Source organism: Fusarium odoratissimum (assembly GCF_000260195.1).
Source record: "Fusarium odoratissimum NRRL 54006 unplaced genomic scaffold supercont1.6, whole genome shotgun sequence".
NCBI lineage: Eukaryota > Fungi > Ascomycota > Sordariomycetes > Hypocreales > Nectriaceae > Fusarium > Fusarium odoratissimum.
Genome location: NW_022158692.1, coordinates 29,994 through 135,957, shown reverse-complemented (window position 1 = coordinate 135,957; position 105,964 = coordinate 29,994). Strand labels below are relative to the sequence as shown.

The 105,964-nt window shown below is 40.5% G+C and overlaps 24 protein-coding genes across 25 annotated transcripts; 8 read left to right on the top strand and 16 right to left on the bottom strand.

Moving 5' to 3' along the window:
- Positions 1-1,788: 1,788 nt before the first annotated feature.
- FOIG_04633 (uncharacterized protein) lies at positions 1,789-2,924 on the bottom strand (the record flags this gene model as incomplete). The annotated part of the gene is made up of 2 exons (XM_031202922.1): positions 2,263-2,924; positions 1,789-2,200 (listed from the first exon to the last, which is right to left on the bottom strand). The coding sequence occupies exons 1-2, from the start codon at positions 2,841-2,843 to the stop codon at positions 1,789-1,791; spliced, it is 993 nt and encodes a 330-aa protein (XP_031066501.1). The 5' UTR covers positions 2,844-2,924.
- Positions 2,925-3,338: 414 nt separating this feature from the next.
- On the top strand, positions 3,339-4,880 carry FOIG_04632 (uncharacterized protein; the record flags this gene model as incomplete). Its single annotated transcript, XM_031202921.1, has 2 exons — positions 3,339-4,617; positions 4,666-4,880. The coding sequence occupies 2 exons, from the start codon at positions 3,339-3,341 to the stop codon at positions 4,878-4,880; spliced, it is 1,494 nt and encodes a 497-aa protein (XP_031066500.1).
- Positions 4,881-15,105: 10,225 nt separating this feature from the next.
- FOIG_04631 (uncharacterized protein) lies at positions 15,106-17,226 on the bottom strand (the record flags this gene model as incomplete). Its single annotated transcript, XM_031202920.1, has 1 exon — positions 15,106-17,226. One exon carries the CDS (start codon positions 17,224-17,226, stop codon positions 15,106-15,108), a length of 2,121 nt encoding a protein of 706 aa, XP_031066499.1.
- Positions 17,227-19,753: 2,527 nt separating this feature from the next.
- FOIG_04630 (uncharacterized protein) lies at positions 19,754-20,119 on the top strand (the record flags this gene model as incomplete). Its single annotated transcript, XM_031202919.1, has 1 exon — positions 19,754-20,119. The coding sequence occupies one exon, from the start codon at positions 19,754-19,756 to the stop codon at positions 20,117-20,119; it is 366 nt and encodes a 121-aa protein (XP_031066498.1).
- Positions 20,120-22,130: 2,011 nt separating this feature from the next.
- FOIG_04629 (uncharacterized protein) lies at positions 22,131-22,471 on the bottom strand (the record flags this gene model as incomplete). Its single annotated transcript, XM_031202918.1, has 2 exons — positions 22,131-22,309; positions 22,450-22,471. The coding sequence occupies 2 exons, from the start codon at positions 22,469-22,471 to the stop codon at positions 22,131-22,133; spliced, it is 201 nt and encodes a 66-aa protein (XP_031066497.1).
- Positions 22,472-23,968: 1,497 nt separating this feature from the next.
- FOIG_04628 (uncharacterized protein) lies at positions 23,969-25,435 on the bottom strand (the record flags this gene model as incomplete). The annotated part of the gene is made up of 3 exons (XM_031202917.1): positions 23,969-24,380; positions 24,446-24,847; positions 25,383-25,435. 3 exons carry the CDS (start codon positions 25,433-25,435, stop codon positions 23,969-23,971), a joined length of 867 nt encoding a protein of 288 aa, XP_031066496.1.
- A 99-nt stretch (positions 25,436-25,534) lies between these two features.
- Positions 25,535-28,100, top strand: FOIG_04627 (uncharacterized protein; the record flags this gene model as incomplete). Its single annotated transcript, XM_031202916.1, has 3 exons — positions 25,535-27,180; positions 27,243-27,606; positions 27,639-28,100. The coding sequence occupies 3 exons, from the start codon at positions 25,535-25,537 to the stop codon at positions 28,098-28,100; spliced, it is 2,472 nt and encodes an 823-aa protein (XP_031066495.1).
- Positions 28,101-29,725: 1,625 nt separating this feature from the next.
- Positions 29,726-32,092, top strand: FOIG_04626 (uncharacterized protein). The gene is made up of 2 exons (XM_031202915.1): positions 29,726-31,626; positions 31,677-32,092. The coding sequence occupies exon 1, from the start codon at positions 30,275-30,277 to the stop codon at positions 31,352-31,354; it is 1,080 nt and encodes a 359-aa protein (XP_031066494.1). The 5' UTR covers positions 29,726-30,274; the 3' UTR covers positions 31,355-31,626; positions 31,677-32,092.
- A 312-nt stretch (positions 32,093-32,404) lies between these two features.
- Positions 32,405-33,266, bottom strand: FOIG_04625 (uncharacterized protein; the record flags this gene model as incomplete). The annotated part of the gene is made up of 1 exon (XM_031202914.1): positions 32,405-33,266. The coding sequence occupies exon 1, from the start codon at positions 33,245-33,247 to the stop codon at positions 32,405-32,407; it is 843 nt and encodes a 280-aa protein (XP_031066493.1). The 5' UTR covers positions 33,248-33,266.
- Positions 33,267-35,178: 1,912 nt separating this feature from the next.
- FOIG_04624 (choline dehydrogenase) lies at positions 35,179-37,128 on the bottom strand (the record flags this gene model as incomplete). The annotated part of the gene is made up of 1 exon (XM_031202913.1): positions 35,179-37,128. The coding sequence occupies one exon, from the start codon at positions 37,126-37,128 to the stop codon at positions 35,179-35,181; it is 1,950 nt and encodes a 649-aa protein (XP_031066492.1).
- Positions 37,129-38,814: 1,686 nt separating this feature from the next.
- On the bottom strand, positions 38,815-39,863 carry FOIG_04623 (uncharacterized protein; the record flags this gene model as incomplete). The annotated part of the gene is made up of 3 exons (XM_031202912.1): positions 38,815-39,523; positions 39,576-39,670; positions 39,723-39,863. The coding sequence occupies 3 exons, from the start codon at positions 39,861-39,863 to the stop codon at positions 38,815-38,817; spliced, it is 945 nt and encodes a 314-aa protein (XP_031066491.1).
- Positions 39,864-41,732: 1,869 nt separating this feature from the next.
- On the top strand, positions 41,733-44,750 carry FOIG_04622 (uncharacterized protein). Its single transcript, XM_031202911.1, has 3 exons — positions 41,733-42,712; positions 42,764-44,376; positions 44,471-44,750. Exons 1-3 carry the CDS (start codon positions 41,850-41,852, stop codon positions 44,656-44,658), a joined length of 2,664 nt encoding a protein of 887 aa, XP_031066490.1. The 5' UTR covers positions 41,733-41,849; the 3' UTR covers positions 44,659-44,750.
- Positions 44,751-45,523: 773 nt separating this feature from the next.
- On the bottom strand, positions 45,524-46,879 carry FOIG_04621 (uncharacterized protein; the record flags this gene model as incomplete). Its single annotated transcript, XM_031202910.1, has 2 exons — positions 45,524-46,229; positions 46,287-46,879. 2 exons carry the CDS (start codon positions 46,877-46,879, stop codon positions 45,524-45,526), a joined length of 1,299 nt encoding a protein of 432 aa, XP_031066489.1.
- Positions 46,880-48,427: 1,548 nt separating this feature from the next.
- FOIG_04620 (uncharacterized protein) lies at positions 48,428-51,576 on the top strand (the record flags this gene model as incomplete). The annotated part of the gene is made up of 3 exons (XM_031202909.1): positions 48,428-48,669; positions 48,717-49,014; positions 49,075-51,576. 3 exons carry the CDS (start codon positions 48,428-48,430, stop codon positions 51,574-51,576), a joined length of 3,042 nt encoding a protein of 1,013 aa, XP_031066488.1.
- An 838-nt stretch (positions 51,577-52,414) lies between these two features.
- Positions 52,415-53,520, bottom strand: FOIG_04619 (uncharacterized protein; the record flags this gene model as incomplete). The annotated part of the gene is made up of 2 exons (XM_031202908.1): positions 52,415-53,403; positions 53,451-53,520. 2 exons carry the CDS (start codon positions 53,518-53,520, stop codon positions 52,415-52,417), a joined length of 1,059 nt encoding a protein of 352 aa, XP_031066487.1.
- Positions 53,521-57,778: 4,258 nt separating this feature from the next.
- FOIG_04618 (uncharacterized protein) lies at positions 57,779-62,126 on the bottom strand. Of its 2 annotated transcripts, XM_031202906.1 has the most exons (6): positions 60,132-62,126; positions 59,825-60,079; positions 58,933-59,759; positions 58,496-58,883; positions 58,328-58,442; positions 57,780-58,274 (listed from the first exon to the last, which is right to left on the bottom strand). In XM_031202906.1, the coding sequence occupies exons 1-6, from the start codon at positions 61,617-61,619 to the stop codon at positions 58,030-58,032; spliced, it is 3,318 nt and encodes a 1,105-aa protein (XP_031066485.1). In that variant the 5' UTR covers positions 61,620-62,126; the 3' UTR covers positions 57,780-58,029. The 2 variants fall into 2 exon arrangements, with proteins under 2 accessions (XP_031066486.1, XP_031066485.1); XM_031202907.1 differs by having other exon boundaries at positions 57,779-58,274; positions 58,496-59,759.
- Positions 62,127-67,617: 5,491 nt separating this feature from the next.
- On the bottom strand, positions 67,618-69,325 carry FOIG_04617 (uncharacterized protein; the record flags this gene model as incomplete). Its single annotated transcript, XM_031202905.1, has 4 exons — positions 67,618-67,665; positions 67,728-67,901; positions 67,926-69,169; positions 69,235-69,325. 4 exons carry the CDS (start codon positions 69,323-69,325, stop codon positions 67,618-67,620), a joined length of 1,557 nt encoding a protein of 518 aa, XP_031066484.1.
- A 1,180-nt stretch (positions 69,326-70,505) lies between these two features.
- FOIG_04616 (uncharacterized protein) lies at positions 70,506-71,653 on the bottom strand (the record flags this gene model as incomplete). Its single annotated transcript, XM_031202904.1, has 3 exons — positions 70,506-70,773; positions 70,840-71,327; positions 71,402-71,653. The coding sequence occupies 3 exons, from the start codon at positions 71,651-71,653 to the stop codon at positions 70,506-70,508; spliced, it is 1,008 nt and encodes a 335-aa protein (XP_031066483.1).
- A 4,796-nt stretch (positions 71,654-76,449) lies between these two features.
- On the bottom strand, positions 76,450-76,904 carry FOIG_04615 (uncharacterized protein; the record flags this gene model as incomplete). Its single annotated transcript, XM_031202903.1, has 2 exons — positions 76,450-76,760; positions 76,787-76,904. 2 exons carry the CDS (start codon positions 76,902-76,904, stop codon positions 76,450-76,452), a joined length of 429 nt encoding a protein of 142 aa, XP_031066482.1.
- A 2,530-nt stretch (positions 76,905-79,434) lies between these two features.
- FOIG_04614 (uncharacterized protein) lies at positions 79,435-79,845 on the bottom strand (the record flags this gene model as incomplete). Its single annotated transcript, XM_031202902.1, has 1 exon — positions 79,435-79,845. The coding sequence occupies one exon, from the start codon at positions 79,843-79,845 to the stop codon at positions 79,435-79,437; it is 411 nt and encodes a 136-aa protein (XP_031066481.1).
- Positions 79,846-81,152: 1,307 nt separating this feature from the next.
- FOIG_04613 (uncharacterized protein) lies at positions 81,153-81,560 on the top strand (the record flags this gene model as incomplete). Its single annotated transcript, XM_031202901.1, has 1 exon — positions 81,153-81,560. The coding sequence occupies one exon, from the start codon at positions 81,153-81,155 to the stop codon at positions 81,558-81,560; it is 408 nt and encodes a 135-aa protein (XP_031066480.1).
- Positions 81,561-81,664: 104 nt separating this feature from the next.
- Positions 81,665-83,023, bottom strand: FOIG_04612 (uncharacterized protein; the record flags this gene model as incomplete). The annotated part of the gene is made up of 1 exon (XM_031202900.1): positions 81,665-83,023. The coding sequence occupies one exon, from the start codon at positions 83,021-83,023 to the stop codon at positions 81,665-81,667; it is 1,359 nt and encodes a 452-aa protein (XP_031066479.1).
- Positions 83,024-84,741: 1,718 nt separating this feature from the next.
- On the top strand, positions 84,742-85,692 carry FOIG_04611 (uncharacterized protein; the record flags this gene model as incomplete). Its single annotated transcript, XM_031202899.1, has 1 exon — positions 84,742-85,692. One exon carries the CDS (start codon positions 84,742-84,744, stop codon positions 85,690-85,692), a length of 951 nt encoding a protein of 316 aa, XP_031066478.1.
- Positions 85,693-86,737: 1,045 nt separating this feature from the next.
- FOIG_04610 (uncharacterized protein) lies at positions 86,738-87,612 on the bottom strand (the record flags this gene model as incomplete). Its single annotated transcript, XM_031202898.1, has 3 exons — positions 86,738-86,942; positions 86,996-87,491; positions 87,576-87,612. 3 exons carry the CDS (start codon positions 87,610-87,612, stop codon positions 86,738-86,740), a joined length of 738 nt encoding a protein of 245 aa, XP_031066477.1.
- Positions 87,613-105,964: the final 18,352 nt, after the last annotated feature.

The window sequence follows — 105,964 nt, the reverse complement described above, 5'->3', positions numbered from 1 at the left end:
TACTTGCAGCGCGTCGGATTCCTAGCTTTGGGTTATTTTGAAGGGCCTGAAGGGCAAGAAGGATTCTAGCTTCATTTGAAGATTGTGGCATACTGGGTTGTTGTATAGTATTTGATCAGATAGTAATGATGTAAGATGAGGGATTTTTGGTCAGCATACTTGTCCGGTCAGCATGCTTATCAACCACGTTACTTTACTTATTATTTATTATAGAATGTTTAAAGGCATGGCTATAAGACTTTAAGAGGCATAGTATAAGAATGTAAAGAAATTTTACTTTTTGTAGATTAAGAATAAAAGAAATAAAATAAAGAGAAATTTATATATAAAATAGTATTTTAAATTTAGCAGTTAGGAGGCTAGCTAGTTTAGATCTTAGTATATTTTACTTTATTTAACTAAAATTAAGTAGAGTTATTAATAACTTTTAATTATTATAATTAGTATATTAATATAATAATAGGGTTTTTTAATTATAAATAAATTAAGCTATACTAAGTGTATTATTAATAGATATATTTAATTAGATTTAAATTAGGGGAATGTATAAGGTAATTAATTGAAATAAACCTATATAAAAGTAATTAATCCCTCATAGCTTTAGTAATATATATATATATAAGTATTATCTTAAAAAGAATTATTAATATTATTAATAAAAGGAAGAAGACCTTTTATTAGGGCTTTATAATAAGACCAGCTAAAATAACCTTCTTTTTTGGAGGTCTTATCCCTTATTATAGGGATAAGATAAGTCCTTTACCTTCTAATAATACCTCCCTAGAATATAATTAATTAATAAGCTTTTTTATAAAATTGAATATTAACTAGGTTTTTATAGTATTTCTTGTTAAGCTAGTAAAAGATTTAGCTGTTAGGGTTATTTAAGGTATTTTATATAGTAATTTTATTACTAAAGTAAATCTATATAAAAAGGTTAATTAAAATAGCTTTATTTTTAATTTATTTATATATATATAATTATTAAAATATTAAAGCTAAAACCTATAGTATTTATGCCTTTTTCTTATATATTCTTTTAATAATTTAATATATCTTTTTAACCTCTATTTATAATACGAATAGCTCTATAAATAATACTTTAAAGTATAAATAAAGGTATCTAATTCTAGTTTATATAAAATATTATTTTAGGCAATCTTATAATGCCGATTAATATATAAATTAATCCTAATAATCTGCAGAGATATAAGTTTCCTAGGATGCCTGTTTCAATAGCTGTGAGGCAAGGTTACAGTGTTGTTCCTATTGTTGTTTTATCTTTGAGATTGTCCCTTGAGTTATTGAGAAGTTATTTGCAACTTCCCTCAAGATTACCGGCCTATAGCTCTGCTATTATAGCTGCTATTTACTCCGGAGTAAATTAATAATTAAAGTCGGTGGGGCCGGCCGGCGTTACAAGTATGCCTTTCATAAAAACCACTTTTTGCTATGTCTAGGTCTCTTTTAGCTAGGAAAGTAGCTGTTTTTTTAAGACTTAAAGCTTTCTATTATTCCTCCTTACTTTCTTTATCTCTTTATATCTCTACCTCTCTTTATAGCTATACTATAGTTGGAGGAAAACCCCTAGGCAAACAGAGCTTAAATAATGTAGCCTTACCCTAATCCAAACCCTAACATCCTGCAGTCAGAATCGTGTCCTAAATGTTGTTACTTTCGACCTTCTTACCAAATACCTACTGTGCCTGCTGCAGCGCTTCCTGTGCTGGAGTGGTGAACATGGTTCTATCCCCGAAACATCTTCCAGATCCGTCTCAAACGAACTAATCAACCTGCAACAGGATGCTTCCACTGCTGCCAGCCAACCCAAGCCTGAAATATAGACACAGCCAACGCTAGTGCACCCAGTATTATTGCAATAGCCACACCTGCCAGTGTCACCATCATGACATACCGAGCACCGCTTTTCCTTTCCAGCCACTTCTCCAAATACCCTCGGGGTGTTGGGTTGTCAAGCTCCTCATAGAGTTCGACTAGTCTTTGTTCAAGGTAGCGATATCCAGAGGAGGTCTCCCCTGCGACTTGGTACGTCGAAGGCTCGTATCTGAGACAATCTGCATCTAGGTTGTGTTTCGAGATTAGTGAGCGAAGCAAGATCGTGGCATCTGCTGTCGAAGGGAATAAAGTTCTCTGAATTGAATTCAGGACTTCCATGGCGATCCTTCGAGAAATATAGCTCCTTGTTGAGCCGGTGTTAGCAAGGTCAGGCGCAAATGCGTTTTTAGAGATTGAGATACTGACTTCGCGTCCACCTGACTGGCGATAAGAACCTCTTTCAGAAATGATGTGTGATGAAAGAGTTCCACCGTCCCATCTTTTTGGTTCAACTTAAGATGATTCGATAACTCGTTCGTTGGAACAAAGCAAAGTCTAGCCACCTTGGAGAGTCTTCGCGCAGTTACTCTATCGTTTATTTGGTGGAAGGTGGCAGCACCCTCTTCCAATCCAGAATATTCAGTGGTTGGAAACACGCTCGACATAAACTGAGGCCACGTCATATCATGCGCCCATGGAGCGGGCTGTAGACCTGCCTCAAGCGTATCTGCCGATCTCGCTTCAAGGGAACAGGTTACCATTGTCATGACTCTCAGAGCGAGATCCAACGCCCTGTTTTGGTCCGTAGGCATGGGCATTTGATCAGTGCTTCGATTGGAGAAACAGATAGCTGTCAGCTCAGACCTCTTTTTATCCGAGTTGTCTTTCAGTAGGCGGATGATGGACATTAGATCTGTGTGGCTTTGTAGCGCTGGAGGGGCTCCAACAACCATGTCGGGAACATAGTCGGCAGTGATTTTCCGATAATAGTCAAAGAACAACCTCATTCTACTCCAGCGTACCCCAGGACATATTTGTGGAGAGCACGGTTGCTGTCCTGGCCCGACTTTGCAATTGTCGCATAGTTTCCAGTTCCATAACACTACAACAAGATTTTGAAGATCCTGGTCGGTGAGATCTTTGAGAGGATAAGGTGAGGGAAGGTCAAACATGGATGAGTTTATGGGAAGTCCAAATATGTTGATGGATACAAAAGAAAAGCACAACAGAATGGCTAAAAACCAATTCAAGTGTCTTTTAAGGCTAAGAGCCTAGTTTTCATTAAGATGCAATATACGGGGCCCTATGCAGTGTGGCTTGGGCGTTGCAAGTCTAGAGGCCTCATTATTGGTCGTCAGCACTTATCGAGTCTGCCTCGTTATGCGCCACGGCCGCTATTTTCAGCTCCGCATCTGATCTGACGCACGTCTGCTCCCTGTTTTCATTCATCACCGTCCCACCGTTTCACCAATGTCACTTTGAGTTATTAAACCAATCTTTGGATGGATGATCCGCGACCAGATTGTCGTATGGATGAGGATATCCATACCGACCAAGATTCAGGATATGGTGGATCCAGGAATCCGAGCCATGGATCGAATTCCGAAAGTCAATCTGGTCGTGGTGATGGATTGACCTTGTCTTGTTCTCGTCCTCGTCCTCGTCCTCGCCCTCAGCCTACCACTCCCAACGATGCTGAAATGCAACGGGCCCCAATTCGGCCTATCGCAAAGCCAATTGACGAACAAACTGCGAGGCGTGCTAGCGACGTAATTGAACAAATAAGCGGGCTTTTGGCAGAGTGTATGCTCAAGTCAAAAAAACGGAAATACTTGTCAAGATCAAAGCGACAACTGCCTGCAATGTCGATAAGAGCCGTCATGCTTGGAACAACTATCGAGGATGCCAAAGCCTCCCTCGTCATCTTCTGCTCCGACGAGGATGGTGCGCATGATACAATTCGAAAATTCTTACGCAAGTCGTTTGTGAAGGACCTCTATCAGCCCAACGACAGTGCCATGTCCTCGTTTGACGTGCATATCTTTGGTGCATCACCAAGCACGCGATCCAGTGTTGAAGTCGGCATTCCAAGTTCAGAAAGCCTTACCTACACTCACTGTGGAATGCCAATTTCCATCACTACTCAAGGCTTCCGTAAAGAGAGCGCCATGGCAACAATGGGCGGCGTCCTGCAATTCGATGCGCCACGGTGGATACACAGCTCATATCGTGTCTATGGTTTGACCGTTGCCCATGCAATATATTCCCAGACAAATAGCGATGGTGACGATGACGAAGATTTTTCCATGTCGGATAACGACAGCGATGACTGCGATGACAGTTCTTTGAACAGCTCTTCCGAAAGCGATGCTTCATATCCGGCCTCACCTCTGCAAGTTGACTGGGGCGTATCGATTGAAGCGGACCAAAAAGCGAGACCAGCTATCCCACATCCATCTCTATCAGGTTCCGTCTTCGCGCAACCTATAGCATACTCATCTCTGAGTAACACCGGATCCTGTCGAGATTGGGCATTGTTTAAGTTTCCGACATGGGAGGTCCCATTGAAGCCCAACATGCTGGTGGCCGACGGAAAACCTCCAGCTCTGCTCAAGATACCCTCTTCTCTGCTCGGTATTCCGATCAGTCGATCAGTATACATCAAAACAGGATTCTCTGGGACGAAAGAAGCAACCATCTCGGCTGGTCTGAGCCAAATACTTCTCCAGCCTGGGACCGAGTTTGTAAGAGCGTATACTGTGGAGCTTAGTAAAAGCACAGGTGAGTATACAAGAGCGCACTTTAGTATAGGAACTAATAAAATTATAGACATAGGACCAGGGGATTCTGGATCCTGGGTAGTTGACGCTGCGACATTGGAAGTTTACGGCCACCTTGTTGCGACAGACATGCTCTCGTGTAGTTATGTCATTCCTTTGGTTGACATCCTTGAGGATATCAGGCTTCAAGTTGAGCAAGTTTCCATCGATTTCCCTTCTCTCAACCACCGGGCAGTCAAACGAAAGGGAGGCGAGTTGTCCTAAACGATGATCATGTGGCAGGGCATTCTCAGCTCTTTCGCTCCTATAAATCACCATCCGACGACAAAGATTCTAATGTTTTGAACTGGAGTACATCTGTGTTAGATATTCCATTTTCAGATGAGCCTTTAAAGTTAGATGACTAGCCATAGCGGGATGTTGGATAGCTTAGAATCTGGCGAAAGCATAGCGATAGAAACAGCAGAATCTGCGTGTGGTTCCCACCAATATAATCAAGATACACTTTCCGTCATCACTACCGTTGGCAATTTAGTTCAGCTCGACGTGTTGCTTACCAGCTTAGGATCATAGGTGCTATTTATAGGCAATCCTGCCAGAATTATATATATAAATTAGTCTGCAGAGTTAGCTTACTTTTATAAAATTACTTATAATTAATTTATATTACTTTATAAATTAATACTAAGAATATAACCTCTTATATAATTAGGTTATTATAATAAACTAAAATAAATAAATAAATAAATAACTAAGCCTTAAGTTTTATAATCCCAGCGGTTATATCACATGTACCCTATAATTTTCTCTACTCAACCCACCAATCAGGAAAGGACTAACACTTACAGGACCAACAGCGTTCCAGGACCGCGTTACTCTAGGACTAACGGCGACCTTACACTGCATCGCTCCCATAGAACCATATCTAGTATATAGACTATATTTATTTGCACTTTTATAGATTCTAGCTTACTAGCTATTAATAAAACTTCTTTATATTAATTAAGCCTAATATATATTAAATCTACTATTAAGAGATATAATACTTTAATAAGCTTAGTATTATGCCCTATGTAATCTGCTAATAATAAACCTAGCACGGCTTAGTTTATCTACAGTTAGGAACTAACCTGTTATATGTTGATAGCTCTTGTTTAGACTGTACTATATAATGCTAAGTAATATAAATATAATGGCTGCCCATGTTAATCCTGTCTAGTAATATGCTGTATTATATGCTACTTTAGCACCTATTAATAATAACCAGGATATAAATAATAACTCTAAGAGTAGCACTGACTCTGATATTGCCTAGCTTTATTAGCAGATAACTAATATAATAACTAAAATAGATAACCTTAGATAGGCTCTAGCTGAAGCTGCCATACTCTAGGCTTAGTAGGCCACTAACTACCAGAATGCGATCTAGGAAATGCGCTATCTTGCTGCCACTGCTATAAGCAGAAAAGAAGTAGGAGAAATCCTTAAACCTAATATACCTGAACTATTTAATAGGAATCTAGTGAAACTAGCTATATTTCTTACTTAGTGCTAAGCCTTTATAAGCTACTTCCTGAATTAGTTTAATAAAGACGGTAACCGAGTTATATACACTTTAGGATAACTTAAAGGCAATATAGCCTAGTGGTTTTAACCTATATTAGAAGATATAACTACTAAACTAGAATATAAACTGCTACTATAAACTTTTTAGATCTATAAAAGCTATATGGTATTTAAGGAAGCCTTATAATAAGCCTTTGGATTAATTAATAAGAAAAGCCAGGCAGAATGAAAAATTAAAACACTTTAATAAAATAAGTTAGCCTCGGAGTATAAAATAGAATTCCTCTAACTAGCTACTAAACTAGGATAGGACTAGGAATTATTAATATTACTCTTCTTTAATAGACTTAAGGAATTAGTTTAAGTAGAACTCTATAAAGAAACGAGACCTAAGATACTAGTCGATTATATAGGATAAGTAGTTAAGATTAATAATATGTAGTTTTAATAGAGAATCTATTATAATTAAAATAACCAAGGAAAATAAGGGAATAAACTATGATATAATGCTAACCAAGGAAGAAAATAAAATAATAATACTTTTTATAGCACTGACTCTAGACTAATAACTATTAGAATAACTAAGAAAGATAAATCTAAAATTACTTGCTAGAACTATAGTAAGAAAGGATATTATAATCCAGAATATAAGCACCCTGTTAAAACTAACCAGAAATATAGACCAGTTCCTAAAAATAAGAGGATTAGTATAGTTAAGAAGAATAAAGAACTCTAAATGGCAATTAGAACTATTAATATAACCTGATCAGGATATAACCTATCTAATCCAGGGCTTACCACTAACGTATATAATCTATTCCTTAGTAAGGAAGAAACCCTCGAAAAATATTACCTATACCTAGACCCTAAATAATAACCTGTTCTAGGATATGCAGCTCTTATAGCAGATGTTTATAAATAAAGCAAAAGCAAAAAACAGGTAAAGAAAAGAGTATATAATATAAAAAGATAAGAAAACCCTAAGTTTAGGAGAAAAGAAAGTAAATAATAAAAATAATAAAGACTAAAAGTAAAACAAGATATAGAAGTTAAACTCGAATAGGTATTAGTACCTAAACCAGAAATATAACTCTCTACTAAAGGAAAATCTATCTTTATAGTTAAAAAGGGAAAAGAAGTTAACCTTAACCTGGATAATAAACTTAATATTATAAGAAATAACTAAAAGCCCTACTTAATAGTAGATGAGATTCCTATTAGAGTTATACTAAAATAACTAAACTGATATATTAATAACCTAAACTATCTAGACTCTTGTTAAGTCTAGAGAGAAGTTAATGCCAGATGCATTAGATATAAGGAAAATTAAATAGTCTAGAATATAGAAATAATACCTTAATATAATAAATATAGAATTTATTTCTAGGATAATAAATATTAGAAGTATATAGAACTTGCAAAAGAATATACAATTATAGAATAAGATAATAATATCTATATTTAAGTATATATAAAAGAAATACTAAAAGACCTTATAATACCAGAAGAATATATTTAAATTAAAAAAGATCTAAGAAGATACCTAAATTATCTAAACTATAAGTAGATATTATAGATATTATATATATAATATTACTGCCTATAGCACTAGTAAGATAAAGTAGTAAATAATTACTTCCTAGTATAAATTAATAAGCATTAAGAATAAAAACTATATATAATTATTAATATAGTTAGATATTAAGTTACTAAGAAATATAAAGGATTGCAAGTAGTGAAATTAGAGGCTTATACTAAAATACAAGAATAAGCTCTAGTATATATCTAAAACTCCTAATATATTATATAGTAGAGACAAAAGGTATAATAAGAAGTCAAGATCGCTAAGGATAAAGCACTTAACTAAGAACTTAATTAAATTAATTAAAATATTATATAATAAGAAGAGGAAGTATCTTAAGATAAATAAGATACTATCTAATAGCTAGATAAGTAATAACTATAAGAATGCTTAGAAGAATTAAAATAGGAAAAAGAAAGACCTCTTACTAAAGAAGAAAGAGCAGATATTATCCTAGATTATAAAGTAGGAAAGATAGAAGCTATATACTAATAATAACTTACTACCTAAAATGAATATCCTAATGATATTAACTGCACTAAAAGCAAATATAGTATAAACCACCTATAGGGAAAAGGTATATACTATCTATAATAAAGCGGCAAATAGGCGAAAAAGTAGAGGAAAATAAACTCCTAGAAAAAGCTCTAAGAATAACTATAAAAGGAAGTTAATAAACCTGCCTAGAATTAAAAGTTAGAATTAAGGATAAGTGGCTAAATATACTTATAGATAGCAGAGCTAATATAAATTTTATTTCCCCTGAAATGGTTAATAAACTAAGGCTATTATGGAGAAATAAAAAGGAACCTTATACCATAAAGAATAGAGAAGGAGGCACCTATAGTTATAATAATAGAAGAATTATCTGAGAGATTAATTACCTTAAGGTATTTATTAATAGAAAAAACTAAGATATTAACTTTAATATTATCCTGGTATAGAAATATAATTTAGTACTTGGATTTCTATGGTTATAATGCTATAATATATAAATTAATTAGAGAACTAGCCAGGTGAACTGCGAAGATTACCCTTTAGATGATAAGTTTGATTTAGATAATAATAATATAAGATCTTAAACTTCGACTAATAAGAGCAGCGAAGATAGGCATAATAGAGTATTGCCTATTCTAAAAGGAATATAATATAAGTACTATAAAGGCAGAATAAAACATATCAGATAAATAATAATAACTCTTAAAGGATAATTTAAATAATTAGACTAAGATATTAAATAGATAAAACAGATTGCTATAAAGGAATCTAATAAATAACTTAACAATATACTACCGGAGTATTATATTTATAAAAAACTGTTTTAAGAAGAACTTAATATAAAGTTACCCTAATATATAGATTATAATATTAAAATCATACTAAAAGATAGAAAGAACCTGAAATTCTTTCCTATTTATAACCTATCTTAAGATAAGCTTAATATACTTAGAGAATAGTTAAATAATATACTATAGAAAGGATATATTAGATTATTAAAATCCTTAGCAGGATATCTAGTTATATTTATACTAAAACCTAACTCTAATAAACTAAGACTTATAGTGGATTACTAATAACTTAATGAGATTATAAATAAAAATAGAATACCATTACTGTTTATTACTAAACTTAAGGACTGCCTATTTAATAAGAAATAGTTTATAGCACTTAATCTTAAATCTGCTTATAATTTTATTTAAATTAAAGAAGGTAATAAATAGAAGATAGCCTTTTAAATGAAATATAGACTATTTAAATACCTAGTTATACCTTTTGGATTAATTAATATACCTGTAGTATTTTAATATATAATTATAAATATACTTTGAGAATATCTTAATATCTTTGTAGTTTACTACCTAGATAATATCTTTATCTTCTCTAATATAGAAGAAGAGTATATAAAATATATTTATAAGGTTCTAAAGGCACTATAAGATGCTAATATGCTTATTAAACCTACTAAAAGCCACTTTTATTAGTCCTAAGTAACCTACTTAGGATATAAAATCTTATATAATAAAATCAGAATAGATAGGCAAAAGATTATAGCAGTTGCTAAATAGAAAATCTTAATATTAGTAAAAGAAACCTAATCCTTCCTAGGATTTGCTAACTACTACTAATAATTTATTAAAGGCTTTAGTAGAATTGCTATCCTTCTTATAGAGATTACTAAAAAGGATAAATAATTCTAATAAAATAATAAGGCATAATAAGCTTTTGAATAGCTTAAGTTAGCTATTATAAGTAAACCTGTTCTAGTTATGTTTAATCCTGACCGGCAAGTTGAACTTAAGACTAATGCTTTTGACTTTGCCTTAAGAGGATAAATAAGATAATAAGATAACCACGGTGTATTATACCCTATTGCTTTCTATTTTTATAAGATATATAAAGTAGAACTTAATTATCTTATCTATAATAAAGAATTCCTAGTTATTATTAACTGCTTTAAGGAGTTTAGATACTACCTTAGAGGAAGTAAATACCTAATAAAAGTCTTTACTGACTATAAGAATATAGCTTACTTTATAACTATATAAGAGCTAAACCGATAATAACTATGCTATATAGAATACCTATGTAAATTTAATTTTACTATAGCCCACTGCAAAGGCACCGATAATAGATATATAAATGCCATTAGCCGATGACCTAACTATGATATAGGAACTGTTAAAACAAAGGAACAGCTCCTAGAAACTAACTCCAAGGGAGAATATTAGTTTACTTAACTAGTTAAAATAATTATAAGGATAACTAAAACAGAACCTTTATTAAACAAGGAATGCGACTTCCTTTGCAAGTTTTACTTATATCCCTTAAACAGATACCAAGGAGTTATAAAAACATTTAAATGACTTTAGGACTAAGGATATAAGTTTAGAAGGAAGGATATAGAAGATGTTATTAAATATTATAACCTATGCTTAAGAACGAAAGCTTAAAGGCATAAACCTTATGGATAACTATAACTGCTACTAGTAGCATAATGACCATAGGACTTAATCACGATAGACTTTATTATGAAGTTACCCTTATCAGAAGAACCCTTAACTAGAATCTTCTATAATAGTATTATAGTTATAGTTAACTGACTTATGAAATTCTCTTACTACCTACCTTATAGAGAATCTATAGATGTAGAAGAACTTTCTTATGTTTTTTACTAATATATTATTAGCATATATAGGTTACCTATAGAAATCCTTTTAGATAGAGGACCTATATTTGTAGTAATATTTTAGTAATTACTTATAGCATAACTCAGACTAAATTATTAACTTATAATAGTATTTTAACTGCAAGTTAACGGATAAACTAAATAAATAAATTAAGTACTTAAACAATACTTATGGTATTATATTAATTATAAATAGAATAATTAGGTTGAAAAACTACTAATAGCCTAATTCGCCTATAATACCGCATACCACGAAAGCACAAAGCTTATACCAGCTTATACTAACTTTAGATTTATACTAAATATATACTACGATGCATAATAAGAAAAATTAATTAACCTAGCTGCTATACTTAAAAGTAATGATCTTAAAAACCTATATAAAGAAATAAAAACAGAACTCGAATTTATTAGAAAATGCATAAAAAATTACTATGACCTAAAATGGTTAAAGGGACTAACCTTTTCGGAGGGAGATATGGTCTACTTAGCTATAAAAAACATTAAAATAGACTAACCGACTTATAAATTAGATTATAAATTTATTAGACCTTATAAAGTATTATAGAAAATTTCAGAAAATAACTATAAACTAGACCTACTACTAAAAGCTAGGCTCTATCTAGTCTTTTATATTTTATTACTTAAATCAGTAGTAGATATAATATAAGTTAAAATAGGCAATAAGCTATAAGAAATTATAAGACCAGAAGTCTATAAAGCAGAGGTAATTAGGGAAATAGATATAATTAATAGATAAAGAATATACCTAATTAAATAGAAAAACTACCTAGAAAGCGAAAATATATAGGAACTACTAAAATACCTCGTTAATGCCTAGCAACTCCTAAAGAACTTCTACTAGTATTAAATAAAGAAGAAGCATTAAGAAAATTATTACCTAAACCTAAAGCAGACTAGTTAATATTATTAGAAATATAATCTACTTAGAGATCTTAAAGTAATACATCCTTATACATATCTAAACCAGATAAGATTATATCCTGCTAATCTACTTCCTAAAGGCTATAATAAGTAGCCTTAGATTATTTTTCTTTTATATAATTATAAATCTTATAAATCTATAATAAATAACTAGCAGCCAGAGCTAAACAAGACTATAGCACTGCTATTTCCTTATAAAGTTTAAGAAGATTCTTACTTACTTTATCCTTATTATTCTTTAATTTCTTTTCTTATTTTATTAAATTTATAACTACCAAAGTTAATAAAGAGAAAAAATAAAATAATATATAATGACTTATAAGAAGATATAATATAGGTGCTATTATAGGACTTCTTAGCCTAAATATATTTACTGTAATAGGCAGAATTAGCAGATATTAGATATTTCTTGCCTACCTGGAAATAATAAGTATAAGGCATATTAGCTTCTTTGTTAGTAAACTTAATAGAAAGTATAAGTATCTGGATTTTATAATCCTTGCAGAATAACTGCTTAGAAATATAGTTAGATATTGCAAGATATAATAATAAAAGGTTCAAGTTAGACCTTACTAAAAGAAGAATAATATTAGTTAGGATAATAGGCCTTAGGGGTAAGATTACCAGAGGGGAGAGATTATATTATAATCCTAGCGGTTATGTTATATATACCTTATAATTTTCTCTATTTAACCTATTAATCAGGAAAGGACTAATACTTATAGGACTAATAGCATTCTAGGACTACATCGCTCTAGGACTAACGGCGACCTTATACCGCATCGCTCCCATAGAACTATATCTAGTATATAGACCATATTTATTTGCACTTTTATAGATTCTAACTTACCAGCTATTAATAAAACTTCTTTATATTAATTAAGCCTAATATATATTAAATCTACTATTAAGAGATATAATACTTTAATAAGCTTAGTATTACGCCCTATATAATCTACTAATAATAAACCTAGCACGGCTTAGTTTATCTACAGTTGGGAACCAACCCATTATATTAAGTAGTTGGAGTACTTTAATTAGTTTATTATTAAATAATTAATTAATTCTTATTATCTTCTAATTCTTAATAGCTATAAAAGCTATTACTTAATTAATTTTAAAAGATATTATAAGAAAAATAAGATTAACTTATTATTCTTTATATACCTACTTATATATTTTACTTACTTTAGCCTTTTAATATTAAGTATCTTAAGCTATTAAAAAAGGTAATATAGTTAATAAGTAAGTAGGTTATCTAAGTAAGTAGGTTACTTTCTTTAACCTTTTTAACCTATAGCTTAAAAGCTTAAGCTATAGTTTAAAAAGGCTAGCTTTTACTTACTAAATTCCTCCCTAGATGACTTAAGAACTACTTAATTAGTCTTAGTATTATAACTGCCCTTATTATATATATTATAGCACTAATTACCTGGTTGCTTTAACCTTCCTTAACTACTACTTTTTAATAATTTGGCTACTACCTATATATTAATATCTATCTAATTAATTACTTATAATACTTCCTATATAGTTATAGTCCCTCCTTTCTGTAATCTAGTCCTTTTTGCCTTATGGCGCCGGCTTAGTATCTTATTTATATCTTAAAGATTATAAAGCTTAGCCCTTAATAAGGTAACCTTATATATAACTGCCTTTATTACCTTAGTAGCTGACTTTAAAGCTTTAATAATAGACTCTAGGGAGCTATTATAATGCCTTCTAATTCGCCTTTTAAGGTATTTAGACTAAGATTAGGCCTTAATAATTATCTTTAGGGTCTTTAAAGCCTATGGTGTTAATAGTTAAGTAGCCTCCTTGGGAGGCATTAGGGTTTATAGCTATATATTAAGCTTTAAGATTATAATTTCTAGGTTAAGAGGAGTAAGCCTAGCTCCTCTAAAACCCCCCTGGATATTACTTTCTATAAAAGTAGCTTTAAATATAATATAAAAGGCAGAAAAGAACTTAGTCTTAGAAATATAAGTTATAAAGTATTTAATTAGATGCTTTATTTCTTAATTATAAGCCTTTTTTAGTATTATAAAGCACCTAATATTAAGAGGCTAAAGTAGATAAGATGTATAAGTAGGTATATAGAGTGTAATAATCTTATAATCCTAGTAATATCTCTTAAAATTGGCTAAGTAGTAGCTTTTATAATTATTAAGGATTAAGAGATAATAAGGACTAGTTAATTAGTTAATTATAGATTTATTAAAGTGTTTTAGTTACTTAAGACCTAGCTTATTATTTATTTACTTATTTTAGCTTATTATAATAACCTAATTGCCTAAGAGGTTATATTCTTAGTATTAATTAATAAGGTAATATTAGCCTATATTAATAATAAATAGTATAATTAATTAACCTTTTATATTAATTGCCTAGATTATAGTAATTTATTCTTGGTTTCTAGGCTATACTAATTTTAGCCTTTCTTATATTTCTAAACCTATAATAGCTATTCTGGCTATAATAAGGCCTATTATAAAGCTAGTCTTATTAAAATTCTAGATATTATTTAATTAGATATTATACTTTGTAATTATATTCTATATAAGCTAAAACTAGCTGCAAATAATAATTAGATCTTTATATTTAACTCTCTAATAGTTATATCTCTAAAATAAATATATTTTTAGCTCTAGTTATTACTTTATAAAGTTATAAGCCTAATACTTACTAATAGGTAATATATTACAGTTAGTAAGCAGAGAATTAGCTATTTCTTTTATAAAATGTAGTTATAAGGGAAATCCTTATAAATCTAGGTTAAGGATAAATTAGATTATTATCTGCTCCTTTAGATTAGATAGTCTTTGCGATTTTAGGATAGAATTATATTCTAACTGAATGCCATAATGGCGGCGATGTAAGGTCTTAAAGGGCACCTTATAGTTAGTTGCAGCCTGTTATAGACTTAGTTTTAGGTTATTTTAAAGGGCCTAAAGGGCAAGAAGTATTCTAGCTTTATTTAAAGACTGTGATATATTGAGTTATTAATAATTATCTGATTAAATAGAAATGTTATAAGGTGAGGGATTTTTGACCTACTTACTTGGATGACCCACTTACTTATTAACCACGTTATATAATTATGAAATAAAATAATTAATTATTAGATAAATATAAAGTAAATAGAAGTATATAATAATTAAAAGCATAAGATAATTAGGAATAAAAGAGTACGGAAAGCTAAGTCAATACTACATAATCTTAAAATCTTGTTTCACAACATGGTTGGAATATAGATCCCACAGTGGACCCTCTCGCTCACTTAATTCCTCCAGCATCTCCCACAGTAAGCCATCCACAAGGCCATGGATATAAGCGTCCCCAACCAGTTGCCACCCTTCCCCCGAAGGACGAAGTATTAAGGGTAGTTTTCCACCTCGACAGAGAGCAATAATATCACCTGGAAGAGTTTGTGCAGGTGCAAGACCGATCAGTCCCTGATCTGTGCGAATCACTCGCCTACGCACTATGAGACTTGCTAGCTTAGGAAAGACTTGCAGCGCAGGAAGCAGGCTGTCTATGAGCTGTCCAGGAAACGGAATGAACCAAAAGACTGGTTGCATGAACCAAGTACTGGCAGCCACGCAGTAAAAAATGGTCTTCAAGACCCAGACTCTGTTGAGCCGGAGAAAATGAAGTATTTTGAATGGGACCAATGATATCCTCCACAACCAGAACATGACTGTCAGGTTATCGTCTTCATCCTCGAAAAAACAGCCACCAAGGAGTGTCGCTTTGTACGCAGCCCAAGGAGGTTCACCAGTCACGTACGCTTGGGAGATGTGCCATCTGGCCACAACGTCCCATGACATGCAAGTCTCTTGGGTATTTAGGATGTCTGACATTTGTGCGGTGATGTCGTCGATGACCCCGTGATCATATCGAGGATTCATTACCAGACCGGTACACAGCACTTCATCCACCTTCCAGCCTTCGACCTTAAGAATGCGATCGTCATCCCTCCTGAATTCATGGTAACGAGAACTTCCGGATGCTCGATAGCGCGCCCGCTGCTCCTGCGTAAATTCAGGATGGATGTTCCGCCAGATGAAGGCTTCACACGTGTCGCCTTCACTCCAGTCTGGAACCCAAGAAGGTAGCGGCCGGGAGTCTGGTGGTGGGATGTACATACCAATATGGTGTACGCTGAGGATGTCCAAGGTTTGATAGTGCCTCAACATTTTGTTCGCCGTCTGGACATAGACCACGTCGTAATCCACTGGATATTTCGGCAATGTGAGGTTGAATTCAAAGCTCTCTGCATTGCGATAGAAGCCGTGGAAGGCGAAAATATGGTCTTCGGCTTGTTTCGCTCGTGCTCTTCGGGTCTGCACCAGCAGCTGGAGCGGGTCGATCGTCTGGCCCTGTAGGTAGCACCGTCTCAGATAGTCCAAGTTGTGTAGCTGGTTAAATGCTTGCAACCCGAGAGTAAGTCCGAGTACGGCATCAGCGAGGTACTGAATTGCCTTAACAATATCAGACCAAGACAATTCCATGTCACCACACAGAACGGTCGCATGAGGAGAAACGGATACTTCCTGCACGATCCAAGCACGGTAGAACCAGTCCCTCTTGAGGACCGCGAAGAGATCATACCAGACTTGGGAATGCGGAGCTGGCAATCCCCTCCTTTCCCCGCCCGTGGCAAGAAGGTTTGTCTGGATGCCTTCTTGCTCATCTCTCTCGCGTGCTTGCAACAGCTTTGGGATCAGATTAAGTGCCTCAGCACTGTTATCAGCGGCCGGACCCAACCAGATCACCGTGCTCGAAGCCTTCTGATAAATGTCTCGCATCAGCATGACCTGGCTCGTCTTTTCGTCATCATCGTTCTGGTTGATGCAGATCTGGTCTGCCCAGATCACAACCTCTTCAATCTCAGACCGAAGCTGCTTGAGAGCACGATTGAGATTCTCACTGATTGACAGCTTGCGACCATGCAACCTTTTTTCGCATTTAGACTCATGGAATATCTCGATTGGATACTTGGGATCTTCCGGACCCCAGCAGTATGATAAGGCCTTAAAGCTGGGTAGTCGATTTTCCTCCACATGAAGGTGAACATGAGTGAGTCGGCAGCGTAGCCAGTGGTTCTCTTCGTCCGGCATCAGGGTCAAAAGCCGAATCTCGCCAATCCTCAGTCTTTTATACTGATAGTCTTGCACGGCTTGGTTCAAGAGAGCCTCCATTCGACGCCCAATCTCAGCCAGGGCCTGATTGGAAAAAAGCTGAATCTCAGCGCTGTTCAACCTGTTCAATCGTGCGACCAATTCAGCTCTGTCTTTGCTAGAACGAGCAAGCTTGTTAGTAGGCATTTTTGGAACGAAATGGTATTGCAAAGGCAGTAAAAGTGTTGTAGGAAGAACAGGACATGCGAGAAAGAACCTGGCAGTCATCTATTCAGCAGTTGTTACTTATGCTCCGTGGCTGTCAGCTGAGCGCCACAGCATATAATCCTGGAAAACGTGACCAATGCCTATGCACAATACCATACGATCTCTGCAAATTGGTAATCCGTAGCGCCTTGGAAAAGAGGGGTAAGGTGAGATTTCATGCACGTACTATGCCTAACACAATCAAATCGTCCGCACTTCTGACCACCTTTGCCGCCGGCGGCAGCCACACATCTCAACACATCACATTTTTGAAGTTATGGCGAGCGATGGAAAGCGAGGGTTACGCTATTTTCAATTGATCAGTTGACTAGAGCTAGATCCCCCAACTACTATTCATTCTTGGGTGACAGATCGAGATTTGAACTCCATTAATCGCTTGACAAGCTGCCTCTTGTCGTTTTCTGTTGCTAGACCCTTTCCTTTTAGTATTATCTTCAATTCTGTGTGTTTTTCAATCACCAGTGAGGTCGTGATAGCTATACTTGCAAAGACCATTTTTTCGTTATCACATAACATCGAGAGAACCTCATCAGCCGTTGGAACGTTATTTCTAGCAGTCTACCAACCCGTGAAGTCGATAGCTGAAGACGGGACATATGTGATATTTTTCTTGCCCGGGCTCTGGGCAGGTCTAGGGTAGTGAGTTTTATCACATTCACTGATTGATAAGGCTTCGCGTAAGGATCCTCAACCTTTTTTGTTAGAAGCCGCCAAGTGGTGCCTAGGATGAAATGTGCCTAGGCACATCTAAGCAAGATCAGATCTTAACATGCGAAAACTTGCCAGCATTGACAGAGCAGGGCGGAGGGACTGCAAGCCTTAAGGTTATCCTTCAGGCAGCTAATACAGGTGATAAGAATATAGTATTCTTTTCTATAATATAGCTTTCTACCTAAGAAGCTACTATAATAATTATTAGATCTTATTCTATAGCCCTAGGGCTATATAAAGAGACTCAAGATGAGGTATAAATACTACCTTAAGTTTCTCTTATAAAAGACAATTATAATATAATACTCAGATAAAGTCTAGACATAAAGTAGCGGCTGTAATCTACCGAGTGGACAGCTATATTTGCCTGAATGAACGTCAGAGGTCATTTGTCGAGAACCTTTCGGGTATACAGTTATGCAACGCTTCACTTTCCGGCTCTTTCCAGCCAGCCACAGCAAAAGTTCATGTTTGTTGTGAATAATTGATTATAGTGACCTGCTTAACGATGAATCTTCTATCTGCTAGGGTGTTCTTCGAATGATAATCACAATGTCTTACATTTAATGGCTCTTATCAGCCAGCCACAATCGAACTCCAAGGCATAGTTACTCTCTAAACGTACTAGAATGCCGCCCGGAATTGCAACATCTGTATCCGACGGCCTAAGCTATCTCGGGCTTCTGGTGGCAATATTTCCGTTTCCATCTTTCAGCTCTGTTTGCCAAGCCACGTGCAAGGTGACCATAAGAAAGTTCATCTCTTAACCGACAGCAAGTCTCAATCACATCATATCAGCCAGCCACAAGAAATGAACTACTCAAACACCCTGTGAAACATTTTCCATATCTAGTTCAACACGCAGATAGATTCGTCTTTTGGCGACACAGCTAGTACCCCGTGTCAGTATTTGCCTAATCGGTGGGGTAGGTTGGACTGGTGGAGTGTGATAATTCAGTCTCAGCAGCTCCCTGACAGATGGATATGTCTCAGTACAGCTCACCACTGCCCTTCAGTGTGAACAAGCTTATTTAGATAGGATGTGATTATGCAGGTGAGGGGAATGCTAGGGGCGACGCTACAGAAAATGGGGGTTGGGAGCATGTCCGGAAACGGCTCTTGTTCTGACATCTCTTAGATCACAATCACCCCATTTTTCTCATCCCAGCAATACAAAGTTTCTCATCCCGTTATCATTATTATGGTTTAGCATATATTGATTCATCCTTGGCAAAAAATGCAAGCCATCTTGTAACCCCTATGCATATTCGCTAGCATCGGCGCTTAAACTGGTGTCTAACTTAGTAACTTGGAATCCTAAGCCTAACCCCAAAATAACTGATAGCCATGGGTCTAACGACTGGGTCCGCCACAGATTGAGCGTTAGCAGTCAGCCCTGTCCTGGTGTTGATCGAGGTATTGGTAGCTCTCGGCGTATCATGGCAGCAAACTTGATCATCCAATGTTGGTGCTATGGCTGAAACTAGTCATATATTAAGAAACCCTAAGCTGAGGATGTGGCTGATATGAAGTATGTGATTCGGCTCACTGGTCGCGTAAGTCCGACTGTTATTATAAGAGGAAAAAATGGAAAGAAATCCTTACAGTAGCACTCTGAGAACGTATAAATAAGCGATGTAATTCTTATTATTCTCTATTCCCTACCATCATCTCATCTTCCTTCAACAGTAATCAAATTCTCACAGGGTCGTAAATCTTGGACATTTTTAATATCATGGATGAAAATCCCCATACTACTTATGCTGTCTTCGTCCCTTGTGCCGGGGATGATGATGCCAAAGATTATTCTACTGCAACCGGATTCATTCTACCATGGCATAGTCCAGGTCAACGCCGTCAATGGCAACCCAAGTGGCTCCTCTGCGCCGCTATTGTTGCTACAGTTCTCTTCTTTGCCGCTTCCACTGTTGGTCTGTACCCGGGCAGTATCTGTAGCCAGCAGGGAATAGAGACTGCTTCTAATGAACACCCCGCCTCGCTGGCTGATGGTAGTTCTATCGGCGAAGGTTTTGCCAGAGTACAGGAATCCTGGGACGATATGTCGCCCATGGAAATCCCAGGCAACGGAGTTGATTGTTAGTGTGTCATTTTTCAGTTCTGGTCTTCCCAGACTAACGCAGAATTAGGTCCACGAAATACCCAGGCGTTTACTCAAGCCGCAATCCAAAATGCTTACGACAAGGGACGCGACTGCAAAACCAGCGGATGTCATTGTCCTGAATATCCCAAATACTTTGGCAACAAAGGAAAAGATGATAAAAAAGTCTTTCCAGGAGAGAACGGGCCCTTGAGAGAGTTTCCTATCTTTAGTAACGGTGATGCTTACTGCAATCAGACCCAGGTAGGACGTTTCCGAGTTGTATGGCGTGGTGTTCTTACCCAAAAGGAGTATGTCGGCGTGATAGAAAAGGAGTTTAGTGAAGGCAATACCTACTATAGTGCTTGTACTATACAGTAATAGAGAATACTTATTAATAGATATATTTGTTTTAAAAAGATAATAAATTATAGTATCTTAACACTTCTTTGATAAACTAACTTATTACTTAAAAGTCAATATGCCCATCTAGCAACGCATAATGTGAAGCCAAAGGCCTTAAAGCAAGATAACAAAATAAGATGTTTGTTTTCAACACAACACAATATAAGGCGTCATACACTACGCCAAAAAAAAAAACACGATAACCTTAATGTTAAGTCTCAGCAGATCACACAGCTGCTGCCTTGAACCTTAAGATCCAACTGAGCAAGTGGCCTCAATCCAAGAGCATAAAGAAGATGTTTCCCCCATCCTTGGCAGGCCGAATGCCCACTAACTTATTACACTGTTTACATAAATATTTTTTCACTGGTTTTACTGTCGATTTCAGACTCAAGGTTCAGGCAGGTGTAGAGCTTGGCGATGGTCCATGATGTCACAAACGTAATCTTCGGTCGGATGGCAGTAAGAACCTGGAGATTAGTCAGTTTTGATCAGGCGCAAAGTGCTCCATCGACGGCCGCTTTCTTGGGTTCGTCGAGTAATAAAATGACCGGCGGAATCCCGATCGTATCCGCTGCATTAGGCCGTTGGCGCCTATCAAGTAGTTCCTCGCAAGAGAGCCTCCATATTGTGCTTCCAAGGCTGCGGTGGTGAATCTTACACGGCAGCTTGCAGGTGACTTTGGTTCTTCGCGCATCAACATCGACGCCCTATGTCCAGGCTTGCTGGTCACTGCCATGGTTAGGCCGTTTATTGAGGGTCCGTCTCTTAACAAGTTTCTTGATGACGGCACTTCATGGCCCCGTCTTGGCTCTCACGCAGGATGTCTCAGATGCTACGCGCTTGCTGGACCGCAAAGCGATTGGGTGACAGGATCAACACTAACAGTAGATAGAGTACTTACGGTTAAGTAGGAAGTTTTAATCTAGCTTGGATAAAGCTATTAGACATTGTGGCATTAATATTTCAAAGGAGCTGCCTAAGTGGAAAAACAGGACCCTAAATCTCTACTCACATAACCCTTCGCTGTCTAAACTACGTAATGCTCACTCAGCTGCAAAGATATGATTTTGAAAAGAAGGGAGCCGGTTGCCAAGAATGTCCGATCTAATAGACAAGGAAATGAAACGATAATAGTACCGAGCATGCCTAAGACCACCACTGATATACCACAATCCCGGCACTATTTACACCAAGCTAAGTGACCCAAGTAAGTATACGCCAAGAACAGATTAAACGAAGGCATTCACGCTGAAGTGGTTTGAGAGCCCTAAGAACCTTGCCTTCGTTGTTTAGCCCGAAGCAGTCTCCAGCTTTCTTTGACACTGCTGGCTCGAATATAGTTTTAACGTGATGACGAAGATTACCTACGAAAGCAGTTGCAAGAATAATAAAATTATCTTTGAGTTCAGTCCCGTCTGAGAAGACGAGTCCGTTCTCAGTATACCTCTCAGCAGCGGTATCTGATTTGACCTTGATATGGAAAAAAGGCAAGTCAGCGTTACTGTCCCTTCTGGCAGCTTTATTTTACTCATACCAAGTTTTTCCCAATCTTGGCCGAAGTTCCGATATCGATGCAGTGGCCACCCAGACGGATATTGATAGCCTCTTAGATATCCCCAAACGGATCGACCTTGAAGCCGGCTCGTTCGAGAGCTGCATATCTTTCTAGCTGTTGGCGGGCCATGGCTTGAAATGTCTTGGTTGACAATTGACGAGCGATCGACACTAGATAGCTGAGCATGGCACGGGCGCTACTCTCGGTAATAGTTTTATCGTTATACAAATCTTTGGGGATCAATACATGTATGGTAGAGATAGATATCTGGACGTACTGTCATAACGCTTCTTGATGAACTCGGCCGGAAGTACAACTAAATGAAGGCACAGTCAGTAATATATCACCTCGTTCAGTAAGAGGATCTTACAAGTACGGCTCCTCTGAATCATTCTTACTTGTTTACCTGCTTTATTCATGTCATGTGCGACATAATGTGCTGCCAAGATAGTCAGACAGATAGCAAATTCATGTAGTTGATTACCTGTTTTCCCAGTTCCAACTACAATAACTGACTTTCGAGACCATCTTTGCGCGATTTAGTAACTAGTAGAGTGCATTAAACCGGCTTTAAAGTCTTCCTATCCCGTCTTATCGGCAAATCCCTCCGGAGTATCGTCTTGCTTGGAAAAGAGCCACTGCTCACTCTGTTTGATATGTCAGGCATGACAGGAGTTCGTCACCCTGTGCCAGTTGCTATCAAAACATGCCTGAAAGTAGTCTGCATAGGTTGGTCGTCTTTGATTATATCCAAAGTATAGATTGTTACTGATTCATCCCAAGTTCCTGACACTACAGTCGTTGGAAGCCAGATGTTCTTGATCTCTCGCTATACCGAAGCGCAGCGAGATCCTGATCGACGACTCACAATTTTGAACTCTGGCCAGTGCTTATGTACTCTAGCCAGCCCATCCTTGCTTAGATATTCGCTGTATTCGAGCCCGAAAGTTCGTTCAAAAGGCAAATGGGCTATGACTTAAAGTTAGTAGTTCCCATACTTCGCTTATATACATAGATACGTACAATATTCGCGAGGAGTATGCACTAGGAAACCGATGAGAATTGGCAAAGCGAACAAGAATGAATGTATCTGGAACAACAAAGGCCATATTGCAACACAGTTGCAATCAAATCACGAAACTGGTGATAACTCCGACCGTTGGGGCTCAACTACTCCATCTATTGCTGCAAGACATGGTCAAGTTTCTGTCTTCAGAGCTTTTCTTAGTATAGGGGCCGTCGATGCCAAGTCTAGCGATAATTTGGGAAGAATAGCTATGGAATAGGCGAGAAAGGATGGTCACGATAAGGTTATCTGTTTCCTTGGTGGAAAGGGTGCATTCAGGCTTACAGAAGGTTGCTGCCATTCATGCGCGATAGATATTTATGGGAGAGGCTTTAGTAATTGTGATATATGTGACAGTGGCGACTTCGACATCTTCCATGAATGCATCGGTCTTGGAGGTCACTCCTTTGATGAATCATACAAGCTGCTTCCCTGGGAGGTTAGGTTTCATGCAATTGTGCTCTAGGGCTTTGACGACGGAAATAATAGTGCTGTATGAGTAGATTTGATTTCCATCTTTTGAAGAAATTTATTTATCATCAAATCTATTTGTTGTAACTGTAAATAGTAGAGCCAGCAGAACTGACAAGAAGTGTAATCTACTAATATCAAGCATAATGTGATGCCGTCCAACCTCAAATCTCTCATGATGCGTACTGATCTGTGACACACACAGCAGAGGAGCGCTTAAGAGAGGGTTAAAAGAGCCTTGAATTGTAGTAAAAAGGGGAGGTGCGAGCTGCCTTATATAATAAGGGAGCTTGGCTGACTAGTGAATAAGCGGACCAATCGCACCTATTTGATATGATCCATCCTTGAAATATCAACCAAGGTTCAATGTCTCCATGAAAGACCTTATTTCAGCAGGGATAGGCACGGCTTTCCCACGGGTCAAGGAAATGCCATCAAGGTAGTGGCTGTAATAAACGCCCTGGTTTACCTTGAAAATGATGCAAAGATCGGTCGAGTCAATGCTTGGGCCGACATATGAGAAAGTGTTTGAGAACTCGTGATAATTAGAATCTCCGATAATTCCTTGATCTCCAGAGTCGAATACCCCATCAATAAGTAGTTTAACCGTGTTGACGTTGTCGTCGCATGAGAGTATGGCTGAACCAAAGGATTTGATACAGTTCTGATTAACATTTGCCTTAAAAGTGTACTCAAAGCCCTGCTCAACTTGGACGCGCTGGCATATTGTGGCGGTATTGCAATCGTAGGATCCAGTGAACCTCCTGTGGGATGTTAGTACACAACTAGACAGCGTTTTCCGTGATTTTCTTTTTTTTAGAATACGCACAGACAACGTGTCCCCTCGGGGCAAAATAATGCTTCGACAGTCGGAGTGGCTCCTGAGGCCTCCCATGGCTCGATGGAAGAATTTTCGAAACCACCATTCTGAACGAGGTTGGCAGTCTGAACAGGAGGCTCAGCGGTCGTTGTGGTTGCTCCGATTGTGGTGCTTGTGGCTTCGTCGACAGCTGTGGAGGTCTCAGTCTCTTGGGAAGTGACATAAGTCGTTGTCGCGAGTTTGGTGGTAAAAGAGCTGATCAACGTGGAAGCCTCGGTTGTAGAAGTCTCTAGCGCCGCAGCGGATTCAACGGTGGTCTGAGTCTCAGTGACTGTCAAGCCAGAAGTAGTTTCTTCGAGTCCGGTAGTGGCAGAGCCGACAGACGACAAGACCTCGGTTGAAGAAGTTGATCTGGTTACAGAGGATTCAATTTTAATATTAGATTCTTAACTTCTTAAATAAGTTACTGCTTTTTTAGTTTTTATATTAAGTAAATTCTAAAAGATCTAAGAAGTAATATAGTAAGAATACTCCTACTTCTATTCCTGCATTTAGCATATAACGGTTGCACAAGCCGTTAAACCACAGGTCAAAAGATCGGGCTATAATCGCTATGCAAGCAATTACAGGTGTGCTACAGCTGCCTTATAGAAGCCTTACAGCGCTGTTACGGGCACGAATCGTAACATAGCATAAGACTCTTTAAACATATCACACCATCACACTCTCAATTCCAGCTAGCCGTTCAAGGAAGACTTTGTCGACCTCAAGTTTGACTTGGAGGATGCTGTCGATGGGATATCCATATCACGCTTGATTGACAGTGAGAAATCAATCACATTTCCAAAGGGCATACCCAGCGTCATAAAAAGGGGTTATGCTGGTGTAGCGATCACAGATGGATCACCCACCTTCACATTGAAGGGCTCAATCGTGTGCGATATACCTGATCTCAGTACCGACATACCAGCAATCTGGTTGGATAGTTTGGATCTTCATTTGCAGTACCAACCATCAAAAGAGACATTTATCCAGTTCCGTGGATTGGCCAAGGTCGAAACGCCACCAGACGACAAGGGCGCATATGATACCATTGTAATGCGTGTTTTGGTGTCATACGACAGGACTGATATTGGACGCCAGTGGCGCATCACAGCTTCAGCCAGGGATATAAAGTTTGCTGGTCAGTTTAGTTTCTTCCGAGAAGACGGTTCGAATTACAGCCTGACGGATTTTATGCCCCAGCTCGCTATCCCCAGGGTTGAAGTAGAATACCTCTATACTTCTCAGCAACCCTCAGAGCTTTCGATATCAGGGAGTATCAAACTTGGCCCCATCCTACTCCAGATGGAGTACAAGCAGAAGAAAGGAGAGGAGTGGTTTTTCGAGGCCGATAGACCTGATGCCGAGCTTCAGGGGACGGAAGTGACAATGAAATTTCTCTTGAGTGGCCTTCTGGATGACCTACACAGTGTCCCTGAGTTCATCACCAACCTCGCCTTGTCCCTCGATGAGGTGAGAGGTGGTATCAAGTGCTACTCAGTTACACAAATGTCTGCTTCTGGCCAAACACTGAAATACTCTGTCTTCTCTCTGGAACTGGATGTGGGAGACTTCTCGTTCACCTTTGCCCAAATCCAGCGATACGACACCTTCGAGGCAACGGCTACTATGAAACTACCAACTCGTATACTGCGCTTCGGTATTACCGGCTTTCCAGAAATTACAGATGTCATGGTGGTTGGAAACTTCAAGCCGCCATTTGATGAGCTGGATGTACTTTGGGTGAGCGCAGAGTTGACTCAACCTGAGCTGGACATCCTCAACCAAAAGGCCTTTGCAGGTCACTCACCATTACTCTGCCAGAAAAACGTCAAGGCTCAGCCAGACGCAGAGAAGATTTCAAAGCCTCCGGTTCTCCTCCAATCCGGCTGCCATTTTCAAGTACTTCTGCACGAATCCAGCGCCCCAACTCTGGTATTGGACTATGCCTTCCGCAAGTCCAAACAATCACCCCAAGATGATCGAGATGGCAAGCTGATCCATCTACCTCCGGCGACAAGTGACTCTGGAGAGCCAGCCGCTGTGCAAGGTGACACCGTCGTGGCGCCACTGACCAAGACCTCCGGCCCGCTGTCAGTGCGCAGTATCAGTGTCAAAGCCACAAGTGCCAGCAGGATTGTGAGTACAATCGACGGCTCGGTTACCCTTGGACCCGTTGGGCTTGCCCTTCTGGGCTTCGCGGTTGGCTTAGACTTTGCGATTGTCAAGAACCCATCGCAGTTGATGAATGCAAAGCCTGACTTCAGCCTGGATGGCATGGCCGTCGTCTTTGATCGCGCACCGGTCCGGCTGGCTGGTTTATTTTCGAGGACGGCCAAACAAGAGGGTGCCGAGTACCGTGGTGGAATCGCCATCACGGTCAGTTCCTGGTCTGCGATTGCCATGGGTGCGTACGAGGAGCTTCGGACGTACAAGTCGTTGTTTGCTTTTGGGGTCATACAGGGTCCCCTGGTAGAGTTTGGCTGCGCTGAGATCAAGGGCGTTGCAGGTGGCTTCGGGTACAATTCGCATCTTACGTTACCCGACGTTGACCATGTCACCAACTTTTCTCTCGTTGCCATGAACAAAGGACTCGCAGAGCCAAAGGGCGACATTATGCTTCAACTGGTAGAGCTAACCTCAGGTCCTGGGATGCAGTGCATCACTCCCGAAAAAGATTCGCTGTGGCTCGCGGCTGGCATGTACGCCCCTCTCTGATGTGTGCTCAGTGCAGCGTATGTTCCTTGGTACATAGCGCCTGCAGATTACTAATGTTGTTACTTACAGGAATCTCAATCAAGGCCTTGCAAGTGTTAGACGTACTCGCCGTTCTTGCCTTGGACCCTTCTTCAGACCCAAAGTTTGGTCTCATTGAGGAGGCCACTGCTATAATCCCGAAAGGAGTAGACCGCGATAAGGCTTTTGTTGTCATCGAGCTGCATCTTATCGCCGTTGTTGATCCCGGCCACGGTCTTCTCACAGTGACTGGACAGTTGACGCCCCGGTCCTACATTCTCAGCCCTTCGTGCAGCGTCACCGGTGGATTCTGTATAGCATACTTCTTTGAGGGTTCTGGACATGAAGGCGACTGGGTGTTGTCTATCGGTGGCTACCATCCAAGCTTCCAGGTTCCTGCCCACTACCCACCAACGCCCCCTAGACTCGGAATTTCATGGTCTATGACAACGAATTAAGCATCACAGGTGAGGCTTACTTTGCCATCACTCCCGCCGCTTGCATGAGAGGGGGTCGGCTAGATGCAGTCTTCTCCACTGGTCGAACTAAGGCGACTTTCAACGCCTACACGAACTTCCTCATGTACTTTCGCCCGTTTCACTTCCAGAGCGAGATTGGTGTTAGCGTGTATGCCTCCACAGTCATCGGCTGGCGCTGGTTCAGTGTGGAGATACAAGTCGAGATCAGTGCTATGCTGGAGCTACATGGGCCACCTATAGCTGGCGTTGCCCACTTGCACTTCTGGTTCCTTGAGATATCCGTACACTTCGGCCCAGATTCTCCTGGCGTGCCCAGACTTACCACTTCACAATTCTTGGCCATGATCAAGCAAGCCGAGAACGATGAGGAGGCAGTGAGAGTAGAAGACCATTTGTTCAACATCTAGAGAGGCGAAATCGCCAATGATAAAAATCTAGTCAAGAAGGATCCAGTCCTCGAGGAACATGTCGTGCGAGCATCACAGCTGCAGCTCAACATTCAATCGAGGTTCCCGATCTTGGACGCGGCCTGTAATAACAAGCCTGCTGCAATACAGAATTTCGACAGCATCTTTATCAGCCCAATGCAAATTGCAAGCCCCGTCACAACGTCGACTTTGAAGGTCACAGTTAGAGAGACTGATACTAATAACTACCCTGCGTTTTCATGCACACCAATAATCAAGAAAATTCCCTCAATGATGTGGAAAAAATGCAAGTTTCTTCTTCCTTGGTCTCTTGATTGTGATTGAAATCCCGTTCGATTCTTCCTGATTCCGACAGACGAGGGTGATATCAATCCCAGTTCACTCGGTAACTCTACCAACAAGACTTTCGCAATGGGTATTATGATCGAGCCAGAGAAAAGCGCGCCATCGAATGAGGGCCTTGCCGCGTACTCGGTGATCAAATTCTCATCTGAGAGCATTTTCCATCCTGTTCCTGAAATCAAATCACTTGAAACGGCACAGATGACAGTCTTTCTGGATCCTCAGAGCTCACAGAATGACGAAATGACAAGGCAAAGAGTCAAGCAGATCTTCGGAGATTCCCAAGTCGGGGTTGCACGACAAAATGTCTTGGATTGTTGGTCATTGTTTAAGGCCAGGTATACAGGAGGCGGTTGGCAATTCGCATCACCCAAACCATCTCCTGCAAGCAAAGCAACAATGCCTCCAGACATGAATGCTATGCTAAGAGACAGGTTCGCTCGGGCTTTACCAGTTATTCTTGGATAAGAGAAGCCATAAACATTTTAGCCTCCACGGGCATGGTTTGCGACCTGGTGGGATCTTTGTCACGCGCTGGAGAGAAAACAGGCTCTAAAGCAGTTAACACACTGGCGGCCTTCTTTCAAGCCAGCAGTCCCGGTCCAATCTTGCGATAGCGAGTGTATTATACACTGCATAGTTCTCTTTACCAGCCCTATAGACTGGTTCCAGTAACGCACTCTCCGTTTCGGATTAGAGGATTTAATTAATATCAGCCTTAAGCTTGAGCAGTACGGCAGGCTAATGGTTGCTTGGCGTGAGCAGTTCATATTGCATCACGGCTTATTTGGTGCCAGAAACCGTTGCAATTGGCACTACTAGTACGGAGTATGTGTCAACTGCCATGGCTAATTCGCTTCAGGGTCGGTTAATCCTTGGCACGCAAGGCTCTTTTGCAATTATATCAAGGAACAAGATTGAGAGCCAGAGCTTGGAGCGCGGGAATATATTTAAAGGCTTATCTACTTGGCCCTTTAATTATCGCGAAGTTTCAGAAATAGTCCATAGTATTTACTCGGGGAATAAAGCAATAGGAACATAAATGCAGTAGTATTAAAGGCGCCGTTGAGAGCTTCACCAATTGAAGCTTGTTTTTATCACTCTGTAGGCAAGGGATCAAACAGCCTGATTGGCTAGATTCAATTCTTGTCATATGAAACTTTCTAATGGGTGATTGGCTGAAAACCACATTGCCCCATAAGTCTGGCGGATCAACTATTCTCCTGCCCCCTCATTAATTCCCTTCGTCTATCATTCTACCTAATCGCTTCGCATTCACGCACTCACCGAGTCCTTTCACAATGTCCCATCATCACAACTTGACCCTCGACCATTGGGGCTCCTCAACGCCATTATCTTCTCCTTCATGAGAAGCTCTTCAATTATATTTTAATGTTCCCCCAACGAACCGGCCGAATCTGACACCGCCCGCCTCTGAAACGCGTTCAAGAGAAAAGTCGGTGAAATCGCGCTGCAGACCGTATAAAATTCCGTATTGTACCCATCAAACGAGCGCGCCTCCTTTGCTGGAACGATCGGGGCCTGCGGAGGGGACTGTTGATGTCTTGCAGCTCAAGCTCTGGAGCTCGACAGTTGCCCGGCTTGCGAGAAGCTGGTCTTTGCTCTGGTACAACATAATCTGTTGGTCTTTTTCTCTTCGGAGTGGACTGTAAAGGGAACTTGCTCCGGCTTGCAGCTCAGTTCTGGAGACGGAGCGAGTTTCTTGTCAGATAACGCTGATTCTGGGGGTTGGCGTGTTGGTTGTGTAGGTGAGTGCTGTTCTGGATTGTCGCTAACTGCTAGAATTGGACATGGCGACGTTATCGAGTCTCGATGTGAATAACATTACGCCTGCTGTTGTTACGTGGCGATGGATCAATGAGACGCGTTTTTTGGTCGGACCAGATCCTCAGATCAGAGACATCACCATCACGACTCGCTTCGACAGTCAAGAAACGTTGTTCGACCTCAACATCCCCATCCGGCTCAAGGGCATCAAGACGGGCACGTTCTTGATTGTTAGAGTCCTTCCATCGTCGATATCCTCCTTCGACTTCATCGAGGCCCCATCAGTTCCCGATGAAGTGCGCGACAAGTTCCACTCGAGTACCCTCCTCCTCGACTTTCGACTGAACCAACGCCCCAAACTCCTCGTCTCCGTCGACGCTGATGAACCGTTATCTCCCCAACGGACACAATCGGGTGCTGTTCTCGATGCCCTTCGTGAACTTGCAAACGTCACTGTGTTCTCCGTCTACATCGCAAACTCAGCGACGTCCAAGGCGCAGCTCCAACAGATCCGTCACGCCATTAGCGATGGTCTGTTCCTCTTCATCCAAGATGATCTCACCACCATGTTTCGCGGCACCGGGGGTAAGGTCGTCACCCTCCCATCTTCCACACAATTGCCGCCGCCCGCCTACGATGAAACTGAGCCTCCACCACCTCCCGCTCCAATTTATGATCGAAAGCGACCGCGGAAAGACGATCGTGAAGAACGAGATGATGACATCGCGTTGATCTGGGCGAAGCTCGAGATGATACAGACGCGGCATAGCGAAGAGCTGTATGCGCTTCGGGACGAGAACAAGGACCTCAAGCAAGAGATCAATGATCTGCGCGAGCGATTGATCGAGTCAGAGAGGAAGCGTCAAGACTTGGAAGAAGAGTTCGGGTCGTTGGCTGGATTGACGAGTGAGAGGGTCAAAGAGTTGGAGGAGCATACGGACGTTACGTTCTCAGAAGTCTGGCAGGACATGGGCGAGTTGACTAGCGAGGTCAATGCCATGAAGCTGCGGATTGATGAGGATGAGTTGGCGAATAGAGTCAAATTCAGAGTTGTGGATCACATCACGGCGAGTCTATCTCGAGACATGCCACCGGATGATTGATGATTCGGTGATGGATCAGACATATGAAGCAATGACACCAGTCGAGTTCAAGCGGTCTCGGTAACCTGACTGGCCCTTGTTGCGGCTATACTCTCCCAACAGACCAGCGTGCCAATGACGGTGCGCCCAGACGGCAACAAGATCAAACCCTCGCAGTATCTTGGGCCACCTTTGGTGCAGTGGCAGTGGCATTGGCCTTTGCCTTCCTCGCTGCGACGGACACCATCCCAAGTGACTTGACTCGTGGATGGACAATGGTCTCGGGTATGGCAGTACGTCTGCTTCCTCTCCTCAGCCCTCGTCATGCTGACACCTTGAACAGACCACGCCCTCACCATCTTACATATTTAGCGTAGTGCATCAATCCATCCCTGCGAGCAAATGCTCTCGCTTTCACAGCCCTTTCAGTCCCATCTTGACATGTATCTGCATTTGAACGCACACCATTTCTTGAACTACCTTGCCTCAACCCAATGTGACCGCCATTCATGTCGTCCAACGACCATGTCTCTTCAAGTGTATACATCACGCGACATCGCATTTACGGATGCTATATACCATCAATACCCACGTCTTGTGATTGTGATGGAGCCGAAAGCCGTCATCCAAGCTCTTCGAATCAATCCGTTTCACCTTGCGCCGCTGAACGATTGTGAAATGCATCTTGATCATGATACAGGCCAAGCTCAAGCTATTCCGATCATGTACTGCCATCGTTGCGAGCAACTCCATCACGAACTTGACATGCAGTGTCAACCTCAGACGATGTGCCCGCTTCTCTCAACCTCAAGATCATGCACATACTAAGTACTAAAATCTACTGCAGTACAATAGCAAGATTAACAACATACTAAAGAAATAGACCAAGAAGGAATAAAAGTTTATTAATATATAAGTAACACAAACTTCAAGACCCTAATATATACTTATGTCACATGCTTATAAGGTTTATTATAGGTTTAGTATCTAGTTTAAGTTAGTATGTTAGTCTTTTCTAAGATTCGAATCACCCCCGTACGAAGTTACCAGTTATTACAGTAGAAATTCATATTATGTACTTGAACTCGGAACTCCAGTAGAAGAACTGGCTCTCGCGGCTCCGGTGGAAGAGCTACCTCTCCGTCCTTGCATAACAGCGACCAAACGGTTCAGGATACTGAACTCCAGCTTGAGTTTGACGCTATATGCAAGAGCTTTGTAGCTGGTCTGGAGGCTGTAGAGATTGGCATACTCGAATGCAAGGATGGTAATGTCGAGGATAACGATCAAAATGCTCACGCCAATCAGATGTCGCATCACGTCCCTATGCCCATCACGTCTGGTGATAGCGGTGACTCGCAGGAACTTTGTTGTTGCGAGAATATAAAGGCCCGATATGACCAATTCTTGAAGGAAGAAGATTGTCACTTGGACCTTTTCCCATACTGAATATGGGTTAACGAAAGGGCCTGGGTTAGATGAATTAGAGCCGTAAACCAGAATGGTCGTCGGTACGTAACAAATAACCGCGTCGACATAGATTGCGATAAGAACAGCCCGAAGAATCCTCGGATGCCGCAGGACAAGGTGTAGTCGCGAGTATAGGACCAAAGACTGCCCCGTTACCATCGGCCACCATCCCACGACTATCAGTGTGACGTATATGTACGGATTGGTCTCCGGCCGAAAGTTCTTGAGGGTGAAACCGATAGTGTATGGCAATATACCCCATGTGGCGGCGACAAAGCTCCAGAAATACAGCCCACCCCATCTCTGGAAGGTGATCAAGATACAGTAATTGAGTTCGATGAAATTGTACATCGCAACAGCCAAGAAACAAGCAATGACAAAGGCGTTTGGTCCAGTGAGAGGGGCTTCTCGGGCCTGGGGACTATTACTTCTTGGTATCGTCATCAGGATGTGCCAAAGAAAGGTGAGGTATTTGGATGGTTCCTGGGGCCAAATGTGCCGAGTGCTATCGATGGCTGCGCTGCCCTCAAGCCGGATTGGATGAGCATCGAGACAGGGTGGTAATTGCCAAGCGAAGTGTTGAGCTAGGCCACAACGCCCGCTCGGTATCGTTTCATTCAACCAGGAGGGTGAACTAGATGAGTTATGACATAGCAAATGTGATAACAATTCACCATGAATGCCGTTTGTCGATGTTCAGGAGCATATCGTCATATCCTCAAAGGGGCGGGGTATCGATGAGGAAAAGCCACTTGGGCTAGCTTAGAAGCATGAACCAATGACACTCACGCGAATGGCCATGGCTTGCAACGTTACGAATCTCTCATTCGTTATACAAGTAGTGTTTCGTCCCAAGTTACTGGCAAGCTTTTGAAAAGCGCATCTGATTTAGCTTAAGCAGTTGCGAAATCTAGTTGAATTCTCTGCTTCGAGCCGTGGCCATGAACAGGATTGGGTAGTAAGACATATACGAAATCGTCGGAGAAGCCAGCGTTCAATGGATTTTCATTCGAATCATATCGTAAAGCAATTTTAAATATATATAATTACACCTAACGCACACGATAAGCCAGCGAAACAACATAGTGTTCGGCTAAAAATAGCCTACCTTAAGGCATTTAAAATTTTCATAAATAGTTAAGATTAACTCTCTTATAAAGGTTTTCCTTAGCATAGGCTGTTAGCGTTCTGTTAGGGCTGAAAATATTTGCATGCCAAAATGTCACCAAAGACAGCTGTGGGGTTAACAGAGCCTTAACAGCTGCGAAAAGAAAGAGATTCTGAGAGTTAACCTTTCTTCGTACAGAGTATCTTTAATAACACTGAGCTTCGCAAGCTCTTGATATCGCCTCTGGACGCCATTTACTATATGTTATCTGCGTCTTCTTTCTACCTTGATATTTCGGGCTCTGCGCCCTCAATTTTCCCTCGCATGACCGACCTACGCAGCTTACTGTACCAATTACCACTGGTAATACCAACCATTACCCAGTTTTTGTGGCCTGGTGCACCTCTCTTTTTACATCCCCTGCTCCTGGGATATAGACGCTGATACTCTGTTGCCGCAAATAGCAAACATCCTTTGGGTAGTAAAGGGTGCGGCTGAAAACTTTATCATAATGACTGTTATTTGGAAAATCAGTTGTCGTAACCCCTTGTCTAATCATTCCATCATACTGAAAAACCCATCTTGGTATCCATCCTGTTACGATTCCCCGCGGTTACGTCACGTGTACCCCACATTTCCAATCCAACTCCACCAACTAACACAGGACTGATATTTAGGGGCCGACGGCGATCCAGGACCGCGTCGTTCCAGGACCAACGATGACTTCGTTCCTCCTACCACAAGACCAGCCCAATATATAAACGCATATATTCAAGCCTTAGATATAACGTAGCTCACCAGCTATTAATAAAACTTGTTTCTATCAATAAGCCTAATACATATTACTTAATTATTAAGAGACGTGGTACTTTACTACCGTTTAGTATAACGCCCTACAACTCTGTAAATATAAACCTAGTACGGATTAGTTTCCCTGTTTAAAACCCAACCCGTCACACATCTGCGCAATTAATATAACGATCTCCAAATTTGGAGTCATGAACTAATCTCAATTTCTTAATCCAGCAAGTGATACAACATGAACCAACAAAGGCATTAAATAGAAGGAACTCTGGAGCGGGGAAATTCTATTCACCCACGATTTTCCATCAATCACTACCTCAATCAATACATCAACCGTTACAATAGAGTTCTCAACACCACAGCAGCTGCCCCTGAACGTTGTGATCCAACTGGATAGTTACAAGGTGAGAGCAACTAGAGTTGGGATTACAAATCCTCGAGGGCAGACCCTTCGTTTTCCGATCTAGGATAACCGCGACAGACCGCTCAAGATATCATCCGCAGCCTTCTCAGCAACAATAAAGGTCGAAACAGCTGTAAAGGTTCCAGGAATTCTCGGATACACAGAAGCATCCACTACACGCAGTCCCTTGACACCGCGTACTCGAAACTTTGAGTCCAAGACGGCCATTTCATCGTCAGCAGCACCGATAGGGCATGTACAGCTAGCATGATGTCCCCAAGCTGTGTTCTTGATATAATCCTCGACTTCACCTTTTGTACTAACTGAAGCTCCTGGGAGAACTTCCTTGGTCGGAATAATTTGCCGGCCAAATGCATCTCTGGTGAGGTCTACTGCCTCTGCCAAAGCTTGGATATCCTTTTCGTATCCGTCATCGCCAGTATCAAAATAATTGTAAACAATTTCCGGGACGTCTAGCGGATCGTCGGACTTCAATGTAACAGTTCCAGCATGGTTTCGCGGCTGGCCCTTGAGAATGGCCCAAGAAAAGATGTCATGCTCAGCTGTAGCGTTATAGCTATAGTTGGGAAAGTAGCCGCGGAAGTTAACAGGGCCTCCAAAGGCGAAGATATCCCAATCTCCTCTGTCGGCGGCAGTGCTCTTATACAGCATTGCAACAGGCAAGCCAGAAGAGGTATACGTCCCCTTGTTAGCTGTTAAGCCAAGAAGAGGCTTTTGCCACTGGTCCAAGCATTTATCGTCTGGCCCACCATCGAATGTGCAGCCATGCAGGGCACTGAAGTTCTTTGGAATGCGCGATTGAACCACGATCTCGTAATGGTCCTGAAGATTGGTGCCTACACCGGGGAGGTCTGATATCACGGGGATGTTGAATTTCTTCAATTCATCCGCAGGACCGATTCCGCTAAGCTTGAGAATCTGAGGAGAGTTGTATGTTCCTCCTGCAACAATGACCTCGCGTGAAGCTGTAGCGGAACCGGGCTTACCGGCACCGGCAGATCGTGACAGGGGGCTTGCTTTGTAAATACCCCTGCCGTCCAGAAACTCAACACCTGTGGCACGGGGAGGATCCTCAGACTCGTCAAAGACGACCTTTGTGACGTGGCAGTTCATACGCACGTCCAAAGGATACTTTTTGTTTCCTTTTGAATCCTTTGCATCGCGTACCGCGAGGATAAACTCTCGGGGGCCAACTCGAACACCATTCTTTGAGTGAATGGGGGCCTGAAAGAATCCTCCTTTTGCATCTCGGCCGTCTGTATCAGCGTTGGCGTCTCCAGCAAGCAGAGTTGCCACGTTGATGATGTTGTCAGTCAGGTTGCCAAGGGCAAATGCCCCTCCAGTAATCAAGCTTAATAGCTGAGGATCTTGAAGGGCAATGCTGAGCGGGGCAGTTTCTGTGCTTAGCCAGCCATTATAACCGTGGCCGGGCTTTCCAGGCAAGAGGTAGTTATTATCTTCAAGACGGACAAAATATTTGCGCATATTATCAGCAGACCAGGAAGTATCACCTGTGAGGCTTGCGATATACTCAAAATCACTCTTCCATGGATAGAGCGCAATGAGAGCGTTATGAGCAGTACAGCCACCTATCGTGGCGGTTCGAGGATATAAGGTTCCCTTGATAGCGGAGCCCTTAGGCGGATCGAGGCCGGTGTATTCGCCGCCATCAGGTGTTTCATAGGTCGTTTTATAGTCTTGGGCTTGTCTCTTGTCATCGGCATAGTGTCTGACAAAGAAGTTCCAGGCAATGTCTTCGTCCTCAGACGCCCTCGCTGAGTAAGCTGGTACTGTGTAGTTAAGGCTCTGTCCTTGGTCGTCACCTGCGTCGATGAGCAGAGTCTTATGTCCAGCTAGGGCGAGCCGAGCGGCGAGAGGACCACCACCGGCTCCTGATCCGACAACGACATATTCGTAGCCAGTGAGGTCTACTGCTCCGACGACGGATGCGACGGCGCTAACGGCGGCCAAGATATTGGTGGGTCTCATTGTAAATGAGGAGGTAGTTGAAGTATACACAATGAGGCACTAATCCAAACAGCCAACAACCGGAGACTAAAGTCTTTAAATATATGACAAACGTAGCCATCGGGGATACCTACTCCAAGTCAATGTCTTATGACTTTTCTTCGGCATTTGTGTTGTCCTGCACCGGACATTGTCCCGACCCCGAATGCTCCAAGATCGGCGAGGATCGACATATTCATTTGCGGTTCTAGATCCGGCTGATACCAGCGCTGACCGGACGTGTATCCCAAAAGCGCAACGCTTGTTTTATCGCGTCTCGGTCTTGTCAAATATGGCAATTTCTAATAGAGACCATCATGTTGGTGTCCCAAACAAGGTTGCGATTCGAAGTGCTAATTTATGACCCTCACCCCGCAATTTCGACCATGATGCTGTGCCGTATGAGAATACCGAGGTAGATTCCTGTTGATACCTTAGGGGTAGAGCATGTGTAATTGGTGCCCCATATTAAGCAAGTGTCAATAAGGTATGATATGTCTATTTACTCAGGGTTCTATAAGACTGCCTTGCATAAACCACTACGCTAAAGACTGGGCAAGGCAGTGTTCATCTTATAATGTTTCTCGCAAATATTACACTGCCCTTGTTTAGTTATTGGGTGCCTCTAATATATGGAGATAGAACCAGTACTTATCGGGAACCTTTTCATAAGGTAGAACTAGATTCAAACTTGTTTTTATCGTGAAAGACAGGTAGGAAAGGCCTTGTCACGTTTATGTATCCATTCTTTGAGTATCGACGATTCATGGTGTTATAAGTCTTTTATCCAGGCCTAATAAGAATGCAACACAGAGCGCATGGAAAAAGCACAATTTGACAGCCTACCATCTCGTTCCCGGTTTCGTGAACAGCGATGACGTATCTCAACGGCATAATCAGCAATGTGGCCACAATGCTGTAACAAGATGTAGATACGTGACATCGATTCTTAAAAAGCCGTTGCCCTTGTATATTTACCTAGTACGCAAGAAGGAATAAGTAATGCGACCCCTCAGAGACAGTAAGATCAAATTAGATTCGTCATTCATATAGACCGGCGCCCCCTAGTTTTACCAACCACAACAAGACGCCAAAGAAAGTGAACAGCATCAATCGCAATGTCAGAACCCCCATCTGCCTCATCCCCAGCGATATCTTCTGGCAATGGCTTCGTCAATCGCGTTCGTGGAGCGTTCATCTCGCTAATCAATGCCAACCCTCAGCTGGGAATATGGCAAGCTACCGGTATAGCCATCACTTAAGCCCCTAATCTCACTGAACTTCGCAATACTGAGTCTAGCGGCGATAATATTAAGTTTAATACATAGAGCCATTCTACTTGCTATACTATTATTAAACCAGGTGGCAATTTATCTCTAGTAAAGACGTCTCACTTAACTGCGTCGCTCGCTTATTAAACACATTATAAATTAATTAAGATATGTATATAATTAATAAAAGCTTAGCATTATAATATTAAAAAACTACCTAAAATAAATCTTCTTAATAAGATAAGTTAACTAGCTATTAGTATGTTTGATCTAGGATTATATAAGGGTTATCAGTTTAAAAAACTAAAAGAGTTTAAGTAGTTCCTAGGGTAGATTAGAAGCTAAAGCCCTCGATTCTTTTATCATGTAAAATAAATAAATCTGCAGTGCTGGGTTGTCATCTGTAATCTCCTATTAAGCCCCCAAGCCATGGCCGTTGTCGCGTGTATTCGCCGTCGTATGTAAAGTAGGTCGTGGCATCTTCCACGCCCATCATGACTTCGGGGTTGCGGCACGACAGGACATGAGGACTGATGGTGCTAATCTGGGACCCGACAAGTCTCTGGTGCCGTAGGTCGACATTGTTCAAGGAGTTAGGTTGCTGCATGAACTGCATGGTCAGGTTGCTGAGCTGGGACTTGCCAGTAATGAGCCAGGCGGGGAAGCTGGACATTAAGGGCGACTGTGGAGGGCATTTGGCCGCCGCATCAATATCGGGGAGTGGAGGGGCAAAAACGAAGTCACTGGTGTTGTTGGTAAGGGTCTGAGGCGACAATGACGCCCGGTCGGTTCGGTCACACACGGAACCGTCCGCGTCCTTATCTTCCATTTGCTTGCCATTATCATCCTGCTGGCCCTCGAGTTGGGGGGCCGGCTCAGACAAACTGGCTTCGGTTTCGGGAAATACCGAATGCACGGAGAGCTCGGCATCGCTCTGAGGTCTGATGCATCCCAGCTTCTGAGCAATGCTGTGTATTACGGGTTGGCCGTGGTTGTTCAGTTCAGGTTCGCCTAACTCCCAGGGCTGGTTGTTTAGGATCATCGAATAGAGCTTGTGGATGGTAGCGATGAAAGCAAATTGGGTGTTCTCGAGGACTTCGGCGTATCTAGCTTTGGTGTCAGTTACGTATGGAGCTGTGTAGGCGTAACATTACATACCCTTGCGGCAGCTGCTTATACTTCGTCTTTCTGATGGTTGCAGTGCAGACCAAACCATCGTCCTTGCATCGCTTGCAGGGAAACTCACCATCACACTCTTCCGTGTCAGTGACGAGGGTTAGAGCCTAATGTAGAACGAGGATATACCTTGGTCTTTCTCACTCGACATCTTTCGCAAGCCTTCCAGACACGCTTATGTCTGCCATCTACATCCACAGTGCGAGGAGCATGACGATGGTGGTGAATCGTGGCAGCGCTGGAGTTGGCACGTTTTGAGGTACGATGCATGACTGACTTCATACTTAAGGGGTTCTCCTAGAAAGTTTCGACTTTCCGTCCTCGGTGGGAGTAGAGGGCGGACTATTTAAACCAATTGCTGGTATTATAGGGCGGACAGATCGTAGTATCATCCAGTCAAGGAGCGTTTGGGTTATATATATCAGGTATTATAACAGTGCGTACAAGTGGGAGTTGATGAGTCTAAGCTGACAAATGATAGCAATGTTGATTAACATGAAGGAGGTCGATGGGATTAAACAGCAGAACGAGGAAAGACTAAAGGTAAAATGAAGCGGTCCGCGAGATTAATAACGCTAAACGAGAAGCAGTTACAATGTAAACACAGTCGCTTTTATGACCGGCAAAAGAATATTTCGAGACGGCACTGTGGTACTTCTGGTACAAGCTGGCACTAGATTATGTGAGTTGATGGGCCTCGGCTGCGGTGCTTGTTCAGATTAGTGAACAGATTTTAGGCAATATCTCCAGGGTGGGGAGAGAGTGACAAAGCAGAGAAAATGAAGGGAGCCTAGAACAAAGGTAATTTGGCGCCACAAGCAGCCAACTGCAACGCCAAGTCCAGATTTAGGTTTTCGGCTTCGTTGTGCTCTGGATTTCCATAAAACGCCGTTGGTCACTTCGAGGAAAGGAGTACTGTGAAGTGCAAAGGAACGAGACGTGGGGAAATACCGGGGAAATCTTTGTTCTTAGGAATTTACCTCACCTACAACGGTTCTTGCACACTCATTGGGCGGTGATATCAATCAAACTCTTGATAAACTTGCATTGCCTTATCACCGGATGCTACCTGTAGATGTTTGAAAATCTTGTTAAATTTAGAATTAATTGTTGGGCGATCACCCTTTCTGACGCCGAAATCCATAAGGACATGTACATCTGGTGACAGCTTTTGTTGTTCTACGGGATTAATCACGGATGATTTTGAGGCGTGAGCTTCTATCTATCTGCAACTCTTGATGTTTGTGAGGGCTGTTCCCTCGGGAAATCCGACGATCTAGAGTCGTCTACAACTAAGATGGTCCGCCACAAGGTTCTGGTAGCCGTGCACAGTCATCTTCTTATCCAGATTTCTTACTACTCTCCAAATGTCCATGTCGTAGGGCAATCGTATCGCAGAGTTGATAGCTGCCTGCTTCTCATGTCAATAGCGTAATGAGACGAGCTTGGCTGAAGACTTGAGTTAACTTCCTTGATACGGATGTTGGACATTAACTACGCGGCCTAATGTCTTTACATATCCCTTAAGGCGGCACAAGCATCTAAGGTAGCCATAACATGGGTACAGGCCGCAGGGGTCTGTAATGTTATTTTTTTACTTACTGGGTACTCACTGTAACATAGATATTGTATACGCATAGGAGTCTCCTACTATCTGGTGTTCAGTACCCTAATTAGCTTCCAAGATATCATTGTTTAGCCTATAAGAAGACTGATGTGACTTGTATGTACAAAAAATAACATAAAGACCCTTGCAGCTTGTACATTCTTGGTTTCTAACTAAATGAATGAATAAGAACAGTTGACTAGCTTAAGCTGACTTGTCACATCGCAACCACTAAGGCTGGTCTAGCAAACGGGCTGTCCGACCAATAGGATCAAAAGTGAATGAAACAGATGGTAAGCAAACCTCGTCACAACCGACGAATACGACCCGAGCTAAGGAAACTTAGAAACAGTCCACTTCATTGAGTTTCTGAGATTGAACGGATAAAGCACTAAAGCTAAAGTATCACCACCACATGCCTTAGGATGATTTCATGTGAAAATGGAGCTATCGGCGAGGGCAGCTCCACATTATTAATCCAGGAAGTCTCTGCTGCATTTGCGCATATCTCTGGGCTCGCGCTAACGACAATGCCGACGCCGAAGCCCAACGCATTCCGATAACCATCACTTAGACGGTCGAGTCGGAGCAGAGGTGCGCCAGCTGCGAGTCAATGCTGGCCGAGTCTACTCAATTGGAGGCGCTTCACAATGGCACTCAACCGCATCAAATCTCACGGGCCAGGCCATGTCGCGATTGACGACGTGAATATCGGCAACGGGCCATCAAGCGACGTCATAAGCGACGGACGCGTACGGGTCCAGTTTCACGACAACCCGCAGGCGCTGGCGACATGGTGCGACCGATTCCAGGGGTCCTTTGCCGGCGAGCTGCCAGGCGTTGGACATCTGGAGCCTTCGAAGCCGCGAAGGACGAACAGCATCGCTTTTCTGCCAGACGTCGAGAAGCCAACCTGCGGCCCGCGTCTTAACATCGCCATCCATATCGTTGGGTCAAGAGGCGACGTCCAGCCATTCATTCCTATCGCTCAAATACTCATGAAGCCACCGCACGGCCATCGCATCAGAATCTGCACCCACCCCGTCTTTAAGGATTTTGTCGAGGCACAAGGCGTCGAGTTCTTCAGCATTCGCGGCGATCCAGAAGCTCTGATGGCATATATGGTAAAGAACCCTGGCTTAATCCCTAGCCGGGAAAGCTTTAAAGGAGGGGAGGTGGGCAAGAGGAGACGAGAGATGGCGGAGATTATCAATGGCGCCTGGCGGAGCTGTATCGAGGCTGGTGATGGAATGGGAGAGGGAGTAACGGCGGCTAATGTCCAATGTGCAGAGGACCTTTTTATTGCAGATGTTATCATAGCTAATCCGCCATCCATGGCTCACATTCACTGCGCAGAGAAGTTAAGCATTCCGCTACATATGGTCTTCACCATGCCTTGGTCACCAACGAAAGCATTCCCTCATCCCTTGGCTGCGATGAGTTACGGAGATGCTGATGCAAGAGTGGCCAACTACCTCTCTTTCATGATGACAGAGTTGCTGACTTGGCAAGGGCAAGTATGGCGCAAAACAATCAGAGATGTGGACCGCTAACTCTATCTAAGCCTCGGAGACTTGATCAACAAGTTTCGCACCCAAACGCTACACCTCGACCCGGTCAGCCCAATGTGGGGGTATCAGCTGCTCTCGAGGCTACGAGTCCCATATAGCTACCTCTGGTCTGAGTCTCTGCTACCTAAGCCATTCGACTGGCCTTCTCATCTCAACATCACAGGGTTTTCCTTTCTACCCCTCGCACATTCATACACGCCTCCTCCAGACTTGGTCGAATTTCTCGAGACTGGTCCAATTCCAATCTATGTTGGATTCGGCTCTATTGTTGTGGACGATCCGCAAGCTCTCACTCAACTCATCTTTCAGGCCATCGAGATTGCCGGTGTTCGTGCCATCGTGTCAAAAGGCTGGGGGGGTGTTGGTGCGGGAGGTGACGTCCCTGACGGTGTGTATCTCATCGGCAATTGCCCACATGACTGGCTTTTTCAGCGCGTTTCCGTGGTTGTGCACCATGGCGGTGCAGGTACGACGGCAGCTGGCATCGCCGCTGGTCAACCGACAGTAATAATTCCTTTCTTCGGTGACCAGCCTTTCTGGAGCCAAATGGTGGCAAGGGCTGGTGCCGGTCCGACATCCGTACCATTCAAGGAGTTGACAGCGGAGATTCTAGCAGAGGGTATTACCTTGGCACTGCAACCAGAAGTTCGGGAGGTGGCACAAGAGATGGCAGGGCATATTGCAGAAGAGGATGGAGCGGTCCAAGCGGCTATGGATATCACTGATCGCTTGGAAGTGGACAAGCTGCGCTGCGATATCTGCCCAGAGAGGCTCGCAACCTGGCTTCACAGGAAAACGGGAGCCCATCTCAGCGGTTTCACGGCTTCCTGTCTTGTTGACCAAGGGTTGATTCAACCAGCAGACCTCAAGTTACTTCGTCATAAGCACTGGTATGTCGATGAAGGCGCCGAGGAGCCCATCACCGGTGTCATAGCTGCAGCCTCGGGCTTTGTCGCCGCCGTGGGTACCGCAACATCTGACTACTTGCAACGGTTGAAAGGTCCGGCTCCACCGAGGCCGTCAAGGAGACGCTTGAGTTCAAAAAGACACTTCACTCCTACAGAAGAACATCAAGCTGATGACGGCATCTTGAGACCTGTCATCGGACCGGCTGCCCTAACGCCTATGGAGATGGAGAACATCGCAATAAGGTTGGCTACTAAGTCACTTCGTAACGGTGATCCGACTATAGCGGCCTCCAACATAGTACCTTCTATCCGCAACAGGCACAAGGCCTCGTGGCGAGCTCATGAAGAAGGAAAAAACGGCCGTGCTTACTACGTCACCCGTGCCACCGGAAGATATGCCTGCGACTTGGCCAAGGCCGGCGCCAAAGCTCCCGTGGCACTCATCTATAACGTCGCCAACGGGTTTCACAACGCCCCATCACATGGGTTTGCTGGCATAGAGGTGCGACGGCGCGATGAGATCACGGGACTTGGAAGCGGACTTAAGACAGCTGGGAAGGAGTTCACGTTAGGGATTTGGGAAGCCTTTAGTGGACTGGTTACAAAGCCTTATAACGATACCAAGCAACGAGGCGCAAGGGGCTTAGGTAAGGGCATGTTGCGCGGTGGTCTAGGATTCATCAGTAATCTGGGCTCCGGTGAGTATTTTCTATAATTCTTCCATGTTGGGCAATGATCATTGCAGTTGCGCAAAGCCGGCACTAGAACAGACGAGCAGCTGACAGAGCAAAGCAATCTTTGGGCTGCCAGGTTACACACTTAAAGGCATCGAGAAAGAACTAGCGAAGCATCACCTTACGAAGCTAAAAGGAGAGGTTCTGTTGATCCGGCTGAGACAGGGTATTAATGACTGGCGGGAGGCTCCGGTAGAAGAGAGGCAAGAGGCTGTGCGGAGGTGGAATGCTTTAGTTTCTAAGTAACTTTTCCTTCGAATACATGCAGGCTCCCAAATATAGCTAGCCCAATACCACCTTGTCACATGTCTACGACATGACAGGAATCTAATGGTGCATTACTCATCATACAAATCATTTAAAGGTTATCCATGAGCTTTCAGCCAACACCTGCAGAGGCACTCAATGCCTATGATAATCGGAGCTGGAGCAACAGAGATACTGGCCGCCGCGAAGATGAGTGAGATAGTACCTACACAAATAAGTAGATCAGCAGCTTGCCGAATGGGGTTTTATTGGCAGCTAGAGCCACGAAATGAAGGAGGGATTGCGGCTCCAGGCTTGGCGTCCGACTACAGCAGCAGAGGCATACTTATCGCTTAGCCATTAGGTTCGTAACCTATGGCCGGATTTAGCTCCTTTATCGTCACTTTCACCCTTTTGACCATAGCAAATTTGAGGAGAAAAAGACTTTCTATAGTGCCTTTCACTCAGTAGCGACGACTCTCCGCGACCACGATTCCTCGACGATTTAGCCACTTATCTGCATATTCATATCCTTCTGATTAATTACTTCCCTCCCTTAATCTGTAGTTGTCTTCTATCCATTCTGTAGGCGAAACTCTTTACCCTGTACATCGGGCACTCAAGTGGTGTTGGAAATGCCATGAGGAGCCGCAGTAAAGCACCACGAACGAATGTGCAAGGTTAAGTAACTACGAAGAGGGTAGGTGATAGGAGCGACTCTTATCAAACAAACTAAATGAAGGGCTCCAAGGCTTGCCTAACTTGTAAAGATTGAATTGAGAGGATGTGTGTAAGTCGTCTAGTTCAAGAAGACATTCATTCTTGCACCAAAGTAGTTCCAAAATTCCGTCTCCTAAAACAACCCTCATTTTTTGGCTACCTTCTTCTTTTTTACATCTTGTGTTAAATCCTTGTCCTTGATGTTATTATAATGCCAAATGCCCTTCTCTCGGTCCTCTTGAAGCTGCTGGATATCCTTGTCGCTGATGGGAACTCCCTCGATGCCCTTGACCTTCTTTCCTTCAATGAAGATAATGATTCCCCCGACAGCGGCAACCATACACCCGAGGCCGACAAAGAGCCCGGTCGCCCAGCTGGGCCGGTTATATCTGTTCATTCCCCACATGAAGCCGGCGAGACAACACTGAAAGAAGGTATTCCAGACCATCAGCCAGATTACGGCGCCCAACTTCCAAATTGGCGTGGCCGGTGCGCGTTGACCGGTCAGGGGGGCGTCGGGAATCTTATCCTTGGGATATGGACAGGCGATAGACGAGACGAGGTGAGGTGAGCTTGACACATTTTCCGGCCCTATCTTAGGGTGGAGCTCTGCGGAGCCGGGGAGTCGGAACCAGCCTCGGTGAATTCCACCCAGCCGCCGGAGGAATATCTCCTTCCCTTGCACTTGGTATTGATATAAGAACCAAAGGTCGCGGAATCGCCAGGGAGCAAGCCCAAAACCTGTAACGCAGAAGAGAGCGTTGAGGATCTGCGAGTCCCATTCAATCCATTTTCGCCTGGGCGAGTTGATATCATTGCAAGACGGGTGGCACATGGCAGGGGAGGCATTGCTGCGATAGAGTCAGCAAAATTCTTGTACGATGATGGCTAAAGAGGCGTCGCCTTACCAGAGGAGCAGGAAGAGCATACCTCCCCAAGCAACAACATTCAGACCATAGATCGTAACACAGAAGCCCAGAGGCGTCAAGAAATAGTTCCAGAAGGCGATACAGCCAGACATTGTCGATTGCCAAGCGGAGTGCTTAGGAGGGAAATGGTATCCATTAGCGAAAGGAACAGCAGTAGCTGGTTCTCCTGTGAGAGCCCGCCTCGCCAATGCCGCGCTCGGGCAATCCTTTTCTTCAGGAGGCACCTCATCATTAATGGCAGGAAATGTGCTCTGTCTCGAAGGACCTCCAGCATCGGGGCTTTGCTGCATCAGTACTGGAGGGTTCGAGGAAGTAGGCGGCACAGCTTGGCGTGTGAAGATGGATGAACAGATGGTGCCTGTTGCGGCCATGAAGCCCTCGGGGGGGTTAGACACTTCGAAGCTTGCGGAGACGCGACGAAGTCGACCGCTCAGCGATGATGAGGCGGCTGGACGATTCTCAACGCGCGAAGAAGAGGCTGTATTGTTACTGCGCGGTGATGCATCTTCGATGGGTGGGAACGGTTCGGTTTCGATCTCGGTTCCGTAATTGGAAGATTGTCGGGAGCGCATCGTGGCGGTGCTTTCTCTGATGCTACCTACTACCTACCGCTTAGAATTTGGCAGGTAATATATGTAGGATGGTGGGCGCTGATGAGCAAATGTTAATTGATCGGTATGGGAAGGTGATGTAATATGATGGGCAACGCTTAGCAACGGGGGGGGGGGGGGGGCAAATAGGGGAAGTTTTAACAAGCGAAGCTCAAAGTCTGACAGCCACTAATTGCATACAATACGTGGACGTTGAATGAGTTTCTGCATTGAAGGCGACGGTTCCTGTGCACTGAACGTGTCGCTACGGAATTGTAATGACTTCAATTTCTGCTCAAGTGTTCGATTTGGTTATCTTCCAAGTTCAAGGGTTTACTGGATTTTCGCACTATGGTGATACCGGTAGTTGTGCTTTCGTTCGTCTATAACTAAGGCAGAAACGGTGATGTAAGAAGTTCGTCATCGAAGGAGAGAGGCCAGTCGTTAATTAAACCTCACATAGTATTTAGGAGCTTTGGCAAATCTTCTATCGGTGAGGAGACCTTAGTACCTCCGTACTAATTATTACTACTGTAGCAAGCTCGGTAGAAAGTGCTGCTTGTTACAGTAAAATGGGCGTAAGATGAGGGGTGCTGGAAGGATTCTTCTTAGAAGATGGTGGGTGCAACCGTAGGTGTGGCCAGAAGAAGATAATTGAATTGAGCTACTGAGGACGGCTTCTAGCGAGGAGGCCTAGCTGCGGTCTTTGTACTGCAACTCCCCCCTAGATGCATAGAAATTTCAGTGTACAGTACTGTAATTAGCAGGGAGCCGGGGAATGCCGTATGGAATAAGCAGCACTTCGTCACGGCGTTATACCCCTCATTTTTGCAATGCCTCTCCAAAACCTAAAAGGTGCCATGCCGGAGATAAAGCTGCCATACATATGGCGCGAGTCTGTCGTTTCGGCTTATGGAGGGGCACGCATGCTACAGGTAGCGCATTCAGTACTGCCTGCGTACAGTAAATCCAGTGATAGGAATTGCTCGGTGGTTCACGCCTTGAACGAACGCAGATCACTTATGCTTGAAAGGGCATATATCCCCATTATCAATCAGTTATATACAAGTTCATTTTAGCAGCAAGAAGTCCAAGGGGACTGTACGTGTATGTTCAGTGTAGCATTGGGTCGGTTAGAGTGGCAGCTTCGATGCAATAGGACTCAAGAAGGCCAATTAATACGACATTCCTGATGCAACGATGTATCCTATTTTACAGGTCAACGGGAAAAAGATAGACTTCGCATCCCGGCACTGTCGGGGGGGAGGCAAGGGACGTGTGACGCATTCGATCAACACTTGGAATGGCGAATGCTCCCTATCCCTTCGTTTGCTACTTTCAGCGCTCCTTGCGTTTAAGACACCCCAATCCCGTCAGTAGTATTACGAAATGAATATCAAGTCCTTTGGCGTCTTTATTTAAAGAAATTAAGCCTGCGTGCAGGATCCAAGATCAAAAGGTCATCCATCGTCTTCAAACATCTTTGGCTCCGACTGAGAAGTGTCGCCTGGGTTGAGACTCGATGAAAGGATGGTGCAACCGCCGCAGACCGATACCGAAGGTGGCACTCCGGATGGAATTCACAATCCGTACTTCGTCGACGCAATAAAGCCTTCGTCGACGGGCAAAAAGCTCCCATCATGGCTCGACCATTTCAATGCGAAAGACATAAAGAGGCTGTTCAAATGCTCTCTGGCTGTCTGGCTTATGACTCTTCTAATGCTCATTGAACCAACTCTGATAGCGATAGGTCGAGCAACATTTCTTGGAGGGTAGGCTCCCAATGCTTCTCGTTATGGATTTTACTCACTTCATCCAGCATCATCTTATTTATTGCTCCTCCGGCTGGCATAGTATTTACTGAGCTGATAATCACTATTACCGTCTTGCTTGGCTGCGCGCTTTCCTGGGCCTGGGGTGTCATCACCATGAAAGCTGCGGTTGCGACTTGGCCACAAGCTGACAAGCAGGCCCGATTCGCCACGCTTCAGCAAGAGGCGGCAAACACCACAAATCCGCTACAATATGCCGAGGTCCAGATTCTCAATGGATACATGTTGGATACGAATGTGACCATCACGTATTTTTGCATGATGGGATTGTTCGTCTACTTTATGGTAAGTTGCATGACCCGTCTTCATATTAAGTGAAGTCATCGAATAAAAGAACAATTCAAGGCCCGGCTTCGCGTTGCATTCCCCAAACTCATACTCGTGCAAGTGGTGGCTTCAATTGTTATTATCATTTATCTCAATGCCGCACCACTTCTGCCAACCTTCGATGGAACTGTTGCAAAGGTTATCGTCATTCCCTGCTCCGTCGCTGCCGGCATTGGCCTCGTCTGCAATATCCTCGTTTTCCCTACGTCCTCTACGTCGGAAGCACTCGATGGTATGCGGAATATCCTCGCTCTGATGCCCGAATTCTTAGATGCCTGTGTTCTCGGCCTCAAGCATCCAGCACTAGATATGAGTGAGGCAAAATTGACCGGACTGCAAACCAAAGTGCTTTCGACCTACAAACTCTTGGGTCCTCTTTTCAGATTGCTGCCGATTGATTTGTCCGTCGGAAGATGGGGCTCAGATGACCTATCGACATTAAACGAACCCTTTCGTCGGCTGACTATGAATTTCATCGCCCTAACAGACCTCTACAGACAAAACCAGGTGCGAAAGGAAAAGAGTATCGATGCATTGAACCGCACACGAGCTGGCAATGGCGAGAGTAATAGCGACCAGCGGACGGTCGAGCTTGGGCAACATCATATTGATCGAGCGGTTGATTTCCACGTTAGGTCGAACTACCCTAGCAGAAACGTTCTGACCAAAGAAGGTATCCAGCCATTGGTGAATCCAGGTGAGCACCTGATTGAGGCATGCAAAGAATCTCTCCAAGCCATCAGCGAGGCATTAAACCAGGCTCATGCCCTTCGAAAGAGCCCTGGCCGCTTAGACATGCAGCAGAGGCACGCTGTTGTGCTCTCCAAGCTCTGCGAGCAGCGCGACATCTTCATGACCTCCACTTCGCGATCCCTTCCTGAGATTTCTCGGAAGGTTTTTGACGAGGATGGACTTTTAAGGGGAGAAACTGGAATTGTCTCATCGTTTACCGGGCTCATGCCGGGGATTCTGCTCCAGGAGCATTTATCCCGGCTGGCAGACGCCATAGCTCAGGTTCTCACTCGAATTGTGCAACTAGAGGGGATGAGAACCAAGGTTCGAGTCTGGTTCCCAAGTCGATTGATAGCACTCCTCCGATGGATCGGCCATGAAGACTCTCCAGAGGACGGAGTGACGGCTGCAGACCTCGGCGACAGTCTTACGCGTATCTCGACGGTTACTTCACTACGCCCCAATGTTCAGGCTAAATCTAAAACCACGAATCCTAAACCAAAATCAGCACGCGCTGAATTGGTTAGTATACGGGCACCCAATGGCCGCAAGAGAAGCCCCGGGGGTAGAATTGTTCTGGCTATTACTAATTGGCTTGGAAATGAAGAAGGCATGTTTGCTTTGCGCATGGTTGTGGTCACTATTGGCCTTTCGGTTCCTGCTGTTGTTATGTCTTCTGCAGGCTTCTTCTACCGCAATAGAGGCTTGTGGGCGGTCATCATGGCTCAGTTGACTTTGGTTCCATACACAGCCGAACTACTCTTTGGAAGTCTCATACGAGTCTTTGGCACTATTGTTGGCGGTGTCATTGGGATGGTGGTATGGTATATAGGCGCTGGTAACGGCCCTGGGAATCCATACGGCCTCGCCGCCATCTTCGCGCCTGCTATTGTCCTAATGATGTGGTGGCGTCTATTTACTTCTCCTGCTGTAATGCCTGCAGGAATTATGATGGGTGCGACGGCGTTCCTTGTCGCTGGCTACAGTTGGAGCGATACGCAGATCCCGCAATATGGCACTCCCGGCGTAGGCTATGCAGTCTTCTGGCGGCGTGTTGTCACCGTACTTGTCGGCATTGCAGGTGCTCTTATTGTTAATTTCATACCAAAACCACCGTCTGCGAATCGTCATTATCGACACCTGCTCTCCGATATTTTGGTTAACATTGGGGACCGATATGCTCTCTTCGCGTCGAGTTGGAAAGATCCTGCTCCTGATCTGCGCCAAGTAGCTGAAGAAGAGGGTTTAGCAATTGGCGAGATCCTCCTCACAATCTCAGGACCTATAAAGCTAACGGTATTTGAATTCTCATCCTCTAATTTCGACACAAGAACGCTAGTCTTGGTTTGCAACCAATGCATGATCCTTAACCACAATATCACACTGCTGCTGCAATATACGTCCCGGTTCTCCGAGAGCGAACGAACGAGAATCATCCCAGCCACGGGCGCCATGAATGAGGGACTCATCACCGAGCTAATGGGTGTGCTCTTTATCGTCCAACAGGCACTCAAGAGCGGCGACCCTCTACCAGCAGTATTACCCACGCCATTATTTACCAAGGCCGTTGCCCATGCGCGAGAACAGGTCGCCGAGGGAATCCGCCGCTCGGGCGACCTGCCGTGCAGCTTGCCGAACAAAGAAAATGTTGACAGCGGAGTAATGAGGAATTTCATGGTTATTATGAATTCTTTGGTGCAATTGCTGGCGGCCTTGGATGAGCTGGTGCTGATTTTGAAGCGGGCAGTCGGTGAGACGAGTAACATCATAATGCTGGAGACTCTGTAATGATGACCCAAAGAAAATTGTTGAAGAGATTGTGGACCGGAAAATGATGAAGACCGGACTCGGATTGTGTGCCATATTACGAGGTACTTCTATTCCGAAGTAATGCGGACAATTAATACTTTGCATTATAAATCACTCAAGGCGGCGTTTGAATTAAGCTTCTGAAATGTATACAACTATCAGATAACGCATTTTTCGGGTTGACGTATTCATACCGAGGCGTGATTTCAACGAGGCCAAAAACAATGTGCTGGTTCCACAAGCGGTTGTTATTACTATGTAGACACACCTTCCAAGTCATCCACAATGCCTTTTAGAGAAGAGCAATAATACCGCGCGATATACGATTGACATGACAGTGTGGTCAAATCAATGTGGTGAACCTCGAGTGAAGAAGGGCGGAATTGCTCAGAAAACTTCAGGTGTAGGTAACAATGGGGGCTAGTTGTTGAGAATTTTGTTAATCTTCTCGGGAGCCTCAGGAGCCAAATTTCCTACAAGTGCATCGGCTTTTATTTTATCGCACCCCTGCCTAAGGCTTCTCGAGCTTGTGATCACAACTTACAATCTCTCCGGTGGCTAGGAATCCAATCTAGAGCAAGATGGCTCTGATTGAAACTAAGCTTCTCAGCAGTAGGCTACACCTGATTGAGAATTCGAATAATACCGTCCCATTTCTCTTTGCCAGCTGTCTGCCGCCAGCCGTTAATATACAAAATTCCGGATTAGTTTCCCTGTTCCCAAGCCAACCAGGGTGATATGGTCTGAAGAGGTCTTCTCAGTAGTCTCTATTCGGGCCATCCCCTGCGCTGCTATTAGAGATACAACCTGTAAATTACTAAGAGTTCAATTTCATCTCTGCGAATCCTTGCTGACGTTTTTTGGCGTGATCCCGATAATCTTTCAACACTGGGTGTCTCTCTCCTGTGTACCCTACCAACTTCATCCACTCACTTAGTGTTTTTATCCTCGTTGGTAGGATATCGTCTAGCACTGGGTAGTCCACCTTTACTAGGTCCGCCTTCCAACTGTTCCAGAAACCGGAAAAGTTCTGCCTATATGATTGCAAGGTGGGGTCCTCCAGGGAGACACTATGTCCTACTTTCCTATCCGGGAACGGAAAAGCACCAGATGTAAATAGTTCGTCCAGCGAAATATCTTTGTAGATAGCTTTCTTTCCCGTCACTTCTGTGAACGTCTTGGCCAGGCACTCCCAGCCGATGCTCTCCGTCGCGACCATTAGATTCATTCCATTGCTGCGGCCTGGGTTGTCAAACACCCAGCGTGCGTACATCCCGAGGTCTGCAAGGTAGATCAGCGGCGGCCGCCCGTTCCCCAGTGGCGCCGCGAACACCGTCAGGTCGGGATCGTCGGGACTCTGCCGTGGCGCCAGCAGCTCTGTCAGCGTCTCCATGTACATGCAGCTCGTCAGTATGGTCCACTTCATGGGGCTCGTCGGCTGCGCGCTGATGTAGTCAGCGACCTTGCCCTTGCCGTCCATGTGCCCTGTGCGGTATTTGGGGTCGAAGTCGCCCAGCTTCGACACGTACGGCAGCGATGCCCACTGAAAGTGCGACACGCCACTGCTGCGTGCAATTTCGTACATACGTATGCCCCAGTAGATCTCGTTCTTCTCCCCGATGGCGAAGCCATTGGTGTTGACCCAGGCAAGTTCGACAGCATCGAAGGCGTGCTGCAGCGTGGCCTCTTCGTAGGGATTCCCTTCCATGATTGTCACATCAGGCAGGGCGGCGAGCTCGGCAGCCGCGGGGGATGCCGCGGAACGTGTGAGAACGCGGATTTCGTATGCGGAGTCATCAGAGAGGGCTATAAAGAGCTTAATATGGAGAGCTAGTATTCTGTAGATCGAGTACCTTTCACCACAGCTGCACCTTGCGCTCCTGTCCCACCAATCATTAGGACGGTCTTCTTGCTGCCCGACATCTTGGTGGATATATTTACAACCGTACGGAACAGATTGAATGTGGCAATATTGAAAACTTGGCCCAGTAGCTGGCGACAATCAACTGCCACTTTTTTATAGGTGATTTGGTGTGACAGATTGTAAGACTAGCCCATAAGGCACGACAGTCACACAGTAGCCCTCGTTGGTCAGCTGCATATTAAGAGCCGACCCTGAGGAAAGTTAGCTATATCAATGAAAAGCACATTAATGGTCGGTTTGATGAACGTCATTATGTCCGCGAGGCTTGCATTAGTATGGTGTCTCTTTACTCTTATGATTGGCGACCTAAGTTCTGGAGCGCTTGCGATAGGACGGAATTCACTGAGCGAAGACGACAATTAAACAATTCTAAGGTTGCGATAGAATTGGTTAATCGCAGAATAGAATGCGCGCTAAGCTTTAATTGGCCTTAATAAGCAGTCAGACTGGGGAGACGCCGTCTGGTGCGTTCATCCTTTCAGCTAAATTCGCGCAGCCTGACAAAGCCAGTGTGGCTTAGCAGCCACAACTGCAGTTCTCTGGGGCTGCTGTGCGCAAGGTTTCTGACAATCTAGAATACCAATGAATTCCAAAATGGACCAATTTCTTCTCGATTGCTTGCCACCTGAGGGCATTTACCTAACTCGAGATGCTTTACATCAGGGTATTAACAATTGGGCCTTGCCATGAGGTTGCGCCTTTATTACAGGGAAGTCGACCACGCATAGGAACGGAAGGATCATCGTTACCTGTGACTCCGAGCAGCAACCTCTAAGTGCCTTAAAGCAATGAACTCTTCATACCTCTATATGAGGTTTTGGCTGTCCTTTCTTAATTTTCGGAAAGCAGCTACCGCCGCTTTGCTACATACAACCACAAGCTAAGCAGTTACCCAACTGCTCACCCTATACATCGGAAGTTCAGTGCTGAACATAAAACAACAATCAGCAGTCTGACTAGTGCTGGAGTCGCTCCCAAGGAGATACGAACTTATCCACGACAAAATTCAACAATGTTTGCAACGCAGAAGGACATTTCAATTTAGATTATGCGGAACCGCCAAGACACCCGCCAAGGAGAGAATCCTGCTTATAAATCAGCTTGATAAAGAAGGCTTTTGGAGTCGAATACAGCCTGATGCAGACAATCGGGTAGAATCTATCCTATTTGCTCATCCTGACTCACTTGCCTATCTTCAGGCATATCCAGATCTCCTATTACTGGATTGTACATATATGACTAATAAATATGGTGTGCCACTGCTTGATAATATCGACATTAATGCTGCCAATAGGTCTTTCTGTATTGCATTGTCTTTTCTAGAGGCGAGAATCAAGATGACTACCTTTGGGCTCTCGAAAGGCTTAAATCGCTCTACGAGATCAGCCAAGTCAGATTTCTATCTATCATCCTGACAGACTGTGTAAAGGCATGTATGAATGCAGTTGATATCTGCTTTCCGTCTTTAATCTCATTACTATGCCTTTGACATGCTAATAAGGCGGTTGTTAGTAATTGTAGGCCAACATTTATTCCATCAGAGAGAACCTTATGCCGCTTTACCGATAATACTGCCTGGGAAAGCTTCTTTAGTCTTTGACATTTGATTGTCTTCTCCTCATATAAAGCAACATCTGAACAGCGGGTGCAAGAGCTTGAGCAGAAGTATCCGCCAATCTATGTGAATGAGGTTACATATCTAAAGCCAACGTGACGGGTTGATCAGCAACTTCACTTTGGCACTGTTGTTATCTCTACAGTTTAGGGCATCCATAGCATGCTAAAGAGCTATTTGAAGACATCAAAGTTTGATCACTTTAATTCTCGGGGGGCTTTGAGCTGGGTTTCAGTCCATCAGCTTTCTGAGCTTCGTTTAAATCAAACAATGCAGCAAATTCGGAATCCATTAGAGCTCTCAAGGAACTGTATTCAGGTACACAAGACGGGGTCTCTCACTATGCCTTATGGGAGGTTGAGAAACAAAGAAAGCAACTTTTAGGTAACAAGGTACCTTTGCCTAGCTGTACAGGTGTTTTTACCCGAACCCAAGGGCTACCTTGCGCTCATATCCTTTAAACATTGCTAAAAACAAGGTCAGACCCTTCGTCTTGACCATTTTTATGGGTATTGGCATCTTGGCCGTTTTGGGAAGCCACAGCTGCTACTTAAGCCTCGCACTCGTGTAGAAGCGACGGCTGCCAGGTCCAATCTACCACAATCAAGCACTACAAGATCATCTAGCTCCTTTGAGGCTTTTGAGACTGTTGGCAAGCACAAGGCACCACCAAAGTGTAGCAGATGCCGTATACTAGGCCATGTGATGACTTCAAAAGCATGCCCCCTTCGGCATCAAGATTTCCTGCAGTAATCAGCAACAGCGACGCCAACAGAGACAACAGCAGTCAATATAGCAGCAGTTCCCGCAGCATCAAACCAGACAACGATAGCCCACAAAGCAGCAACCCATATAGCATCAGCAGAGGAAGTAGTAGTCTATACAACCGCAAACCAGATAGTATCAGCAGAGAGAGTGGAAGTTAATACAGCAGCGGGTCACACGGCATTATACCAGACAATAAATTTCAACTTATCCACAGGCACCTTCGACCCTTCGATCACACCCAAATCGATGAGACTGCACCACTTCCGAGAGTATTCCAAGGCATCGAAGAGTGGTCTGACCATATACAAGCCGTATCTATGCAGCTTTTCCGGCCTGGACCTCACTTAGCCGTCGATGAGTGCATAATCCGATATACGGGCAACAGTGACTCTATCACGACTATCAAAGGTAAGCCCGACCCCGTTGGCTTCAAGATTTGGGTCATAGCCCAAATGGGCTTCTATGTCAAGTGGCTATGGCATATCAAAGAGGACGAATACGGTGCGGTTGGCGTTGAAATTTCAACACAGGAGTTATCACCACAACCCTCACAAGCCTGGCCTAGAAAAAGAAGGCAGGTCTTAGCTAAGGCCGCAAAGAAATCTCCTGGTACAGGAGACAACGATGATGCATTGAACTCAACCCAAGCCGTCGTTGTTGGCCTTACAAAAACACTGCCAAAATCGACATATCACGTCTTTGTGGATAACCTCTTCTCGTCCACACCTCTCTTCCGCAACCTCCGTAAGCAGGGCTACGAGGCCACTGGCACAGCTCGTACCAATAGCGGCATCCACAAGGAATTAGTCAGGGATAAGAACGATGACGGCAAGGCCAAAAGAATGTATGAATTTAATGCCGTCAAGGTGATACCAACCCCTGATAACCAGGTACTGACTTTAGATACTTTTGGCTGAGAATGCCCTACTAATTCGTCTTCGTGCGTGACCATAGGTCAACCAAATGGCTTGGAAGGACAATAAACTTGTGTTATTCTCATTTACCGTGTTCACCGGTGCCGACGATGAGCGTGTCATCCGACAGAAGAAGCCGTCATCCAAGAAATCAGAAGCCAAGCCAATACGCCGTTTTTTTTGGGTGACGAAGCTGTCAAAATGATCAACATACCGACAGTGGCTGCTGCTTATAACGAAGAGATGAACCATGTTGACCGTGGTGACCAATTGAGGTCATATTACAAGTATGAACATGCCCTACGCCGGGACCCGTAGCAGGCACTAGCTTGGACCTTCCTCCTTGATGTGGCCCTTGTTAATAGCTATGTTGTTTAACTTCACGGGCAGCCAAATTGGAAGTGATCCACGAATCATAGGGAGTGGCGAGAGTGCATTTATAACGAATTATTTAACGCCTACGGCCACGACAGTCAGGCAAGAAAACATTACCGAGCAGGAGACGAGCGCGATCTACAGGACGCCGAATTACAGCGTGAATACGTCAATCGCGAGATCAACTTTGTCAACCGTCATATTAAATCAGATTGCCTAGTCTGTCAGGGGTGTCGGCAGGGGCAGATACGAGCAAAATCTCAGGATTGGTGCCCTCTTAAGGAGGTTAGCGGGAACAACACCAAGAGGAAGAGGAACAGGAGGCCAAAGGTGCGTAGTCAGACCACGTGGGGATGCTGTATTTGTGATGAACCAATTTGTAAAAGCCGGCATTGATGGGACTTCTATCACCACCTAATTTAGCAGACGAATTATGTACGGTTAATCTGACGCATTTTAATTAGCTACAACCCCGCATCGTGACCGGAATGGAGGGTTGCCCACTTAGGAGATGGGTTGTATTCCTGTCGCACTGATCGTGCTTAAAGGGTTAAAGTAAAATGTGTTAAGCAGCAGCAAAATGTGTTTTTTTTTTAATTGTTCTTAAGTTGTTTCTTGTGCGGGGTATTCTATTTCGTAGAGTTACTTAAAGCATATAGCTAGATTACTAATACAGTTGTTTTCTGAGGCCATGAAGACCATGCCTACCCTGCGACAATTCCAGATTCCATATTCCATGAGGCCCCGTATGGAACACCGGTATGGGGTATGGATAGAAAGCCTGAGTGGTGGTACACTCATTGAAAGAATTCACTCCTCCCGTAAATACCTTACTTTTACACCTTTATTCTGGCCTTCGCCTCATTAACACCCCTCTCTTCAAGTACTGGTATAAGTTGACCCAAACTGACTGGTCGTGTCAGGAAGACATCAAGGCCACTGGCAAACGCCTCATCTCTAGCGCCATCTGTTGCGAGACCAGTAATAGCGATGATGGTGACAGGCTTAAGGTGATATTCCCTCTCAAATTTGCGGATGAGTCGCGTCGCTTCAAGACCGTCCATTATTGGCATATTGATATCTGGCATGCTCATTAGTCTCGGTTTCGTAGTAGGGTCTGGGGGTTGGGACTACCCATTAGGACGCAGCAAAATCTCTCTGGGTTCAACTGGAACGTCTTCAGAGCCTCGAAGCCGTTCACAGCCGTGCGATAATTTCTGTGCAATCTCTTCATATAGGCGGAGAGAATCTGGACATGGGTCAGTGTTTGAAGCTCGCCAGACATCAACAGTGTGAACTCGCCTTCAGATTAATCGAGTTGTCATCTACAAGAAGAAACTCGGAATGCGGCTGGACAGACCCTTCTTCCGTTGCTGAGTTGTCTGGGCTGCTTCCGCGTGTCTGTTTGGATTGAGGCCCTTGATCCTCAGATTTGATCGGTCCATTGGGGTTCGAATTCGAGTTCGTCTGCTGGTCGGGCTGGCTATCCGCGGATGATGCACTCTCACTAGACTGTTCTCGATTCGTCCAGTTCCACGACCGATTACTATCTACGCTCGATACGGGAAAAGGAGACTCGTCAGTATTGTTGCCAGAACCCTCTGTGCTACTCAGAGTATGTGTTGTTTGCAGCTGCTTCCAGCGATTGAGAGCATAGCCCAGGATCCTGCCGAACTTTCGGGGTGTATTCCTATCAGTCGGTGAGTAGATGATTAGATGATGATCGCGGCTCGACTCACGGCTGGTGAATGAACTCGAATACAGATTTTGTGCCAGACTCCCTGTACAGCGTATCTAGCTTTACAGTAGTTCCGGCGTTGTGACATATCACGACCCCAGGTAGGAGGTGGCCGTTGATGGAATTCTCATCAAGTTTGCTAAAGGCAGCCTCACTATAAATGATGATATCGGGGCCAGGGGCGGTAGGATCATCCTTCTCAGCTTCCCAGAGGTTGATATTGAACCACTTCAGAGGCAGACTTTCCAGTGGGAGTTGTGCCGCGCTGTTGACCTCGGCAGCAGCACACGGGACGCGGGTGAACCCCACAGCTGCCACCCGGATAGAGTCAAGAATGTTGCCATCGAAACCCAATGGCTCTTCTTCCCGCTCTGTCTTACCCATGTTGTCAGTTCCAGGGTCGGCGTAAGCTAGTGGCAAGGAGACTGACACGGTCGTGCCCTTGCCGACATGGCTTCGAACGCCAATGGAGCCGTCGAGTGATGTGACAATCTGCTTCACAATGCTGAGCCCTAAACCGGTGCCCACAGTAAGCGAATCTTCCTGGGAGAATGGAACGAAGAGTTTGTTGTGCAGAAAATCATCGCCAATGCCCTTGCCCGTGTCCGAAACGGTAAGGACTACGGTGGTTGACTTTCGCGGCCCTTTGTGTAAGGTGCCCTTTTCCTGCTTAAGGCTGATTTTCACGTGGCCTTGGGACGTGTACTTCAGGGCGTTGCCGAGGATGTTCATGAGAATTCGGCGGATAGCACCAGGTGCAGTACGAAACAGCCACGGCTTGCGATGATCTATATCAACTGTGATTTGTACCTTGCCGACCAGATCCGCCTATGAACTCGACATGGTTGGTAAGGCGCTCGATTATCGATTGTGGATTCATTTTCAAAACTTACATCTGGCGTGAGCCATCTTGGCCCTTGTGGCATGACTGCGTAGTGGAAACTGTGGCCGATGGTGACGGTTTCGATAACTTCTTCGGCGAGTCTGTCCAATGCAACATCTGAGCACAGAGACTGCATCTCGGGCCTAGTATTTGCTCTGCTCTCCTCATCGTGTTTACCGGATCCGAAAGGGCTACGGTGTCTCCTGTGCTCCTTTTGCGACTTGAACACTCGCGAGAGAGTGTTCACTTTACTGAATATCAATAGCTACACAGGGATTAGCGACATGACAATTTTGGCTCGGCCGAACATATCGTACGTGATCGATGGTGTCAAGCAGTGTCTTGCCGGATATTTCCAACGCGTGTACAACTTCTTGCTGGAACAGGTCGAGTGAAGTACCGGCCAAAAGCTCCGCACCGGCTAAGATTCCATGGAGCGGCGAACGGAGCTCGTGGCTTAACGTGCCTAGCAGATCCGCCTTGGCCTTGTTGGCGAGTGTCATGTCGATCCGGTTGATCTCAGCCATGGTGACAATCCCAAGGGCTTTCAGGTACGGCAGGTCTGCTTCTGGTGTGAGAATGCGAGCGGCTGTCTTGCTCCAGACGAGGCCGCAAGCGTAGAATCGGTTTCGGGAGGGATCCCATAGGGGGACTAATGCAACACTCCTCGCCCCGGCAAATAGCTCGGCAACGGGCCTGGCTTCATCCTTACGTGAGGAGGTGGATTTGTTATCTGCGGCCGTCTTTGCAGTTCGGGTATCGGGAAGACGAGGGTCTGTCTCCTCTCCGGATGATGATTCCCCTGAGTACAACGAGCCCGACTCCTCGAAACTGAAAACTTTTCCATTTGGATAGCGGGAAATTAGTCTTTTAAGGGTCTTCTGATTGAGCGATATTTGCAACCCTGGTTGGACTAGGTCCAGTATAGCCTGATCAATGGTGGAGAGGGCGAGTATGGTACAAGGCCTCTTGTTCTGGGGATCGCTGACGTGGTCCGCCGAGCTGTCCTCGCTGCTCGATGCGGAATCGTTCACAGAGTGTAACGACTTATTCTCATGTTCCATGGGAGCCCCAATGGAGTTGACACCTGCATCGAGAAAGAGTGCGCCGTCAACTTTCAGTGAATTACAGACGATATCCGCGGCCTTGCTAAGCATGCTTGCAAACTCAACTTTCTGGGGGTCAACAAAATGCGATGTGTCGGTCTGAAGATGGGTGGCTGGACTGAGTGAAGCCAGAGCTGCTGGCTTGGTGAAAGGTGAGGGAAGTTTATTTGTAGCCCCATTGGAGCACTCGGGGCTATCCTGTAAGCTTGCGCTGGTCTTCATCATGTGACTGCCAGAGACATGGTTGCTAGATGGGTCGTTTTGCTGAAACCTCCGAGTCCGGCTGTCGCACTGTCTAGAGCTAGGAACGTCGTTGGCAGCATTGTCATTGCCACGGATCAGGTGGCTAAGGCCATTCACCATGCGCTCACTGCGAATGAAATTTTCTGTGGCGCGACGCGTCTCTAGATAGGACATGATGGTCTTGGAGAGATCCCTCAGGAGCTGGATGGAAGCCTGATCTAGACCACTAGGCCTGGGACTGTCATCGAAAACGCTCAAAACACCGATGTTGAATCCTCTGGGGGTTTGGATAGGTATACCGCAATAGAATCGATGATGAGGAAGCCCTTGGACACATGAGCCACTGGGTGAGTGGGCATCTTCGGCAAGGTCAGGAATGACCAAGACCTCCAGTCCCACATCGTGATCCAAAGAGGCAGGTTTCGTGCTCCGGAACTGAAGGACATGCTCGCACATGTTATCGCCACGAGGGTGAATCCCAGAGGGCCAGAGCCGGTCCCTGATGCGGTCTGGGCAGGGGCCAATGGGAGAGGACTGAGTGGCCTCAGCGACAATGTGCTGATACTTGCGGTCAAAGAATGAGATGATGGCGCGGCGAGCCTGGAGACGGAATGCGGCCAGCTGTGAGAGAGCATTCAAGATGGCGTCGAAACAAGGAGCATCTCCAGTGATCGTGCTCGTGGTGAAGGAAGAGGCATATCTGTGTTGGGACGTCAGCGCTTGTCTACAGGAGCCAGTCTACCCATCGTGTCTGGGAACCAAAGTTAACCCAAGCAGACAGCGGACAAAAGCAGCAGTTTGGTATGTACTTGAGCATCTCCCACTCACGAGGGCCTTCAGAGGCGATTGGTTCTGCCTTGACCATGATTCATCAACGGGAATGGAGACAACCCCAGTGGTTTCGATTGGAAATGGATTACAATGGGGATGGGGAGATGATTGAATGGTTGTTGAGGAAAAGCGATAGGTAATTAAAGTTTGGTCAAGGATGTCAGAAACTCTATCGTGGTTAAATTGCCAAGGATTTGCCTGTTGCGTGTACTGTCTAGGCCCTTCCAAACGGGCGTCCAAGACCCTTGTTAGCACCAGCACCAATGTTCGCCACTACGGCTTCATGTAGTCAAGCTCGAAGAAAGAAGCTACCTCCAGGCCAGATTAAAGTTTATCTTAACTCTCGTCTGATGCATTTGCCGCACGTTCCGGGAAACCAAGGGAAGCTGAACTACCGGCCGCGGGTCCCGAGACATTTGCTCCAAGTGTTCCACGAATCCCAGCAGCGAGAGCGGGCATATCGAAACACGGAGCATCTGGCATCCCCACCTGGTAGACGAATGAGGAAGGTCCAGCTGAGCTGACTAAAACGAGGGGCAGGATCATAAAGGTCTCGCCACCTGAAACGACCAAAAGAGATGAATCTTCGAGAAATAGAGGATTATCTATAAAAGGACTAACAATGGTCTTAGAAGATGGAAAAAAGATTGAATGCACAATTAATCTAATAATACCAACTCGGGCCGCTAAGGACCACACGTGACCCACGGTGAGTCCGACACCATCCGAAGCAACCGAGTGAGAGATGAAGGGTCCTACGCACGTACAAAAGTGTGGGCTAACACCCGCCAAGTGTGTCTGGCCCCCAAATCGACTCATGCCCAACTGTCACCCAATCTCTCGAACCAGTGATCTAGTTAGACTAGACTAGCATTAGAGTAGATTTGGTTAGACTGGATTCACAGTTTCAAAAACTTAGACTAGACTGGATCAAGAGGTCTGGAGCCTCCTGGAGCGCTAACAGACCATTCCTAATTAGTATTAATTAGCCTCTATAATGCTAAACCCGTTATGTACTATCGGCAAGCAAAGTCAGTAATGCAGCGCAAGGGTAAGATGTCTATTTACCTATATAATATGCAGTAGTATAAAACCTAATAATAGGCCCTTTACTATTTAAGTAATAATATAATTAACGCCCTAGAATGTCCGCACTAATAATTACCTGCTTCTTCTCTTGCTCTTTTAATACCGGTAGGCATGGAAATGGGTAGCACGGGGACTCTTATCACGCCGATGTCAATATGGGCAACAACCCACCATCACCCTCGCTTGGATGTTAATCCTGTAGAGTATTTAATTATTCCACTCTCCCTTCTATTAGCTTTCCCCGCCGATGATATTAACATCGCGGGAAGCTCTTAGCAGTTAAGCTTGCCTTATAACCTTACATCTAAGACTTAATATATATTAGTTATGGGTTTTAAACAGGGAAACTAGTCTGTACTAGGTTTATATTTGCAGATTATATAAGGCATTTAGACTAAGTAGGTTAGTTAATATATCTTATATTACTTAAGTAATATATATTAGGCTTATTATTATAAAGAAGTCTTATTATTAGCTAGGAAGCTAAGTCTTATAAAAGTATTAATAAATATAAATCATTAGCTTTAAGTATTATCTTGACAAAGTAGGATAAACCTTCTGATCCTTAAAATAGGTGAGGATAGCATCCATCAGGGTAAAGCATTGGGATAATGAAGCCTCACTGCCTTCAACCTATAGTGTACCACTAGCAAATACAGAGAGAAACCTCTCCGTACGCTTAAGTTCCCAACAGGCGATACAATAATGCAGGCTTTTATTTGAGGACTTCCCACTTCGATCAGATCTCTCCTTTGGTCTGAATTCAGGCTCCGAACCTCTTGCATATCAAAAAAAAAAAAAAAAAGGTCCAGAATGAAGGTTTCTCGGAGGGGATCGAGGCAGTACTTGGAAGAGCACTAGAAGCAACACTGGGCGTTGGCAAGGAGAGGTTCAACATGGAAGGCGTTGTAGGGGCGGTAGGAGATAATGAATGCTGTGAGAAAGACATGGTTCAAGGCATATATAATAAAGGTGGACTGCAAAACAATATCTTGCTGTGGATGATGCCGTAGTAACAGGCAGGGAAGGAGATGAGGAGTAAGTAAATTCCTTGCCAAGGTTTATAGGTACATATATATAAAAAGAAGCAAGCTACCTATTCAATGCAGTGCCAAGTACGCTGCAGGCAGGCAGTAGTAGGCAGTAGCAGGCAGCATGTTTGGTAGCCTAAGAACTCACGCGAGAGGTCATAATATATTAAGCAGAATCAATGAAATTAGACGACTTGTCAAGGAATTCAGCATCCACAATCTTAATATTATCAGATGACAAGATCTAATTGACCAATCGGGAGTGGGTAGAGCTCTCCTCATAATGCCCAAGTATGCAAAAGACGGCCATCTGCAGTCACGGCTTCGATAAAGCTAGTCATAATGCGGGACTGAGAGCCTTTGAGAAAGGCCTTCTTGTTTAAATCGCTGCTGCCAATAAACAAGGAGTCTAAGCCTATATTCATAGTTTATCGGTAAATTTATAGTAAGTTAATAGTAAAAAAAGGCGAGTCCTTACTAAATCCCTCCAGGATACCGCCTTCGTGGACAGTAACTGTGTTCTCAGGCTTGATCTATCCATACTGTCTTTCGCGGATATCAAAGTACCAATTGACGGCCATTAGAGTAAAGGAATTAAACCTCGATGCCTCCTGGCGCTTTCCTATCTTAGCCTTGGTAGCTGGATGGCGTTTTATGAATCTGGCTACCCAGTGTACACCGAGAGGCTTTTCCTGACCTTATTGTCGTAAAAGGGCAGCGGCGGTGGCGTGGACTTGACTATAAGATGGAGCATAGCCAAGAGGCTCTTATCTAAGTACCCAGCTGACTAATCTAGTCTCTTAGGTCTTTGATAACAGTTAGGCGGGATAGGTGACCTCGGATTTAGATGGAAGATATCTTAAATGGTCTAAAAGAGTGGTTTGAGGAATGCCATGCTTCTAGGCAGATTAGTTTTAGGAGAGGCTATTATCCGTGGCATCCAGCATGGTTTTAACAATTTCACTCGCAGTATAGAAGTCTCAGGGCATTTCAAAGCCGGTTTTGTGGCTTGAAGGTAGATGTAAGTCCGATGAAGGTAGGCTTGAGAAAGTAGTCGTAAGAAAGTCATCCATAGCTATTTTACATTATTGGAATACGGCAAGCCACTTACGTAACCTACAAAGTTATGCCATAGTATTAAAGAACGGCAGATTCTCAACAGAACCAACTCCTGCACGTAAATATAACTTAAATACCAACCGAGGAATGAGTAATTGACAAAAGCATTTTGTATGAGGAAATTTCATTTTTGCTTACCGGTGAAGGGGTCTTGACGGTGGAGGGGTACTGCATGGTACCGTCTACCCTTGGTACAGTAGGCTTGCAGCAAAACGTATTATGGGTTACTGTGCATAAACTTTGCTTTGTCGATATGTTCTTGAAGCAGCTTGACATGTGAAAATTGGAAGGCTTTAGGGCAGAAACTCGATATAAAAACCTGTCAATCCGTCCACCATTGAACTGCGAATCTTACAAGTTCTATAAAGAAGGCATTCCTTTCGTGCCCTTACACTCCTGACCGGCAAGACCCTCTGGCATACCAAAAACCAGAGATTGGGACACTGGCGTGTGCACGGACGCGTTTGGACAAAGTACGGGGTAGGTACATTCTAAATGTTTAATTGGATATGAGCTCCCATGAAACCTGTGAAAGGCCACTACCGTTCATTTTATAGAAAAGGGCAGCTGACTCCAGTGACCAGACTAATTTACCTCACCCAGCGAAGCAGCAGACATCTCAGACCTAACCAAAACCCAGGTCTAGTCAGGTTTATTCTATAGATGCTAATCGTAGTATGATAAGTTACTTGCCAATAAAGACAATAGGCCCTAGTAAGCAGTCTTCATCGTCCAACCCAATCCGAGTTGTGCGAATTTGCAACCCTCCCTAACGAGGTTAACACACACCTCAGGACAAGGTGTCAGTAATGCGTGGAGGGTGCGGGTTGGGGCGGCGTCGTGCAAGTGTTAGCGAAAATGGCAGACGGGTTCAATAACACGTTAAAAAATTCCCAGTAAATCAACCACGTCAATGTAAAAAAAAAGAAAAGAAAAAAAAAATAGATGAATTAATAGCTTTCGATATAATGAATCTTTTTAAAAGACGCTGGAGGATTTTATTTATTAAAGGAAGAGGTTATAGTCGATTAAAAATCGAATTCATAGTCGATTTAACGTCTGGTAGTCTTAATCCCTGATAAGTGGCTTTAGAAATGGGCGAATGAGAGGAGTTATAAAATGAAAAACCCTTGACGAGCCTAGGAGGTAGCCAATACCCGCATTTTAACCCTGTCATGTCCTCATGAACAAATAAGAAAATGCTCTGGCTTGCTATACCCTGCATGTCCTTTGGTGGACGAGATTGTCAAGATCAACGGCAAGCTTGCTCAACTATATCGCAACCAAGTAAAGACAATATTTTACATAAGGGTCCTCTTACTAACATTAGAAGAATATAGGTATAGCTTGAAGAATTACCTTAATGTACTACTTGACGATAAAGATGACTAACCCTAAAAAGAACCTGGCTTAAAGTAAATAATGTCATTTATGTCTATATTGAAACCTTTTCTTATTTTGACCTACCCTGAGGTAATCAGTTGTTCTATATCTCTCCTCTGGACTATAGTCATTACCATCATCATCATTATTATTACCACAAGACAAACTGCTTACTGACCTGAATCTTATCACTTCGTGTTGTTTAACATGACGCACCCCTCTTGCTATTATCACCGCCACAATCACCAAAACCTTGAGCTTAAGCCAATCACCTGGCTAACTCTATCACTACCATTGTGACTTTCTTACTTCCCAATCCAATCAAAGACCAAAGAATGCCAGGGTTCCCGACTAGATTACTTGAGTGGAAATGTCTGAGAATATTGTTCAATGAGGTCTACTAGACATCATCGTCAGATAAGAGTGAGAGCCATTTTACACACATGGGACGCATCAGGCATAACAACCCAATTAAGATATGACCTACGGGGATTGTCTGTCTTCCCTGTTCTTAGCTAAAGGATATGCTTGTGGTCAAAATGTTAGGACACGTAATTAGGCTAAAGAGTGAGGTGGTATGGTGAAGCTTTAGGTTCCTGGGCGTAATACATTGCATGCACTTGACCTGAAGTCTCCCAAAGCACTTCCTAGGAACTGAGATCTACCAAGACACTAGTCACCAGTATCGTAGTGACTATCAAGCTACGACTCATTTCCTTAAGGGCCGAACAACCTAGTAGCATTGCAATGAACTAACAAATTAACTCTTATTTACATATATCATCAAATCGGCAGATACCCTTTCAATCAATCGTGTCATTTTGTTGAATACTGGTGAAAATGAGACCGGCTAACCGGATGACCGAACTACCGGTCAGGGAGCTGTCTCGGCACTGTAACAACCTCTTAGATAGGTCATTACTGAACAGATAGAAATAGGGTTCCAACCCAACTATCGGGGAGAGAGCAATACACACAATGGACCCCAATATCGGACACATTTATTCCTTCTTTCTACCGGTCAAGGAGTTAATGACATCTCCGTGCAGCTATACTGCATTAGATTGTTGATCCATGAACAACGCAAAAGGGGGCAAGGATGATGGCCTACCAATCTGCCAACCAGGCCAAGCATACCATCGAGCAAGAGTTCAATGGCAGCGATGATATGGAACAGAGGTACTGCGAGAAGAGCCCAGAGAGGGTTGAGCTCCTTCTTGGCATGAGGCATGCTCTCGAGCTTGCGCCTGGCGCGTTCGATGGTAGTAGTGACACTACCAGTAAGCTGTTGGTTTTAGCAAAGGCTTACGGAAGAAGAACCTTCGATACTCGCCTCCTTCAACAACTCGGCGAGATGATACTCCTCAGAAGTAGCCTCGGCGATCGCCGCCTTCTGCTGTGCGTTCCTCTGGAGGCGGCTGTCGGGATTAATACCTTGGATGACACCATTGACATCGCTTAGAATCTTGGCGCCCTGCTCAATCAGAGGCCGGACTTGCCTGACGAGGTGCTCCTCACTATACTCCTTCCCGAGCTGGGCCTCGGCAATGCTAATCTCGTTGTTGATCATTTTGCAGATGGGTCGGATTTTGTCTTGGGTCTGATCAATGTTGTAGGCTAGCGCGCTGGCTAGCTCCTTGTCCTTCTTGGTCTCCTCTTTCCTCTTCGCCTTCACTTGCTCAGCCTGCTCACGTTGCAGCCTTTCTTCAGCAGTCTGCTCGGCACCGGGATAAGGCGCATCCCAGGCCTTGGTCTTATTGATAACGTTCCCGCGACGGTCAAGGATGGCTCCACCCTCATCGACCTTGCTGCCCTTGAGTTGCATGAGGCCACCTTCGGCACCAACTTGTCGGCTCTCAAAGGGGGCTTGACCGACTGCCTCGACGGTAACACCAGCCAACTCGCGAGCGGCTTCCTTACCAGGAAACTTTCCCTCAGTTACCTCCACGTCAGGAGCCTCAGGCCTGCGGGCCTTGCCCTCGGGTATCTCCGACTTAGGGGCTTCATCCTGAATAGCGTCCTCGGGCACTCTTGGTACGTCTTTCTCGTCCACCCTCTCTTCGACTTTGGAGATCTTGTCCTTTACCTCTTCAGAGATGACTTCTTTGAGCCTACCCTCCGTCTCGACCACCTCCTTGTCGCCTGTGGGCATATCGCAGTCCTCGAAGCTGATACTATTATCCTTCTGATCCTTGGTCTTGGCCTCAAGCATCTGGCCTATGACGTCCTCGCCCTGCTTGGGAGCTTCGGGCGTCTCATCCGACATGCCTCCGAGACCCAGTGCGCTGGTTACGCCGCCAACAGCGGGCTTGCCTGTGCTGCTGACAGCACCAGCAAGGCGATCAACGGTATCCTTTGGGTTGTTAAGGTCTAGGCGGCCATATTTCTTCTCAGCTTCCTGAGTTGTGTATTCGCCATATTCCTCCTGTTGTTCCTCTTGCTTTTCTTTGTCTGGCTCGTCCTGTCCCAATGGCAAGGTCGTGCCGATAATATTGCCGGCGTCGTCTGAGACATCTCCGGCATTATTAACGGAGCCAGCAACGCTCCGGGGAACTGAATCAAGATTAATTCCAATGAGGATGATAAGCACGAGCTCGGCTGTAGGATAGTGAACGCACCAGGATTCTGCTGCTCCCTGAAAGCAGTGCCCTCTTTCATGTCTTCAATCTGTCCTTCGGGGATAGCGGTAGAGTCCTTGGTTTTCGACATTATTTCAGTTGCTTTAGGACCAGGGTACCGTTGCTACTGCCTCCCTTACTGCTGCGAACGTTGGCTAGGAATAGCATGAATTGATACTTGGGTCTAAACCACAACTACTACGATCTGGTTTACTACTTTATACTAAGTATGGCACCTCTAAAATAAGTTTGTTGCAACCTTCCTATAACATCAATCGGTGTCACGACATAAATGTGAACATCAACGCTTATCGGCAATGATGCCGCGTCGCACTTGTTACCCGACAAGTCTTGCAACAGCCAGGCGTCATAATGGCAGCTCTGACGGTAAGATGGTGTGGCGCGATCAGTAAAATGACATATCAACATACTATACGTCATAAGAAAATGAAAAAGGGGGGATGAGACATGTCATTGCTTGATTGTCTGCAGTTCGTTGAGGCTGGATGTTGGATGCGGGGTAAGCCTCCATTGATGCTTTTTTTGTGTTAGGCACGATGGCACATGTAGGCTAACGCTGGTATCCCCTATAGGGGGGCCACGATAAGTCAATAGACCAATCAGGAGGCGCCGCCCCATTCAAAATTGGCTGTGATAGAAGTACCAACAGGCTCTCGTGTTATCAATTGCAACCTTACAGACTCTGCACCAGTATCTCCCTCCCCGAAACCCTCTCTCTTCCGCGTGTCTTTTCCCCCTGTTGCCCTGCCCGTGATGGCCTCCAACGGCAGCCTTTCATTCCTAGCTCGAGGCTGCCTATCCACTAAGCGTAAAGGGACTACTTAGCATATGGACATGTGTACCTGATACTCTGTACAAGCGTCAATAATGGGCTTCACACTAACCTGCCACTCACGCAGAGCGGCTCAAGGTTTTTGTCTTATTGAGGTCGCAAGCACCACAGTTCATAGAGACTTATTAAATAGCTTATAATATCTTAGGAATAGTGGTTACTTTTATAGAAGCTTTCTCTCGCCACATAACCTATGTTGCATATACTTCGTTATATATAAAGATTTCGTGATGTAGGTAGTCATATAGTTAGGTTTGTTGCTAAGTAAACTAACTATCTTATCAATTATCATTACATCGTCTTAATTTCGCGACGAGAAGCTGGACGCCTGAACTTCATATAATTCCTAGTTACTTCTTTCTCATCCAGGTAAATCATAGGGTCTGTACACCTCAAAATTACCCCTCTTGCTAATACCTCACCTTCCATTTATGTCTTCATGCACGATCTCTGAGGCCGTCCTTTGAGATACTCCAGACTCAAGGATACGCTCCTGTGAGCTTGTCCGGCCAATAATATTTTCACTTCTGTGGATCTCAACTATTTGATCATTTGGCGGTACAGAATACAACCCCTCATTAGTATTTGAGGTGAGTTGTTTGAGGCAAATTCTGGGTGTCCGACTTCGAGAAGAGGATGTATACGCCTGATCTGTGAACACTAATCTGGACGCGAGCATGTCAATGCTATGAGATAAAAGTTAGTAAGCGTATGGCAAGAGTACCTATATGGAAGTGATAGGTTTAACTAACAGCATGACGACAGGGAAGAGGCATTCCATGGTGTAGGCGAACCGGTCTAGTTGGCTTGCTACGTTCGTCGCGCTCTGCGCGGTAGTCTGGAAGGAGTATGTGATGGCCCTCGTAACGCCAATGACGGCGAGCAGAGCCAGACGAACCTCAGCGCTTCGCATTAAATATCGAAAGGGGCCCGCCTTAATGGCTGCTTTTAGGGACGAGGTTTTTGCGGAGGCGAAGATGGTTAGCAGGAAATATGCGTTGATGCATTCCACAGTGGCAATCGATACAAAGTAGCCGATATGAAGATTGTCGATGACTTCCTGATACGAAGTACCTCCGTCTAGGATCGATCTGACCCTCGTGATGGTGATTGTTATTCTAAGGGCTGAAATTATGACCATAATAGTCCAAAATAAACCGGCAAAGACGTGCCAGCGGCGGTTTCGTAGTACATAGCTCAATATCACGTAGCTGTAGAATGAGAGCCCTGCTTCCTGGACCTTTTATATAAAATCCAGCGTCAGCCAGAGACGGCAATATTCTGAATCTTTGTCCAGATCAAGAAGACCCTTACCAACCAAAACAAGTCTGCAAATGCCGATGCTACGGCCTTGCCTTTAACGGGGTACCCTTGGGTATAGAATGCATAGTAGCACAGCCCATTCGCCGTGGCCCCGGCGGCAGACGTTATAAGTGGAATGGCGGATATTTGTGAAAAGCTGGTGATAGTGCAAACAAGAAGCCCAAAGAGGAAGTTTCCGATTCCAATGGTGCTCAGGATAGACCAACTGAGCTCAAAGTACACAGGATCGGATGAGATCGACATGGCGGCGAATGATGGAGCCGGAGCAAGCCACACGGAAAAATGATGAGGCGGTTCAAGAGTAAAGGGCAAGATGAGAATATTAAGTACTATATTAATGTATGGAAGTTATGTTTGTTTTTACTCAACAGGTGTTAGTGACAGCCGGCGCCCGCACAGTCCATTTAGATTCTATGTTCCGACCAGCCTCGCCAATGGTGCCCAAGCAGTTATGCAACGAGCGCGCAAATGGTGTGCGGCAAATGCCGAAGCTAGAACGTGGCTCACGGCCTACTCCGTAGAACCGCGATTCCTGACTCGTTTAGTTCATCGCTGTCCATTAGCCAAGCTTTGTACCAGCCCCGGAATTTTCCGCAACGATTATTCAACGCTAGACAGGCCCGCTTGACGGTCTGGCTGGACATTAGAATCTAGCCCTAGACGATGCCATATCTCTTCCGCCAGCAAGCGGAGCCTTGACTTCATTAAGAATCACTAAGGTCAGGGTGTTTTGGATTGCAGCCAAACGGACTGACCACGTACTTCATCACTCGCGTAGCCCAACGTCCCTTAAGATTCGCGCCAAGGTAGCCACGACCTCTGGTTGGACGCGTCCTTTGCAAAGCCTCAATAAGCCTTATAAACAGTGGGCTGCTGGTCAAATTCACCCAAGCACAGGCCAATTCAACGACGTGTTATGGGGTGAGACGGCCTAGTATAGGAGGGATCCAGGGGGATGGTAACAAATCGAGTCTGAATCGCGGGAAGCTTGCGCATAACACATAAGGAGAATTCTGGTGCAGCCGTCTGAAGTCAGGCTCGCTCATTATCGGCGAGACGTACTTGGATATACAAGTGAGATAGTTGTCAACGCAAGAACACAATCTTAGGTGGGAACACAGAGGCAGATAGAGTTGTAAGTTAGGCTTTAGGAAGCGAAATGCTGGAGAAGTAGAATATTAGCTTTTCACACTTATCTGACGATAGTGTTTATTAGTATCTATTAACGTCTTTTGTTAAAATCCAGCATAAGTATGTTAATAGAAATAGAGGTAAGAGACTACTAGTACTTAATTACGTACATAATAAGCGAGCTGCCCGGACAAGCGAGTTGCCCACTTCACCATACCCAGATGTCTTTACATCCCTGTGATATCGACCATAATGCATGTAATGGCATCGGATGAGTCGCTCCCGCCTTCTCCAAACAGGTTTACTTCTATCTGACAAATTCGCGCGTTACGCCCCGTCCTGCCACAGAGGCAGCACCGCCGTTGCTTCGTTTCTATTATCTATTTCTGTTAACCATTTCCTTGACTTTTAACCTATAGCTGCGCGCTGACCTTATTCTGGCTATGAAAGTCTTGCTCTTGGCCTATTATAAGGCTTACTACTTATCTCAGATGCTACTTTGTAGCCTATCGATGCCAGCTAAGTGTCTCATTTTCCTCCCAAAGGATCTGCACCTCTGACTTCGATAAGGCGATCTGATGCATAATGCCCTGTGTTCCTTTAGCAAACTGATTTATATCATGTAAATTAGATATTAGAGAGCTTCCTTAATGTCTATAGATTCGATTCTTAATGAAATCCGATTATAGAGTCGCCTTAATCGGCTTGCTTGGCGTCTTTGACACCTAAGGTACTATTAACTAATCGACCCCAGGACTAGTATCGGCATCTGCAGCTTCATATTAAGCTTAAGAATCTCACTCTTAGGGCTTAAAGGCGCTGGAAATGCCCCTTAGAAGCCTTCTTAAATATTCTTCTCTATTAAAGAGTTTTAGAAAGGTATATAAAAAGCAAAAAAGAAGCTCTTTTTCCTAATATAACTTAACGTGATGTAAGATTTTTTTAAAAAATCTTGGAAAATTAACAAAGCTTACTTTAGGACTTATATATAAGCTATTTAAATCTAGCTATTTTAAGCTTAATTTAAAATTTTAAGAATTATTTAAAAAATAGCTTTTAAGGTGAGAAATAGGTTGCAACACTCGCTTATCAAACACGTTATACCTTCCTTTATTCTCTTCTTAAAATATAAACTATATGCCTACTCAAGCAGGCTAAAACTCCTAATATTAACATGCTAAATTATATAAGATAGATAAGCTGGTATAGTTTAAAGCCAGCTAAGTAGTGACTGCTATAATTATCTAGGATAAGGAGGCGATATTTGCCAGTTGTGCATAGTATAGTATGCTTATCGAATTATTTTATTTATTCCAGCCCTATTTTATTTATAATCCAGCCGTTTTGGTCATAGTATCAGTAACCTAGTCCTGCAGTAGAGGACTATTTTTATACTACATCGAGAGGTAATTCTTACTTGCTATAATGATAAATGGTGGCATGCACTAACACTTAGAACTTACGCCTTATATTACTCTAATCTATTCTCGGTTTCCATGCTAACTACGTTCTGCCGTAGAATGTCTTTCTATACTTATAATAATTATAACTATTAAAATAACCTTTATTTTTAAGCCAGTCTTATTAAAGTTATAGATATCTAACTTTAAGGTAATAGATATACTTAGTGGTAATATTTTATATAAGCACAAACTAGCCCTAAATAACTTCTGAATCTTTGCATTTAGCTCTTCTGTATTTATCTCCGAAAAAGACGCGCTGTTAGCTCTGTTTATGGCTTGACGAGGTTAGAGGCCTAGCGCATGCCAATAGGTAACGCCTCGCGGTCAGCGAGGAGACGATTGGCCCATTGCTTCAACATAAGACAGTCGCAAGGGAAACACTTACAAAGCTGGCGTAAGAATAAAGCGAACTAATATATCTTCTTCTAGATCAGGCAGCTCCCGCTGTTTTGGGGGCCAAATGTGTTAGGATCGAGTGACTTTTCGACAGCGTTGCAAGGTACGATGATGAACCCGATACATTTCTGCGGCGCGTCAGGCACGTAGTTCTAGGCCCTCTTGAAAGGAGTCAAGTGCAAGAAGGACTCTACCTTCAGTATTAGGCTTTGGCATGCCTGGTGGTTGAGAATTTTGTGTTTAGATAGTGGGGGTGTAAGGTGAGAGAATTTTGCTACACACACTTATCATGCAGGTTATTAGTAAATAGGTTTACCAGCCTGCCTAGAGGCGCCGATACCGTTGCGGAAGAGCGAGCCTCGTCTGTTCCTGATAGTACAGCGCAGCTCCTGTTTGCGCAGGGTCAAGCTTACCCCATGACCTCCGTCATGGTGCCTGGCGCCCATTATCATGTGAAGCTTCCCCCTCCATTTCAGCTTCTTACACTCTCAATCAGCTCCGTCTCGATAGAATCAGTCGCACCTCAAGCATCTCAAAGTTCATTTGAGGCACACATTAATGAGCTACAGATGGAGCAAGCTGCTCGGCGGTATGGGCTCGGGTGTGGGGAAAACGAGTAGGTGGCCCAAGGGCGTAGTCAATACTCAATAGCAAGAAGCACTCCAGGGGCGATAGGCTGGCTGGAGATATTCTCAAAAATGAACACCACGCTGCTGATGAGTACTACCCAGAGACGTCATCATGGGCGAAGAAGGCGAATGTCGTGGGAAAATTAATCCAATGGAGGTGTGTAGGTGACAGGGTTGTGTTACTTAGCGTCTCCTGGTGGGTGGAACTTGTTTCATTGTGCCAGATAAACCCAATAATCCAACCAAGAGTATGTGCAAGACTCCTACTCTCAGACCAACAAACCACCCATCTAAATCCACAGAAACACCACTTCCCACCAGACCACGCCCGTTGTTGAGTTTGTCACGAGCACACTCGTAAACGTGACAGGAGTAGCGGCGTGCAACGTATCAATATGCAGTACAGTCACTGACCCGACGGGCTCGACGGGGCTGCAGGTCGATGGCACGCTGCGCAGCCCCGAAACAGGAGTTCGAGACAATAGAGAGGCTCGACAGCGTGACCGAGGGTTCGGCGAAAGTGGTGCAGCGGAAGAGGCCCTAAGGATGAGCTGGAGGGATTGATGAGGCATTTCTTGTTTGGGAGGACGAGATGAGGGATATCTCCGCTTTATGCTGTATATAATCAGACTAAGTGAACCCACCATTAGATTTATTGCATTCAGAGTTTAATTATCCCGGAAAATAGACCCAGCCATCTTTACCATGATTGTCGTTAATCCTACAGTCACATCCGACCCGGCTAGTGATCACTTGCCTCTAGACACGGACTTGCCATTTGCAGTCATCATAGTCGCCATCTTCATCCTAGCAGTAGCATTTTATTCACTGTTTGTACTCCGACCTCGTAGTCTCTATGGTAATGTACTGAAGTGCATCAAGCTCTTATCTCTTAAGACCTGACGATAGTCCCTTAAGACCCGACAATAGGCCAGAGTTGATTAGCGACGATATTTTTAATCCGGTGACACTGGATCAGACTGCCCCTGCACGAGCTTACAGGCAGTGGAAGGCCGAAACGAATTATGTGGCGGACATCGAACCCGGTTTTAATGCCTGGTAAGCACACGAGTCTATTACCACATCCACTCCATTTTCTGACTATTTCTCAGTGCAATTTGCTTGTGCCTAATGCTGGACGAGGATATAATCCGTCATTTACAATGCGGCCATGTCTTTCACTCATGCTGCTTCGGTGAATGGTTCTTCAGGCGCCACGACACCTGTCCTACATGTGTATCACGGATCATGCCAACCACTTAAACCATTTAAGGATTGTCTAAGCCATAAATGCTGAAAGGCCTATATTTATAAGGCAATTTCCTGACAAAAAGGAACGGGGGAAGGTAGAGGGATGATTTTGCTGTGATTTAGCTAAGAGTGGTCACCACGTGGTGCCATGGACATAATAGCAACCGTTTTACTGGTTGATCTTCTCATTGACCGTGTTGATAGTCTCGGCCTTCTTCTGGTGCAAGAAGGAGCTGATCCAAAAGAGGGTCTCGTTGCTAACGACGAGGACGGTGGTAGCTGCAGCCTTTCCGTGGGCGACAAGGCCTGCTTGCTCGTTCTTCTTAGCTTCCGAGCTGTAGACCTGGAAGACGTGATCCTTGCCCTCGAGACCCTTGTGGTATGGGAGGAGAATAAGAGCCCTCGTATCTCGGTAAAGCTCCTCAGTAGGCTTCTTGACGACGGGAAATCGTTTATCGATGCGGTCGAGGGCATTGCCACCTAGCTAGTCGGTCTTTTGGACGTACGGCGAGACGCACTGGTACGGCTTGGAGAAGTAGGGAATAATGGGAGCGGCGAAAGTCTGATAAGCGGCGTCGCCGAGCTTGATGGAGCGCCGGCCGTATTCATTGGACTTGGAGGCATGGATGCCGTCGTTGATAACTGGATAGTTGAGTAGATGCTATGAGTGGGTCAGTTCATGTTGTAGAAAGAAAGCGTATCCTAGGTTTTAAAACTGCGAACAGTCTTAAAAAGAACGCTGCTCGATTGAAAAGCAAACGTCACCTGATCTAATACTCCAGAAGCAACACTGAGACTATTTGCCATTATCACGGTGTCCTACAAGTATTTACAACATAGGAGGGTTAGGACGAGCTTGGTAACGAGGGAGTGCGAGATGTTTAATACCACCGTTACCATGCTAACTACAACATCATGTCCAATAAGCAGACGTCTGAAAAACTGCATACACTTTAAACATTTCAAAGGGCGGTTATATGCAATTACTCATTGGCTTAGGCCTGGCTAGCCAAGCCCGGTGTGGGGCCGGTAAGCGATTACAAAAGCTTCTGTAGGGTAGAAGTTCTGCAATCTCTCACCGCTCTATAGGTCCACGTTGTCAGGATCGCGCCTTCATGCTATTGTAACTCGGAAAGCACCTAACCTCATAACTAAAAATACAACGCGAATTTAGAATTCAGAGACTATCAAGAAGTATAACACGCCATGGGCAGGAGTAGAGAAGGAGGTACAAGGCCCTCCCATGTTGGTTACAGCACATAAAATGGCCTAATAGCAGAACGTCCTATTTCGGCGAGTAATTCTATCGACAGCACAGGGCATGTCACTAACAAGACCATGTTTTCCTTACTTAACTTTCAACTTAAATTACTACTAGGATTAAAAAGCTTAAAACAAGCAGAGTGTGTGAGTGGGACTATCTTGCTTATGCATTAGATGGACTTGCCAGACGACGACAAAGCCGTCCTGGCCAGCAAGATGAATCTAGCTGACATATACCAAATGCGGTCCAAGTTTACAGAAGCAGAGACCTTCGCAAGCAGAGGCTAAACCGAGGCTGCTGTGAGCTTAGTCGAAAGGATGTTATAGATACTCCCTGTCAATGCCTCTCAGGCGCCCGCTGTAAAGTCTAGCCTTGCTACAAAGTTGGCATCACTGGGTAAACTGGAGGATGCAAAAATTATGTTTTCTGAGGTTATAGAAACTCGGCAAAAGAACCTTGGACTTATGCATCTAGATACGCTATGTATAAGAGCAAATCTTACAGGAGTCTATTTTCACCTGGGCGCATGGAAACATGTGGAGAATATAGTAACTTCAGTATTGCCAGCGCTGGAAGATAAACTAAGCATCTCTTATCCTTATGTTATGGCATGCAGGAGACATTTAGCACTTTCCTTACAAAACCAAGGTCAATAAGAGAAGGCTAAGGAGCTTTATTTAGAAATTATAGATCTCCATAATCAAATCTATGGAAGAGAATATATCAAAACATTAAACTGCATGGCCGATATCGCTTCTTGGTGCAAGGACACGGGCCGATATAAAGAAGCCGAAGAGTTACAGGATTCAGCAATAAACAGCTTGGAGGGGATAGTCGGGGAGGATCATCCTAATACTCTGTATTTTAAAGTCGACCTGATAGGGATATATACCAGGCAAGGCTAGTATAAAGAGGCTGTTAATCTGGGAAAGCTGTTAGTAGAGCAGATAGAACACGTCTTAGGAAAGCAGCATATAACGACCCTTAGCTGCTTGCAAAACCTAGCACTAGCATATAGATATCACGATCGGTTCCAAAAAGCAGAACACCTTGAGAGATAGGTTCTTAAGGGGATGGCCAAGCTTAATAAGAACCATTATGATGCATTAACAGCACGCGCCAACTTAGCTCTTGCTTCGAGCTTGAAAAGCACGATGAAGCAAAGGAATTATTTGCAAATGGTGAAAGAATGCTGCATAATGAAGATCCAGCTGCACTCACACGCTTACAAAAACCTAATTTCTTGGTTAGCCTTGCATCGATGAGAATCAATTTCGCCGTCGGCTTTGCGGGTCTCGAGGACCGATGCGTCGCGGCGACGGAGTCTCCACCATGGACCACGATCTCCTCAAGGGTCGCGTCCATTTTGCATGACAAAGGCCCGTGGCCGCATCAACTTCCACGTCCACTAGAAGATTATAAAGATTGTGATGATTGTCGGATGGGCAACGCCAAGGTAGGCGGTTGCAATGGGTGCTGACATTATGACAATATAGGATTAAACAAGGCGGAGGATACATGTAATGACAATTAAAGGCCCACTCAAAGACAACTGATTTACTGGAGGCGCGGCGGTCGGTGACTCAGATCTTTTGTTCTGCGTCCCCAAACCAACTCCCGCCGAGAGTAGCCTGAGATACTCCACGGCTCGCTGTCAGCCTCTTGTTCAATCTTGCTAAAACTTCGCTTGTGAGCATTAATAGAGAACTGAATACCAAGTGCCTTGTTTTTGACTGGCTTCGGTTGATCTATCTGTGGTTGTAACACGGGATGAAAGGCGTAGTTATAAAGTGTTTACAACTATCCAGAAGAGTCTAGAACTTCTACATGAGGTACTGAAGGCTAGTAGGCAAATGTTAAAGTCTCAGATAGTTTGCATGAATGCTTCTCTTATGGCGTCCCGTTCCTTTCTATCGTCTCTGCCTCATCACGCATAGCATTCTTATAATCATCCTCAGATCCGAAACCAAGCGCTTTGGTGCGTCTGAAGTAAGGCGAGTAATCATCATCATCCTCAAAGTCCTTAGGATTAAGATCCCAGATTGCTTCTATCATCCAAATGAGCCATTCGGGCGCAGGCGGCCATCTGCGAAAATACTCAATTCGCTGCTTTTCGTCAAGCTGCTCTTTTTGTTGCTCCCACCAAGTGGTATAGATCATAATATAAGATTCGCCAGCACCCATACGCCAGCATATGTCGTACGGATGGACTTTTGGAAATATAAACCAGGGTGGAGGAACTGCTCCGTGTTGCTGAACCAACTTGGCAATTTCATTTTGGTGCTCTGTGGAGGCGATCATTATCCATACCAGTATAGTACAGACCGCGCCCAAGGAATGGTTTAGAGGTGCGGAGTCGTAGAATTGTGATATCTATCCCAATGTTGGTTGCGCTTGAAAGAGTAATAGGTCGTGAATCTTCATGGGGGCAATGGCTGATTTGATTTGATTTGGTTGGATTGGATTGAATTGCATCTATCGCACTGAGCGTGCTTAATAGGTTAAAGTGAATATGATGAGAAGCAGTAAAATGCCTCGACTTATTGTTTTCTTCGTGCGGGGTATTCCATCCCGCAGAGTTACCTAGACACATAGCTAAATTACTAATCCAGTTATTTCCCGAGACCGCGAAGACAGTCGCCGTATACACCTAAATGACCCGACCTCGGGTGGCTATTTTTCGGGCCGAAATGGACCGCGGCTCTAACTTCGGGCCCCTTCCACGTAGAAATAAGCAACTTGCACATCAACACATTGCCGCCAATGCCGCTGCAGCTATTCCAGCTTTTTCTTTCTATTCCCTTTTTTCAGAAATGTGTCCAATGCACCAAGATATAGGTCATATAGCTTAAGGAAAATAAGGTTGTTAATAGCTAGAAATATCTAATATGTGCATTTTGAAAACCGCAAGCTTGGGAACGACCCTCTACTTACTACTAATTATATATTAGCTTACCCCAGTTTAAACCACTGCTTTTTCACTGATTTTTACTCTATCTGTTCTCGTATGCAAGGTCGATTAGCCACGTGTCCTGCTCCGTGCATTTAATTAATAGAGTCATGGCTTTAGGTCGATTTGACTTTCGCCAACTAACTTACACAAACAAAGTCAACCGAATTCCTGCACAGAACCCCGCGTTTACCCCGCGTTCATCTAACGCTATGCGCAGACTCCCTGTCCCTTTACTCTTATGGTCTTACAGAGTACAAATTGCTTAAATAGGGCGACTTCTAACATAGGCAGTCTAGAATAGTTAAATTTAGCTACTGAACTTTAATAGCTGTGTAGGCTTGTCTCAGCTTACCACAAAACCCGGAATCAATTAGGCAAGAACGCTCTGTCGACAGATCCCAGTAACATTGGCGCGAAGCCCAAGCCACCAACCAATTTTGTCAACACCCAGACGTCCTTGCATCGTATTCCACCCTCGCTAACACTAGCCCTGGCTGCCCCCAACCTAAATTATCGAAGAATGAGAAAAGAGAGAGAAACCCGCTTGGACGTTGTTATTCAAGCCAGTCCACGGAATAGCCGCCACAAGGTAACCATCCCGAACACCGATCCTGTTTACCGGTAAACCATCTCCATGCCATAAACCAATGCAGCCATGGTCAGATGCTGGAGCTTCATTCTCTGTGCCCTCGCCTTTCTCGGTGTCGACGCCGTCGACAACCTCTCTGACTTCTCTAACAATCTGGCTACGGATATAGCTCCTCTTCTCGTTCTAGTCGGCGATACTATGACCAAACAGTACCTCAGTGAGAGCACATCCTTTCTCAACTCCTTTATCTTTACTATGGCCCCGAATGGCATCATCCCCGGGATCCTCCTCGCCATTCGAGTCTGCGGGCACTCATCTCCCCGCGCCTTCTTTGGCAGGTCCCAGGAAGGCGATGGCGTGGTTGAGGCCGAATTATGCACGTCTACGGGCCGCGACGTGTGCGAGATGTTTAATAGGGGCGGCATCACTCGTGTTCTGTGCTTTCAATCGTGCCGAACCAGAGAACGGAGCTAGCGATTGTGACGAAAGCAAGCGTTGCGAATCAAAACTTCCAAAAGATGATAGTCAGGGAGTTTACTATTTCTAGGGTTCACCATTTACGAAACTTGCAAAGCTTGTTACAAGTATTCTATCTCAATCTTATACTGATCATGCTTTGCGCCAACCAAAGTGACCTTGATGCCCCATCCAGCTACTTCATATGACTTTGTACCAGTCATAGAAAGTGTCGCATCGTTCAATGGCTCCCAGCCGCTAACTTCACTGCCACAACTGTCAGATCCAGGGGTTGTATCAAGAACACGAACAGGGCCCAGTCCTGTAGCGACACTTGTGTCAATCGTATAGAGAAGAACACCAGGAGCACAAATCTTTTCATCCGCACCCTTAGCCACACGGGCTTCAGCAACAAGAGCAGAAGTTTTGTTAACCGCGACAACCACAGCCTTGGTTCCTCCTTCAGTCTCAACGGGCGCCAAGGTATGTCTGGTAGTGCCAGGTTCGAGAATGCAATCAATATCTTCATCGTGTAACCAACCTAGCCTCCACTTATCCCAGGCGAAGAAGTCGGGAGCGATTCCTCCCATATTCCCCATAACACTCCATCCACCGGTGAATTCGCCAGTAGGAAAATCAAGATCAAGGGGATATAGGTCGGGTAGACACATAGAGTGGCCAGTCTCATGGTTGAGCGCTTTATAGCCCCAGGAATTGTAAGGGTCGACGCCAAAGGTAATAGCTCTGTTAGATACCAACTGGTTGTCTCGTGTAAAAATAGCAAAGGACGAGGCCAAAGAGCGAGTGAACCATGCCGCATTTCGTGTCGGTACGATATACAAGATATCTGTCTTGGCTGGGGGTAGATTTTCGCCATTGTTCATGTATGCATCTAGTGCATCCTCAACATAGGCATAGTGCTGCTCGTTGGTTAAACCAGCATCCCAGTTATATGATTCTGCGGATCGTGGCATGCGATAGAATTTGGAAGTTTCGGCAGTGATGTTGAGTTGAAGTTGGTGAAAGCTGATTTCTTGGAACCACTCGTTGGCGTCGGGAACCAGGAAATCGTAATCGCTCTGCGGAGACTCTCCGTCGAGAGCCTCTGCATCGGCAAAATCAACAAAGATCATATAGCCTTGGATAATGCCCTTGCTAGAGACGCAGTCTGTCATAAAGCCATGTCCAACACTCTGCCATGCAAAATCATTCCTGGGCAGCTTACAGGTCGGAACCCATGCTGTGTCGTTTTCAGGAGAAGTACCGTTGCTAGGAAAGGTGCTGTTGGTAGAAGAGTCTGAAGGTAGGGAATCCGTTTGATTGGTATGTTGAGTCTGGTTTTTTGGTAACGGTTGACATACGAACGATGCCACCGCGGGTAGAACGAGCGACAGTAATGTCGCCTTGGCTCCCATGATGTACAGTCTCTGGGAGGTTGAAAGCTTGATATTCTCGAGGCATTGCCTTCGTTGAGCTTCCATGTTTGGTATATATCTTATCTCCAAGTCTGGCACGTGCGCTGTGCTCGGCGGTAAGTGCCTCAATTGGATTAGCGTGCCTTAGAATAAACGAAGAACGAGTGTAGAACGAGCGTAGAACGAGCTTAAAATTAAGCATGCTAATAGATACGAACATTAAAATTAGATATCCTAGGAAAGCATTGCGTAGTTGTTTCAGACATTTATAGGTTTGTATTTATAACAATCTGTTTTTTTTTACTAGAAGAGAAAAAAAAAAGTGCCTATCTATGCCTTTGCCCTGGCCCTTCTGTTCCATAAAGCCAAGTGCCAGGGACTTAATTCTTTTTTTAGGAGGTACAGAGTTCGGAGTAATAGCAATGTCTTTACTATGGGACTGAGCGACGTTGAGTTGCAACGCGGGGCATCCCTGTTAAAGTCGAAGTCGCTAATGGTATGGATTATTGAAAAAGGGGCCCTAAGGCCTAGCCCCCATATTTGGCTCGTTTAGACTTTTAAGCTTTTGTATTAAATCGAACACATCAGCTTTACGCGCCCTGCAACGTGCCATTTTAGGTCCTTACTCGCCGAAGGCCGAGTTGAGCCAAGACCGCTTTGTGATTAATTTGCCTACTACCACGCAATGGCCCGGAAAGGAGATAAAAAGTTTAGGAGGGGATGTTATCAGACAGTACATGTATTCATTCCATTGATACAGGTTGGTATATTTATGTTGTGGTTTTCTACTAAATTAGCTTGTTAGGTACTAAATAATATAAGGGATGCTGTTAGGGCTTGAGGAAGATCCATAAGGCCATAACTAGGCTGTCAGGTCGTTTGCAATTCTCTTTCAACCCCAGCAAGACTCAACCTGGTGTCCTTGACTCAATTACAGTAAGACATCCTGCCGATGTTAATATATAGAAATAGAAAAGTGATCCAGCTGCAGGAAATCGCCAGTCCAAGCAGAAACAATTATTAACAGAATATCAGGCCGCTTTTAATAGGTATCTAAATATGAGTTAACATTAAGGCCATGTTCTTCAAGCAATTCACAAGTGATATTGCCTATTGGAACTGGAAGTAATGCTATCATAGTGTGGCGGTGTGGGCGTGGTGGTTAAGTACTCTATTACATAAGTATTAATCCTAAGTCCTGAGGTTAACCTTTTAAAACCATGTAAACAAGCCTAATAGTTTCATTCCATAGTTACGCGACCATGGAGTTAGGATAGCTATCTCCGAGCGTACCTTATTCTGGAGGAAAGATGCTTTGGCGGCATCTTTAGTCTTGCAACTTAGGTACCTTCCAGTACATAACAGCGTCGTAATGGGCTCTCTCGGGAATTTTTAACAATCCGAGACTGCGGCGAAAGGTCTTCTTCCTTAAACTAGGCGCTGATAAGAAAAGTATAAAATCTCGCCTTTCTACTAGATATTATACTATTTCTATGTTATAATAATTAATCCACTACTGGCCAGCAAGCTCTTCTCTCTTAAATTTAACATCTTGAATATGTACGAAACTATCGAATCAGTTTTAAAGCTTGGGGAGCAACAGTAGGTAAACCTGATAACAGGAAACTCGATGTCTGAATGATTATTGCTAATCGCCTAATTGCGTGGTATCAAGTCCTGAATTTTCCGAGGTTAGAAATACATGCAACTCTCTGTCTCCTTAACTAACCCTAGCTCAGTATCTCTTGACAGCTAAAGATATCCCAAACATCCCGCTTTCTGCTATGGCAGCCGCTTTCAAGCAAAATCCGCCTCCTGCCCCACCATCCACGGATATTGAGTACATAAAGAAAATTCCAATGCGAGATGGATACGAGAACGAGATTCGCATTTATCAACCTCCTGGCCAATCGACCAAAGTCCGAGCCATGTTTGTCATGATTCATGGTGGTGGCTTCTGCCTAGGGAATAACTACACACACAGCTATCAGTCTAGGGCCATTGCATCGCTCCATGATATTACTGTCGTTAATTTGTCTTATCGTCTAGCCCCAGAATATAGGTTCCCTACTGGCCCTAACGATGTCTGGGACTCTGTGCATTGGTTGAGCCAAACAGATAACGCCAAGGACCTCGGATGCGACATCTCTCTTGGGTTCTACATTGGTGGTGTCTCTGCTGGTGGCAACCTTGCTGCAGTCACGGCGCAGCGGTGGGTGTCGGAGGATCGTACTCCCAAGCTCTCGGGAGCCTGGGTGTGCATTCCTTACCTATTGGAAACTGAAATCGTACCCGCCGAGTACAAGAATCTCTATCTCGCCAGAAATCAGAACGCTAATGCCATGATCATCAACCAGGAAGCGATGGAATTTGTGGGGGCGGCCTATTGTCCAGATGTGCTGTCACCGGCTTTCTCTCCCTTTCAAGCCGATCATCCACACAAAGGAATGCCTCCAGTTTACATTCAGGTTGCTGGCCAGGATCCTCTCAGGGATGATGGACTTATTTACGAGAAAGCTTTGCGGGCTCACGGAGTACTGACAAAGCTAGACGTATATCCTGGCCTCCCACATGCATTTGACGGCATTTTTCGAGAGCTAAGCATTTCGAAGAAGTGCATGTCGGACATGTTGGCGGGGATCGGCTGGCTTACAGGGAAAGAAGTCAACAGCAAGTTATGTGAGGAGGCGGTTAAGGAGTCGTATGCCGCCACGCCTTCTGTGAGGCCGATTTGAGATGGAGATCGAACTCAAATAGGAGTTGCTACCAACCCTAGGACAAATGCCAACAAGGGGGCTCTCGTGGTTGTAGCTTGCGAAGTAAGACGGAGAGGACAAATTTAGATTAGCCGCAATAGCCAACAGGAGCAAAAGACGTCAGGACATTGAGGGATGTGAGCATTATGCACAGTTAAGTGAGAGTGGTCGCACCACTTGATGTGATACTTGTCGTAGCTGTTGGTATAGGTTTATTTCCCTAGCAGATAAACTTTGTTTTATAAGCCTAAACTAGCCAATGCTTTAATGAGGTTGGGCTCGAGACGGACTAGTGGCTTTCCGATATTCGGTTAAGATTTCCAAGGCATTAAGTAACGGTTGCTTGTCAAGGTTGTTTGATTATACCTTCACTATGGTCTCAACACCAACTCATCCATCGTGATAGTAGCACTAATCGTTGCTTTCATGTTGCGTCCCGTCTTTTACGCTTTCAAAGTAACCATCACCATTTCATCCTTCATCCATTCACCCTGTCTGGGCAACAAATGGACATTATTTTAGTGAGTATGAGCAGCTGCAACGAGGAACCAAAACAGACTCAACACATGGCTGAGAAAAAGCTCCACTCCACGGCACAACGTGGTGTACGGTTATGATGTTTTGTTCCCTAGTCCCGGCACGACTGCTATTCTACGGTATTTTACCACGGCGACACCAACATCCCACATAATACAGTCGCAGAACAAACCTATAGATTAATTCTCCCCACAGAATTTTTAAAATAAACTTATTTTAATAATAAGCCATAAACAAAGGGGAATAGATGCCCTAAGCAATCGTTAGAAGGCAATGATTGCCATACCGGCAAACTGGGAGCGGCTAGTAAACTTAGATTATAACGTTTATGGCTAACAAAGACGCCACAACTCATAGAGGGATGCCATTAATGTTTGAAAAGGTTTTAATCATCTCTTTTTTATTGTATTGTGGTTAAAAGGGTCTTTGTGTACATTAATGGCTACGTATCGGAGATGAACGAGGTAATCCAACAGAGCCGCATTGCTCAGCAAATCAAACCTCCATCAACCGGAATGACGTTGCCAGTAATATATGAGGCGTCATCACTCAGTAAGAAAACAATCAGCTTAGCGACCTCCTCAGGTTTCCCTGGTCGAGCCAGAGCGCTGGCCTTGACCGGACCCATATCATCTGGAGCAAGACCCATGGACTTGCTGGCCTTATTGGACATCGGTGTCACGATATAGCCCCTGCAACATGGTCAGCTTGAGGGACAATAAGATTTGGCAAGGATTGGACTCACGGTGCAACAGCGTTGACCCTGATGTTCATGGCGCCGACCTCTTTGCAAGCACTCCTTGTCAGCCCAGCCACGCCATGCTTGCTGGCTGTGTAAGCAGCGCCGCCTGCAAAGCCAATGAGTCCCGCTGCGCTGGCGGCGTTAACAATTAAAGCCCCAGACTTCATGTGGCTCAGCTCTGCTCGCATGCAGTTCCAGGTCCCTAGAAGATTGACGCCCATTACAAAGTCGTAAGCGTTGTCGTGTTGGTCAGACAAGTTTCGGGCACCCATATGGTCATCCACAACACCAGCAAAGTTCACGGCGCAATGAAGGCCCCCAAACTCGACTACCGTCCGCTGAATCCAGTCATCGACCTCTGATTGTTTTATGACGTCCACTCGTAACGCCAGGACCATGGAACTTGGTCCTCCCAGCAGCTTGATTTGCGAAGCCGCAGACTGAAGAGCAGTCTCCTGAATGTCTGAGATGGACAGGGTTGCACCCTTGGTTATGAAACCTTGGCAATCTCAAACCCTATTCCGGATGCGGCCCCTGTGATCTCGTCAGCCTAAGGCTGCGTAAGGATATTGGAGGGGCATACCAGTGATAGCGACTACTTTATTAGAGAATGCGGCCATTGTAAAGATGGTGGCAAAAAGTCTAGGAAACGGGTTCTGATGAGCTAACGCGGCGAGCTTATAGTTGAAAACAATGCCGATATGTATTTTGCTTTGAAGTTAAAAAGAGGAGCACTGAGTATGCAGCGTAAGTTTTATATAGTTTATGAGAGCTAGGTGCAGGACTTTGGGACAGGATCGATAGTAGCTTCTGTCCAAAGGTAATACTGGAGTTAGGAAAGGAGTTTAGCATAAGATTACGGAACGGATAACAGCTCCTGTCCAAAGGTAGCTTTAATGAACTTAGCAGGCAAATATGCCAAATATTATAATGCTTTAAGCAGCCGATCCTAACGATGCTGTTGGGCTTGCTTAGGAAAGGCCGCTTACTCTTCCTGGGATAATTAGCAAATTTATATAATATCTATAAGCTCTAAGTAGTTAATTAAAATAAAAGGTTTTAAGTTTCCGCACTACTGGAATTTGGCTAAAATAAGATTAATACAAGGAGTAATTAAGATAAAACCCCTAATACTATAGAATATATTTTATAATATTGAATTATATATTTAAATAATTATTTTATAAGAATTATAAATTTTAAATACTTATATTTTTTATTAAATTTATTAATAAAAAAGCTAACATATCTTATACTTATTAGTTTTATATAAATAAAAGTAATAAGTATTTAATATTTATTAATTTTATATATTATAATAAGTATATTTAAACTCAGAAGTCTTATAATAATACTTATTTTTTTTAAGTTTATAAGTTAGCCTTAAAAAGTATATTTAAGTATTTCTAAAGTCTAATATAATTTAAATATTTATAACCTCTTAATAAGTAAAGCTTTATTAGGTTAATATTATTATAATTAGCAGCCTTAATTATAGCTTAAACCTAGTTATATATAACCTAGCTAAAGAGCCTTACTTTTTAACTAGCCTTAATCTTCTTCTTATAATTTACTTTAAAGGCTACTTTAATACTAACCCTTATAATATACTTAAATTATTTATTATATAATAACTAATTTAATCTTAATATCTTATAATTATAATTACTAATAGTATTATAGCTTTATTATTATAATACTTAAAAAAAGCCTAATATAATTAATAAGTAAGTAGGTTATCTAAGTAAGTAAATTACTTTCCTTAACCTTTTTAACTTATAGCTTAAAAACTTAAGCTATAATTTAAAAAAGCTAGCTTTTACTTATTAAATTCCTCCCTAAATAACTTAAGAATTACTTAATAAGTCCTTATATTATAACTGCCCTTATTATATATATTATAATATTAACTACTTAGTTATTTTAATCTTCCTTAATTACTATTTCTTAATAATTTAGCTATTACCTATATATTAATATCTATTTAATTAATTACTTATAATACTTCTTATATAATTATAATCCTTTCTTTTTATAATTTAATCCTTTTTGCCTTATAGTATTAGCTTAATATCTTATTTATATCTTAAAGATTATAAAGCTTAGCCCTTAATAAGGTAACCTTATATATAATTGCCTTTATAACCTTAGTAATTAACTTTAAAGCTTTAATAATAAATTCTAGGGAGCTATTATAATACCTTTTAATTTACTTTTTAAGATATTTAGACTAAGATTAGGCCTTAATTATTATCTTTAGGGTCTTTAAAGCCTATAGTATTAATAGTTAAATAGCCTCCCTAGGAGGTATTAAGGTTTATAATTATATATTAAACTTTAAGATTATAATTTCTAGGTTAAAAAAAGTAATTCTAACTCCTTTAAAACCCCTTTATATATTACTTTCTATAAAAGTAGTTTTTTAAGTAGTATAAAAGGCTAAGAAAAACTTAGTCTTAGAAATATAAGTTATAAAGTATTTAATTAGATATTTTATTTCTTAATTATAAGTATATTTTAATAGCCTAAAATACTTAATATTAAGAGGCTAAAGTAAATAAGATATATAAGTAGGTATATAAAGTATAATAATCTTATTCTTCTTATAATATCTCTTAAAATTAGCTAAATAATAGCTTTTATAATTATTAAGGATTAAGAGATAATACTAAGTATTTAATTATTTAATTATAAACTAATTAAAGTACTTTAGCTACTTAAGACCTAGCTTATTATTTATTTACTTATTTTAGCTTATTATAATAATCTAATTACTAAGGAGGTTATATTCTTAATATTAATTAATAAGGTAATATTAGCCTATATTAATAATAAATAATATAATTAATTAACCTTTTATATTAATTACTTAGATTATAGTAATTTATTCCTAGTTTTTAGGCTATATTAATTTTAGCCTTTTTTATATTTCTAAACCTATAATAGCTATTCTGGCTATAATAAGGCCTATTATAAAGCTAATCTTATTAAAGTTCTAAATATTATCTAATTAGATATTATATTTTATAATTATATTTTATATAAGCCTAAACTAATTATAAATAATAATTAAATTTTTATATTTAGCTCTTGAATAATTATATCTTTAAAATAAATATATTTTTAGCTTTAGTTATTACTTTATAAAGTTATAAGCCTAATACTTACTAATAGGTAATATATTATAATTAGTAAATAGAGAATTAGCTATTTCTTTTATAAAATATAATTATAAGGGAAATCCTTGCAAATCTAGGTTAAGGATAAATTAGATTATTATTTACTTCTTTAAATTAAATAGTCTTTGTGATTTTAGGATAGATGTAATAGTTGGAGTCTAGTTGTATTAAACTCAGCCATACTAGGTTTATTATTAGCAGATTATATAGGGTATATAACTAAGCTTATTAAAGTATTATATCTCTTAATAGTAGATTTAATATATATTAGGCTTAATTAATATAAAGAAGTATTATTAATAGCTAATAAGCTAGAATCTTATAAAAGTATTAATAAATATAATTTATATACTAGATATAGTTTTATAGGAGTAATATAATATAGGGTTACTATTAATCCTAGAATAATATAGTCCTAGAATACTATTAGTCCTATAAGTATTAGTCCTTTCTTAGTTAGTAAGTTAAGTAGAGAAAATTATAAGGTATATATAATATAACTACTAGGATTATAATATAATCTTTCCCCTCTAGTAGTCTTACCCCTAAGGCCTATTATCTTAACTAATATTATTCTTCTTTTAATAAGGTCTAACTTAAACCTTTTATTATTATATCTTATAATATCTAATTATATTTCTAAATAGTTATTCTATAAGGATTATAAAATCTAAATACTTATACTTTCTATTAAGTTTACTAATAAAGAAGCTAATATACCTTATATTTATTATTTCTAATTAGGTAAGAAATATCTAATATCTACTAATTCTACTTATTATAGTAAGTATATTTAAGCTAAGAAGTCTTATAATAGTATTTATATTATATCTTCTTATAAGTTATTATATATTTATTTTATTATTCTCTTACTAATTCTAGTAGTTATAACTTTAATAAAATAAGAGAAGAAATTAAAAAATAATAAAAATAAGGTAAATAAAGATCTTTTTAAGCTTTAAGGAAATAGTAGTATTATAATCTTATTTAGCTTTAGCTATTAGTTATTTATTAAGGATTTATAAAATTTGCAATTATATAAAGGAAAAATATTCTAAGGCTACTTATTATAGTCTTTAGGAAGTAGATTAATAGGATATAATCTTATCTAGTTTAAATGCATATAAAGATATATTACTCTAAGATCTTTAGGTAGATTATATCCCTAATAATATTAATTAGTCTTCCTTAGGTTTAAGTAATAAGTTCCTTAATACTTCTTTTTTATTTAATATTAGTAAAAGTTCTTTAGAAGTTACTAAGTATTAATAAGGTATTTTAGTAGTTTCTATATATTTTTATTTTCTAGGTAGTTTTTCTATTTTATTAGGTATTCTCTTTAACTATTTATTTTATAAGTATCTCTAATAGCCTTTACTTTATAGACTTTTAGTCTTAAGATTTCTTATAGTTTATTACCTATTTTAACTTATATTATATTTACTATTAATTTAAGTAATAAAATATAAAAGATTAAATAAAGCCTAACTTTTAGTAATAAGTCTAATTTATAATTATTTTCTAAAATTTTCTATAATACTTTATAAGATTTAATAAATTTATAGTTTAATTTATATATTAGTTAGTCTATTTTAATGTTTTTTATAGCTAGATAGATTATATCTCCCTCCGAAAAGGTTAATCCCTTTAACTATTTTAAGTTATAGTAGTTTTTTATATATTTTCTAATAAATTTAAGTTCTATTTTTATTTCTTTATATAGATTTTTAAGGTTATTACTTTTAAGTATAGCGGCTAGATTAATTAATTTTTCTAATTATATATTATAATATATATTTAATATAAATCTAAAGTTAGTATAAGCTAGGATAAGCTTTATGCTTTTATTATATATAGTATTATAGGCAAGTTAGGCTATTAGTAGTTTCTTAACCTAATTATTTTATTTATAATTAATATAATACCATAGGTATTATTTAAGTACTTAGTTTATTTATTTAGTTTATCTATTAACTTATAGTTAAAACGCTATTATAAGTTAATAATTTAATCCAAGTTATACCATAAGTAATTACTAAAATATTACTGCAAATATAAATCCTCTATCTAAAAGGATTTCTATAAGTAACTTATATATACTAATAATATATTAATAAAAAATATAAGAAAGTTCTTCTATATTTATAGATTCTCTATATAATAGATAATATAAGAATTTCATTAGTTAATTAATTATAACTATAATACTATTATAGAAGATTTTAATTAAAGGTTCTTTTAATAAGGGTAACTTTATTATAAAGTTTATTATAATTAAGTCCTATAATTATTATACTACTAATAGCAGTTATAATTATCTATAAGGCTTATATCTTTATGTTTTTATCTTTATATATAAGTTATATTATTTTATAACTTTTTTAACTTATTTCTTTTTAAAATAGCAGTAGCTTAGTTCTTAAAGTCGTTTTAGTATTTTTATAACTCCTTAATATCTATATAGGGGGTATAAGTAAATTTTATAGATAAATTCTTATTTTACTCTTTCTTACTTATCTTAGTCTATAAGGGATTATATTAGGTATTTCTATCCTTGTAGTTTCTATTTATAGATTAAGTATTTATTTATAATTTATTTAATTTATTTATCTCATCCTAATTTAAAATACTAAGAGAGGTAGCTTATATTAGCTTCCTTAGGTTTCTTATATATATTTTAATAGTATTCTTTTAGTTATTATATAAAGATATATTTCTTAAACTTAATATAATATTATTTCTCTTCTTTTATTATTCCTTTATTATTATAACCCTCGCGGTTATATCACATATGCCCCGTAAAATTCCCCACAAACTCTACTAATTATAAGTAAACTAAGCAAATCCTTCTTAGTCTATCAGATTTAACTAGTCAGGACAGGATTAAAGCTTTATAGCAACGGTCTAGGATTAATAGATTAATATCTTAGTCCTTAATAGAAGTACCAATAAGTACCTCACGAATAGTAATATATAGTTTACACTTATTTCACTTCTATAGAGTTAGCTTACCAGCTATTAATAAAACTTCTTTATATTAATTAAGCCTAATATGCATTAAATCTACTATTAAGAGATATAACACTCCGATAAGCTTAGTATCACGCCCTATATAATCTGCTAATAATAAACCTAGCACGGCTTAGTTTAATATAATTAGACTCTAACTATTATATATTAATAGCTCTTATTTAGACCATACTGCATAACGCTAAGTAATATAAATGCAATAGCTGCCTATATTAACCCTGCATAGTAATATACTACACCTTATACTACTCTAGTACCTGTTAATAATAATTAGGATATAGATAATAATTCTAAGAGTAGCACTGACTCTAATATTGCCTAGCTCTGTTAGCAGATAACTAATATAATAACTAAAATAGATAACCTTAGATAAGCCTTAGCTAAAGCCGCTGCGCTCTAGGCATAGTAGGCCGCTAACTACTAAAATGCAATTTAGGAAATATATTAACTTGCTGCTACTGTAGTAAATAGGAAAGAATCAGGGGAAATTCTTAAACCTAATATACCTAAACTATTTAATAGAAACCCTGCTAAACTAGTTACCTTCCTTACTTAATGCTAAGCCTATATAAGCTACTTTTTAAACTAGTTTGCTAATAATAGTAATAGAGTTATATATATATTAGGATATCTTAAAGGTAATACTACTTAATAGTTTTAACCTATATTAGAAGCAATTATTACTATGCTAGAAGATAAACTACTACCTAGAACTTTCTAAATTTATAATAATTATATTAAATTTAAGAAAGCTATATAATAAGTATTTAGGTTAATTAATAAAAAAAGCTAAGTAAAAAGAAAGATTAAAGTACTTTAATAAATTAAATCTGTATTAGAGTATAGAATTAAATTTCTCTAACTAGCTACTAAGCTAAGATAGGACTAGGAACCCCTTATATTACTCTTTTTTAATAGACTTAAAGAAATAGTTTAAGTAGAACTCTATAAGGAAGCTAGACTAAGGATACTGGTTAATTATATTAGTAGAGCCATCGAGGTTAATAATATATAATTCTAATAGAGAATCCGCTATAACTGAAATAACCAAGGACGCCAGGGAAATAAGCCATACTATAATGCTAACCAGGGAAAGAAATAAAATAATAATACTTCTTATAGCACTGACTCTAGACTAATAATTATTAGAATAACTAAGAAAGATAAATCTAAAATTACTTGCTAGAACTGCGGCAAGAAAGGATATTATAATTTAGAATATAAGAACCCTGTTAAGACTAACCAGAAGTATAGACTAGTCCTAGAAAATAAGAAAATTAACATAGTTAAGAAGCACAAGGAACCCCAAATAGCAATCAGAACTATTAATATAACCTGCAAAGATAGCTATAATATAATTAAACCTATAAGATATATTAGAAACTTTAATCTATCCCTTAATATTTAAGATCTATTCCTTAGTAAGGAAGAAACCCTTAAGAAATACTACCTACACCTAGACCTAGAATAATAACCTATCTTAGGATATATAGCTCTTATAGCAGACGTTTATAAGTAAAGCAAAAGTAAAAAATAGGTAAAGAAAAGAGTATATAATGCAAAAAGATAAGAGAACCCTAAGTTCAGAAGGAAGGAAAGTAAATAATAAAAATAACAAAGACTAAAAGCAAAACAAGACATAGAAGTTAAACTTAAATAGGCATTAGTACCTAAACCAGAAATATAATACCTTATTAAAGGAAAATCTATATTTATAGTTAAAAAGGGAAAAGAAGTTAACCCTAACCCGGATAATGAACTAAGTACTATAAAAAATGGCCAAAGAACCTACTTAATAGTAGATAAAATCCCTATTAGAGTTACCCTAAAATAACCAAACTAATATATTAATAACCCAAACTACCTAGAATCTTGCCGAGTCTAGAGAGAATTTAATACCAGATATATTAAATATAAGGAAAATAAAATAATCTAAAATATAGAAATTATACTATAATATAATAAATACAGAGCCTATTTCTAAAATAATAAACACCAGAAGTATATAGAACTTGCAAGAGAATATGTAATTACAGAACAAGATAATAATATCTATATCTAAGTATATATAAAAGAAATACTAGAGGATCTTATAATACCAGAAGAACACATTTAAATTAAAAAAGATCCAAGGAGATACCTAAATTATCCAAACTATAAGCAGATATTATAGATATTATATATATAATACTACTGCCTATAGTATTAATAAGATAAGGTAGTAAATAATTACTTCCTAGTATAAATTAATAAGCATTAAAAATAAAAACTATATATAATTATTAATACAGTTAAATATTAAGTTATAAAGAAATACAAAGGATTACAAGTAGTAAAACTAGAGGCTTATACCAAAATATAAGAATAAGCTCTAGTATACATCTAGAACTCTAGATATATTACGCAGTAAAGGCAAAAGATATAATAAGAAGTTAAGATTACTAAAGATAAAGCACTTAACCAGGAACTTAACTAAATTAATTAAAACATTATATAATAAGAAGAGAAAACATCTTAAGATAAATAAAATGCTATCTAATAGCTAGATAAGTAATAATTATAAGAATGCTTAGAAGAATTAGAATAAGAAAAAGAAAGACCTCTTACTAAAGAAAAAAAAGCAGACCTTATCCTAGACTATAAAGTAGGAAAAATAGAAGCTATATACTAATAATAACTTACTACCTAATATAAATATCCTAATAATATTAACTATACTAAAAGTAAATATAGCATAGACTACCTATAGGGAAAAGGCATATACTATCTATAATAAAGCAGCAGATAGGCAAAAAAGCAGAGGAAAATAAACTCCTAGAAAAAGCTCTAAGAATAACTACAAAAGGAAGTTAATAAACCTACCTAGAATTAAAAGTCAGAATCAAGGATAAGTAGCTAAATGCACTTATAGACAGCAGAGCTAATATAAATTTTATTTCCCTTAAAATAGTTAATAAGCTAAGGCTATTATAAAGAAATAAAAAAGAACCCTATACTATAAAGGATAAAGAAGAAGGCACCTATAGTTATAATAATAGAAGAATTACCAGAGAGATTAATTACCTTAAGGTATTTATTAATAGAAAAAACCAAGGTATTAACTTTAATATTATCCTAGTATAAAAATATAACTTAATACTTAGATTTCTATAGTTATAATACTATAATATATAAATTAACTAAAGAACTAGCCAGGTAGACTATAAAGACTACCCTTTAGATAAAGAAAATAATTTAGATAATAATAACATAAGATCTTAAACTTTAACTAATAAGAGTAGTAAAGATAGGTATAATAAAGTATTACCTATTCTAAAAGGAATATAATATAAATACCACTAAGGCAGAATAAAACACATTAGATAAATAATAACAACTCTTAAAGGATAATTTAGATAATTAGACTAAGATATTAAACAGATAAAATAGGTTACTGTAAAGGAATCTAATAAACAACTTAAGAATATATCACCAGAGTATTATATCTATAAGAAATTATTTTAAGAGGAACTAAACACTAAGTTACCTTAATACATAGATTATAATATTAAAATTATATTAAAAGATAAAAAGAACCTAAAATTCTTTCCTATTTATAACCTATCTTAAGATAAGCTTAATATACTTAGAGAATAATTAAATGATATATTATAAAAAGGATATATTAGATTATCTAAATCCTTAGCAGGATATCTAATTATATTTATATTAAAACCTAACTTGAATAAGCTAAGACTTATAGTAGATTACTAATAACTTAATAAGATTATAGAAAAAGATAGGATACCACTACTACTTATCACTAAACTTAAGGACTGCCTATTTAGCAAGAAATAGTTTATAGCACTTAATCTTAAATCTACTTATAACCTTATTTAAATTAAAGAAGGCAATAAATAGAAAACAGCCTTTTAAATAAAATATAAACTATTTAAATATTTAGTTATACCTTTTAGATTAATTAATGCACCTGCAGTATTCTAATATATAATTATAAATATACTTTAAGAGCACCTTAATATCTTTATAATCTACTACCTAGATAATATCTTTATCTTCTCTGATATAGAAGAAGAGCACATAGAACATATCTATAAGGTTCTTAAAGCACTATAAGATACCAATATGCTTATTAAACCTACCAAAAGTCACTTCTATTAGTCTTAAGTAATATACTTAGGATATAAAATCTTATATAATAAAATTAGAATAGATAGATAAAAAATTATAGTAATTATTAAATAGAAACCTCTTATATTAGTAAAAGAAACTTAATCCTTCCTAGGATTTGCTAACTATTACCGAAGATTTATTAAAGACTTTAGTAAAATTACTATCCCTCTTACTGAAATTATAAAAAAGGATAAAAAATTCTAATAAAACGATAAGGCATAATGAGCTTTTAAACAGCTTAAATTAGCTATTATAGATAAACCTATCCTAGTTATATTTAACCCTGATTAGTAAGTTAAACTCGAAACTAATACTTCTGACTTTGCCTTAGGAGGACAAATAAGATAGTAAAACGATGATAGTATATTATACCCTATTACCTTCTATTCTTATAAGATATATAAAGTAGAACTTAACTATCCTATCTATAATAAAGAATTCCTAGCTATTATTAACTACTTTAAAGAATTTAGATATTACCTCAGAGGAAGTAAATACCTAGTAAAAGTATTTACTGACTATAAGAATATAGTATACTTTATAATAATATAAGAACTAAACTAACGATAATTACACTACGCCGAATACCTATATAAATTCGACTTCACTATAGCATATTATAAAGGAACTAATAATAAATATATAGATACTATTAGCTGATAACCTGACTTTAACATAGGAACTATTAAAACTAAGGAATAACTCTTAGAAATTAACTTAAAAGGAGAATACTAATTTACTTAATTAGTTAAAATGATTGCTAAAATAATAAAAGGAATAGAACTCCTATTAAAAGAAGAATGTAACTTCCTTTGTGAATTTTATTTATATCCTTTATATAAATACCAAGGTGTTAAAAAAACACTAAAATAACTATAAGACTAGGGATATAAATTAAAAAAGAAAGATATAAAAGATATTATTAAATAATATGACCTCTGCGTAAGAACGAAGGCCTAGAGATATAAACCTTATAGATAATTATAATTACTACTAGTGGCATAATAACCTTAGGATTTAATTATAATAGACTTTATAATTAAATTACCTTTATTAGAAGAACCCTTAACCGGAATCTTCTATAATAATATTATGGTTATTATTAATTAACTTATAAAATTCTCTTATTATCTACCCTATAGAGAAGTAATAAATGCAGAAGAACTTTCTTATGTTTTTTATTAATATATTATTAGTATATATAGGTTACCTATAGAAATCCTTTCTAATAGAGGACTTATATTTATAGTAATATTTTGGTAATTACTTATGGCATGACTTGGATTAAACTACTGACTTATAATAGCGTTTTAACCGTAAGTCGATAAATAAACTAAACAAATGAATTAAGTACTTAAATAATACTTACGGTGTTATATTAACTATAAATAGAACGATTAGGTTAAGAAACTACTAATAGCCTAACTTGCTTATAATACCGCTTATAATAAAAGTATAAAGCTTATACCAGCTTATGCTAACTTCAGATTTATACCAAATATATATTACAATGTATAATAAGAGAAATTAGTTAACCTAGCCGCTATACTTAAAAGTAACGACCTAAAAAACCTATATAAAGAAATAAAAATAGAACTTAAATTTATTAGAAAACGCATAAAAAACTACTATAACCTAAAATAATTAAAAGGACTAACCTTTTTAGAGAGAGATATGGTCTACCTAGCCATAAAAAACATTAAAATAGACCGACTAATACATAAATTGGACTATAAATTTATTAGATCTTATAAAATACTATAGAAAATCTCAGAAAATAATTATAAACTAGACCTACCACTGAAAGTTAGGCTCTATCTAGTCTTTTATATTTCACTACTCGAATCAGCAGCAGACATAATATAAGTCAAAATAGGCAATAAGCCATAAGAAATTACAGGACTAGAAGTCTATAAAGCAGAAGCAATTAGGAAAACAGATATAATCAAAGGACAAAGAATATACCTGATTAAATAGAAAAACTACCTGGAAAGCGAAAATATATAGGAACCCCTAAAATACCTCGCTAATGCCCAATGACTCCTGAAGAAGTTCTATTAGAAATAATAGGATTAATAAAAGGAATATCTGCCAAAACAGAATTCTAGTCGATTAAATCCACGGCACTATAAGACTAAGCCTTAGAAACGATCAAAGACTCAGCCTAATTAACGGAAAAACCACCTTATTCCTCTAAAGACTATATTCTATAAGAAAATAACTTATCACCCTGCTCTTTAAGACGATGCTTTATCTTATGAATGCAAGCCAGATGCGCCATAGCCTCTTCGAGGGCCTCTTCGGCTTTTTATTTATCTTCTTCCAACTTTTTATGCTCCCTTATATTTTTCAAAACTATAAGATCAGCATAGAAACCAAAATAACGCAAGAAATAAAAACTTACAAAAAGTAGTAATACCTAAACTATTATAAACTACTTTTGCATCCATATAATTGCTGCAATAATAAGATTATTTATTAACAGCCTTATATATAAAACTACGGCAGAAGTAATAGGAATACGGCATAATAAAATCGCTAAATTTATAAATATATTATATAAGAGCACTAGACTTAGAAGTTTTTATATATTTCTTCTTAAAAACTCGACCTAATATGATAATCAGCAAGACATATAAGATTAAAATAAGTCTAAGTTAATACTTATAGGCATAAACCAACAGAAACAGTAAGTAAGCATGGTCTTAGAGGCAAGACCCAAGGAAGGGGAGAGATCGTATTATAACCCTCGCGGTTATATTATATATGCCCTGTAAAATTCCCTATAAACTCTACTAATTACAAGTAGACTAAGCAAATCCTTCTTAGTCTATTAGATTTAACTAGTTAGGACAGGACCAAAGCTTTACAGCAATGGTCTAGGACTAACAGATTAATATCTTAGTCCTTAATAGAAGTACTAATAAGTACCTTATAAATAATAATATATAGTTTATACTTATTTTACTTTTATAGAGTTAGCTTACTAGCTATTAATAAAACTTCTTTATATTAATTAAGCCTAATATGCATTGAATCTACTATTAAGAGATATAATACTCTGATAAGCTTAGCATCACGCCCTATGCAATCTGCTAATAATAAACCTAGCACGGCTTAGTTTAATATAGTTAGACTCCAACTATTACATTTATAAGTCCTAATAATAGTTTTAATAGGTTATATAAACTAATATTCTCCTTTAGGGTTAATTTCTAGGAGTTATTCCTTAGTTTTAATAATTCTTATATCTAAATCAGGTTATTAACTAATAGCATTTATATATTTATTATTAATTCCTTTATAGTATATTATAGTAAAATTAAATTTATATAAGTATTTAATATAATATAATTATTATTAGTTTAGCTCTTATATTATAGTAAAGTAAGCTATATTCTTATAATTAATAAAGACCTTTACTAGGTATTTACTTCCTCTAAGGTAATATTTAAATTCTTTAAAATAATTAATAATAGCTAGGAATTCTTTATTATAAATAAGGTAATTAAATTCTACTTTATATATCTTATAAGAGTAAAAAGTAATAGGGTATAATATATTATTATTATCTTATTATCTTATTTATCCTCCTAAGGTAAAGTTAGAAGTATTAGTTTTAAGTTTAACTTACTAATTAGGGTTAAATATAACTAAAATAGGTTTATTTATAATAGCTAATTTAAGCTATTTAAAAGCTTATTATGCCTTATTATTCTATTAGAATATTTTATCCTTTTTAGTAATCTCTATAAGGAGGATAGTAATTTTACTAAAACCTTTAATAAATTATTAATAGTAATTAGTAAATCCTAGGAAGAATTAGGTTTCTTTTACTAATATAAGGGTTTTCTATTTAATAACTACTATAATCTTTTATTTATCTATCTTAATTTTATTATATAAGATTTTATATCTTAAGTAGGTTACTTAAGATTAATAGAAGTAACTTTTTATAAGTTTAATAAGTATATTAGTATCTTATAGTGCTTTAAGAACCCTATAGATATATTTTATATACTCTTCTTTTATATTAAAAAAGATAAGGATATTATCTAGGTAATAAATTATAAAGATATTAAGATATTCTTAAAGTATATTTATAATTATATATTAAAATACTATAGGTATATTAGTTAGTTTAAAGGATATAACTAGGTATTTAAATAGTTTATATTTTATTTAGAAGGCTATTTTCTATTTATTGCCTTCTTTAATATAAATAAGGTTATAAGCAGATTTAAGATTAAGTGTTATAAATTATTTTTTATTAAATAGGTAGTCCTTAAGTTTAATAATAAGTAGTAGTAGTATTTTATCTTTTTCTATAATCTTATTAAGTTACCTATAATCTATTATAAGTCTTAGCTTATTTAAGTTAGGTTTTAGTATAAATATAATTAGATATCTTACTAAGGATTTTAATAGTCTAATATATCCCTTCTATAGTATATTATTTAATTATTCTCTAAGTATATTAAGCTTATCTTAAGATAGGTTATAAATAGGGAAAAATTTCAGATTCTTTCTATCTTTTAATATGATTTTAATATTATAATCTATATATTAAGGTAACTTTATATTTAATTCCTTTTAAAATAGTTTCTTATAAATATAATACTTTAGTAATATATTTTTAAGTCTTTTATTAATATCTTTTACTATAATTTATTTTATCTATTTAATATCTTAGTTTAGTTATTTAAATTATTCTTTAAGAGTTATTATTATTTATCTAATATATTTAATTTTACCTTTATAATATTTATATTATATTCCTTTTAGAATAAGTAATACTTTATTATATTAATCTTTACTGCTCTTATTAGTTAAAGCTTAAGATCTTATATTATTATAGTTTAAATTGTTTTTATTATCTAAAGGGTAGTCTTTATAGTCTACCTGGCTAGTTCTTTAGTTAAATTGCAGGTTATAATATAATAGCTATAGGTATCTAAGTATTATATTATACTTATTAATAAGAATAATATTAAAATTAATCTCTTAATTTTTCTTATTTATAAATACCTTTTAATAATTAATCTCTTTAGTTATTTATCTATTATTATATCTATAAATCCTTCCTTCTCTATCCCTTATAATATAGGGTTCCTTCTTAGGTCTCTATAATAGTCTTAGATTATTTATTATATTAGGGGAAATATAGTTTATATTAGCTCTGCTATCTATAAGTATATTTAATTACTTACCCTTAATTCTAACTTTTAATTCTAGGCAGGTTTATTAACTTCCTTTTATAATTATTCTTAGAGCTTTTTCTAAGAGTTTATTTTCTTCTGCTCTTTTACCTATTTACTACTTTATTATAAATAATATATACCTTTTCCCTATAAATAGTTTATATTATATTTACTTTTAGTATAATTAATATTATTAGGATATTTATATTAGGTAGTAAGTTATTATTAGTATATAGCTTTTATCTTTCTTACTTTATAATCTAGGATAATATTTACTTTTTCTTCTTTAATAAGGGGGCTTCCTTTTTCCTATTTAGATTCTTCTAATTATTCTTATAGTTATTATTTATTTAGCTATTAGATAGTATTTTATTTATTTTAAAATACTTCTTCTTTCTATTATATAATATTTTAATTAATTTAATTAAGTTCTTAGTTAAGTATTTTATCTTTAGTAATCTTAACTTCTTATTATACCTTTTATCTCTATTATATAATATATTAGGAGTTTTAGATATATATTAGAGCTTATTCTTATATTTCTATATAAGCCTCTAGTTTTATTACTTAAGATCCTTTATATCTTTTTATAACTTAATATCCTATTATATTAATAATTATATAAGGTTTCTATTCTTAATATTTATTAATTTATACTAGGAAGTAATTATTTATTACTTTATCTTACTAGTATTATAGGTAGTAGTATTATATATATAATATTTATAATATCTGCTTATAGTTTAGGTAATTTAGATATCTCCTTAAGTCTCTTTTAGCCTAAATATATTCTTTAGGTATTATAGGGTCTTTTAGTATTTCTTTTATATATACTTAGATATAAATATTATTATCTTACTTTATAATTATATATTCTTTTATAAGTTTTATATACTTCTAGTATTTATTATCCTAAAAGCAGACTTTATATTTATTATATTAAGGTATAGTTTTAGTATTCTAGATTATTTTATTTTCTTTATATCTAATACTTCTAGTATTAACTTCTCTTTAGATTTAATAGAAGTCTAAATAATTAGGGTTATTAATATATTAGTTTAGTTATTATATAATAATTCTAATAGGAATATTATTAACTTCCTAGTTAACTTCCTTAATACTTAGTTTATTATTTAAATTAAGATTAACTTCTTTTCCCTTTTTAACTATAGAAATAGATTTTCCTTTAGTAAAATATTATATTTCTAGTTTAAGTATTAATACCTGTTTAAGTTTAACTTCTATATTTTATTTTACTTTTAGTCTCTGTTATTTTTATTATTTACTTTTTTTTCTTTTAAATTTAAGGTCTTTTTATCTTTTTATATTATATACTTTTTTCTTTACCTATTTTTTACTCTTACTTTATATATAGATTATTACTATAAGGGCTATATATCCTAGAATAAGTTATTATTTTAGGTCTAGATCTTAATAATACTTCTTAAGGGTTTCTTCTTTACTAAGGAATAGGTCTTATATATTAAGTAATAGGTTAAAGTTATTAATTTATATTATTTATATTATATTATATCCATTTTTTCTTATTATATTAATAATTTTAATTACTATTTAAGATTTATTATTTTTTTTAATTATATTAATTTTCTTACCTTCTGGTACTGGCTTATATTTCTAATTAGTTTTAATAGGGTTTTTATATTCTAGATTATAATATCCTTTCTTATTATAATTCTAGTAAGTAATTTTAGACTTGTCCTTTTTGGCCATATTAATAGTTATTAGTCTGGGTTTAGTGCTATAAGAAGTATTATTATTCTATTTCTTTCCTTAGTTAGTATTATAATATAGTTTATTTCCTTATTATCCCTGGTTGTTTTAACTATAGTAAATTCTCTATTAGAATTATATATTATTAATTTTAATAGCTTATCCTATATAATTAACTAATATCTTAGGTCTTAGTTCTTTATAAAATTCTACTTAAATTATTTCTTTTAATCTATTAAAAAAGAGTAATATTAGGGTTTCCTAGTCCTATCTTAACTTAATAGCTAGCTAAAGGAATTTAGTTTTATACTCTAAGGCTAATTTAGTTTATTAAAGTATTTTAATTTTTTATTTTACCTAGCTTTTCTTATTAACTAATCTAAAGGCTTATTATAAAGCTTCTTTAAATACTATATAACTTTTATATATCTAAAAAGTTTATAATAGTAATTTATATTTTAGTTTAATAGTTATATCTTTTAATATAAGTTAAAACTATTAGGCTATATTACCTTTAAGTTATCCTAAGATATATATAACTTAGTTATTATTTTTATTAAATTAATTTAGAAAGTAGCTTATAAAGGCTTAGTATTAAGTAAGGAATATAGTTAGTTTTATTAGGTTCTTATTAAATGGTTTAGATATATTAGGTTTAAGGATTTCTCCTGCCTCCTTCCTATTTATAATAATAGTAGTAAGCTAATATATTTCTTAAATTGTATTTTAGTAATTAGTAGCCTACTAGGCCTAAAGTATAGCAGCTTTAGTAAGGGCTTATCTAAGGTTATTTATTTTAGTTATTATATTAGTTATCTACTAATACAGCTAGGTAATATTAAAGTTAGTATTACTTTTAGAATTATTATCTATATCCTAATTATTATTAATAAGCATAAGGGCAGTATTAAGTATAGTATATTACTAGGCAGGGTTAATATAAGCAGCTATTATATTTATATTACTTAGTATTAAATAATATGGTCTAAATAAGAGCTATTAATATATAATAGTTAGAGTCTAATTATATTAAATTAAGCTGTGCTAGGTTTATTATTAGCAGATTATATAAGGCATATAACTAAGCTTATTAAAGTATTATATCTCTTAATAGTAGATTTAATACATATTAGGCTTAATTAATATAAAAAAGTATTATTAATAGCTAGTAAGCTAGAATCTTATAAAAGTACTAATAAATATAATTTATATATTAGATGTAGTTTTATAGGAGCGATGTAATATGGGGTTGCTATTGGTCCTAGAATAACGCGGTCCTGGAATATTATTAGTCCTATAAGTATTAGTCCTTCCCTAGTTAGTGGGTTAAGTGGAGAAAATTATAGGGTGTATATGACATAACCGCTAGGATTATAATAATAGAATTATATTATAACTAAATGCTATAATGGCGGTAATATAAGGTCTTAAAGGGCACCTTATAGTTAATTATAGCCTATTATAGACTTAGTTTTAGGTTATTTTAAAGGGCCTAAAGGGCAAGAAGTATTCTAGCTTTATTTAAAGACTATAATATATTAAGTTATTAATAATTATCTAATTAAATAGAAATATTATAAGGTAAGGGATTTTTAACTTACTTACTTAAATAACCTACTTACTTATTAATTATATTATAGGTATTTAATTTTAATAAG

Bases quoted from the DNA above. Each gene is read 5' to 3' on its own strand.
- FOIG_04626 (XM_031202915.1), top strand. From the start codon at position 30,275: ATGGCGACGTTATCGAGTCTCGATGTGAATAACATTACGCCTGCTGTT.
- FOIG_04622 (XM_031202911.1), top strand. From the start codon at position 41,850: ATGGCACTCAACCGCATCAAATCTCACGGGCCAGGCCATGTCGCGATT. The intron at 42,713-42,763 runs GCAAGTATGGCG...ACTCTATCTAAG, and splicing joins GAGTTGCTGACTTGGCAAGG to CCTCGGAGACTTGATCAACA. The intron at 44,377-44,470 runs GTGAGTATTTTC...GACAGAGCAAAG, and splicing joins CATCAGTAATCTGGGCTCCG to CAATCTTTGGGCTGCCAGGT.
- FOIG_04618 (XM_031202906.1), bottom strand. From the start codon at position 61,619: ATGTGCGAGCATGTCCTTCAGTTCCGGAGCACGAAACCTGCCTCTTTG. The intron at 59,760-59,824 runs GTAAGTTTTGAA...TCGAGTTCATAG, and splicing joins CAAGATGGCTCACGCCAGAT to GCGGATCTGGTCGGCAAGGT. The intron at 58,884-58,932 runs GTGAGTCGAGCC...ACCGACTGATAG, and splicing joins TTCGAGTTCATTCACCAGCC to GAATACACCCCGAAAGTTCG.